The sequence below is a fragment of the Zingiber officinale genome, chromosome 2B, assembly GCF_018446385.1.
Source record: "Zingiber officinale cultivar Zhangliang chromosome 2B, Zo_v1.1, whole genome shotgun sequence".
Classification (NCBI taxonomy): Eukaryota; Viridiplantae; Streptophyta; class Magnoliopsida; order Zingiberales; family Zingiberaceae; genus Zingiber; species Zingiber officinale.
The window spans coordinates 131,215,067-131,357,636 of record NC_055989.1 but is presented as its reverse complement, the minus strand read 5'-3'; the positions used below and the strand labels follow the sequence as shown (position 1 = coordinate 131,357,636).

Genomic DNA, 142,570 nt, shown 5'->3' with positions numbered 1-142,570 from the left:
GATGGCTCTGTGCCCGACCGATTGTTGATCAACTATCGCAATGTATGCAAATCGCCGGCACTGGTTTTAGCCAACATGGAATATCTTCTAAGAATTGTCGTAGCCATTTGGCCTCTTCACCACATTTGTCAAGAGCTACAAACTCAGATTCCATCGTGGATCTGGTTATTACGGTTTGCTTAGAAGATTTCCAGGAAATAGTTGCACCAGCTAGAGTGAAGACATATCCACTCGTATACTTAGAGTCTTGTATATCAGATATCCAACTTGCATCGCTGTATCCTTCGATCACAGCAGGATATCTTGTATAGTGCAGTCCATATTCACGAGTGTACCTTAAGTATCTCAGTACTCTTGTTATCCCTTTCCAGTGCTCAATACCGGGATTACTCGTGTATCTGCTCAGTCTGCTTACTGCGTAGGCTAAGTCTGGTCGTGTATAATTCATCAAGTACATCAGACTTTCAATCACTCGAGAGTATTCTATCTGCGAGATACTTTCACCTCGATTTTTCGATAGATGTTGACTCGTATCTATCGGCGTTCGTGTCAACGCAGTATCACCCTTAGTGAATTTCTCAAGAATCTTGTCCACGTAATGAGACTGACTAAGAACAAGTCCTTCTGTCGTTCTAAGAATCTTGATTCCTAGAATCACATCAGCTAGGCCCATGTCTTTCATGTCAAATCTTGAGTTCAACATATCTTTAGTGGATTTGATTATTTTATCATTACTTCCAATGATAAGTATGTCATCTACATAGAGGTACAAGATGACATAGTCACTCTCTGTGGTTCTCATGTAGACACATTTATCACATTTATTGATCTCGAAGCCACATTCCTTCATGGCATTGTCAAATGTCTTATGCCACTGCTTTGGTATTTGTCTCAAACCATATAATAACTTCACCAATCTACAGACCTTGTTTTTCTGTCCTGATACAGAAAACCCCTCAGGTTGGTCCATATAGATTTTTTCTTATAAATCCCCGTTTAGAAAAGCTGTCTTTACATCCATTTGATGTATTTCGAGATTCCATAGAGCACCGATAACCAACAATACTCTAATGGAAGTTATTCTAGATACCGGATAGTATGTATCAAAGTAATCAAGGCCTTCTCGTTGTCGGTATCCTTTGATTACCAATCTGGCCTTGTATTTATCGATTGTGTCATCTGCTTTCATTTTCTTCTTGAAGATCTACTTACACCCTAGTGGTTTACTTCCCGGAGGAAGATCCACAAGTTCCCAAGTGTGATTTTGCAAGATAGATTCTATCTCAGATGCAATTGCCTCTTTCCAATGAGGTCCATCAAAAGAGCCTACAACTTCTGAGTAACTTTGGGGCTCACTTTCCAATATGAATGTGATAAAATCCGATCCATAGGATTTTTCTACCCGAACTCTTTTACTCAGTCTAGGCTCAACCTCCATGGTTTCCTCGTCATCATCATCTTCTTCTTCGCCTGGTGTTTCGGTTGCCCGTTTTGAGGAGCTAGCATCCTCCCGAGTCTTATATGGAAACACATGCTCGAAGAACGAGACATTTCTCGATTCGATTATCGAGTTCTTGTGTATCTCCGGTATGTGTGACTCATACACACAAAATCTATACGCAATGTTGTTTTGTGCATAGCCAATGAAGATGCAATTAACAATCTTTGGTCATATCTTAATCCTTTTCGGATCAGGCACCAACACTTTGGCAAGATACCCCCACATTCGTAAATATTTGTAGGAGGGTTGTCTTCCATTCCACAACTCATAAGGACTCTTATCTATTTTCTTCCGGGGCACCTTATTTAAAAGGTAATTAGTTGTTAACATAGATTCCCCCCACATGAACTCTGGCAGTCCAGAGTTTAATAGAAGAGCATTCATCATCTCCTTTAGAGTTCGTTTCTTTCGCTCAGCAACTCCATTTTGCTGGGAAGTATAAGGAGCTGTTGTTTCGTGTCTGATCCCATGTTTAGTAGACAACTCAGCGAATGGTGATACATATTCACCCCCTCGGTTACTTCGAACCACCTTAATCTTTCTATCACGATGGTTTTCAACCTCATTTTTATAGAGAGCAAATTTCTCTATAGCTTCATCCTTACTTTTGAGAAGATACACATAACAGTATTTTGTGTTATCATCTACAAAAGTGATGAAATATTTATTACCACCACGTATTGGCGTACCTTTTAGGTCGCACACATCAGTGTGGATTAGGTCAAGTGGTTCATTACTTCTTTCAATATATTGAAAGGATGACCTTGTCATTTTTGCTTCAACACAAATCTCACACTTGTGTTTTGGGTCAAGGTGGAATGTAGGTATGCTATGCATGTTTATTAATCTACGCAATACATCGTAGTTAACATGTCCTAGTCTACCATGCCACAAACACGAAGACTCAAGCATATAAGTGGAAGAGCTTTCATTTTTATTTATCTTGGGCCTAATGGCCATTACATTGAGCTTAAACAACCCATCAGATACATAGTCCCTTCCTATAAACACTCCGTTTTGGACAGTACAACTCTGTCTGACTCAAAGACAATGCGAAAGTCATGCTTGCTTAACAGTGATCCGAATACTAGATTTTTTCGAATCTCCGGAACATACAGCACATTGTTCAGAGTGAGATCCTTGCCAGAGGTCATCTTCAGCACCACCTTTCCTTGGCTCATTATGTCCGAGGTTGCTGAGTTCCCCATGAACAGTTTATCTCCAGTGACTTCTTCGAAGTTGTGGAGTAGCTCCTTACTGCAGCACACATGTCTGGTGGCTCCAGTATCGATCCACCATTGCCGAGGATTGGAACCTATTAGGTTCACCTCAGAGATCACGGCGCAGAGATCCATATCCTATTCTCCTGCCAGGTTGGTCTCAAGCTTTTTCTTCTTTGACCTTTTACAGTCTGAAGCCTTGTGACCCATACGATCACAATTGTAGCATTTCCCTAAGAACTTCTTTTTCATGTTTTGTCCTTTGGGTTGCGTCGTGGAAGATTTTGGATGCTTTCGTTTTGAGCTTTGTCTGTGCTCAACAACATTGGTTTTTATAGTAGCCTGAGAGAACAATTTTCTCTCCGAATTCTTGTTGTCTTCTTCTATACGAAGGCGAACAACAAGTTCCTCCAGGTTCATTTCCTTCCGCTTGTGCTTCAGATAATTCTTAAAGTTCTTCCAGCCAGTTGGTAGCTTTTCGATGATAGCTGCCACTTGGAAGGTTTCGCTCAGAGTCATACCTTCTGAGTGAATTTCTTGTAAGAGTACTTGAAGCTCCTGGACTTGACTGATTACAGACTTCGAGTCACTCATCTTATAGTCCAGGAAACGACCAACAATAAACTTTTTGGGCCCAGCATCCTCCGATTTATATTTCTTGTCCAGAGATTCCCACAGTTCCTTTGCCGTTTTCATCTCACAATACACAAGATAGAGTGAGTCGACAAGATTGTTAAGGATGTAGTTTCGACAGAGGAACTCAGAATCGTTCCATTTGTCGATCAGAAGGAGAGTGTTCACCTCATCTACACCCTTAACAACCTTGGGAGTTTCCTCGGTCAAGATACGTGTCAGACCTAGCGTGGTTAAGTAGAAGAACCTCTTCTGCTGCCACCGCTTGAAATTCACGCCTGTGAATTTTTCTGGCTTTCCCCCATGATTGATTGACACATTCCTAATCGGCGCGGAGGAGGCCGGCACATGTTGAGCCTGTTGCATCTCAACATTTTCTGCCGCTATGGTAATAGACCGAATCTGTTTTAAGTTTTGTTGGGAGTAAACCCGTTACAATCTGTGTGATTGTCTCAGACGCTCTTTTCCACGCTTCTGAGTGTGTACCAGAGTCACAAGAACTTACAATCAAGTAGGTTTGAGCAGATAATCTCAAACTGTCGACTCTAGCGAGCCGAGCCACGCGCCGAGTAGATGAGTTGCGAACACCGTGAATTGTTGAGCGGCGCCACGTTGCTGCTGAGAGTTGCTGACAGGATGTCGAGAGCTGCAACACGAACTCAGAGTGGATGCCGAGTTCAGCAGAGCGTTGTCTCCTTAAAACAGATTCGGCCCCTCCGCGGTGCTCAGAGGATTAGGTGGACGTCTGTTTCCCAGGATAAAACGGCAAGATCACGAGCACAACCGAGCACTGGTTGTCGTGACGATCTGAACTAGATCCGAAAACTATCACTATTTCTGTTGACCAAAAGAAGTGCACAACATAAGGGAAGGAAATATGGGGAGTCAAGGATGAAGAGAAGCACGTGCTCACTTGAGCTCTTCTCACACAAAGCTCACACAAATCTCACTTAAGTTTTCTCACTCAAAGATCACTTGAGTTGTTCTCTTAATCTGCTTCAATCCTCTCACTGGTCTTATATAGACCTCAGCCTTTGTTATGCTTTCAAGCACAACGAGCAAAGCAAGCCACGTTGTGCTTGCCAACTTGCTTGCAAGCTTGCCACGTGGCGAGCAGGCAAGCTTGCCACGTGGCGTGCAGGTAAGCTGGCGACCTTTCTTGTCTTGTATGCTGGCCAACAAGTTGTCTTATGCAGACATATCATGTCATGATTGATTTTACAAGCAATTGGTTCACAAAAAGACCCCTCGGGTTGATGTCATTCGGCCCCTGGATTCTCACCCCCTTTGTTCTGAATCAGCCGGAAGACTTCACTTTTTTTGTAGGATTGAAACCATACGTCATATTTCTATTCAAGTTTTTCCAACATTATTTTCATAATGAACGTTTATTTACTAGGATAGAAACATTACTATGTCTATTTTGATATATCTTATATGGAGGGATTGAAATATTAATTTCTACAGAGTGTGGAAATCCATATTTTCCGATTATTGAGAGTGTATTCTGATCTCATAATTTGTTTTCACAGAAAGCATTTTGTTAATGAATTAATAAGTTAAATTATTATTATTTAGGAGAGTGGGGAATTCCATTCTGTTTATTCGTCTATCATAATCAGTGAGCTCCTGTCAATTGCCGACATGCCTTTAAAACAATAATTCACTTTTCAAAACTTAATTAATTCTTTAAAACTATTTATTAATGTTTAGAAATTTTAATTCTTGGGATCGTACAAAGGAGCTTCCAACGAGACGTACGTAGAAAAATAAAAAAAAAACATTTGATTGAAAAGAGAAACGAAAAGCCTTTTACTCTAGTAGAACTCTCATTGCTAAACAACGAAACCTCTTCTCTCCGAACCAATGTAATAGCGAAATCGTAACTCGTTAGGGTCAGTCGACTGTTGGACTGATGCACCAGAGAATAAGTTAATAGTTGAGTGATACAGTTGGTCGACGTCCACAAATACAACACGGTAAGTTCAACAGATAGTTAGTACAATCAACTGTCCACGTATCAATCTTTGAATAGTGCTCTTTCAGAAGCTCGATCACAATTAATTGCCCATCCGTGGAAGTTTCGTCTTGTAAACTTGGCTCACAACCTCATTTAACACACTACACACTCATCAACAGACAAAATAATAAATTCTGCCCGTGCCAACCGACACGGACCAAAATAGTTCCTAAACCTAATAAATACACACACTCAAAAAATAATAATAATAAGATTTATATATATATTTTTAATAATTTAGATGTTTAATTTTTTAAATTAATTAATTCTGAAGATGACCTCAAATATAATCAAACCCGGGCTGTGGCTGATTTTTTTTTTAAAAAACTCTATTGAGATGGACTATTGAGATCTAGACCTCACATTGTCTCAGTACTGCTGCAGTTTGCCAAACTGCACCAGAGTCAACTGCAAAACCAAACCAACAATAATATTCCCCTATTTACTGTCTTGATTTTCTTTTTTTTTGAAAAAAAAATAATAATCAATTATTTATTTTTTTACTTGTTTTTCAAATTAATACCATTAATAGTCAATTATTACACCTCTCACTGAAGTGTCGTTTTCTTCCTCAAAAAATATTAAATTCCACATTAATTATTTCTCACTCCACATTCTCCTCCTCCTCCTCCTCTTATATATTTTATCCTCTTCTTCCCCCCTCTCCTTTTCTTTACCTTCTTCCTCCTCAACCAACCACATCATTTCCTCCTTCTCCTCTGACTCCGATTAATTCTCCACCACCACATCGCAAACCCTAGAGCCCCAAATTCAAGACCTAAAAGACAGAGGTCAGAACAGAGGTTTGAGATCCGTCATCGGCGACGACGACTACAAAATGGAGCTTTTCCCTGACTTATCTCTCCAAATCAGCCCTCCAAGCTCCACCTCTCGATCTTCAACTCGGAAGAACCCTAATCTCATCGATCAGAGCTTTGAGCTAGAGTTTTGGAGAAGGCCACTACCCACCGCCGCCTCCGACCGCCGAGATGCAACTATAGATTTAGATCTCTCCTCGCCAAGCTCGAATAGTACTGCTAGTAGTAATTGTAAGCACCACAATCTCCGCCTTCACCCCTATTCTCACCTATTTCCTCACCGAAGAGGAGGAGTGGACGGTGGCGGAGGCGGCTGCGGCGGCGGTGGTGAAGGAGGAGGTTATGAAGATAGTAAGCCCATAAAGGGGATCCCTATCTACCACAACCCTCCACCTTCCTTTTCTCTCCTGGCTCTCCAACGCCGACCATTGTGCAAGGCCTCCTCGTCCTCCAGCAACTTCGCGTTCCCCTTCGCCGCCTCGCAATTAGGGTTCGCCCAGAGATCATCGGCGATGAGAATGCCCCTCATGATTACCAGGCGAGGCGGCGCTAGGGCACCGAGGATGCGGTGGACGACGAACCTCCACGCACGGTTCGCGCACGCGGTCGAGTTGCTCGGAGGCCACGAGAGTACGTACGATTATCATTCATATACTCGTCTTTTGTTTTTATACTTGTATATAATACTAGTATGTCTACCAATATACTGTATTCGATTATTATGAAATAATTATATTTAAAAGTCATTTTATTTTATGAGATAAAAAAATATTAATAAATTTCTTTTTGCATGAATAATAATGATAATAATAGGAGCGACGCCCAAATCAGTGTTGGAGCTCATGGATGTGAAGGATCTCACCTTGGCTCATGTCAAATCTCACTTGCAGGTAATTAAACATTAATAGTTGTTTATCGTATTGTTTATAGAAATTAATTAATCATGCATTTCTGTAAATTTGTAGATGTATCGAACTGTGAAGAACACTGACACGACAATAGTTTCTTCAGGTACTTTAAGATTAATGTAAAAAATATATATAGAGAGAGAGAGTTTCTTTTTTTTTTTCTCTCTCCAAGTGTTAGATATCCGCATTGTCTTCTTTGTGTTTTTCTTTAATTAATTCTTTTATTTGATTTTATTTTTTATTGTATAAATTAACTGTAGGGCAATCTGATGGATTTGAGAACGGGTTCAATGGAGAAATATGCGATGACAATTTGCCGGAAATTAATCCAAGCACGCAAAGAGTAAGAGCACATCATGGAGCCACTCATAATGACTTTGGGAGCAATAATTCATCGAGGTGATATATATTTTTTTTGTTAATTTATTATTATTTTTAATTCATTTAAAACAAGAAAAATAAATGTATGATTAATATATATATAATTGAGAAGTAGATATTTTTCAAATTTTGAAAAAATATCTTTGAAGATGGAATATAATAATGATTACGTATATGCATGCGATATATGTATATATATTTATGAATGGGAGCTTTTAAAACCAAATAAATACTACACAATTAATACTTAAATTGTTGATTTAGATTTACTCAATAATCCAATAAATACTTAGGCAAATAAATCCAAATGACTTGGGTATATATATAACTCTGTTCTTATTATTGCTCCTTTAAATACTTTACCATTGCACTATACCCGTGGGACATCCTGAGTATATATTGGACGATATATAAAGTTGTAAAAAATCATAAGTAATTTATTTTCATCCTTATTAATTAATTATTTAAATATGAAAAAAATGGAGAAAAAGAAATTGTGTTGGCAATGGCTTCTCAATGAAGCCATGGAGTGCACAATGATGAGGGTGGGAATTGCCTTCCCATGCCATGCTATCTCTTTAGCCCTTTAGCTTTCCACCATGGCTCTTCATAATTTAACTAAATATCGTAGCTTTAATTGTGAATCACTCACATGATTCATTTAATTTCAATGGTTCAAAAACCCTAAAAAGAACCAAAAGTGAGAAAGGTGTATCAATCTTATGCTAGCTTTTGGGGTGCTAATGTACATGTATTAGATGGATTTAACCTCCCTTAATGAAGAGGTAATCTAGGTTTTGTTCTATTGGTTTAGAATTAATTGTACGATTGGATTTAGTGGTACAAAACTAAAATTTTATGTGATGAACTTCTTTGTAGTAGGGGAGGCTCCTCCACTGGCTTTCCTAGTGATTCCACCACAACAAGTATGAAGTCATTTAAGGTAACAAATAAGTATATTTTTTCTCTTAGAAATTGATTATAGAAAGCAAACACTTTAAGTTAATTGATTTAGTTATATGTTATAAAGTTTCCATTATCACTTTTTTATAGAAGGGCGTGCAATCGAAAAGCTTGGAAATGTGTTCGGATTTGAACTCGTCATGTGTGTCAGAGACATTGAGCTCGAGCCAACCTAATCTCGAGTTCTCTTTAAGGGGGCCTCAATGACCTATTTAAAAGTGCAAAAGGAGCATTGCTCATGGCTAAATAAAGAGCTCAAAAGAAAGAGAGACAAGGAGACAATTGAACCAAAAGGCAGAGAGGAGGGGAAAGAAAAAGAGAAAAAGAAAGGGAGATTGTTTCTCTATGTACTGTATATTTCAACCCGAAACATTTTATCGTTAACCCTCAATATTATGCTACATGTGTGTCTTGAGAGGAAAGGGGCGATAAAGTTACCTCTCATGAATGTCTTGATGTGCTTTTTCTCCTCCTTTATATTCTCCCAAGAAAGGAAAAGGGAGACATGAGATACACATCTACAAATCGAAAATTGAAAGATGTATTCTATCTATAGATCAACAAGATCATCTAACAAAGTCTCTCTTCTCAAATGCATTTCCTTTTGTCATCGAAATCATATTCTTAATCAAAGTACGTACTCTTAGTTAGTGCATGCATTTCCTTAATATAATTCTATCGATCCCTTAAGTTTAATTATGACTTGGATTGATATATGCACAAGGCATGTTACGTTGATTAGTTGCTTTTAATCAGCAAGATTGAAACAAACTTACAAATCGCATGATCCGGGACAAAAAGGAGATTATGGCACAGCAAAATTCTGCTTTCTTCATGTGCTTGTGCTCCCTCACTTGCATGTATACATGTCAGAAACTTTAACAAGCCATCTCTGCCTTTTGATTGCTTTGTCCATAATGCATTGCTTTTGTTTCATAGGACACTGCTCCTGTTTCTTCCCCCACTTCCCTACCCCATGCCAAGAGCTGTCTCTCTCTATATTTTCACCCGACTAATTATGAAGATAAACCGTTTGACTCTCTAGTTTACTTACCGAGTAAATTTGAAACACAACTTCTGTATAATGGTTCTCTAATTATTCCTCTAAGTACTTTACTACTGTTCCACATCTATGTGGATAAAGTTGTTATATGGATTTAAATTTTTTTACATGTTGGTATAAAATCCTCCATTAAATTAAGTATTGATTAAATTTTGTTGGTACTGTTGTCTGACTAGCTAGTTCCTATTCAACATTCTTCTACACTGAAAATAAATGGTAAGAAAATCAAAACCAAAACTAATTAAGCAACTTAATTATTGATTCAAACAAAAGTTAAAAAAAAAAAATAAAGCAGGTAAAGGCATAACTGAAAGCATAAAGTTTCATGGATGAGATCAATTAAATGAAAATAAAGAATCCTTTCTTGCCTTTCATGGATGAGACCAATATTTACTGCACCTTTTAACACACTCTTTAGTTTCTCACATTTGTTTCTTTTTCTGACAGCACTAAAGTACATTTAACCCTTTTTTTTTGGTCTTTAGTTATAATTAACTTGCAAGCTATAATAAAACAATGACTAGTACAACGTATATATGTGACATTTATCTCACAATTACATTTAATTATCTCCCCCTTTTTCTTCGCTGGCAGCAGCTAAAGACAGAGACTTGCAGCAGCAACGTTAAGTCTGCTTTCTACTTCTCTCTCTTCTCTTTGGATTGGCACCAGAGCTGCTCTGCTCTGCTCAGCGAGGTGACCCATCCATCTTCTTGATGTATACATGTCTTTTGATATTATTATTTTCTTGTCAATTTTGTGTTACTACTCGCACTTGACTGAGAAAATTTATTTGTCAACCTTAAGAGGTTTCTGTTTGGTCAGCATTAAGTAGGGTTGGTCGGTCTCTTTGTCAAAGTGGTGATACTTTTGGCGTCCGAGTAGGTCAAAGTTCTCAGTTATCAAGTGAATGCAAACCTTGGCACAGGACAGTGAGGTCTCAGTGACCGAAGAGACTTTCACCACAATATATCAACTCGCTCATATTCTAAATGGTGTTTTAGAAAGGCCATAAACTTCTCTTTTTCAATGTTATAGTTAAAGACATTACTGGCCAACAAATAAACAGAGAGGAGAAAGAGACGTAGCAGGGAGGAACAGCACAAAGAATGGTACACAAGGGTCCCCTTGCTGGACCAGTAGAACACCTCGAGGACCAATGGAAGAGCAGTAATGAATGGAAAGCAGCCAAAGCAGTGACGCAGGAACCGAGGTGGTCAGGGAAAATCATATTGCACTCCATTCTTTATGATTGGAAGGATAGCAGAGCAAGAGCTGCCCGGGCACGCCGTCCCACGTAAACCCATGCATGCATGCATGAATGCAGCAGTGCCACAGTGACAGTGAATAGATATGTAACAAGAAAAGAAGAGAGGTGAAAGATAACCTAACGTGGAGCGACGCTGCCTTGAATACCGGGGGACGGGCGAGTGGTCGCCATCAACGCCCGTGGAGGAGAGGAGAGGAGCCGCCCGTGCTTCCCCTTTTGCTTCATCATCTGTGTTCTTGTAAAAAAAATTTAAGTGAAGGAAAAATAACATAATGAGTGGTCATGGGTATGGTGGCTTCATCTGTCTTCTCTTTCTTCAGCAGCAGCTGAAGCAGAACCAAAAGAGTAAATTTTAGAAAAGAAAAAGGAAGTCGCAGAGTAAATTTTTACAAAAGTTCAAACAATACTCACTCCTTTGTTCGTGAACGTTAGTCACGGAAAACACTGTGCAATTGATCTTTGTACGGTTGAAGGCTCAAAATCAAATGTGGTGCTTTTCTCTTTAAAGTTGTGAATTTTTTTTCAAAGATTTACCTAATTTTTAGATTTTGTAAAAGACATATTTATTTCTCATTTTACCCCAGATAATTATGATATTGAATTCAAAGAACAATGTGGAGCCAACGTAGGCCCAGTGTGAGTAGTTGTCCACATTGGACCACATAACACAACATTACACGTTGTGAAGGGAAAGCCAAGTTCCCATTACGAATTGTCCACACTGAGCAACAAATTGCAACATTACACGTTGTGGAGAGAAAGCCAAAAAAAGATTTGAAAAATAAAATTAAAACAATAGCTCCATAGCTCATATTATAAAATGAAACAAAAAAGTTTTTAAAACTGGAAGACAAGTTAGAAATTGCCATAGATATCCTCAAGCACGGCGCTTGCTTAAACACCATGGGTTAGACTTGTGATATTGGTCGTACAACGGTTAGATACATTCCTACATCGTTGCTAGATGGGGCAGCAGTCGCTCGTGAGACTATCACGTTGTTGCCTTGTCAAATAGCATGAGTGACCACGCCTACACTAAATTAATATCCTAGTTCCTCCCTTGCTAATGTGATACTTTATTTCAAAAATCAAGATGTGTTGATTTAAAAAAGTTATTATCATTGCGGTGTTATTTTTTAAAAATAACACTACTTTAATACTAATTTAGTGGTGGTGCTATTTTTTAAAAATTAGCACCAAAGTGGTACTGTTTTAAAAATCAACACCAAAATAATGCTGTATTTTGAAAATCAACATCACAATAGTTTTATATTTTGAAATTTAATACCACACTAATTTTATTCTTTGAATGTATGTAGAACTATAGTGGTTGATGAGAGGAGTAAAATGAAAAATAAGTGTGTCATTTGATCGATCACTAAAAAAAAAAAGATATTCTGAACGATTTTTGGAATGAGTTTTTTAAAAAAAATCTTTTGACGAAAATAAATTTGTCGCCAATCCGCCGCTACCAAATTTTGCAACAAAATTATGAAAATTCATTGCAATTTTTGCGACAAATTTAATTTTCATCGCATATTTCGTTACAAATATGCGATGAAAATTAATTTGTCACAAATTTCATGATCTCAAATCCGCAATGAACATATATTTTCATCACAGATTGACGACGAATTATTTTTTTGCCGCAAAAAATGTTGCCTATTTGCGAAGAAACCACACAAAAAAAATCCCTTCTTTGTTGCAAATTTGCAACAAAAATATTTTTTCGCCCTAAATCTGTGATGAATCTGAATTTATTGTAGATTTAGGACGAATCCAGATTCGTCACAGATTTGGAACGAATATGAATGTGTCGCAAATTTACAATGAATCTAGATTTACGATAAACTTAAGTTTGAGACAAAAATATTTTGGTCACAAATTTTATTGCAAAAATCAAAATTTTTTCACACTGTTTGTGCATTTATCATGTTTACATATCATATATCAAACATACAACACATCCTACAATTAAACATATCCAACACATCCTACAATTAACATATCTAACACATTTTACTAACATTCAAATAAGTTATCCAAAATGAAACACATCATATTCATACACAATTAAACAACATCCAACACATCATATCCAAAACAACTAGCATCCACTACAAGTAAAAAAGTTGAAAGACAATGCTTTTTATATATGACTGAAAAAACGTTGTTAAAAGTCCACTAAAAATAATAATTAAAAAAACGTTGTCATTTTTTACAAAGATAACACTTTTGCAACACTTTAAAAATGTTGTCGTTTTTTACAAAAATAACACTTTTGCAAAGCTTAAAAAGTGTTGTCTTTTTTAAATTTCTAGTAAAAGATAAATCTGATCTATTTATAAAACCGTTGTCTATTATATTTACACTACTAATTAACTAATTAAACCCTTATAAATGACACTAATTAAAATACCATGAAAGTATAACTTATCAATTAAAATACCATGAAAGTATAGTACAACTGACCAAACCAGAAATGTATCATACAATTCAAATATAAAATATATACACATAATCCACAAACTTTGGATCCATTTTAAATTTATACAAAAGCAAAAATTCTTTTTGGATTGAATCTTTCTAGTAATATTACATCTTCTCGGAAAATATGAGTCAATTCTTGGAAAGAAAACTCCACTTCAATATCTTTCCACATTGATCTGCGAAGAATAAAATTATTACATTATAATTAAGATGAAACAACTCACTTAATCAATACATGAAACTCAATGAATATATTTAACAAAGACAATAAACTAACAATAGATACAACATCTATATATTAAACTCAAGACAATAAGCAAACTCACATAATTATTATATACTTTCTAATTAAAAATTAAACTCAATGAACAAATTCTACTTTCTAATTAAAAATTTCTAGTGATACATACTTTTGTAGGGTTAAACGGGAGATAGATTCATCAACTGACCCTAAATAACTGAGACCAACAGAGATTAATGATAATGATAATATGACATTCAGTTTGACACAGAATCAACTTATCTATGTTTAACACGTTCTAGTGATACAAACTTTATTTTGTAACTAATTCTCTCTACCTACTTTTCAATATTAGAAAATAGAAGACCGTCTATCTCGTCTTTTAACACGTTCTTATCAACTTATCTATGTTTCTCACTTTATCAATAACACCTCAATCTACTAGAGAACCAGGTTTTGTAAGTCTATATGTTAAAATATCACAATGAAACCAAGCAACTACAGATCAAGAAATAGGTAGCACAATTTCTTTATGAGTTTTAAATGATAGAATCACATTTCATGCAAGAGCTACAAAGTTCTCAGCTAGAACCTACCATTTGAACTTGCTAGATTAAGAAATGAATTAAAGACAAATGAAGAATTAACAAAGAAATCTATAAATCTTGGATACATATTCATATTTTTGGGTAAAAAAATAAGATACATTCAATCTTACAAACTGATCCTGTCCGAGCGCTGAGTCGATGGACACTAGGGACGTGGCACTCTCCGCTGTCTTCGACTGGTGATGTGGATCTCCGGCGAACCTGCAAAGAAGCCGAGCCGGGAGGGGTTTCCTGACGATGACCCTCCGACGCTCAAGTCAGACAGTGAAGAAGAAGAAGAGCAAGGCAACGCTACTGTGGCTACAGTGATGAGAATCGCATACCTCCGTCGAAGTCTGGGGGTCCTTATATAGGACCCCGGGGAGGCGTGGGCACGCTTCTCGATGCGTGCACGCTTCCCCAAACATACCTCGGTAGTGTTGTGTCAGAAAAGCATGCCTGACGCCATTCCGCAATCGTCCGAGCATATCCCGGATGTGACGGTGGAAACTTCCACCGTACGATACTCTGTCCGCTCCGGCCGCCGACCATGCTGTTTGTCGGCGGCAGGTGTCTCGAGGATGAAGTTACCAGCTGTCCTTTTTGTCTCCTTGCGCTCTTACATGTTCCCGGGCCAAGCGGACCAGCCGCTCGACGCTCATGACCTCCGGGGATGCGCATACCTCGGTCCAGGCGGGGAAGCCCTGCTCATGTGCTCGGATGGAATTGCGCCTTATTGTCCTGTGGCTCGGCCGAGCGGCCTGTTCGCCCGACCCGTAGACTCTTTTACCTTGAGCATCGGAAACCCGACCCCTGGTCAGGCTGTCCGGTCAGGCGGATGCTCGGTCGACCCGCCACTCCGCTCGGCACGACCTCTGTCCGCTCGGCACGACCTTGGGGTTGACCCTCTTGACCATTGACCTCCACGTGTCGTTGACCTCCCTCCCACGAGGGTTCCCCGTCCTTACCACCGGATCACATGTCTCCCCCTCAAGTCTAGTCGAAGGAGGCGCTGAGTCCGATTGACTGGACTATGAGTTAGGCCGAGCGACATCCATCCTGCCACTCCCGAAAGTGTAACTCCGCTTGGCCACTATGGGGTCGAATAGCGCCGGTCGGCTAATTGCCAAGGGTTGCCCAACTGACCTGTCGATGGCCTGTGATGATGTCCGCGGGATCTTCTCGGAATACGTGCAAATCTCCACCATTATAGTTGAGCACGCGGGTTCTGCCTCGTGATGGGGCTCATTAAATGCTCTCCTCTGACCGAGTGCCACGTGGCGCTGTTGATGTCATCGTACGACCGTTGCCTCACGCCCGATGCAACGTTCATCGGTTTGAAATGGACGGTTGGATGCGGGCCTCGGGTTATGTGACCTGCATCCGACGGCTCGGGCGGATCGAGCCCATCCCTATAAAGCTCTTGTCGCTTTCTTCCGCCGCACTTTCACCATCGCGTGCTCAGAAGCCTTTTCCTGCGCTCCTTGCTCCGGTGATCTCGTTCCTCGGCACTCCGACGACCCCTTGCCCTCTTCTTTCGATCCTCATCTTTTCTGTAAGGTTCTTTGCCTTTCTCCCTTCGGTTCTCGTGTTTTCTTTGCGTTCCTTGCCGCGTTCTCGCCTTTCGGTCACTGTTCCGTTCGTCTTCCCTGAGCCTTTGCGTTTTCTTCCGTTCCCTGCCTCCTCCACTGTTCCGGCGATGGCTAGCTCTTCCCAGCCCGCAGACCTCGCTCTCGGCCCATGGTATACTACCATGGAGTCACGGTTTGATCGGTGTGATGCCGAGAGCCTGATAAACGCTTTTGACATTCCTTCTGATTTCAAACTGATTTTACCCTCGCCTTCCGCTCAGCCGCACAAACCTCCGCGCGGCGCTTTTTATCTTTTCCGCGACCAATTCACAGCCGGTCTGCGGTTTCCTCTCCACTCCATCATCGTTGAAGTTTGCAACTTCTTTGGCATTCCGCTCGCCCAGTTGGTTCCCAATACTTTTCGCCTTCTGTGCGAAGTTGTTGTCTTATTTAAGATACACAACATTCTCCTCCGTCCGGAGGTCTTATATTATTTCTACTATCCCAAGCAGTCCGAGCCGGGCACTTATCTGTTTCAGGCTCGGCCCGATTTAGTCTTTTTTGATAAACTACCCTCTTCCAACAAACATTGGAAAGAGAACTTCTTCTTTCTTCGTATTCCCGGGCGGCTTCCTTTCCGCACTAAATGGCAGGTCGGACCGCCCACATCCCTCGAGCTGAAGAAGTATAAAACCCGACCGGACTACCTTCAAGCAGCGAATATGCTAGCCGGTCTGAAGCTCGACATCAACAAGCTCCTGCTTGAAGGAGTGATGTATATATTCGGTTTGAGTCCGAGCCGGACCCCCCTCCCGACCAGCTTCGATAAGAAATTTACCTGTGCATTTGCCTTGAGTTCTAACTGATTTTCTTCTCTTTTCCTTGCAACAAACATCGTAATGGAGTCTGTTCTGCTCGGGATCTTGAAGAGAAAAGTGGTCGCGCTCGAGGCGGCAGCGACCAAGGAAATGAAGCAGTTGGGCATTGCTCCGGTCGGCTCTCACGAGGGTGAGAGCGAGGCGAATGCAGGGGAGTCGGTCGCTCGAGCTTCACCTGAGGAAGCGACTGGTGGTGCAACTTCCAGCAAGGGCCCTTCCGTTCGGGAAGATGACTCTGAGCCAGACGATGAACTTCCACTCAACCAGAAGAGACAGCGTGTTGAGATGCCACTCCGTTCGGCCACTTCCGCAGTGCAAGCGTCTGCGCGGACGGGCACCGCATCTCCCCGCGGCAAGGCGCCATCGGTCGAGGCGCTCTCCTCCGACCGGACCCCCTCCCAACTGGATCCACTTGCGGACCCTATCGAAGCGGTGCCGGTCAGCTCGCTTCCTCCCGCACCCCGCCGAGTCCGCCGCTCGGGCATTCTGTCTTCGATGTCCCGCCCGACCTCCGATCCCTCGGCGTCCTCTCACACGACTCCGGGCCGGCACCGCACTATTAAGGCCACCCTGCACCTCCCCACTGAGGCGTTTATGGCCGAGTCCGATCAGCCGACGGCTCCTGAACACATGATCACCATCAAGGGGCCCCTTACTGAGATGTGGGCTGACACCCGGGCCCGTGTTGCCATGATACCGCTCGACAAACTGGCCGACAGTCACATGCAGCAGTCCACAGGGGTAAGCCTCAGTTCTGCTCCTTTATGTAGTCTTCCAGGTCGGCATTTTAACATTCCTGTGTATATCAGAGATGGGTGGAAAACATTGTTGTCGCCAACCGCTTGGCCATGGTGGAGGAGGAGCTGAAGAGACTGAAGAGTCCGGGCGGCCCGTCTTCTTCTCAAGGTCCTTCTTATGCCGAGCTGCAGAAGGAGCTCGCAAAAACCAAGGACCTGCTGGAGACCAAGCGGAAGAAGACGGCCGACCAGGCCTACATGCTGGCCCAATACGAGAAGCAGGTCAAGACCTTTGATCGGAAGATGAGCTTGGCCACCGATCGGAAGAACCAGGCCATCGCCGACCTGGACAAAAAGAATGTTGAAGCGAGGGCTCTGGAGCAGCGGGTGAAGGAGCTCGCGGATCTGCTGGACCGCGAGAAGAAGGGACGTTCGGTCGAGGCGGCGGCTCTTAGGGACGATTTGAAGGCCCTGCAGGAAGCTCTCGACGCTTCCCGTGCCGCTTTCAAGGAGTACCAGGAGGCGGAGCCAGGCCGTGTCTCCACCTTGAGGCAGACGTACATCCGCTTGGCGGAATTTGTTGAGAAGGTCTGCGACCGGATGGTTATTGCCTTCGAGTTGGCCATCACCGCCACGGCAGACTATCTGAAGTCTAAGGGTCAACTCCCCGAATCTGTGGTCATCCCTGCTACAGAGCATGCGGCGCTTCTCACCATCATTCCGAAGCATGTTTTTAATTATCTAGAATGAAGTATTTTCTGTAATCCTTCCGATCGACGAACTTATAAACGTAATTTTGGAATGCCAATTTTTGTTCTTCTGTGAAGTGTTTCTTGTAACTGCATCGCTCGACCTTTATTCCGCACGAAACTCCTGTTTGTTTTTCGTTAGAAGTGTTTTTCTCAATTGCGCCGCTCGGTCAAACGACCTTCATTCCGCCTGGAACTTCTGTTAGTTTTTCGTTAGTCGGCGCTGGTAAGCGCACGCCATTGTTTTCTCCCTGTCCTTAGCATCAAGGCTGGTTGATCATCGGCCCTAGATGTTGGGCCTCAGTCTATCTGAGCGACGCTGTCCCGTCCGGGGGGTTTATAGTCGCCGGTTCGACTCTAGAGTTTAACGTCGCCGCTCGACGGTCTTCCGACCGGGGGGTTTATAGTCGCCGGTTCGACTCTAGAGTTTAACGTCGCCGCTCGACGGTCTTCAAGCCGGGGGGTTTATAGTCGCCGGTTCGACTCCAGAGTTTAACGTCGCCGCTCGACGGCGACGGTCTTCAAGCCGGGGGGTTTATAGTCGCCGATCCCACTCTAGAGTTTAACGTCGCCGCTCGACGGTCTTCAAGCCGGGGGGTTTATAGTCGCCGGTCTGACTCTAGAGTTTAACGTCGCCGCTCGACTGTCTTCCGACCGGGGGGTTTATAGTCGCCGGTTCGACTCTAGAGTTTAACGTCGCCGCTCGACGGACTTTGAGCCGGGGGGGTTTGTAGTCGCCGGTTCGACTCTAGAGTTTAACGTCGCCGCTTGACGGTCTTCGAGCCGGGGGGTTTATAGTCACCGGTTCGACTCTAGAGTTTAACGTCGCCGCTCGACGGCCCTCCGGCGATGATGTTGATCTCACTCCTCGACGCATTGCCTCTATTCTCCTCCTCCCGAGCGGATGGTCGAGGTCGCTCATGCGATGCCCGAGGAATTGTTGGTTGCTACTCGGAAAACCTAGAGGTTCCACTGTACAAAAATTTTGTACAAAGGTCTGAACCTTTTCCTAGCTACCATGTGTTCTTTTAAATTAAATTTTGAATCGCCTGCGGAACTTAACACGTTTGATCTAAAACTTAATCTATTTGTTCTTTTAGGTTTTGACTTGGATCTCCTGCGGAACTTAACACGTTCGACCCAAGTCACCTTAAGTTATTAATTCCATTAAATATTAATTTCCATAATTGGTTCCCAGTACTGACGTGGCGAGGCACATAGCCTTCTTGGATATGGGAGCAACCACCACCGACTAGACAAAACCTTTTATAGAAATCTAATATTTAATTTCCTAAAATAACTTTAGGTTAACCGAAAGGAACAATCAAATCACAAGGAAAAGAAAAAACAAAAGAACACAACATCGAAAAACATATTCAAAATTCTAGAATCGTAAACCTCTTGTATTTGGTATTATTTCCATAAATAACTAGTATGATGCGGAAAGGAAAAATTACTAGTTATACCTTCTAGAAAGACCTCTTGATCTTCTACCGTATTCCTCTTCTAACCTCGGACGTTGTGTGGGCAACGATCTTCCAAGATGAGAAACCACCAATCACCTTCTTCTCCTCCTAGCTAGGTTCGGCCAAAACAAAAGAGCTTCACCAAGGAAGAAGAAAAACACCAACCAAGCTCCAAGGGATGCAAGCTTTCTCTCCTTCTTCTTCTTCTCCAAGTAGTATCCGGCCAACACAAGAACTCCAAGCCAGAGGGAAGTTTTGGCCACCACAAAGAGGAAGAGAGGGAGAGGATGTTGGCCGGCCACACCAAGGAATAGGAGAGGGAGAATAATAGAGGTTGTATCCCATGAAGGCATCCCTACCCCTTCTTTTATATTCCTTGGCTTTAGAAAATAAGGAAATTTATTTATAATAAAATTTTCTTAACTTTCTTTGACAATAATTAATTAAGAAAAATTTAATAAAATTTCTTAATCAACTAATCATGGCCGGCCACCTCAAATAGAAAAATTAGGAGAGTTTCAATCAACAATTAAAACTTCCTTATTTGTCTTTGGAAATTTAAAAAAAATAAAATTTCCTTTTAAAATCCCTTCATGGTTGATAAAAAGAAATTTCTATAATTTTAATTTTCTACATGTGAATAATTTTCAAAGAGAAAAAATAAAATATCTTTCCAATCTACAAATAAAGAAAGAGATCTAATCTCTTTCTTTTAATCTTTTGTAGATCTTTTAAAGAGAGATATTTTAATTTTAATTCTCTGTAATAAATTATATCTTCCACATAATAAAAATAAAAATAAAAATTCTTTTTTAATTTAATGTGGCCGGCCCCCTCTAGCTTGGGTTCAAGCTAGGGCCGGCCACCCTAAACCATGCTTAGGTCGGCCCTAGCTTGGTTCCCAAGTTAGCTTGGCCGGCCGCTTTAGGTGGGTATAGAAGGTGGGTATAGTACTCTATAAATAAGAGGCTACGATAGGGACCGAGAGGAGGAATTGGTTTTGGTCTCCCGATAAAATTAAGCATCCCGTGTTCGCCCCGAACACACAACTTAATTTTATCAATAATAATTCATTCCACTAGAGAACTATTATTGAACTACCGCACCAATCCCAAATTACATTTTTGAGCTCTTTCTTATTATGAGTGTGTTAGTCTCCCTGTGTTTAAGATGTCGAATGCCCACTAATTAAGTGAGTTACTGACAACTCATTTAATTAATATCTTAATCCAAGAATAGTACCACTCAACCTTATCGTCATGTCGGACTAAGTCCACCTGCAGGGTTTAACATGACAATCTTTATGAGCTCATCTTGGGGACATTATCAACCTAGATTACTAGGACACAGTTTCCTTCTATAATCAACAACACACACTATAAGTAATATCATTTCCCAACTTATCGAGCTTATTGATTCATCGAACTAAATCTCACCCATTGATAAATTAAAGAAATAAATATCAAATATATGTTCTTGTTATTATATTAGGATTAAGAGCACACACTTCCATAATAACTGAGGTATTTGTTCCTTTATAAAGACAGTATAAAAGAAACGACCTCAAATGGTCCTACTCAATACACTCTAAGTGTACTAGTGTAATTATATAGTCAAGATAAACTAACTCCTAATTACACTACGACCTTCCAATGGTTTGTTCCTTTCCATTTTGGTCATGAGCTACTGTTTATAATTTATAAGGTACTGATAACATGATCTTCTGTGTGTGACACCACACACCATGTTATCTACAATATAAATTAATTGAACAACTACATTTATCACAAATGTAGACATTTGACCAATGTGATTCTTATTTCTAGATAAATGTTTATACCAAAAACTAGGCTTTTAGTATACATCCTAACAATCTCCCACTTATACTAAAAGACTAAGCTGCTATATCTGCTGCCATACATCTGATTCCCAAACCTTCAACATGCCCATCAAAAGCTCTTGCCTTAAGGGTTTTAGTGAAAGAATCTTCTAGGTTATCACTTGATGCAATCTAGGCAGCAACAACTTCTTCTCGTTTATACGATTTCTCGTATTGGGTGGTACTTGCGCTCTATTGCGTTTACTTGCCTTATAGACTTATGGTTTCTTCTAGGTAATAATCTTTGGACAAACCAGAAATCATATCTAAATCCATCTTGAGGTTATTGAGTCATTTAGATTTTATGGCTACCTCAGAGGCTTGCCATATACTCAGCTTCTATGGTGGAGTCCAGAAAAACACCTATGCTTATCACTCTTCCATAGTTATGACTTTTCCTCCTAAAGTAAACACAAAACCCCGAGATTGACTTATTATTGTCCCTATCTGATTGGAAGTCAAAATTCGTGCAACCCACAGGGACCAAATTAACTGCCTTGTAAGCTGGCATATAATCTCTAGTGTCTCTAAGGTACTTTAATATATGCTTTACTGCAGTCCAATGTCCTTGTCTAGGGTTACTTTGATATCTGTTAACTATGCCCTTGGCAAAACAGATTTATGATCTCGTGTATAGCATACATTAGGCTGTCTAACTTTCGAAGCATAAAGAACTGCCTACATGTCCTCAATCTCCTTTGATGTCATCGGAGACATCTCTTTAGATAAAGACACTCCATGCTTAAAAGGTAGAAAACCTTTCTTGGAGTTTTGCATGCTAAAACGAGCTTGTTATATAAAGCTTGAGATAAGCACAACAATCTTTTCTTGCGAACCTTGTTCCCAAGAATATGTGCTTATTTTCCTAAGTCCTTTATAACGAATTGTTTGGACAACCATACCCTTACTTCCGATAACACCTTGATATTGTTTCCAACTATCAAAAATGTAATCTACGTATAGTACAAGAAATACCACCACGTTTCCATTACACCTTTTGTATACACAAGACTTATCCGGTTACTAAATAAATCCATAGGTCTCGATAACTTTGATAAACAGGATGTTCCAAGACCTTTGAAGCTTTGTCTCAATCCATAGACTGATTGAGCTTGCACACAAGATGCTCTTAGCCCTTTGCAATGAACCCTTCTGGTTGCTTTATATGGATGCTTTCTTCAAGACTTCCATTAAGGAATGCTGTCTTGACATCCACTTGCCAAATAGATAAAAGAATCCATATATATTTAAGCATGACTACCAATGAAAAAGTTTCCTTTTTCATCAAGCCTTGCTTTGAAAGTTTCTACCTTCCTGTCTATCCCTCTTTTCCTATTATAGACCTTTTTATACCCAAAGGCTTTTACACCATTTGGTGGTTCTACAAGCTTCCAGATTTTATTAGAATTCATTCTGTTATTCATTACTTTTTGCTAAGATGCTGCATTATTATCTTGGAGTACTTCGTCATATGTCCGGAGATCAGGTTCATGTCCTCCAGGGATCGAGTCCAAAAACTCTCCCAAAACATGAATCTTTTTAGGTTGCCTAACAACCCTCCCACTACGACGAGGCACTTTCTGCAATTGTGTATTATTTGTGATACGTGTTGCAGTTTCCTTGTGGTATCTCATCTTGTACAGTTGGTACTAGATTAGACATGTCTTTTATTATTTCCTTAAAAACAAATTTTCTTATGGGCACGAGGTTTATTACATAGTCCTTTTCTAAAAATCGATCATTGATGCTAACAATGACCTTCTGATTTTAAAGACTACAAACCTACTTTCATTTCTCTAGGATAACCCACAAACAAGTGAATTCCTATCCAACTTATCATTGTCTCTCTTCAGCATATGTGCTGGACTACCCGAATCCGAATATGCTTCAAAATAGGCTTACGTCTATTCAGCAATTCTATATGAGTAGAGAGTTCTGACTTTGGAAGGTATTATGTACACTTCTGTTTTTAGTGTATATCCTTAAAACGAATTTGGTAATTCATCATCAATCTACTTATTTCTATAAGAGTTTTATACCTTCTTTCTACTACACCATTCTGTAGGGGTGTACCAGGTGCAGTTAGTTGGGATTGAATCCCTACTTCTGATAAGTAACTCCTAAATTCTCCCAAGAGGTACTCACTACGATCTCACCATAGTGTCTTGATACTTTTACTTTGTCGTTTTTCCACATCAGCCTAGTACTCTTTGAACTAATCAAAGCACTTAGACTTGCGGCACATCAAGTAAATGTATCCATATGTCAAATAGTTGTCTATAGACAAAATATTTGAAACAACCTCTTGCCTGGATAGTCAAAAGTCTTCACAAATCAGAATGAACCTATTCCTATATATCTTTGGCTCCAAATCCCTTAGACTTAAAAGCTTCTTGGTTATTTTTCCTTCCAAGTAAAACTCACAGGTTGGAAAGATTTCCACTACCAATGAACCCAAAAGTTCATCAGCTACCAATGAATCCTACTCAAGTTAATATAACCTAGCCTTAGATGCCAAAGATATAACTGGTTCATTTCTAAAGGTTGCTTTCTCTTAAAGTTAGAAGATGTGTTACTAATTTCCATTTGTTGCATCGTGGGAGTTATTGGATTATAAATTGTCTACCAACATACCAGAATAGATAACTTCCCTATTTTTCTTGATAACAACTTTGTTATCAAAATAGACACAATATCTATTCTATAATAGTTTAGAAACTGAAATCAGGTTCTTTCTAAACTTAGTATGTAAAGAAGAGCAAGGCAGTGAAGAAAAAGAAGAGCAAGGCAACGCTACTGTGGCTACAGTGATAAGAATCGCATACCTCCGTCGAAATCTGGGGGTCCTTATATAGGACCCCGGGGAGGCGCGGGCATGCTTCTCGATGCATGCATGCTTCCCCAAACATACCTCAGTAATATTGTGTCAGAAAAGCATGCCTGACGCCATTCCGCAATCATCCGAGCATATCCCGGATGTGACGGTGGAAACTTCCACTATACGATACTCTGTCCGCTCTGGCCGCCAACCATGCTATTTGTCGGTGGCAGGTGTCTCGAGGATGAAGTTACCAGCTGTCCTTTTTGTCTCCTTGCGCTCTTACCTGTTCCCGGGCCGAGCGGACCAGTCGCTCGGCGCTCATGACCTCCAGGGATGCGCATACCTCGGCCCGGGCGGGGAAGCCCTGCTCATGTGCTTGGATGGAATTGCGCATTATTGTCCTGTGGCTCGGCCAAGCGGCCTGTCCGCCCGGCCCATAGACTCTTTTACCTTGAGCATCGGAAACCCGACCCCTGGTCGATCTGTCTTTCGTCCGGTTCGGGAGACCCCTGGTCGGCTGTCCAGTCAGGCGGATGCTCGGTCGGCCCGTCACTCCTCTCGGCATGACCTCTGTCCGCTCGGCACGACCTTGGGGTTGACTCTCTTGACCATTGACCTCCACGTGTCGTTGACCTCCCTCTCACGAAGGTCCCCCGTCCTTACCATGGAATCACAAACAATAGAGCATAGAATCACAACAGGAATACTATTATTAAATAGCAGAAAACTTCCCCTGATAAAATATGGAAAGTCACAAATTGAATTTGACAACTGATTTACATGCATAAAAATTACAGTTATTCTTCATGTTTCTCACAATCAAAGAGTGTAAATTCCAAAAATCTAGCAAACCAACATTGCAACCCCATTGCCATAAAAACCTTAAGTATAGAAGTTAACTTTGTAAAGCATAATAATTATTAGAGTAGTCTGTCCCTGATTAAATCTATTTCTCATCATGTTTTTTTTTTTTTTTGAAAAACAAATGTAGAAGAGAAAATTTATGTTTTAGAGAGAGAAAAAAATTGCATTTAAGATAGGGTTGTGGAGATAAGTTTGATGGCAATGTGAATGTGATGAGTTTCATTCTAATTTACCTTCAAGTGAGCAATTCATCTAGTTAGGACACTCCGGTGAGCTAGAGGGGATTGATAAACTCCAATTACTTCTTTGATGATGAGTTGTAGTAGAAACTCGAAGCAAACGCTAACATTCTTGATTTTACTTGGTATCCACCTCCTTAAAGTGACTAATTCAAGGGTTCACTCTCCTCACTCATAGTATACTATGAAATCTTCCTTCTGGGAGGCGGAGATGCCTCGTACAAGTAAATACACAAGCAAATACGAGATATAACAAGAAATACAATAAGAACAAGGAAACATATACAACAATGAAAGACCTTTGCTCTTGATCTCTTATTGCTATGGATCGCCTCTTGATGCCTGGAAATGCAATAGCACTTTGCTCCAAGAACCTTCAAAAACTGGCCAAAAGGAATTAAAGAAAGAAGAGTTGCATTTGAATCTTCACAAACGACTTTATACCTCATGATCTAAGGTTTCCAATCGATTGACCTTACTCCCAATTGATTGCCACATGAGATCCGAACACATCTAGCCGTCCAAACCTTGCTCTTTTTTTCACCTCCCAATTGATCACCCGATCAATTAAGCTCCTCTTGATCAATCACCCAATTGATCCTGCTCTCACGAGGAAGATGTTGTGCTTTACGATAAAAACGTGCCCAATCGATCACCTGATTGATTGGGCGCAACTCAATCGATCAGTCGATGGATCCAGAAGCTCTCTGTTTGTTGCAAGTTTTTCCCAATCAATTATCCAATCAAGGTGAATCGATCACTTGATTGATTCACCACGCTTCTGTGTGTCGTGAAGAAAATGTGCCCAATTGATCCACTGATTGATTAGCGCAACTCTCAATCGATCAGTGGATCGATTGAGAACACCTCTACATCGCGGAGAAGTGCGGTCAATCGATCCGCTGATCAATTGGCATAACTCTCAATCGATTACTTGATCGATTATCCAACCCTAACTTGCTTAACCCAAATTCCTGGCCCAACCTCCAATTAATCGTGATTTGTTGGGGCTTCTCCACCAAGTGTTCAGTCAACCTTTTGATCTACTTAAACTTTGCCAACTTCTTGTTGGACTTTCGATCATCAAGTACGGTTCTCCTTGACCCACTTGGAGTTTCCTCTTGCCCAACCGCAATTGGGGCTTTCCTTTGCCAACGTACGATTCTCCTTGATCCACTTGAACTTTGCTTATCAAATCATGGTTAGAAATTTCCTTGCCAATGTGCGGTTCTCCTTGACCCACTTGGAATTTCTTTGCCAATGTGCGGTCCTCCTTGACCCACTTAGATTTTCTTTTCCAACGCGTGGTTCTATTTGAACCACTTGGACTTTCCTTTATTTAACCACAGTTAGGACTTTTCCTGCCAATATATGGTTCTCCTTGACCCATTTGGATTTTTTTTATCTAACTGCAGTTAAGACTTTCCTTATCAACGTGCGGTCCTCCTTAACCCACTTGGACTTTCCTTGCCAATGTGCAGTTCTCCCTGACCCACTTGGACTTTTCATTTGCCTAATCCTTGAGTTAGAACTTGCCTTGCCTAACCTCCAGTAAAGACTTTAATAGTCAAGTACCAATTTTCCTTAACCTACTTGACCATTCTCATATATTGTCCAATAACATATTGTCCACAACATATTGTCCAAACATCAAAACTGAAACTCGACTCTACTCGAGCTTAGTCAAATTGGCCAACCTTGACCTGGGGAACGATTGCACCAACAATTTCTCCCTTTTTGATGTTTGACAATATGTTTATGTTAGGCTAACCCATATTAGCCAAACTCTAACTTCATCTCATGCTTGAAGCATGAATGTAGGTTTTTAACTTAAACCCCAAATTTTCTCCCCCTTTGAGACATATCAAAAACTCATCCCCGAGTCAATTTTGTCAAAGGAACGCAATGAAATTCTCATACCTTTTATTGTGTCCTATACTCATCCTTGAGTATATATCGCATGCTCAACCTTGAGCCTATGCTAACCCTTGAGCATATATTGTATGCTCACCCTAGAGCACTCATACATCTACAATGAAGTTTTTCAATCTCATTGTTTCCAATGTTCATCCTTAAGCATTCAAAATAATGAAGGTTCTCAACCTTTCATTGTTTTCTTATCCCAAAAATAAAATAAAATCATGTCGTTAAGGAAGAACTCCCTCTTAAAACATGCACCAAACTTCTATCATTGTACCGACAATGACTTAAAATTCCTAAATCTTTAGGAAATCTAAAATTTGAAGTTTTGAGGATCTAAATTTAACTTTAAAACTAAACCTCCTCCTAAACTCTGAGTTAGTATTCTTTAACCATTACTTTTTTGTTATCATCAAGAAAACTGCTCTTGAATACTTATAAATGTATTTCTTAGGGTTAGGGATGGTTAACACAACTGAACGAGGCTTAATGGACTGAAATCATACTATTTCAACCAAAATCAATATTTTCAATCGATTGGTTTCAGCTACCAATCGATTAAAGCCTTCCTGAATCAATTGAAGTTGGGATTCAATTAATTACAACCACCTTAATTGATCAGCTGATTGATTCAAGGGCTTCTTAATTGATCACTTGATTGATTCCACGAACTTCCGTGCTCGTGGAAATGACCTTTAATCGATTGAGCAATTGAATCACGCCTAGGTGAATCAATTGCTTGATTGATTGACCTTTCTGATTTTTTTAATTTAATTCCTAAATAATTCTATATTTTTCTAAAAAACATGAAATTTTATGTAGGCATTATTTATGTCATATACTATCAGGGAAAAATAATTTTCTATGAAAATAACTCTCATTTTCAAAGATTGACACAAAATTAGAAACTATTAAAAAAAAACTTTAATGTTTTACTCTATTTTATATTTAATTAATCAACAGTGATTCCTATCAAAAGATGGACTTCACCAAGGTTTTCCAAAGTGATTTTGGAATGTTTTTCAAAATAAATTTTCAACCATATTTCTTGGGATAAATTCATATGACTTGTACACTAGCTTTCCTAATGATTGGACTTCTCATAATCTATTGTTAAGATGAAACTTAAACTCAAAAAGATGCACTAAATCAACTCTTTGAATTTTGTTCATCCTCCTGACATCTCACTTGTATCCAATGTGTCTCAAAAACACATACAAGTCAAATCTATAGTTCTTGTAAGATGTACAATAGGTTTTCACTAAAATTAAGGTGTCATGTATATTTAACTAAGCATTTAAACTTTCATCATCCAACCTAGGATGTCAATTGATGTCATTGTCATTAATTATAATGAAATTTAAAATAATGCATGAAAATGATTATAACATACATCAAATGAGTATTTTTCAAAAGAAAAATTACCATGGCTAAATGATGCATGTATGACATGACATATGATATTTTTCATAAACATATGAATGCAAACACAATGATGTCATGACATATGATAGGGTACACAATAATAGAAATTTATCATAGATAAAATACCTAGATTCTCTATCTAAGTGTCACTAACTAATCACTAAATTTAAAAATAAAGTTAAAGTTGCCCTTATCTTCCAAAGAAATTATCAAAATCCCAACTTGACATTTATTTGACTTCTATCCTAATTGTGTCAATTTAATTAGGTTCAAATCTTTAAATTTTGACACATTTTATTTTTTTTAAAGAGTAAACTTTAAACCTTCATGTTCAAGGTGTAGCAATATCTTGAAAATGCCCTAAAGTGTCAACTTCACCAAGGTTGAGTTAACTATCCTTTCAATTATAGTTGACACTGTCTAAACCCATCTAGAGTGTAGAGAACACACTCAAAGGAACCCAAAATATATTGGTGCTCCTTGGGTTCTCTAGGTACTTATTATGGATAACTTCCCTTTATACCTTCCTAATAATCTTCTTAGGCTACTTAGAAGCCTTAGTCACACTAAACTCCTCACGATCAACTCTAGGGATAACTTCCCTTGTGACCTTCTTAGTAACTTTCTTATGCTTCTTAGAAGCCTTAGTCACACTAGTCTTTTCAAGATTACTTTTAGGGATACCTTCCCTTCTTATCTTGACTTGATAGTTGGTGCAATATTCCCTAGGTCAAGGTTGACCTGGTTGATTGAGCTTGAGTTGAGTCAAGCTCGAGTCTTGATGTTTGAGTTTCGATGTTTGACAATACATGGAGACAAGACAAGAAGAGTCAAGTAGGTCAAGGTTGACTGGATACTTGACTGGAAAATTCTAGTGAGTGAAGCTAGGTTAAAGTCCTGGTGAGTGAAGCCAGGCAGTTGGGAAGTCCTGGTGAGTGAAGCCAGGCACAGGAAAACCAGATGGGTTAAGGTTGACCAAACATCTGGTGGGAAGCCCAAGTAGGTTAAAGGGAGTGACCGGATACTTGGCACGGGAAATCCAGATGGATCAAGGTTGATCGGACACCTGGTGGAGATAAGTGTTGGTTGCTACTCGGAAAACCTAGAGGTTCCACTGTACAAAAATTTTGTACAAAGGTCTGAACCTTTTCCTAGCTACCATGTGTTCTTTTAAATTAAATTTTGGATCGCCTGCGGAACTTAACACGTTTGATCCAAAACTTAATCTATTTGTTCTTTTAGGTTTTGACTTGGATCTCCTGCGGAACTTAACACGTTCGACCCAAATCACCTTAAGTTATTAATTCCATTAAATATTAATTTCCATAATTGGTTCCCAGTACTGACGTGGCGAGGCACACGACCTTCTTGGATATGGGAGCAACCACCACCGACTAGACAAAACCTTTTATAGAAATCTAATATTTAATTTCCTAAAATAACTTTAGGTTAACCAAAAAGAACAATCAAATCACAAGGAAAAGAAAAAACAAAAGAACACAACATCGAAAAACATATTCGAAATTCTAGAACGTAAGTCTCTTGTATTTGGTATTATTTCTATAAATAACTAGCATGATGCTGAAAGAAAAATTACTAGTTATACCTTGTAGAAAAACCTCTTGATCTTCTACCGTATTCCTCTTCTAACCTCGGACGTTGTGTGGGCAACGATCTTCCGAGATGAGAAACCACCAACCACCTTCTTCTCCTCCTAGCTAGGTTCGGCCATAAAGAAAGAAGCTTCACCAAGGACGAAGAATAAAACACCAACCAAGCTCCAAGGGATACAAGCTTTCTCTCCTTCTTCTTCTTCTTCTCCAAGTAGTATCCGGCCACCACAAGAACTCCAAGCAAGAGATAGGTTTCGGCCACCACAAAAGAGGAAGAAAGGAAGAGGATGGTCGGCCACAATAATTTTCTTCAAGGATGAAGAATTTCGGCCACCACTAATGCTCCAAGGGATGCTAGAGACGAGACTTGCTTTCTCTCCTTCTTCTCCTTCCTTGATCCGGCCACAAACAAAAGCTCCACCAAGAAGATAGGTTTCGGCCAACAAGAGGAGAAGAGAGAAAGGGAAGGGCCGACCACCACACCAAGGAAAAGAGGGAGGAAAAATAATAGAGGTTGTTACCAAGAAGGCACCCTCACCTCTTCTTTTATATTCCTTGGTCTAGGCAAATTAGGAAATTTAATTACAAAATTTCCTTAATTCTTTTGCCATGTAAAGAAAAATTATTTTAATTAAAACAATTTTCTTCTTTTAAAAACAATGGCTGACCACTTAAAAAAAAACAAAACAAGGAGAGTTTTAATTAATTAAAACTTCCTAATTTGTCTCCAGAAATTTTATAAAAAATTTCTCCAATAATTTTTATCCCTTTTATAATTGGTTTATAAAAAGAAATTTCTATAATTTTAATTTTTCAACATGTGAATAATTTATAAAGAAGAGAAACAAAATATCCTTTCTAATCTACAAATAAGGAAAGAGATTTAATCTCTTTCTTTAATCTTTTGTAGAGACTTATAAAAGAGATATTTTATTTTTTAATCTCTTCAATACATTATATCTTTCACATAAGAAAATTTTAAAATTAAAATTCTTTTTAAATTAAATAGGGCCGGCCACCTAAGCTTGGGTTCAAGCTAGGGCCGGCCACCCATGAACCAATGGTTTGGCCGGCCCTAGCTTGATCCTCAAGCTAGCTTGGTCGACCCCTACTTCATGGGTATGAAGGTGGGTATAGGTGGGTATAGTACTCTATAAATAAGAGGCTACGATAGGGACCGAGAGGAGGAATTGGTTTTGGTCTCCCGATAAAATTAAGCATCCCGTGTTCGCCCCGAACACACAACTTAATTTTATCAATAATAATTCATTCCACTAGAGAACTATTATTGAACTACCGCACCAATCCCAAATTACATTTTTGGGCTCCTTCTTATTATGAGCGTGTTAGTCTCCCTGTGTTTAAGATATCGAATGTCCACTAATTAAGTGAGTTACTGACAACTCATTTAATTAATATCTAAGTCCAAGAGTAGTACCACTCAACCTTATTATCATGTCGGACTAAGTTCACCTGCAGGGTTTAACATGACAATCCTTATGAGCTCCTCTTGAGGACATTATCAACCTAGTATCTCTAGGACACAGTTTCCTTCTATAATCAACAACACACACTATAAGTGATATCATTTCCCAACTTATCGGGCTTATTAATTTATCGAACTAAATCTCACCCATTGATAAATTAAAGAAATAAATATCAAATATATGTGCTTGTTATTATATTAGGATTAAGAGTACACACTTCCATAATAACCGAGGTCTTTGTTTCTTTATAAAGCCAGTATAAAAGAAACGACCTCAAATGGTCCTACTCAATACACTCTAAGTGTACTAGTGTAATTATATAGTTAAGATAAACTAATACCTAATTACACTACGACCTTCCAATGGTTTGTTCCTTTCCATTATGGTCGTGAGTTACTGTTTATAATTTATAAGGTACTGATAACATGATCCTCTGTGTGTGACACCACACACCATGTTATCTACAATATAAATTAATTAAACAACTACATTTATCATAAATGTAGACATTTGACCAATGTGATTCTTATTTCTAGATAAATGTTTATACCAAAAGCTAGGCTTTTAGTATACACTATAACAATAAGTCCAAGTGGGTCAAGGATGACCGGACACTTGGCACGAGGAGAAAAAGTCCAAGTGGGTCAAAGGGATTGACCGGACACTTGGTGAGGGAGTCCTGGCAGGTCAAGGGTGACCGGATGCTAGGCATGATGGAACAACAGGTCTTGGTTGACCGGATGTTGGTTGAGGGGGACTTTGGACTTATTTTTGGGCAAAAACAAGAGCTGGATTGATCAGACGATCGATTGGCTCATGCCCAATCGATCGGTCGATCGATTGGGAGAGTCCCCGCGACAAGCCTCCTCCCAATCGATCAGCGGATCTATTAGGGAGAAGTGTCGCGCGAACAGAAAGCCTCCCAATCGATCAGTGGATCGATTGGGAGGTGTGTGTTCACGCGATAAGCCCTGGATCGATCGGCCGATCGATCCAGGCAATTCCAGAGAGAACAGAGGCGCTCTGGATCGATCGACTGATCGATCCAAAGCCTCCCCGATCGATTGGGAGAAATCCAATCGATCAGGATCCGACCGTTAGCGCTGGATAAAGTCGTTGGCGTGTGATTCCTTCGCTATCGCTCGCACTGTTCACTCCCGATCTACACAGCGATCTTCGAGGGTTCTTCTCCAGAGCTCACCACCAGTTCTTGAAGCTTCTTGGAGCAGCGTTTCCAAGGTCAAGAGGCATCCCAAGAAAGAGGAAGAAGCTAGCTAGGGTTTATTGTACACAATCTTGTAAGCTTTACTTGTATTTGCTTCTTCTTCTCTTCTTGTTTGTTGTGTGAGTTTGTAAAGGCTTCTCCGCCTTCGGTAGTTACCGTAAAGGAGTGTTTTCATAGTGGAGAGTGCTCGTGTGTGTGGATCCTTGGATTAGTCACCTCATCTTGAGGTGGATGCCAAGTAAATCCTTTGTGTTAGCGTTGAGTGTTGTTTCTTTGTATTTTCCGCTGCATATCTTTGAAGAAATAAGCAATGACGAGCACGAGATCGCACCGAGCTATTCACCCCCCTCTAGCTACATAATTGGTCCCAACAAGTGGTATCAGAGCGAGGCCGCTCTTCACCGGAATCATCGCCGGAAGGGGCAAAAAGCTAGAGGGTGAAGAAGTTGAAGCAAATTCATCAAAATCAAAAAATTCAAGAAGCTCAACTTTAAGATGGAATTCCGAGATGGACTCGGATTCGACACGAGGGTGCCTCCACCATTCACAATGATAAGCTTCGATCTTTGGAGATCAAGGATAGAGAATTTCTTGATGGTGGAGATAGAGCAATGGTTTGCTCTAATGGAAGGATTTGAAGCTCCAACAAATTCCAAGGGCAAAGTTCTCAAGAGGAGCAAGTGGAGCCAAGAACAAATCCAAAGACGTGAGGCCAATGACAAAGTGACTAAGCTTTTGGTCAATTTATTGCCAAGCAACATCTTGGAGCAAATTGGAGATTTTGAAGATGTCAAAGAGCTATGGAGCAAATTGGCAAAGATTCATGAGATCCCCTCCACTGTACCAAACCAAGAAAAATCCAAAGAGGGTGACTCATTGGATCAAGATCAAGAGGAAAAGGACTCCGAGGTTGAGAGATGCTCAACTTCCGAAGAAGAAGTCCAAGAAGCTTCATCTTCAAAGGAACTCAATGAAAAGGGTAAAGAGGGAGCATACTCTTTGTTTCACATACAAGATGAAGATAAAGAAGCCTCCACCTCTAGGATTGAGGGGGAGCAACCCTTGGTGACATCGGATAAAGAAGAAGGAGAAGCTTCTACATCCGAGTCAAGTAGAGAAGAAGATGATACATCCTCCAAAAATCAAGAGACATCAAATGGAAGAGCAAGTGTCATCCCTACATGTGAAGGTATAAATATTTCAATTAAAAATAAAAATCATATTATGTGTTTTGAGTGTAGGGAACATGGGCACTACAAGAGCAAGTGCCCCAATTTGGCCAAGAAGAAGGGCCAAGTGGCATTAAAGGGCAAGGAGAAGCTCAAGGAGACTGCCCCCACAACAAAGAGGAACAAGGAGCACATTGTGTGCTTCTTGTGCAACCAAAAGGGACATTATAGGAGCCAATGTCCCAAGGGAAAGAAAGCGGTCAAGGCTCAAGGAGGAAGCATGAGTCAAGGGGGAGCCTCCAAGGTAAAACGAAAGGTATCGTTCATTGAGCCTAGCCCTTTAAATAATGGTAAAAAGCATGCTAGTTCTAATTTATATCATTTTAATGCTATTTACCATAAAAATAGGGAGCATGATAGTATTAAAGAAAAACATGTGGCTCTACACGCTAAAACTACCACACCTAGGTTTAGAAAGGTAGATAAAAATCTAAACAAGGAAACTAAGAATTTTAGTTATAGGTCTAAAAATAAAAATGCTCATGAATTCATTGAAAAACCTAAAGCTAAGGACTTAAGGATGGAAAATCAAGTCTTGATGTCAAGACTTGATAAGTTAGAAAAGACCCTAAAAAGGATGAAAAATATCCTAAAAGGGCAAAATGAGCAAAACCTAGGTTTAGGAGCACAAAGGTCATCCAATGGCCAAAGAGGTTTGGGATACAAATCCAAGGCTAAGAAGGATGTAATTTCTTACCATAGGGTTCCATACAGGTATGGAACCGAGTCTAGGTCTAAGAGTCAAGTCAAAAATACTAGGGAGGTTATCCCTAAGAGTATTTTTGCAACAAATGTGACTAAGACTTCTAAGAAGTCTAAGAAAGTCACAAAGAAGGTCACAAGAAAGGTTATTCCTAGGGTTGACCTAGAAAAGGTGATCAAGGCTTCTAAGAAGCCTAACAAGGTCACTAGGAAGGTATCTAGGGAAGTTATCCCTAGTGAATACCTAGAGCATCCAAGGAGCACCAATAGGTTTTGGGTTCCTAGGAGCATTTTCTCTACCCCATAAATGGGTTAGAGAGTGTCAACTCCGATTAGAATGGTAGTTAACCCAACTTTGATGAAGTTGACACTCGGAGAGCATTTTCAAGGTCATTATTAACCTTTGAAAATGATAAGGGGTATATGTTTACTCTTGGGAAGAGTAAAATGTGTCACATTTTGAGAAATTGGATAATATTCTAGGTGACACAAATAGGGAAAATCAAAAGAACTCCGAACCAAATTGGATTGCTAGTCGATATAGTTTGAGGGATTATGGGTCTTAGAGTCGGAGTCGACGAAGGCTCCGAACCAAGTAACCACTTATGTTTGTGTTCCCTTTCGCATGTCATTTATCTTTTCCGCTACACACTTTGTTTTACAAGCCAAAAAAAAAAGTTTTTAAATCACATGATTCACCCCCTTCTCACGTACATCGGTCCTACACTAATTGTAGAACCAATGCACGTGACAGGGGGTGAATCACGTGATTTAACAACTTTTCTTTACAATTTTGAAATCAAGTACGCATTGGAAAAGACAAATAAGGAGGAAAAAAAACATGACATGCCGATTTTATTGGAACCCCAAGGTTGCTTTGATGTGATCAATCAAATTAGATTAGGTCCTGTGATATTTTAACCTTATGTCTAAGTGTGCAGGAGCTTAGGAACACAAGAAGTCGAGCAAAAGACGCAGCTAGCGAGAAGAACGGTACAGGAGAGAGCCGATGTGCTCAGTGCGTCTGAGAGACGAGGTGTTGCGGAAGAGTACACGGGCAGACGAGAAGAAAGCGCGCGGCGTTTTCGAGGGACGAGAAGTCGGAGCGGAAGGTTGCTCGAGAATGCCAATATTGGGTTCTGGTGAGTCTTATTTCAGTTGGTCGAAATCACCCAAGCGAGTGGAACCGGAGCAGAAGATCCGGACCGAGGCGAACTGAACCGGAGCAGAAGGCCCAATCCAAAAAAGTTAATAGGGTTGACTTTGAGGTCCGGGAGCCCGGATCCATTCCGAGCGCCTGGAACCCTTCCGGACGCCCGAAATGTGACTTTGACCGGATCGCGTTTGACCGTGATCCGTTACGAAGGGGATAAAATTTTATCCCCCTCCAGGCACCTAGAACCCTTCCAGGCACCCCGACCAAGACTATAAATACATCCTTGGTCCAGAAGCTTTTCAATAAACAAGCAATTAGCATTACAACACTTGTGAGCTCTTCTTTTAGTTTAAGCTTCTCATTTCTGCGCTTTCACTGCTGTAAGAGGCTTCTCTACCTGAAGGAGATACTTAGTGCGATCCATTCCTTGGATTAACAACCTCCCTGGTTATAACCAAGTCAAATCCGTGAGCCTCGTCTTTTTAGTTTTTTTCTTTATTTAATTTACTTAAGTGTTCTTTTAAAAGTCCGAGAAGGGTATTTGTTTTTATATTGTGCAGGGTTATTCAACCTTCTGATAGCCGGCTACTATGGTCCCCAATAGATTTATTTAGTACTGAGTCTTCGACGACTACTACTCCAACACTCAGGTCCCTTGGACCTATTGATGGTAATCCACTAAATTCTCTATCGGTAAACTCTCGGTAGAGTAATCGAATACAAAAAAGAAGAAAAGGATAACAACCTTTCACTTTTATTTAGCAAGTTTATAAAATAAATAATATTAAATGTGTTTCCAACACGAAAGATGGAGAGTCGATTGCGGTCATGTGTTGGTGTCGATCTGCCAGTAATGGTAAGATGTAGTGGACGAGTAGCGTTGCAGAAGAGCAATTTGCACGTGATCGGAGCAGCAAAAGGATCGTAATTGCTTGTTTTTGAGTGTGTCCAATCTGCTAGTTGAACAAGCCTTTTAAAAAGTGTTGAGGGCACCTCTAAACCTATCCGAGATGCCTCTTGGTAATACCCCGGGGTAGTTTTGATGTAGTCAACCAAGTTTAGTTAGGTCTTGTTATATTTTGATCCTTGTGTCTAAGTGTGTAGGAGGCTAGGAACACAAAAAGTCGAGCGGAAGACGCAGCTAGTGAGAAGGATGGCATGGGAAGAGAGTTGATGGGCTCAGTACATCCAAAGAACGAGATGCTGCAGAAGAGTACACCAATGGATGAGTAGGATGCACATGGCGGTCCAAGGGACTAGCAGCCGGGGAGGAAGGATGCTCGAGGAGAAGGTCGAAAAATGGGTACGGGTGAGCCCTATTCCGGTTGGTCGAAATCACCCAAGCGAGAAGAGCAGCAAAAGAGTCAAAGTAGAAGCATGGAGCTCGGAAGCAAATGTCGAAGGCGCCTTCAATGGTATTGAAGGCGCCCTCGTTCCTTTCTGGTAGAAGGCGCCTTCAATCTATTGAGGGTGCTCTCACGCCTTTCTGGTGGAAGGCGTCTTTAATCTATTGAAGGCGCCTTCGAGCTTTCATGGAAGGCACCTTCAATCACTTGAAGGCGCCTTAGGATGGGCAAAAATTGGCCATTGGCGAGGATAAAATTTTATCCTCACTTGTCTCGCTCGAGGTGCCTTCTAGCTTGTTGGAGGTACCTTCTAGCCTGGGATAAAATTTTCCAAGGGCTATAAAAAGACCCCTAGAGCTAGGAAATATACATCAACTCTTGTATTCATTTCCTAGCAACTTCCTGAGCATTCAATGAGTGTAAGAGGCTTCTCCGCCTTCATCGAAGGAGACTTTTAGTGCTTTTCATTTGTCTTGGATTAACAACCACCTAGGTTGTAACCAAGTAAATTTCTTTGCCTCTTCTTTCATTTTGTAGTTGTTTAATTTACTTGTTATAATTATACTATTGCCACTAATTTGAGTTGAAAGTCGGGAAAGATTCATTTTTTTTAATAGGTAATTCACCCCCCGTCTTGTCGGTCCACCTGGACCAACAAGTGGTATAAGAGCAAGGTCATTTTAGAAAGGACTAGTCACCACTGAAGCAACGAGACAATGGCCAGTGTAAGCATTCATCCACCAAAGTTCGAGAGAGACTTCGCACAATGGAAACGCCGAATGGAAGTATTTTTTTTAAATGGACTTTGAGATCCTATTAATTATGAAATATAGTTTTGTAGCCCCCAACAACCAACATGGAGCTGGAAAGGAAGTGTTTATGGAAGAAGAAAGAATAAGTTGACTTCGTGGCGAATGGTAAAGCAGAGTTCCATCTACTGAGCGTCCTTCCGCCCCAGGAGGTCAATCAAATCGGCAACTACGAATCTGCCAAAGAGATCTAGGAGAAATTCCTAGAACTCTACGAAGGTATTTTGGAAGCAAAGTTAGTAAGGTGAGACATCCTCCGAGCCCAGCTAACAAACCTGCGGATGAACCATGGAGAAAAGGTAGCGCAACTCTAAGCACTGATCAAAGAACTCATCACTCAGCTCAACAATCTTAGAGAATTGGTAATGAACCGAGATTCAATCCAGTACACGCTCAGCGCCTTCCCGAGAACTCCAGGATGGTCATCCTTAGTAGATGCATACTACATCTCTAAGGACTTCGAGGTAAGTACACTAGAGAATTTGTTTTCTACTTTTGAACTTTATGAAACTCGATGTGTAGATCCTAAAGAAATCGAAAAGTCGAATAACAATCTTGCCTTGAAAGCCAAGAAGGAAGATCCAGACTCTGAAGTATCAATCAATGAAGACGAAGTAGCCCTAATGGTAAGAAAATTCAATAAATTTATTAAATCTAATAAATTTAATAAGGTGCAAGCAAAGAAACAAACAAGGAGAAAAAGGAAGGTCCTGTTGGGGTTCAATCAAAGTCTCATATTAGAAAGATTTGGTAAAAATCATGAGTTTAAAAGGATGCAGGATATCTCCATTGGCATGAGACCTTTTATGGAGAGCCCAAGAACAAAGCCATGAGGGCCTAGACCTAAAGTGGATAATATCATGTCATTGTGGAGATATGTGGACATCCTTTAGTCACAATAAATGGTATCAGAGCCATGGTCCAAACCAGATGCCTTGTGGGGGTGACCTTGAACTAGGGCTGCAAACGAATCGAGTCGGCTCACGAGCTTTTTGAGTCGGCTCGAAAAATATTCGATGCGCATTCGAATTTATCAAATTCGAATCGAACTCGAACATGTTCGAACTTTTTTTCGAGCCGAACTTGAGCCCAAATTATATTGTTTGAGCTGCTCGCAAGCCTTAATATTTATTAATATAAGTTAAATATATATTAAATAAATAAATTTCAAGCCTTTCGAACTTATTTTCGAGCAATAATTCGAATAGTTCATGAACATGTTCGAATATTTCGAGCTGAACTCGAACCCGAGCCCTAATTCAAACCGAATTCGAACCAAACATTTTAAAATTTTCAAGCTTCGAATCGAACTCGAACTCGAATATATCTATTTTGAGATGAATTCAAGCCTTAAGTTTTTTGCATATTCGACTCGATTTAATTCATTTACACCCCTACCTTAAACGAAGTTGAGGGTAGGCCCAGAGCTAGTCATGAGTGACCGAATGCTCGTGGAGAGGCCCAGAGCATGTCAAGGTGATCGGATGTTTGTCGGGGGCTCAGAGCAGGTCAGAATGACTGGATACTTATAGGGGGCGAGTAGGTCAGGGTGACTGGATGCTCACGGGGAGTCCCGAAACAGGTCAAGGTGTCCGGATACTCACGGGGAGGTCTGGAGCAGGTCAGGGTGATTGGATACTTGCGGGGAGGTGAGTAGGTCAGGGTGACGGGATGCTCGTAGGGAGGCCCAGAGTAGGTCAAGAGTGACTGGATGCGGATGCTCACAGGGAGGCTCAAAGCAGGTCAAGGTGATTGGATGCTCGCGGGGAGGCCCAGACCATGAGAGTAATTGTGGTCCTTCGTTTGAGGGGAGGATTGTTGGGGTTCAATCAAAGTCACATATATATTGAAAAGATTTGGTAAAGATAATGGGTTTAAAAGGATGTAGGATATCTCCATTGACATTAGGGCTTTTGGGGAGAGCCTAAGAACAAAGCCATGAGGGCCTAGGCCCAAAGTGGATAATATCATGTCATTGTGGAGATATGTGGACATCCTTCAGTCACAACAGGTCCGGTGTTACAACTACCAAGGAGAAGGGCACATAAAAGATGACTGCCCATAACTAAAGAAAAAGGAGAAGGACAACGACAAAAGATCAACGAAATCTAAGCTCAATTCAGCAACGTGGAACGAAACGACATCATCAGAATATGAAGTTGAAGCCTATGTCGGACTATCCCTAATAACAAACCATCAAAAGGAAGATGAAAGCAGCTCAGAAATGAGCATTGATGAAGAGAAAGGATCATCAGAGGAAAGCTGCAATGAAAGGGGAGCATCAGAATACGAGATAAGTCAGCTACGTGCCTTATCTCCTGAAAAGTCATTTCAATTTATTAAGATTATTTCCAAGGACTTAGTAAAATTAGAAAAAAAAAAATATAAACTTGAAAAGACAATTAGCCAATGCATGCCTCTTAGATTTGTTTGATAATTTAAAATTAGAAAATGATAAATTGAAAATACAAATCGAAAGTTTGAAAAATAAACATGCATGTTTGAAACTAAATAACTTTCAAAAACCAAAATTTAGAAAGTATGGTAAGCTAAATTAGTACATTAGAAAATACTAGGGACAAATTAGAAAAATCCCTAGAAGTTACGTACCTCCCAAATCTTTAGTAAATCCAGTAGGTAGGAACCTATGCTAGGTTCCAAGATCATACTTAGATTAAAGTGTTATTATTTAATTCTTTTAAAAACCTAGAAGTCTAAGAAAGAAAAATAAATATTTATTTTCTTTAAAAGGTTTTGTCTAGAAGTGGTTATTGTTCCAATATCCAAGAAGGCCTAGTGTCTTGCCACAGTCTGTAAGCCAATTATTAAAATTAATGTTTAATTGACTAATTGTTAAGACGGTTAACTGTTATAAAAATTTTCCACAAATAAATTTTTTTGGTTAAGTGTTTGTGTCAAAATTAGCCTACTGGTAATGTTTATAATATACCCCTAGAAATTTGTTTAAATTTTAACACTTTATTATATTTTCCTAAATTTTTTTGATGTGATCAAAGAGGATTAAGGAAGAGTTAGGATTTTTATCCTTATATTTATTTTGATTTTGCAACTAACTTGTTTAAATTCATTGCTTTACTATCATTGCATAATTCTAGTTGTTATACCTTCATCATGTTATTATGTTTTATTATTTAACCCTAGCTTGAACTTGGGTTGATATACATCAAAAAGAGGGAGATTGTTAGTACCCGGGATAGTGTTGATGTAATCAACCAAGTTTAGTTAGGTCCTGTTGTATTTTGATCCTTGTGTATAAGTGTATAAGAGCTTAGGAACACAAGAAGTAGAGCGGAAGACGCAGCTAGCGAGAAGGATGGAACGGGAAGGGAGTTGACGGGCTCAGTGCATCCGAAGGATGAGATGTTTACGAAGAGTACACCGACAGACGAGAAGGATGCACGCAACGGTCCAAGGGGCGAGAAGCCGGGGAGGAAGGTTGCTCAAGGAGAAGATTAGAAAATGGGTTCAAGTGAGCTCGTTGGTCGAAATCACCCAAGCGAGCGGAGCAGCGGAAGAGCCAAAGTAGAAGCATGGAGCTAGGAAGCAGCTGCTGAAGGCGCCCTCGCGCCTTTCTGGCGGAAGGCGCCTTCAATAGATTGAAGGTGCCTTCGAGCGTTCATGGAAGGCGCCTTAGACTGGGCAAAAATTGGTTGTTGGCGAGGATAAAATTTTATCCTCCTTGCCCCGCTAGAGGCGTCTTCTAGCTTGTTGGAGGAATTTTCCAGCACCGGATAGAATTTTTCAGGTGCTAAGATAGGAAATAGACATCAACTCTTGTATTCATTTCCTAGCAGCTGTCTGAGCATTCAATAAGTGTAAGAGGCTTCTTTGCCTTTATCGAATGAGACTTTTAGTGCTTTTCATTTGTCTTGGATTAACAACCACCTAGGTTGTAATCAAGTAAATTTATTTATCTCTTCTTTCATTTTGTAGTTGTTTAATTTACTTGTTATAATCATACTGTTGCTACTAATCTGAGTTGAGAGTCGGGAAATGTTCATTTTTTTTTAACAGGCAATTCACCCTCCTCTTGCCAGCCCACCAAGACCAACACCTCCAACCTCAAATATGATGATGCACTCATCAGCCTCTATAAGCTCTAATGTCTATAGTTTCTATCCACGTGAGGGCTCCTCCAAGCGCTTCGAGGCACCTCCAAACGCTGCTCTAAGGCACCTCTGCGAACTTCCGAGGCACCTCCCCACAGTGAAACTTTATCCTTAAACTCTATCTCTCCGAGGGCGCCTCCAACCTATCTAGGGAGCCTTCCATGCAACTCCAAGGTACCTCCAGTCACCTCCGAGGCACCTCGAGCATTGTTCACCAGAGATGATTTTTGTAAACTAACTCTTGTAAGACATATTAGTCTAAATAACAACAAATAACCTGCAAAATAGAGTTAACACAACAAGATAAAATTATTAATTAGATCCTATCTTACCAAGACTAGTATCTAGTCATGATCTTAGCCTAGACTTCCAAAATGGATCTAAGTTGGATCAACTCTTATAGCCCTACTAGCTTGTTCTCATTGATCTCTCTCCTCCTGTGCTTACCTCCACTTACCTATCAAACATCTGGTCCTCCAGACCTGTTGAAGTTTTTCTGGTCCTGCTTATGTCTGATCTACTAAGACTTACCTGTAATACTAAGTTAGCACAATATATATAAAATAGTAAAATAAAATAATGTTAGCAATATTAAGAATTTGTTGGTCCGGCCGATCACGCACGGTCGATAGTAAACCAATCAATCACACATGCTTAGAGATACGTCTCTAAGACTTCTCATTACCTAGGGTTACCTCCCCTTAGGGTTTCTTAGCTTCACTCACTAGTACTTTCATTGTCTGATTTCACTCACCAGGATTTTTGTCACCTAGCTTCACTCACTAGATCCTAACTTCACTTATTAGGACTTCCATTGGCTGACGTCACTTACTAGGACTTCCACTACCTAACTTTACTCACTATGGTCTAGCTTCACTTACTAGGGCCTAGCTTCACTTACTAGGACTTTCATTGTCTCACTTCACTCATTAGGACTTTCACCACCTACCTTCACTCATTAGGGTCTAGCTTCAGTCACTAAGACTTCCATTGCCTATTTTCACTCACCAGGACTTTCACCACCTAGATTCACTCACTAGTACCTAACTTTACTCATAAGGACTTCCCCATGCCTAACTTCCAACTAGGATTAGTTACTTAGTAGACTTCTCACCTGCCTAACCTTCGATTAGAACTTACCCTTGCTAGTCTTCTAGTCCTGACTAGACTTCACTCTTCTAAATATTAAGTCCTATTTTAGATTAATCCTTAGTCAACTTAACCCAACATTGGTATATTGTCAAACATCGAAACCCTAGAGGTTGATTACAACAACAGTAACTAGATGTTAGGAAATGATGAAAAGTCTACTGAGTGACTAGTCTTAACTAGAGGTTAGGCAAGAGAAGTCTAACGGGAAGGTTAGCAAGAGGAAGATCTAAGTAAGTCAAGGAGGACTAGATACTTGGTGAGAAAGTCTAAGTGGGTCAAAGGTTGATTGAATACTTGGTGATCGAAAGTCCAATGAAAAGTTAACAATAAAAAGTCCAAGTGGGTCAAAGAAGACTGGACACTTGGTGAAGAAGCTCTAGTAGGCCAAGATTGACCGAATACTAGACAAGCGGAAGTCCCAACGAGTCACAAATGACTTAGGGTTGGGCAAAGGAACCTTAAACTCGAGTTCAGAGTTTAGAGTTGGGTAATCGATTAGCTCAAGGCTAATCAAATATGTTAATCGATTGGGAGCATTTTTCGCAAGAGCATAGTGAGAATTGGAGGCAATCAATTGCAGTGTTTTCGTGAAGAGAACAAAAAGGTGTTGACTCGATGAAGCCAATCAATTTAGTATCTCTAATAGATTGACCCAATCACCCCTTCATCTGTGTCCTAATAATGTTAGTTAGAGAAAAGTGGAAAGTTGTAATAGATGAAGAAATAAAGTCTATGAAAAAGAATCAAGCCTGAGAATTAATCGATCTTACTCTAGGACAAAATGTTATTGAGAATAAATGAATTCTCAAAATTCAAAGAAAAGTAGATGGATCGATTAATCAATATAAAGTTTGCCTAGTTGTGAATGGATATACCAACTAAAGTATGTTTTCTTTTGAAAATTACTCATTTTGATGTATGTTATAAAATCATCAGGCATTAGTTTTAAATTCCTTATAATTAAGGACAACGACATTTACTAACAAGTGGCATCTTAGGTGGATGGTCATAAATTAAAATGCCTAAATAGATATGCATGATCCCTAGTTTAGTGCAAAACCAAAATTCACATCTCACAAAGACTATAAGGTGACGTGTATGTGTTTTAGTGCACATTAGATACAAGTGAGATGTTAAGATGATGAACAAAACTCAAGATATTAATTTAGTGCATCTTATTGAGTTTTGATTTCATTAAAACACATAGTTATGTGTACTCCAATCGTTGGAAAAGCTAATGTACAAGTCATGTGCATTGAGCCCAAAGAATATGATTAGAAATTCGTTTTGAAAATCATTTTAAATATACTTTGGAAAACCTTGGTGAAAGCTATCTTTTGATAGTAACCATCATTGAAAAGTTAGACACAAAAATTGGAAGAAACATTGAAGTTTTTAAAAGGTTTCAATTTTGTGTCAATCTTTGAAAATAAGGTGTATTTTTTAAAAAACTATTTTTTTTCATGATAGTATATGACCTAAATAATGTCTACAAGAATTTTCATGATTTTTAAAATTTTATATAATTTTTAGGGCATTTCTGAATTTCGACTGAAATTCTCCTTCCGGAAATCAGAGCTTCAATGATCACCAAATGAGCATCGGATACAATGAAGGGTATGAGACCCTCATTGTTGGAATGATGGATGCTCTAAGATGAGCATTGTGAAGTGGTTAATGCTCAAGGGTGAGCATTGAAGACAATGAAGGGTATGAGACCTTCATTGTGGTGTTGTGAACAACGAGTGAAGTTGTGAACCACGTATGAGTAACTCTTCAGAGGAAGAGTTTTTGATGTGTACCAAAGGGGGAGAATGTAGGGTTTAAGTTAGGCCTTCATTACCTAAAAGGGGAGTTTGCCCTATAGAAAAGGGAGAAAATGAAGAAAACCATCATTCATACTTTGGCATGGAGAAGAAGTTGAGGCTATGAGATTAGCCTAACTTAAAGGTATCGTTAAACATCAAAAAGGGGGAGATTATTGGTGCAATATCCCCTGGATCAGGTTGATTAGGTTGACTAAGCTTGAGTTGGCTCAAGCTTGAGTCTTGATGTTTGGGTTTCGATATTTAACAATATGTGGAGATTGCAGGTGTAATCGTTCGATTGGGCAGATTGTTGGTGCAATTCCGCTCTGGTCAAGGTTTGACTAGTTTGATGTAAAGAAGAGTCAAGTAGGTCAAGGTTAACCGGATACTTGACTAGGAAAATCCTAATTGGAGGTTAGGCAAAGGCAAGTCCTGGTGAGTGAAGCCAGGCAGTTGGAAAGTCCCGGTGAGTGATGCTGGGCAGTAGGAAAATCCTGGTGAGTGAAGTCAAGTAAAAATTCTAGTAAGTGAAGTTAGGTGAAAGTCCTCGTAAGTGAAGCTAAGCCAAGTAGTTGAAAATTCTAGTAAGTGAAGCTACGTGAAAATCCTGATGAGTGAAGTCAGACAGATGGAAAGTCCTAGTGAGTGAAGTTAAGTAGATGGAAAGACCTGATGAGTGAAGCCAGGAACGTGAAAATCCAGGTGGGTCAAGGTTGACCGGACACCTAGTGTTGGGAAGTCCAAGTAGGTCAAAGGAGTGACGGGATACTTGGCACAAGGAAATCCAGATGGGTCAAGAGTGATCGGACATCTGATGGAAGGTAATTCCAAGTGGATTAAGGTTGACCGGACACTTGGCACGAGAAGAAAATGTTGAAGTGTATACTGAAAGCCTAAGCTTTGTAAACATTCATTATGAATAAAGAATCACATTTAGTCAAATTGTCTACATTTAGTTGTAGTTGTTCTATTAATTTATATTGTAGATAACATAGTATGTGGTGTCACATGCAGAAGATAATGTTATCAGTACCTTATAAATTATAAACAGTAGCTCACGACCAAAATGGAAAGGAACAAACCATTAGAAGGTCGTAGTGTAATTAGGTATGAGTTTATCTTGACTATATAATTACATTAGTACACTCAGAGTGTATTGAGTAGGACCATTTGAGGTCGTTTCTTTTATACTGACTTTATAAAGGAACAAAGACCTCAGTTATTATGGAAGTGTGTGCTCTTAATCCTAATATAATAACAAGCACATATATTTGATATTTATTTCTTTAATTTATCAATGGGTGAGATTTAGTTCGATGAATCAATAAACCCGATAAGTTGGGAAATGGTATCACTTATAGTGTGTGTTGTTGATTATAGAAGGAAACTGTGTCCTAGAGATACTAGGTTGATAATGTCCTCAAGAGGAGCTCATAAGGATTGTCATGTTAAACCCTGCAGGTGGACTTAGTCTGACATGATGATAAGGTTGAGTGGTACTACTCTTGGACTAAGATATTAATTAAATGAGTTGTCAGTAACTCACTTAATTAGTGGACATTCGATATCTTAAACACGGGGAGACTAACACACTCATAATAAGAAGGAGCCCAAAAATGTAATTTGGGATTGGTGCGGTAGTTCAATAATAGTTCTCTAGTGGAATGAATTATTATTGATAAAATTAAGTTGTGTGTTCGGGGCGAACACGGGATGCTTAATTTTATCGGGAGACCAAAACCAATTCTTCCTCTCGGTCTCTATCGTAGCATCTTATTTATAGAGTACTATACCCACCTATACCCACCTTCTATACCCACCAATAGGGGGCCGGCCAAGCTAGCTTGGGAACCAAGCTAGGGCCGGCCTAGGTATAAATTGGGGTGGTCGGCCCTAGCTTGAACCCAAGCTAGTGGGGGCCGGCCAAATTAAATTAAAAAAGAATTTTAATTTTAATTTTTATTATGTGGAAAAAATAATTTATTAAAGAGAATTAAAATTAAAATATCTCTCTTGTAAAAGATCTATAAAAGATTAAAGAAAGAGATTAGATCTCTTTCCTTATTTGTAGATTGGTGAAATATTTTATTTTCTCTTTAAAATTATCCACATGTTGATAAAATTAAAATTATAGAAATTTCTTTTTATCAACCATGAAGAGATTTTTAAAGAGAAATTTTAATTTTAAAATTTCCGGAAACAAATTAGGAAGTTTTAATTGTTGATTAAAACTTGTCTAATTTATCTCTTTTAATGTGGCCGGCCATTAGAGATTAAATGGGAAATTTTATTTTATTTTTCTCAATTAAATCATGTCAAGGGAATTAAGGAAATTTTATTGTAATTAAATTTCCTAATTTGCCTAGGTCAAGGAATATAAAAGAAGGGGTGAGGGTGCCTTCATGAGAAACAACCTCTATTATTTCTCTCCCTCTTTTATTCCTTGGAGTGGCCGACCATCCTCTTCCTCTCTCCCTCTTTGTGGTGGCCGAAACTCTCAAAGGCTTGGAGCTCTTGTGGCGGTCGGATACTACTTGGAGAAGAAGGAGAAGAAGAAGAAGAGAAAGCTAGCATCTCTTGGAGCTTGGTTGGTGTTTTGTTCTTCATCCTTGGTTAAGCTTTTTGTGGCCGAACCTAGCTAGGAGGAGAAGAAGGTGGTTGGTGGTTTCTCATCTCGGAAGATCGTTGCCTACACAACGTCCGAGGTTAGAAGAGGAATACGGTAGAAGATCAAGAGGTCTTTCTAAAAGGTATAACTAGTAATTTTTCTTTCCGCATCATACTAGTTATTTTTGGAAATAATACTAAATACAAGAGGCTTACGATTCTAGAATTTCGAATATGTTTTTCGATGTTGTGTTCTTTTGTTTTTTCTTTTCCTTGTGATTTGATTGTTCTTTTCGGTTAACCTAAAGTTATTTTAGGAAATTAAATATTAGCTTTCTATAAAAGGTTTTGTCTAGTCGGTGGTGGTTGCTCCCATATCCAAGAAGGCCATGTGCCTCGCCACGTCAGTACTGGGAACCGATTATGGAAATTAATATTTAATGGAATTAATAACTTAAGGTGATTTGGGTCGAACGTGTTAAGTTCCGCAGGAGATCCAAGTCAAAACCTAAAAGAACAAATAAATTAAGTTTTGGATCAAACGTGTTAAGTTCCGCAGGCGATCCAAATTTTAATTTAAAAGAACACATGGTAGCTAGGAAAAGGTTCAGACCTTTGTACAAAATTTTTGTACAGTGGAACCTCTAGGCTTTCCGAGTAGCAACCAACAGAAAAGTCTAAGTGGGTCAAAGGATTGACTGGACACTTGGTGAAGAAGTCCTAGCAGGTCAAGGTTGATTGGATGCTAGGCATGAGGAGTTCCAACAGGTCACGGTTGACCAGATGTTGAATTTGGGAACCTTTTAGCTTGAGTTAAGCAAGTCAGGGGTAGTCAATCGATCAACCAATCAATTGGACTGAAGCCCAATCGATCAACCGATCGATTGGGAGAGTGCAGCGATAAACAGTAGCTCAATCGATCAGCCAATCGATTGGGAGTCTGGATCGTGAGCACAGAAGCCTCCCCAATCGATCAGCTGATTGATTGGGCACCGCCAATCGATTAAGCGATCGATTGGAGCTGGATTTCTCGCGTGGACGCGAGAAATCTGAATCGATCTGTCGATCGATTCAGGCTTTTCCAGTGAGAGCATAGAGGCGCTTTGAATCGATCGATTCAAGTCTTTCCAATTGATTGATAAATCAATTGGGATATGACCGTTGTACGGGTAGCGAGTGATGGACGATTGTGATTGCATGGATGTGACGTGGCAATCGAGTGGGAGTAAGCTCAATCGATTGGGAGCCCTAGAAGCGTTAAGTATAAAGTCGTGGCGAGCTATCTTCTCCGTAGAGTTTTTCCGCTCAAGCCTTCTTCAAGCATGTGATCTTTTCCGACACTCTCCGCCAATTCTTGGAAGCTCTTGGGGACAAGTGTTGTTGCACTTCCAATGTTCAAAGGTGATCTACATTAACAAGGTCAAGCAAGAAGAGGTTTTTACTTTGCATTCTTGTATTTTCTTCTTGCGTGTGTTGTATCTTGTTGTGTGAGTGTTGTATGAGCCTTCGATAGTAATCGAGAAGGAGTATTTTTCATAATGAAGAGTATGTCGTGTGTAGATCATTGGATTAATAACCTTTTCTTGAGGTGAATGCCAAGTAAATCCTTGTGTTAGCGTTGTAAGTGTTGCTTCAAGTTCTATCTGCTGTAAATCATCATCACGAAGCAAGCAAATGAAGCGTGTCGAGCTATTCACCCCCCTCTAGCTACAAATCGACCCTAACAACTAACAAGTTTTGCAGAGTTAGACTTAGCCTTGATCAGTCGACTGAACGGTTGAATCAGTCGACTGAACGGCTGAATCATTCGACCGAATCCTAGTACAGAAGGATCAGATTTCCAGAGATCAGACCGGGTTCGATCGAGGAATCGGTCAACCAAACCTCAGGATCGGTCGACCGAACCGAGGATAGATAGAGACTCAGTCGAGCCAGGTTGATCGGATCAGATAAGGTGAAGATCATCAACTGATCGATCGATCGAACGACGGGATCGGTTGATCTAACGAAGGCTCATCCAGAGAGACTGCATCTGGACGGAAGGTTGGGTGGATTTGGCAAGTTCGGTTGACCGAACTTGGGGATCAGTTGATCGATCCAAGTTGAGTCAAACTTGATTCCAAGATCAAAGGATCTGGATTAGGTTTGAAGAGGCTATAAAAAAGGGTCTCAGCCAGCTACTTCGAACATCATCATTCACAACGATCTTCTAAGCTGCGTGCTACGATGAAACGACTCAACAACGCTCAACAGCTATCCCGACAATCAACGAACCAATTCCTAATCATTTATTGCTGGTATAATATGTTTTTAAGTTCGGTACTTGTACTTATATATTTGTAAAGATTTTCATATCTATAGTGATTGCCTAATGTAAGCGATCAAAGATCACTGGCCTTGGAGTAGGAGTCGTCACAGGCTCCGAACAAACTAAAAGAAACCTATTAGCGATTGTGTTTGTTTCTTTTCTTTACTCCGTTGCGTTATTATGAGTTTTCCTAAACGAACGAATTAGCCATGAGTGCTATTCACCCCCCCTCTAGCACGTCATCGATCCTACATTTGTTTCCAAGAATCTAATATAAGTCTGAAGGGTTACACAGATATAAATTGGGCAAATGACCTTGATGATAGAAAATTCATATTTGGCTATACTTTCTTGCTAAATGACGGTCTCATCTCATGGAACAATAAGAAACAAGCTCGTATAGCGTTATCGATAATAGAACCTGAGTATGTGGCTTGCTCAACTGTTGCGCAATAAGCTATCAGGTTAAGAAGGTTCCTGAAGCATCTGAAGATTGTTGAGGATAGTGAGAGTCATATTATATTGTACTATGACAATTCAGCTGCTATAGCATTTTCTAAGGATCTCAAATATCACAACAAGAGCAAGCATATAACTATTAAGTATTATTTTATAAGAGATATTATTGATAAGAAAAATATAATTTTTTAGTATATCTCTACATGTGTTATGCTTGTAGATCATTTTCCTAAGTCATTGATTAAAGAGTCATTTTAAGAATACATGAAGTCTTTGAGACTCTATAGAATGTAACATATTGTAAAGATAATCAGATATGTGAAATATCATGATATATTCAGTGTATATGTCATTGTTATATTTGGATAAAATCTCGGTGAGTATGTTGGCGGATTGAGATTGGTTCACTCATATAGACAATTATCTCTATTTGTTAAGTATAAATAGAGGTAAGAGCAATACTTATGAGGCATCTAATAAAGCTGTGAATGGAAATATACCTATATGTTGATGTCGTATTAATAGTTGTATCAAGATGAAATCATTTATGATTTGATAATGATTGAAGTAAATACAATTATTATTTATTGAATATGCTAGACACTAGATTTGAATTCATGAGTTAAATTGAGGATTAGATATTGGGAATGTTTAGATCAAAATCAATATGATGTTAAAATTAAGATAAATATACACTCTTTATTAGTAAAGAGAAAAATATCGTAGCATATAATTCATGCCTCATATGTTATAGTGACAATAAGGATAATAGAAGAATGAATATTTGCTTCTCTACTATGTGAGATCTTGAGATTATAAGATAATTTTGATTTTACACCGAGTGATTATTTAGCTGTCTACTTGAAGTTTTAATCAGAGTCTGCTACTTTAACATATATCTTATTAATTCTGGATGATTCAGTTTATAAAATATAACTAAGAAAGTGACTGATCAAAATGAATGCATTATAACTAAAAAGGAAAATTAAAATATATTTACATTTATGACACTTATTCACTAGTTAACCAATTATATATATATATATATATATATATATATATATATATATATATATATACACTTATTTAAGTTGTCTACGTATCCCCTATAATTTTATAAGAATATCTTGAATTACCATTAGTAAAAATAGTTTTTAAAAAATAAAAGCTCTCCTCCTCTCCCCTTAGTTTAACGATCAGAATTATTTTTACTCATTCTCTCTAAATTTTAAATCACAGTAATATAAACAAACTATTACATATTTGAAAAAAAAAATTGTATTATACCGAACCAAACAATGAAACTTTAAAATAATCAAATCATGTACATCCCAATCGATGGATAGATTTATGAATTGATTACTTTAGTATATCAATTGATTAAGAATTATTTTGTGAGCTTACATCTAAATCCTAAAAATTTGATTCATGCTAAAAAAAGTACTATTCTGAAGATATTAAGTCAAATTGATATTTGAGAGCATGAATATTATTAGAAAAACTAAACAAACATATATCATAGAATCGTTTGGGAATAGTAAGTGTCGTTCCCAAAGGATATCCACATATCTCCACAATGACATGATATTGTCCACTTTAGGCTTAGGCCCTCATGGATTTGCTCTTGGGCTCTCCCCAAAAGGTCTCATGTCAATAGAAATATCCTACATCCTTTTAACCCCATGATCTTTATCAAATTTTTTCAATGTGGGACTTTGATTGAACCCCAATAATTCTCTCCTTAAACAAATGACCACAATTACTCTCATGGTCCGGGCCTCTCCGCAAGATCTGGTCACCCTGACCTGCTCTCGGCCTCCCCGCAAGCATCCGCACCCGGTCACCTTGAGCTACTCTGGGCCTTCCCGCGAGCATTCGGTCACCTTGACTTGCTTCGGGCCTCCCCGCGAGCATCTGATCACCCTAACCTGCTCCAGACCTCCCCGCAAGTATTTAGTCATCCTGACCTACTTCGGGCCTCCCCGTAAGTATCCAATCACCTTAACCTGCTTCGGGGCCTTCCCATGAGCATTTAGTCACTTTGACCTGCTCTGAGCCTCCTCGCAAGCATCCGATCATCCTGACCTACTCCAGGCCTCCCCACGAGCATTCAGTCACCTTGACCTGCCTCGGGCCTCCCTGTGAGCATCTGATCACCCTGACCTACTCGTCTCCCCGTAAGTATTCGATCACCCTAACCTGCTCCGGGCCTCCCCATAAGCATCCAGTCATCCTGACCTGCTCCGAGTCTCTCCGTGAGTATCCGGTCACCCTGACTTACTTCGGGGCCTTTTCCATAAGCATCTAGTCATCCTGACCTGCTCCAGGTCTCCCTGCAAGCATCCGGTCAACCTGACTTACCCCGGGCCTACCCTTAATTTCGTTCAAGGCCACCCCGCATTGCATCTGGTCTGGACTATGACTCTGATACCATCTGTTGTGCCCAGAGGATGTTCACATATCTCCACAATGGCATGATATTATTCACTTTGAGTCTAGGCCCTCATGACTTTGCTCTTAGGCTCTCCTCAAAAGGTCTCATGCCAATGGAGATATCCTACATCCTTTTTATCCCATGATCTTTATCAAATCTTTCTAATGTAGGACTTTGATTGAACCCCAACAGTAAGAATGGAAAAATGGATATGAGGTACATGATTTGATAATTTTAAAATTTGGGTACTTAATTTGGGTATTTTAAAACTTTCCAAAATTGATTGAGGGACATAGAAAGTTCTGAATGACATGAAACTAGACCCTGTATGTTCATCTAGTTCTTCATATTATATTTATGTCCTCAAACATCAATTTGACCCACTATATTGAGAATAATGATTTTTTTTAATATGAATTAGATTTTTTAGACACATTCGTGTTAAAAAAATCACTGATCTCAATATATTATATGAAATTGATGTTTGAGAGCATGAATATAATCAGGAGAACTAGACGAGCACATAGAACCTAGTTCCATATTATTTTGAGTTCTCTAGGTCCATCAGCCGATATTCGTCGAAATTTGTTAAAACCGACTGATCAACGTAGAGAGCCTAGAATGACATGAAATCATTTTTATATGTTCGTTTATTTCTTTTAATTATATTCATACCCTTAAATATCAATTTAACATACTATAATAAGAGTAGTGATTTTTTAAACATGAATGTGTTCGAAAAATCTAATTTATGTTTAAAAAATCACTACTCTTAATATAGTTAGTCAAATTATTGTTAAATTATTGTTTGATGACATGAATAAAAATCAAGAAAACTAGAATAATACATAGAATCTGATTTCATGTCATTCCAAACTCTCTAGGTGTATCAATCAATTTTTAACGAAACTAGTTAAAATCGACTAATAGACTTAGCTCGGAATGACATGAAACTATATCCTATATGTTTATTTAGTTCTCTTAATTATATATTCATACATTCAATTGTCAATTTTTTTAAGTCATGGTGAGAGCAACAATTTTTTTTAAATATGAATATGTTTAAAAAATTTGACCTATGTTTAAAAAATATATTATTTTCAATATATTATGTCAAATTAATATTTGAGTACATATATATAATCAAGAGAACTAGACAAATACATAGGATTTGATTACATGTCAAATTGATGGACCTAGAGAGCTCGAAATGATATAAAAATCGAATATGTTTATTTAGTTCTCCTGAATATATTCATGCTCTCAAATATCAATTTAACAAATTATATTCATAGTAATAATTTTTTTAAAACACAAATTGAATTTTTTTAATCGGTTGTCATGGTACTCATCGATTTGAGGGATACGCGATTTGGTAAATTTAAAACTTAGGTATATAATTTAGATATTCCAGAACTTCATCTATATGGTTTGATAATTTATCGAAAAAATCTAAATCGCCGGACCCGACACTCTGCCGGGCCAATTATGATTCCAGCCGGGCAGTGTGAACAGGTACTCATGGTGAAAGGTGAATACACTCGCCCCCAGCGTCCTCGCCAATCCGTCCCAGAGCCAACACGGAGGAGGTAAATCACGGGCGACTACTAGCCTTTGGAATATTGACTAGCACATAAGGGAGGTATTTACCTCGACTTTGTCGAGATTTGAACCCCAAATCTGATGATGACAATACTTCATATACTAGTCACTAGACCGTCTCGAGGGGTACTCAGCCCAGCAACCAGGTGAACAGGTACCTGATCCAATTGATCCGATTACGGCCCGAGCCGGATCCAGTTCGGACCGGCCCGGGTCTTTGGTGGCCATTCCTTCGTCCAACGGGCGAACAAGTTCGTCAGCGGGTGAATATGTTGACTTGTTCGAGAAGTACCTCTCCTCGTTACTAAACCCTCTCTTCTTTAGCTTCCGCGTCGTCGACCGAGGCGACGAACGGGAGAGAGAAGGCGGCGGCGGATCTCCCTCGTGCGTCGTATCCGGTAGGTTTCATTTCCCGATTTCTCCCCCTTTTTCACTCGATTTCTACGGGTGGAAGAAACGAAGAGATTCAATTTTGATCATTGTATCTCATTCGCCTCTTCTTTTGGGTTCAATTACGATCTGCTGCCCTAGCTGGCTGTCGTTGCACGAGTAGTGGGAAAGTTTTACTTTTGATATAAGTTCTATCCTTTGGCTGAAGGTTATTAGGTAAGGTGAAGCAATCGCAGCCAATCGTGCATCACGAATTGGCAATGAATGACATTTTTTTTTGCAGAAGTTCGAAGAGGATGAACACAGTTTTTTTTTTTTTTTTGTGGCACCATGTTGAGAGTGGAATAAGCCGTCTTTCTTCTGCTGGATCGACGAGTTTGGCGGAAAAGATGGAAATTTTACTGTTTAATTTGTTGGCTTAGTGGGATGTTACGTAGTATTAGCTTATGGTATGGATGGATCTTCATTTTTCCATGTTAGCATTGGAATTTAAGACTTAGATTTGAGCTAAATTCATGAAACTTCTTGTAGATGATACCAACATGAAAATTTTAGGTGATAAAGGAACCAAACTCTATATAGACAGTTTGCGGTGAGTATTTGGTTGAACCAGAACGTGGTGACATTTATTTGGGATTACCAAACAAGTTTGAACATTTTCTAGGCTCAATTTATTATTGTACTAAAAGTGGAAATAGGCAAGCTTGCCTGATGAGGCTCAAACTCGTGAATAGTTGATGAATAGTTTTTACAAACAAATAAATTTATGGTTTCTAGGATCATTTAACTATATGATTTTATATATTTCTGCAAAAAGGTCATATGCTGACCTAAGCGCCCTACATGGCTAACCCCACAACTATATGTAGAGAGGTTTTATGATTTTATATAGCATATATACTTGAGTGTTTTTTGGTAACATTGCGATGTTATTCACTCACATGTTGGTTTTTAAAATATACTGTTATAAGTATGCATTATAAACCAAAATATATCCACTTAGCGCTTTTTGGGTGAATTGACTGATTCAAACATGTGCGATTAGGACTCCCTAAATTTTTTGTTTCAGTTCAATAAAATATTCAAGTCTGATATGAGCATTATTGCATTAGTGTATATTATTTAGATTCATAAGCAAACTGATAAACAGTCTCCAACTATAAGGTCTGTTCTGTACATGTTTGATAAGTTTGTTCAAGAGCTGAAGTTTCATTTGAGCTTGATTTCTATATCAACTATAAGCATGAGATCAGAACTCGTTGAGCTTGATAATAGCTTGATTTTTACAAGTTTTGGTAAATGTATTTGTGTTTTTTTATTTTTATTGCTAATGTACTTTGTGAAGCATTTGATGTGGTATTGTATTTATAGACCTTATTCTATGATGAGTTGCAAGACTAGAAACACTATGATGTTCAATGGACCGTCATTTTTCTTTTATGATAGTATGAAAAATTCTTTTGATCTCAAAAGCAATTCAGATCTTTTTTTGCTTAGATCTATCTTTTTTTTTCTTTTATAAAAAAAAATGTGGAGCCGTCACATTAACGACTCCCCTAGAGTTTTTTTTTTTCTTTTATGGTAGTATGAAAAATTGCTCTTTATGTTTCAGTGTTATTTTCTTTATTATATTTTTAGCCAAAGACTGACCGTGCATTGTGCTTCTTCCATGTTAATGTTCAGGGAGCTTGAATTCAAAATGGCCAAGTCAAGTACAAGCGATGCCCAAGCTCTCTTTCGTTCTCTGCGTTCAGCTTATGCTGCCACACCGACCAATCTTAAGGTACTTTTTTTCTTCTCTTGTGGACATGTACAATTACATGCTTATAATAAAACCAACTTGATTTTCTTTTTTTGGAGTCTACAAATTGATCTCTATCAAAATTTTTGTTCCGTAGATTATTGATCTTTATGTGGTTTATGCAATCACTACAGCAGTAATTCAGGTATGAGAAAACCTGTTTTTTCTTCTTTTGGGCAATTATTTTCGACACAAAATGCTCAGTGATAAAAACAGCATGTTTGAGTTTTGACTGCCAGCAAAGTTTTAAAAGTCGGTTTCAAACGGTCATCGCTTTGCATATCGCATATGCGGTATGTGGAAGCATATGCGATTGACATTAAAATATTAATCGATCAAAAGCAACCAACTTCTCAATCAAAATTGCGTAGTATGCTAGAATGTTAACCTAAAACATCAGCAATAACAGAGTGTTGTGAACATTGAATCTCGTCTTCACTCGCTTCCCGAACTTAATCACCAAGGATTGTTCCTACCTTTTTTTTCTTCCAGTTTTCGGTTATAAGAGCTTGTGTTGGGGAAATTCAATAAGATCGATCTCTAGTGTGTATCTTAGCGTTCAACTAATGCACCAGGTGGTGTACATGGGAATAGTTGGATCGTTCCCCTTCAACTCTTTCCTGGCCGGCGTTCTGTCCTGCTTAGGGACTGCAGTACTTGCAGGTACACAACCAATGAACTTTTTCCCGTTTTGATCATCAACCTTATCATCCTTCACTGTGCAGTTTGTCTCCGAATCCAAGTCAACAAAGAGAACAAGGAGTTCAAGGTATCCATCCCCTAATTCTTTCGAATCATTGAGTAGACTAAGCACTTGATCTCTGTGTCGCGTCTGAATCACTACAACAAGAATTTGGTTTGCAGGATCTACCACCCGAACGGGCGTTCGCTGATTTCGTTCTTTGCAACTTGGTGCTCCACCTCGTGGTAATGAACTTTCTTGGTTAGGGTGTTCTTCATGGTGTCAATCTTTGCGATCTTTTCGATAAACTTTTGTAAGGTTGGCTTCACAAAATTTACATCAAACTCAGTTTTGGACTTCGTTTTTCCCTTGCTATGGGTTATCGCTTGATGAGAATCATGTAATTGCATACTCTTTCCCTTTCCATTGCAATGACATTTTTGATAATATTATGAAAATTTAACTAAAAATTGCTATGAACTAACAGTTCTAGATTGCATGAATCGATTGTAAACCTCTAAAGTGCATTCGAAGAAAAAGGAAGATGCTAAATCATCAAAGTTGAAACACTTGGCCATAAATTCTACGACTTTGAATCCACTGATATCTATGGGGTTTTATTGTTCTTTCCATATGCGGCCCGTCACTCGTAGCTTCAGCTCTTGCCGGCTACCGCCAGAGAAGAAGAGAGCCATGTTCCGATGGATGATCAGCCCGTCGTAGCTGTCACGAACTTTCCTGTGATTATCCCTTATGCTCCTGGGAACACCTTGCCATGTGAGTTTTCGGTCATTGCTGCCAACTTCTAAGCTGTAGCCGAACTGCCTCGTTTCACTGTCTTCGCCAAGAAACCTTAGGAATGCCATGTACACAGGAGTCATTCCAAGAAGGAATGCCTCGAAATGAAGGCAGAAATAATGGCCATAGCAACTGAAAACCTGCAGTATGAGAAGCAAAAGATTAAGAAAAACAACTTGAATTCAATTTTATATTAGAGCCTGTAACATGCACAACTAAGCCTGACTATCTTTAGTTTGGTTTAGTGTTTATCGAACTTCTTTTCGATTGAGGTTAAACCTAATTGGACGTCAAACCCTCATAAAACATGATAAACGCATCGAGTTATCATCAAAAACAGAAAACTTACAGTGAGCATCCAAGTTGCATTTTCGACTTCGTTAGGATTTGATTTGACATATCGATGATTGAATGTGCACCCATCATGCATATCCACCTTATGATCATTTTTCAAGTGGGCAACGAGCATTGGAATGTCACCAGTGACCAGGCATTCGGAGCCTGCATAAGGGCAATTGTAGGGTCTGAACCTGCAAAGCTGTTCGTGTTTCAATTTGCTATAATATGGATGAATCTCGGAGCAGCCAAGGTTCTGATGTCGGCATGGTAACTCCAACGACTCAGCAACTTTCTCAAGAGCCAGGCATCTGATGTTCCCTAACTCTTGATGACAAGTGGGGCAATGGTTTTGTACTCTCGCTTTGCAGTTCAAACAGAGAGTGTGGCCATTGGGACACTGCAAGTATGAATGACATACCAGTTAAATTCCATAAGCATGAGAGTAACACCTGCGATAGCATTCGAAAACATAGTACATAGCTTCCCTCCATCTTCAACTACTTCATATTCAGATTGGCAAAAGAAAAGAAAATTGAATTTGAAATTTAAGAATTTTGTTCTCATTTGCTAATATCTTCAATCCATTATGTGTAACTGTATTATCATACAGTCTAGGCTATTTGCAAAAAAACACAAGTTGAAAGAATCTCTGAAGAAGTTGTGACACAAGGGTAAAACTGTGTCATCTTGATAATCTTCAACTTAATCTTTACTAGGGTTTAACACCAAACCTATCAGCTCATGATATCAGAGCCATCTTGTGACAACAAAAAAACGTGATGTATACTTGGTTCTTGTGTTGCATCTCTATATATTGGTTAGAATGTCAATTCCAAACAGAAACAACCAAGAAACAAGATAATTCAAGCTGCAAAATGATGAGTTGGTATTAAAAAGAAATGTGCAGTCCTATTTCATATTGTTAAAATATAAACAGATGGATATGAATTTTCAGCGTATGAACTATCCTTTATAAGACGACACCAAACACACACATACAAAATGGAATCCACAGATTAGTACCTGATGTATGGGAGGGTACATAGAATTTGTGCACACTGGGCATTCAAGAAGTTCATGCACACTACCGGTTGAAGATAAGCTCGCTTTAACACCAGAACCAGCAGAAGATTTATAAGATGGAACGCGATCATTATCAAAATCCCCGGTGGAGAACTCGCATTCCATTGAATGGGATTCAGGGATCTCCATGAACAGGTCGTTCACAAAGCCTGAATTTTTTTAATTTTTTTTTCTGGATTAATTTCATGCAAAAAGGTCATTATGGACTATAGCTCATTAAATCACACATAAAGAATCACTTTAGATCTTAAATCAGATTAAACAACTTATCCTAATGCTTGATTTGTTAGACAAGAGAATAAATCTTCAATTTTTTTTACTCTTCCTTATCCCCAACAAGCACAACAGAAAGCCAATGGCGTATATTTTCTCCTATGATCTTTTCAATAACAAGTACTCCGAGAATCCAAATCGTGCTCCAAAAACAGAAGATTGTAAACCCCCAAAAAAATCCGAAGCATGCTTGTCAATCTCCAGTTTCTCCCAACTAATGATGCAAAAAGGGTAAGAATCAAGTGTGATGGATCACAGATCTAGGCGCAAAAAAAAGAACAAAAATTCAAACTTTCCGACATCTTAAAATCGGGGGAGGAGGAAACACAATCTAATTAGCTTTTAAAAACAAAGATAGAGGATGAATTTTCTAGAATAATTGGATAACAGAACGAATAATTGGATAACATAACCGGAGAACCAACAAAGTAAGAGGGGATGCCGAGAAAGTGGAGTAGAGGGAGGCAAAGATCGAACCTCTGGGCCGGAGGAGATTCCGAGAAGCCGGAATTAACAAGATGCGACGGATCACGAAGGAAATGGTGGAGAGTTGAGGAGGGGAAGCGGCGGCGGAAGAGGGAGAAGGGAGGAAGAGCACCGACGCTGCTTCGCCAAGCAGCGGATTCATCGACGGCTTCTAATTATTAGCGAAGAGGGGAAATTTCATTCTGCCCCCTATAAAAGTTTAACATACTTTTCACTTAACCTCTCTAAATTTGAAATATTTTATTTTACTCTTTATATTTTAATTTGATGATTTAAAAATATGAGAATATATTTTTTAAAATGATAAAATAAACAAAGCCGAGTTTTCTCAAAATAAATGAGGAGCAAAATGAAATAGAATCGGAAATTTAATGATATTTTGAAAAACTATTGGGGGAGAATGACTGAATTATTTAATTAAATGTTTTCCTGCAATTCTTAATAGTTGACCTGTTGACTTGGAGATTGGATAGTTGAATTAGACCCGGTGTTCGCTTTTCATCTGTAGCTACTAAAATTGGTCGGCCGGTCCGGTCGAGACTTTTGATTCGATCTCCAATTGGTTTAATGGGAAAATTGATTTAATTATGCATAAATCAATTTGTATGATTATTTTTGTGAAAAATAATTCTTAAAATTTAACATATTTTAAAATTATAAGAAATTTGTAGGTTTGGAAACATCAAAAGTAGATTACGCGTTGTAGGATCGTTGCGTTAGAGGAGGTGAATAATACTCATGATTTTCACGTTTGTTTAAAATTAATTGAAGTATAATGCAGTAGAAAGAAAGAGTAAAAGAAAAATAATTGGCACAGTTAGCTTTACTTGATTTGGAGTCTGTGACAACTCCTACTCTAAGGACAATCCACTATCAATTTGAAATATTATAAGAATATTTGAATTACAGTATAGATGCAAATATTTAAAAGTTACTGATAACTACATAACTGAAGGTTCTTGATTTCGATTGTCGGAACAACGTTTGAACATCATCGAGTCATTTCTAGAGCAGCGCGCGGGAAAGAAACTTGTTCGGAATGTTGTTATTGAGATGCTGGTTAAATTCTCCTTTTCTAGTCCACTCCGGGCTCTTGGAACCTCCCCTGGGCACCCCCACAGGACTGACGTGGCATGCTCTCGTCAAAACTCGATTCAATAAGAGTTATCCATCTTCGGGCACTACCCTCAGGCGCCTGGACCGTGACATAGGTCCGCCAATTATCGTGCTCCAGCTCGCTGTGAAGATCGATTTTTGGCCGTCCGAGCGCCTGGAGCAACTCCGGCCACCCGGACCGCGAGGGCATCTGGGCAGGCACCCTGCTACTCGACGAAGGCATCCCGACTCCCGAGCGCCTAGAGTCTGGGCGCTCAGACCACCATTTTCTCCCAACTTCTTTTTCTACAAAACAATGTTAGTTCAGGCAAATAATATTTAAAGAATAACAAGTTTTGATAACCTTCGGACTGTTCGATCCTGGCTTTAAGCTTCGTTGAAAGTCTAAGTCAGACCGAAGTCTACTGTTTCCTCTTCGGGGAACACGTCCTCATCTATTCCTCTCAGGAGAAATTATCTTTTGTTAGAATGGTCCTCCAGACCGTTTGGACTTTTGCTCAACATTTGAGACTTCAAAACTTCATGTTGAACGCCCGATCCATGACCCTGTTGAACCAATCTAGGTGCCCTAGGTTTTGATGTTTGGGCAAAGGTTTAAGTTAGGTTTATTGTTGTATTTGATATGCATTGTGAGTGTGCAGGATACAGGTACAACAAGGAAAGTCCAAGTGTGATCTTGGCAAAGGAGGAAAGTCCAAGAATGAGTCTTGGCGGTGTAAGTCCAAGCATGTAGTCTTGGCAACGTAAGTCCAAGTGTGACTTGGCAATGGATGAAGCCCCGGAGGTGAGGAGCCTCTTGGCAAAGGAAGACCCGACAATATGGACAAGGCCGAAGGAAGCTCTAGAAGGCAAGACGTGAAGGATGGGGAGACATCCGAGGGACGCGAGGCTGATGGAGGAGGCTAGAAGGCTAGGTCTAGATTGGTCGGGCGAGAACGAGTGCTGAGTGAATGTACTCGAGGCAAAATCCTAAAATTAGGGTTTACTGTAGCGCTACTGTAGCAGTACTGTAGAGTTACTGTAGCGTTACTGTAGCAGTCGACTGATGATTGTAGCAGTCAACTGATGCACTGTAGCAGAGAGCCGTTGAGATAGCCGTTGGCACCAGTCGACTGGTGCATTGACCAGTCGACTAGTAACGGGCAAATTAGGTTCTGATTTGTTCCAAGCTCTATAAGAAGGAGCTTGGTATGGCCGGGCAAGGTGACGAAATTAGACTTGGTTAAAGCCTAATTAGTAGTCACCAAAGTGCTCAAGAGATCTTTGTGTGCCAAGAGGTCTTGGTTGGAGTTATGGTGAGGTTTCTCCACCCACAAGGAGGTTGAGCTAGCCGGAGTTTGCCGGGGACTAATCCACCGACGGATTGAGGGATCGTCCACCTTACGGACACGCCGTGGAGTAGGAGCAAGTTATCTCCGAACCACGTACACACCTTGTGTTAGGGTTTGTGTTTGGTTTGTTGTCTTCTTCCTTCTTGTTTTAGGTTAACTTTCGTATTTGTTAGTTTGCTTTTGTATTCCGCTGTGCACTAACATTATAGGAAGTAAAGTTTTGGGTGAGACGCTATTCACCCCCCCTCTAGCGGACGTCAAGGTCCCAACAAGTGGTATCAGAGCTAGGTGAGCTCTTGTTGGACTAATCGCCAAGAGAGCGGCTAGAGGAAGAAGATGGAGTCGGAGGGACCTCTAGGATGGGATATTCGAATCCCACCTCCATACGATCGAGATGATTTCGAGTATTGGAGGAAGCGGTTGGAGACTTGGTTCCAAATGGATTGGAACCAATGGATTGTGTTGGAGGAACCGTTTGAAGCTCCAACGGACAAGAAGGGAAAGCGTCTCCGACGTCGATATTGGACCGATGAGCAAAGAGAGCAATCGGAGACGGACAAGGAGGTAACTAGAATTTTAATTAATTTATTACCTCCTAATGCGATATTGAATGTAGGTGAATACGAGAATGCAAGTGACCTTTGGAAAAAGGTAATTGCGCTTCATGAGAGTCCTACACAAATCCAAGAAGAGGAGGAACCCAAGGAGAAGGACTCATTGGTCCAAGAAGAGAAGGACCAATCGAATGTTGACATGAGCTCAACATCCGAGGAGGAGAAGGAAGATGAGGAGGTATCATCCACATCTTCAAGGGAGGAAAAAGTGGAACCATCCACATCTTCAAGTGAAGAGGAAGAAGAGCAATCCAAGGAAGAGGAGATCTTGGAAGCTCAACCCTCCACCTCAACTACCAAGAAGAGCAAAAAGGACCACATCAAATGCTTTGAGTGTGGTAAGATGGGGCACTACAAGAGTAGGTGTCCTTCGCTCAAGAAGGTAAAGGAGGTAAACCCTAAACTCACTAAAGTTAATTTAGAAACTAATGTGAGTTGTAGGAAGAAGAAGGAGAAGAAGCACATTAGGTGCTTTACATGTGGTGAGTGGGGTCACTACCACACAAAGTGCCCAAGGAGAGGAGAGCTCAAGAAATTGGCGCACTTGAAGAAATGGGAAAAGAAGAGGAGCACGAGTCAAGGGTGAGCTTCAAAGGTAAAAGGGAAGGTAATTCCTATTTTGAAGCTTGATCCAAGCTCTAATTCTTATATGCTTGTTAGAAATAATATATATTATTTACCCAAGCATAATCATGGATTTAGGTATAATGATAGGAATAGGGTTAACACGGTAGATAACCCTAAGAAATCATACACTAAGGGTAGACCTATTAAGACTCAAACCACTTTGCCTAAGGGAAGGAAAGTGGGTGAAAACCTAAGCATTAATCCCAAGAAAGGGAGACATATGCCTAGGAAGGTGGGTAGGTCTAGGCATGTCCAAGGTGGACATGTTGACTTTAGGGTTAGAACCCTAGAATTAGAAAATCAAGTCTTGAAGGCAAAGCTTGAGGAAATGGAGAAAGTCCTAGAGAGGTTCATTATTGGACCTAAAGGACTTGACATGTATTTGGGTAGTCAAAAACCTAAAAATGTCAAATTAGGTCCCTCCAAGACCAAAAAGAGGTCAAGTGCTAAGGTAGCACATGACATTGGTAAGGGAGGTGTGACCAAGGATAAGGGAGAGTCATCTAAGGCCAATAAGAAGGAATATGCTAGGGTGGCATATAATTATGGCAAGGATGGGATGTCCAAGGTTAAGGACAAGAAGAAATTAACCAAAGACAATGTGTCTAAGGTTAAGAAGGTGAGTTTTGTAGGCCAAGTGTCACCCGAGGTGCACCGAAGTGGCCTATCCATAGTGGATGAATCACCAAGGGAGGTGACTAAGGTTAAGATTCCTAAGGTTAGGAAGAGCCTTTGGGACCCATGGTAGATGGGTTATCAAATGTGCCAAGTGGTTAGGAGACGGACTTAAGTCTCTAACATAGTGGGTTGACACAATTGAGTTGAGTTTCATGCATAGAAATATGAATTGAGTTCATATTGCATGAAAATTAGTTTTTGATGTAGAGATGCCATATAAACTAATGCTAGTAATGCATTATGGTTTAGTATGGGCAGATACATCAAGAGGAAGCCAAAACTAGGACTTTAGGTCAAGGTTTAATTGAACAATTTAGCTAGTTTTGAATTTTGTGTCAATTTTGGGATCTGTGATAAATATATTTTTATATATATTTTTTCCAAGTAGACATGGGTACAATAGACCTCTCCACAAAATTTGAGAATTTTTGGAGGTCTGTGGAATTTCTGGTGCATTTCTGAAGTTGGCCTGAAAAGGCTGATTTTTTCAAAAATAGGGTACCAGTCGACTGGTACAGATACCAGTCGACTGGTAACAGTGTTTTTGAGCACAGAATGTCTTTGTAAGCTCATTTTTATGAGGGCAGTCGACTGGTAACAAGACCAGTCGACTGGTAACAGTAGATTTCAACTACAGAATGTTTCTGTAAGGTTCTGTCGAAGGGGGCAGTCGACTGGCACTTAGGGCAGTCGACTGATACCAGCCTAAACGTGTTTTTCAACGTTGTTCTTGACCGTGTCAACTCGTTTAAATGTATGAGATCCATGGGAGATAAATACATGAGTTTAGGGTCAATTTGGATGACATGTTTTCAACAATTGAGATATTGTTGAAGCTCTTTTTGATGTATGGCAAAGGGGGAGAATTTTAGGTTTAAGTGGAAAACCTATACACCTTTGTAAGAAATCCTAGCTCGAAGGGGAGCATAGATGAAGGGGGAGCGATTGTTTAGGCAAAGGAGGAGAAGTTTACCTTTGCGGGAAATCCTAGCTCAAGGGAGAGCTTAGGTGAAGGGGGAGCCTAGGGATTTAGGTTCCATTATTTATGCATGAGTTGATTTGCATATTTATTTGCATATGTATTACATTTATGTTTCCCTAACTTAAACAGGTTGCCAAACATCAAAAAGGGGGAGATTGTTGAACCAATCTAGGTGCCCTAGGTTTTGATGTTTGGGCAAAGGTTTAAGTTAGGTTTATTGTTGTATTTGATATGCATTGTGAGTGTGCAGGATACAGGTACAACAAGGAAAGTCCAAGTGTGATCTTGGCAAAGGAGGAAAGTCCAAGAATGAGTCTTGGCGGTGTAAGTCCAAGCATGTAGTCTTGACAACGTAAGTCCAAGTGTGACTTGGCAATGGATGAAGCCCCGGAGGTGAGGAGCCTCTTGGCAAAGGAAGACCCGACAATATGGACAAGGCCGAAGGAAGCTCTAGAAGGCAAGACGTGAAGGATGGGAAGACATCCGAGGGACGCGAGGCTAATGGAGGAGGCTAGAAGGCTAGGTCTAGGTTGGTCGGGCGAGAACGAGTGCTGAGTGAATGTACTCGAGGCAAAATCCTAAAATTAGGGTTTACTGTAGCGCTACTGTAGCAGTACTGTAGAGTTACTGTAGCGTTACTGTAGCAGTCGACTGATGATTGTAGCAGTCAACTGATGCACTGTAGCAGAGAGCCGTTGAGACAGTCGTTGGCACCAGTCGACTGGTGCATTGACCAGTCGACTGGTGCATTGACCAGTCGACTGGTAACGGGCAAATTAGGTTCTGATTTGTTCCAAGCTCTATAAGAAGGAGCTTGGTATGGCCGGGCAAGGTGACGAAATTAGACTTGGTTAAAGCCTAATTAGTAGTCACCAAAGTGCTCAAGAGATCTTTGTGTGCCAAGAGGTCTTGGTTGGAGTTGTGGTGAGGTTTCTCCACCCACAAGGAGGTTGAGCTAGCCGGAGTTTGCCGGGGACTAATCCACCGACGGATTGAGGGATCGTCCACCTTACGGACACGCCGTGGAGTAGGAGCAAGTTATCTCCGAACCACGTACACACCTTGTGTTAGGGTTTGTGTTTGGTTTGTTGTCTTCTTCCTTCTTGTTTTAGGTTAACTTTCGTATTTGTTAGTTTGCTTTTGTATTCCGCTGTGCACTAACATTATAGGAAGTAAAGTTTTGGGTGAGACGCTATTCACCCCCCCTCTAGCGGACGTCAAGGTCCCAACAGACCCATCCGGTCTTCCACCCAGTGTCAGCGACTCCTAGGATTTTCACTTATAGACCTCGACTCTAGGATTTCGCTCAACTTCTCGACCCGCCAAGACTTTGTCCAATTCATCAGACCAAGACTTCGTTGTCTAACCGCAACCTAGGACTTTCTACCTGTCTAGCCTCAACTAGGACTTTTCCTTTGCCTAAGATCACTTAAGACTTTTTTGTAAACTTAGTTACACTTGTTAGATCATAAAATTATTTAATTTTGAACCTCTTTGCTATAATCAAAATTTAGATTCAATTGTCTAATACTCTCTATACCAACACATGTATCGTAAAATAAATGACTAAAAAATAGTAAGATTTTTTTTCCAGAGGAATAATGCTGGAACCATTTATAATAAATCTAGTTAGCGTTATAAACTAGTTCTGGATGATAGATCCGATCATAAGAATATAACCATTTATACTACTAGTTAAAATGTCTAAATCATTGTATTATTATTATCTTTCAATTATTGAAGCCTTGGTCCCATTGAAAAAGACTATTGTGATTGTTATTAATAATTATTTTTGGATTTTTTTTCCCCTATTTGTCAAAAGTGTCGATTTGGATGACTTCGAGAATGGATAAGTCCACCGAATTTCTACCTATTTCGCAGCAGACAAAAATTAGTCGGTCAATTTGTTTTTTTTTTTTTTTTTTTTTTGCAATTTGGCATCGAATTTTTAGAAAAATATGTTCGTATTAAAAAAAAAATGCCATTTATCATTGAAAATTTTGAGCATATGATAATTGTCCAAATTAATTTTAAACTAATTCGAAAATAAAATTAAGTTTATTAAGTTGTTTTTATCAATTTCACAATTTTAACCATTAATTCTATATAGATTAAATTAAAATAATTGATTGAACCAGTAGAATTTGAAATTTTGATTTGGTTAATTTAAATTTGTATTTAAAAAATCTCAGTTTTAAGATCTAAAAATTGATTAAACTAATTAAAATATGAGTCAATTGTATTGTACTCAGTCGATTTGTTTAATTTTAATAATAAAGTTTGGTCAATTTGATTTATCCAAAAAAAAAAACTGGATGAGTTCAATTTTGACTTGTTCAATTTGGTGGCATAAGTCACAGCTGCCATAATCCACTCAAATTCCCTAAATTTCAAGAGCATTATAATTAATGTTCGTCTTATATCACTCGCAAACTGCAATCTTCCCCACACGACAACCCTTTTACAATCAAGTGATTATCATACAAAATCATTACTACTCGACTAAACACACCCATATCTTCAAGCCTTAACAATCACTGGAGGAGCTTGAGGGTCGTGAAACTCCAGCAAGTTGAGCGAAACAAGCTGTCGGGTTCAGGGGAATTGCTGCCGGTTATACGTATCCTCGTGCACGAATACTGGGTTCATTTGCGGTTGGGGGTGACCCATTGCGACGCCTTGACTTTGTTGTGGATTCCATGGCTGTATGCTCTTTGGCAATGAAGCAGAAACATAATAGACGATGCCGAGTGAAACACTTGCAAGGGATAGGACGGCCCCTCCGATGAATACCCCTGCCTTGACGACATAGCAGTACTCACCGAAGTACATTCTTTCTTGTCCCCACTGGTTGTTTAAGGCTGCACCGCTCAGCAACAAGACGAAGGCAATTATGAAAGTAATCCTGCGGGGATTAAGAAAGAAACTGTCGATAAGTTCCCAGCATTAAATGAACCAAAAGGGTGCAAACTGAAAAATTTTAAGTTTGTCGAACTCTAAGAGGTGGGGAATAGTGTATCAAAACAGAGAATGGCATGCCATAACACTGTTTTTTTATAAATTTATTGTGTTATTAGTGTGTCATCGAAATCTAATATGATAAAAGTTATAGTCAGTATGCTATGTGTCAAGGCAGGAATCTCATAGATGCTTCCACATGTAAAATCTGTTCAGTCACAATTTAGGAGCCAACCAAGCTATACCAAGTGGCAAAAGGGTGTTTCCAGCAATCGTCCTCAAAGGCATATAAAAGGGGTGGTTGTAGGATGGTACACAATAAATGAACCGGGGGGAAGATCATCTACCTCTAGGGTTAGTGGGGTGAAGCTTGGACACCTGAATTACAATATATATATATATAAGGGGTGTTCTCTTGTCACTAAAATGGTAAGTTTTTAGAGTCTCAATAGTATTTCTTGAGAACTTTCTACAGCCTCATTTAGAGCCAAGCTCAAGCTCATTGCAGTGCACCACCCACACTCGCCCAAGCCAACTTCGTCGAGACCAGACTGTCTTGCCCAGGCAAGCAATATCCTTCTAGAGTCTGCATTCCACCTTAACCGAGTTGCTCCCCAGCTCATGCAAACTCAATAAGAACCAAACTATTTTGAGCTGAACTAAATCGCTTGACAACTGAGACTATCCCAGTGGAGAGCAGACTATTTATAGCCTATGTTTGACTACCGTAGACGAGGTGAACTGAACCCCAAAAAACTTTCAGTGTGACCCAAACTTACCTCAAGCAAACCGAAAGAGGCTCCATCAATTCAGCAGTACTCGTACTCGTCTAACTATGAGTCCTGAATTGAGTTTTGAGTTATATGAATATACCATAATACAATGCATTTGGCTTGAAAGTGTTTTATCAGAATTAAGGGGAAAAAAAAAGAAGCTCAACAAAGTCGAATGTTGTAAAGAGCTAACAGAGTTATCAAATGCAAGACACACCAAACATGTAGCTTGTCAGATGCCGATGTCTAACTCTAAAATAGTAAGAAGTTCCAATATCTAAAGAGATAAAGAACTAACGAAAAGTGGCACAAATTGTTTAAGCCATAAAATGCACCTAATGCTGATAAAAATTTACCAAGAAGCGATGAATGAGATCAATCCAATTGTCCAGTTGGTATCGGATGGATTTGGATAGTTCTTGCAACATATGCACCCGGCTACGGTGTTTATAATAGCTTGAGCAATCATAAGCGCAACCGCTGCTAACAAACCCAGAGCTAGAGCTGGGCTCTTTGGGTAGGAGCATTGGCCTAGAGAAGTCATCTGCACATCAGAAACCTGCAGGGTAGAGGAAAAACATTATGCTCGAACAAGGATCTCATGGCCTGGTCAAGGTTTTCGAAGTAAAAGCTTGCCTCGATGCATAAAAGGTAAATTGAAATGGACAATGCTTGATCATGCCTATAGGATGGCTGTAGGCAAACCACGATTTATCGTGTAACCAAAAGAATGTACCATGAATGGAAAGCTCGATAAAAAGAACAAATAATCCACATTATCAATGAGGTTTTCTTAACCAAATGGAATTAGCTTGCAAGCATGAAACATCTGATCATGTTGCAACAACAACCTGAGAGTTTTTACAAAATTCGAATCCACTTGCAACTATCCTTCTTTAAAGAAAAAACAAAACCTGAGAACAGATTCGAAACTAATATGATCGAGGGGTGGGGAGAAGAAGATACTAGGGTTTCATCATCAGACAGAACAAGTACTGGAGGATGCCTTCTAATCAGCAGGATCCACAACGTAGAACAAGAAATTTCACCATGACAGAAGTAAAAATGCTAAGCATATGTCTCCAAACCCTAATCACAAGATCCAGTTTTAAAGTACACATTAATGGTGCGATCGAGGTTGAACAATGAGAAGTAAGCTGAAAGAAGAACCATCTAGTCACCACACCCAATCTGAACCCTATCAACACCAACGCAATAAACGGGGGCGAAAGATCGTCACGGGATCCGGCTCCAAGCTACAGTCTGTTTCAAATGACTGGCACCGGATCGACCTCAGCAAACTAGGAAAGTCGAAGAAAATCCATCGAACCATGAAATGTCGATCGAAGAACAGCATCCCACGAACAAAACATTAAGGAGAGGGGCGATTGAGGCGGCGAACCTTGATCCGGGTGGCTTCGGCGGCGAAGCCGAGCGCGGAAGAGAGAATCCCCAGGAAGCCCACGAAGGCGCAGATCAGCACCACTTTCTTCTCCATGTCTTCCTCTCGCGGTAGCGATGCTGAAGCTAGCGCTGCTTGCTTTGTCGAGCGACACAGTGAGTGGAGTGGCGAGTAGGGATTGACCGCTTTGTCCTCCATTGTGAACGACCATAAATTATTCATTTAGAAACGAGAATGATAATGTGAGCTAAATAATCGAACATTTACGAGCATTTTATCTCTTTTAAATTCGATCCAAATACTTAACGTTCTAATAATTAAGGAGATTTAAGAATCCAAATGAATTTTCTATTTTACTCTTTCAATTTACATAAAATACATTTAAGAGTCACACGGTGCATCCCTGTTGAAGGATGCAGATAATCTTATAGTTGTAAGGAAATTTTTGAAAATGTTCAATGTGTGGGGTGAATTGTAATTTTCCCTGTCTGGGTACGAGATCACGTCGATAACTACGATACCGGCTTCATCGGGTCTATCTGTTCGTGGCCAAATGGAGCAACGTACGCCACTGGCTGCTCGTGAGATTATCCGCCATGGCCAATGGATTCTGCTCCTCCCGTGTCGCTTTCTTCTCTCTCATGCAATCAATAGTTGTTGCCGCTTCTCTGCGTCTCCGCTCTGGTTTCACCGCCTTTTCAACTACCATCTGCGGCGGCACAACTGCCCCGCCCGCCTTGGTGCGTCACGCCCATCCGGAATCTGCTTTAAAGGCGTCCGATTCAGCAATCGAGAGTTTGTCGATTCGCCATTTTCTTTGCTGGTAAATGCGTGGATCCGACGAAAGGATGTGTTTGTGTGGTTGATTCGTCCATATTGATAGCGTTGCTGTTTCTGATTCGGATTGCATCGCTTTTCCAGCAACAAGCTTCGTCCGCACGGCTGTTTCGCTTTGGTGCGGCATGCCCTTCGCATGTCCGAGGTTACCCCTTTTTTTAGATTTGATGTTGGTCAGGTCAGCTGGTTGGTAGATTTCACCATTTCTTTTCTGGTAATCCAACCTAATTACGAGTATCGAGGCTAGGGTTTAACTTTATCAAGCTCTGTCGTACCTTTTTTTTTAAAAAAAAAATTGTTTACCTCATTTTTATAATGCCGTTGTCATTTTTTCTAAACAAAGATTGAGAATATGCCATTTGATTTCTTTAGGTGGATTGCTATGATACAACAGCTTACTTACATGGTTTTGGATGCATGAAATTGTGAGCCAGCGCAACATTTACAGCATACATTTTAGGTTGGTCGATGTCTGCAATAGCTGTTACTGGACTAAGTACGGGGAAGAGGTTTCTGATATCTTCATTCTGCCCGACTGAGTTTGCTGGAAAGTTTTATCCAATTGCAGACTACAGTTCCCTGCCATTTACCGCTTCCTGCACAAGGTGCACCATAGTAGCACAGGATTCATCGCACTTTGAGCGTAATGTACCACCAAACAGAAGCCAACATGTTATCAAGGCACTTAAAAAACGTGCCAGTACTTTGGCACCTTCAACTAGTAATTCATGGTATGAAAGGCCTGATTTTGAATCATCTCTGGAGGTCGTCTTATTGCTACAGAAGTCTATGTTGGAGAAGCAGTGGGAACTGGAACTGGCTACTGTTTCTGCTTCTGAGAAACGCCAGCAGATGCCTTTGATTGTTCGTTCAGGGATATCTGCTCGTGAGAGGAGAACATTTTCCAGGAGAAAATATATTGGGTATAATGCTTCCGAGGTTCCTGCAAGAAGAGTTAAACAGCCTCATCTGAGTGTTAGTTCTGAGTTACTTAAATCTAACAGGAGTGGTTATGTGAGGGGTACAATTAGTGAGACCTTCCTGACACATGCAGAGGTGGTTAGTTTGTCAACAAAAATAGAAGCTGGTATTCAGATGGAAGAGCACAGGTTAAAGTAAGTAACTTCTCTTGTGCAACTTGGAGTCGTTCACCTGTAGGACAAGTATTAACAATCTGTCTCATATCTTTTATTGTTTCGACACTGAAAACTAGTATAGCAATTTGTAGCTAGAAGCATTGTTTTCTCCATTTAATACAGGACTAATTTTGTTTATCTAGCTCAACTGTGAATGTGCTCTTGTCAATTACACATCAGATTAATCATACTTCTCCATAACATTTTATTTTATAGGGGAACCTTATTGCTTAAGATAGTTACTTCTGTTTTTCATTCTTTTCTTAAAAAAGCATTCTGCAAGGCATGAACAAATTGCCATTGTTTGGAGGCTTCTAAGCTTGAGAATTAAAAAGACTGTTCCTCCACATTATAGAAGTGATTCTGTTTACGAGGTTCAGCAAATGAAGAGCGTACTTGTCATTGTAGGCACCAAAAGAGTTGATTCTTTGAATTTTTTTTTTCTTCCATTTATACTTGAGAATTTCCCACAAATAGGTAGGTATTTCTCATATATTCTGCTATCTTATTGTTAGAGACCTCTTTTTATAAAGTTGCAAGGACAGAAATATAAAGCAAGCATGCATCAAAGTGGTTGCCTAAATTTTGTAGAATTCAGAAATTTTATTTTGCTACTGTTGGTAGCTTTTGTATCCCTTGTTGCAATTACATTATGACTGTATTATTTGTGGTTTCAGATTGAAGGAAAAATTGAGATCTGAACCATCCGACAAACAGCTGGCTTCTTCATTGAGGATGTCATGTGCTGAATTGCACAGAAGAATGATTGAGTGTTCTTTGGCAACTGAAAAGCTTGCAATGAGCAATCTTCGACTAGTAATGTCTGTTGCACAAAAGTATGATAACCTGGGTGTTGATATGGCTGACCTTATTCAGGTAAATTTTGTTTCTTTTGTTTTTCCTCTCAGCTTCACATATTTGCACTGACTTGTTACATTATATATCATAATTTTTGGCATGGATTTTACATCATCACTAGCATATCAAAACACTTATTGTTCTGCAGGGTGGCTTGATTGGACTACTTCGTGGAATACAAAAGTTCGATTCTTCCAAGGGCTTCAGAATTTCTACTTATGTATATTGGTGGATACGGCAGGTAGATTATCGGTTTGTCTGTGTTACTTTAACATAGCTTGCACAACACATGTATGAGCAATCATAGAACCAACACTGAAAAGCTACTAGTCAAGCTATTGATTTTTTTCCCTTTCTCCATTAAAATTTAATCTAACAAAGGAATACAATTTATTCTGTAAATATATGATACTTGTGGCTGAACTGGTCCTTGAATTGTTCGTGGCTTCGTTATGATATTGGGAGGCAACTGTGCAAGACCACTACATTGTTTTATTAGTAGTCACCTCATGACAATCTTCAATGTATGAGTGTTGTGGCCTCTATATTTGCATAGTTGTATACACTTATGTTCAATTTTTTGTTTATTCTTGAACTTGATTTTGAAACATCAGCTTTAACATGAGTATTCCTCGTTTCCAGGGTGTCTCACGAGCATTGATTAAGAACTCTAGGACATTAAGACTACCTGCTCATTTGCATGAAAGACTAATTTCCATTAGGCAGGCCAAGGTTAAACTGGAGGACCAAGGAATTACACCATCAATTATGGTAAGTTGACTTTATCATTATTTGGATGGTTTTTTGGTTATCCTGGAATGCTTACTTTAGCTGCAACACTTTGTTTTGGGGCATATTTGCAGCTAATTACTAATGATAACCTTTTATATTGTTTCAGTTGTTGAATGATCATTGTTGTTGTTTCTTTTCATTGTGATCTTAAATCTGATTTCAAAACTTTGGAACCCAAGCTGGTAGGATTTATCTTTGGATCATCTTGTGGCTATGTGTTTTCTTCTTCTAGCACAGAATTTTCACCCTCCCCGACACACTCTTGGCATCTACAATAAGCAGAGACGACAATGCTAGGGCACATGATATCCTCGTTGATATCTTCAAATGTGATTACTTTTTACTTCACATAACCCCATTTTTAGAAACCAAACTCTTATTTGGTGAAAGTTGAACAGATTTTACATCACAAAAATTATATTTTGAAAACTTGAATTAGTTTTATGCCATTTTACAACACTTGATGGTGATATGAAATAATAAGATACATTTATGACCTGTTATTATGAATTGCTATTTGTAGCTATAAGCACTTCTACTCATTTAATCATATTTTCCTTGTGTTAAGACCTGCAACTTTTAAATGTTCCTCATTTAGTTCCATGATCATATCATCTACCACCATTTGTGGTGGCTGCGTCGATATGCAAAGCTATATCAGTATTCAGATTAAATATTTTAATTATCGCTGTTCAGGAATTTAAGATGCACAATTTAGCATTATCACATTCATTATGCTAAATAGAAAACAATGACTTACATTAGAATTAATATTTTAATCTCAGAAACTTGCAGAGTCCCTGAATATGTCACAGAAAAAAGTGAGAAATGCCACGCAGGTACTTCATGAGTTCAGCTTCCTTTTTGTGCATTTCACTTACTCGATCGTCAAGTAGTAGTTTGTTCTTCACAGTAAGTGTTCATTGGTGCAGGCTGAGATTAAAGTACTTTCTCTAGATAGGGAAGCCTTCCCATACTCGAATGGCCTTCCCGGTCAGACCCTCCATGACGTAAGTTTTACGTCTCATTTTCTGTTTGTTAAGATGTCTATTGGCTTTCAGCCATTCTCTTCCATCTTGTAACACTTTTATTTGCATCAGTATATTGCAGATAGTAAAGTCGAAAATAGTCCCTGGCATGTTTTTGAGGAATGGTCGCTCAAGGTATTGTTACATAAACCAATGTGCATTGACACGGACACGTTATTTACATTCATTATGAGAAACCTAGCATTGTTCTCAAGAGTGGACTGGCATTGGGTTCAATGTGAATTAGTCGTGGATCTGCCCCGTTCAAAATCTAGTACAATTTAAGCCGATTGACCCAATTTTTATTTATTTATTTATCTTAATGGAAGTGGAACACAATGAACTTGTAGCAGTGGAACAGTTACCGAACCAGTTTAACAGTCTGGCTTTAGAAACACCAAATTTGCAACTTTCGGACATTTTCTGTTGCCTGAAAACTGTGTCACTGGACCGACTTATCCTGACTAGGAATATTATGCTTTCTACCTTTACTCTCTTTCGATTGAACTGCTACATTAGCCATTGTCTCAATGCCTCAGGTTAGTCGAATGGCCAATCTGCATATTTAAACACCAGGGTTAAAAAAACACTAAATTGGCAACACAAGGATTTTCTCTTTCTAGGCTTTTACTTGGATAGGGAATTGGCTCGACAAATCTTTTGATAACTCACTGAATCCTTTTGATTCATGTTTGGTTTTTACTTTTTATTTCCATTATGATATCGACTTGCAAATCTTTTCAGGATGAAGTCACCCAGCTTTTGTACACCATACTCAGCAAGAGGGACAGAAATATCATCAAACTATATCATGGTATCGATAACAACTGCCATACATGGGAGGATATTGGCAAACAGTAAGTATACTTGGACAAATTACCTTGATCTAAACTAAAAAAAGTTATTCTGAAACATTATTTTAAGTTCAAACGAAATATTTAGCAACCAAAACCAATAAAATTAGTTTGTGTTTGAAGAACCTTCCAGTTCCATAACATTGATTTGCACATTGAAACTCCCAACTATGAAAATGGATTGGAGTTAAATTTTATTGTTACAAGGTTGATTACTGGTGAGTATATCTGTTAATCAGGTTAGGTTTGTCGAGAGAACGAGTAAGGAAGTTAGGGCTCGAAGCCATGGAGAAACTGAAGCTTGCAGCAAGGAGTAGAAGATTGGGGTCATTGTTCATCAAACAATGAGGCCACGGAATCGTTTCAACACTTCACACTAGCTTTCGTTGTGTGTGAAAGAAAGGGAGGAACTTTATTCTTCAGCAGAGATTACTCATAAAAGGTACATCCTTGAATGAGATTTAATAAAGTGGATCGAGAAATACTCAATGGCTGAAGAATTTCGTTTGTTTGAGTTGGATATTAATTATGTTTCACATTTTTTTTATTGTGAAAAATATATATTTTTTCTGGTTGAGTTGAGTTGAGAACACTTGAATCAATAGGTTTCTCACTCCCTTGAATATGTTGATGCATTTTGTATCTAAGAGGATGCACTCGGAATTGAGACAAAGAAACAAAAGAAATAGCTAGGTTTCTATCCTCGATGACTTGCATGTCTCGCCTCATTCTCCATGACTAAACATTTCTCTCCAAGTAAACCTTGTAGATGCCCTTGTGCTTGATTGTTCTTCGGAAAAGAGTACCTTTATAAGCTTTTAAATTTGTCCATATCTTGATACATAGATTGGCAGAGAGGAAGTCAAGATATTGAAGGAAACTGAACCATGTAAAACTGTGAAGTATGATCTGTTCAATTTCCTCCAATTATCACTTTCAAAGCTCCAAGATACTTGATCAGATTCTTAAACTCAATTGCCTTGCATTGCCACTTTGAATGAGGCCATAAAAGAAAACGATTAGTGAATATTGTTCTGCTCATGAATTTAAAAAGCTCATAATAACAATTAATATATGAAGAACTTTCTTATCTAGAACTTCTAAAAGTTGATGCTATTAGAAGATTTGGGCAACAAAGTTGCATGATTTTCCTCTAACCGGTTAAAACTTAGTGAACATTGCATTTGATTCACCACAAACATCATGCAGTAAAAAACCAGTGAAAATTGAAAAGTGTATGATAAAATTGGGTGTGCATATATAAAGATTTTTAAAGTTATACTATATAATTTTATCAGAACTTTTGATGTTTTGCAAATCTCAAAAATTGATATGTAAAATTATTATTTAAAATTATCATATTATTTCTTAGTCGATAAATTGGCCTAGCAGGGGTGAGAATGATTTGATTTATCAAATTAAAATTTTAATTGAATGGAAACCGATTTATATATATATATATATATATATATATATATATTTTGCCTTGTTAAAACTAATCTAGAGAAAGATTGATCCAATTATTCAATCATTAGCCTAAAAGCTTAAAACATGAAGCATAAAGCATGCCATTCAATCATTAACCTTATCAATCATTAAAAATATATCTAACCGAGGAGGACTGTCTTACACGTGAAAGAATAAAACATGAATGTCTTTTTTTAACATATTTTTTAGCTATACAAGATCAGATTGAATCCAGTGAAGTTTCATCAACATATCCTTACCTATTATAATAATTAGACACAAACATCTTTAATGAAGACAAATTGTGGTGGCTTAGTGGGCGTCATGTGCTGCACTCATCTCCATCTACATAGGCACATTTAAATAAATGGATAAATAAAAGATACAGCACATAGAAAAGCACGAATCTCTCTATGTGCAGTCTTACCCTGTATTACATGAAGTTATTTCCACAACTAGAATTCATGACGGCAAATTTTACCAAAGCTCTTCTTTGTGAGAAATCTTTTAATAGAAACAGTAAGTTATATTTTTTTTGTTTAAGTCACCAACAACAATAGAGTGATAGCATCCGAAGAAAACCTGGTTTGGGAGTTAATTATCGTGAGTTCTTAATTAAGAGAAAGGACCACAGCAGGAGATTATATTACCTTGTCCATTCTTAATGATAGAATGGAGTAGAAAATTAATGAAGCACTTATAGTCAAGGAATCGGATAAGCTTAATTAGTTTAATTCATGCAATGGAATGTATTTGAAACAACCGCTATTATATTTTCTGTGTCATAAAGAATAAGTAATAGTTTTATAATGATAAGTAATCCTATATAAAATATTTTATCCCTATCTAATTTCAAAAAAAAAAATCTTTGAAGGATAAGAATTTGTAATCTAAATTCATTTTACAATCAGACATAAAAATATTTTATTTTACTTTTACTATGAAGGAATTCCTACGAACTGAATGCACAAACAGTAGTAGAGGCATTATATATCATCTTCATAACTTAGTTTCAGCGTACTAACCTCAACTTGCTGACTGTGTGAGTTCAGGTTGAGCTCCTGATGAAAGAATAGTTTAATGATGCATGAAGAAAAGAACATACAGAGTGAACAAAATATGTAGTAGAAGAAAAAAAATTGAAATTTGCAGTAAAATTTACAGTACAAGGAAACAAGTCGTTGGACAAAATACAACATCGCCTAGTTGAATATTATCAAACTTTATACTATTCACCCTAAACAGGAACCTATCGAAAACTACAAATTAAAGCACCTGGAGAAATAAATGAAACATAACACATGGACATAAAAAGGCGAGTTTCATGCAACATTCAGCTGGAGCAGCGGTCCTCAAAGATGTGAGCCGGCTTTATCACCGTCAGTATCAACGAGAGGAGGGGTGCTATGGCCAACACCAGGGCTGTGACCGGGACTAGTGGATGGATTTTGCAACAAATATCGACCATGGCTCCCCTTGAGGAACTCCATACAGCATGGATCCTTTAAAATGGTCGAACTGTAAGCGGTGGACATGGGTGCATGAGCTTCTAAGGTTCTTGCTTGAGCCAAATGGCAGGCTTGAATGAGGAGAATGGCAATGACAATTTTTGCTACTGCAGAAGCTTGACTGGGAGAAAGAGCCATGGAACAGGGTTAGATTTGCAACAAAACTAAGAAGCAACACTTGGATCGTGGATTGCTATGAAGCTATGGCTGAGAGTTCTCTTCTTTATATAGTGAACTGGAACACTTTAGTAAGGCATGCATGGCCCGGTTGCAAGAGTTTCAGAACCCACCGTCCCAAAAGAGGCCTTCTCCTAGCCATTCATACCAGAGAAAAAGCAACACAAATTTGGACATAGGACACTGCTATCTTTAGTAGTCCTAAGTAACATAGTTAGATCATGTGAAGTGAAGTCAGTACAAGAAAGTAAACTAATTAGAGAATATTGTCATTGATTAGACAGCACTAAGATAACAAAACCAAAAGCTGTGTAGTTTTATTCACGGAAGCCAATTTGATTGGAGAACGACCAATTTTCCTAAGTTTGAGAATGGATCCCTTGAGATGAGTATTGGCGAAGCATCTGCTTTATTATCTCATAAAGAGTGCAGAGCTCAAAGAAGAAAATCCGGAAATTGAGATTTCCAGATGAAGTAGGTGCTTCAGTAGTGAAACTGATGCTCCATTTACTAAGGAACCCTTTCAGTGGGTGGAAAAAAGTTAGCAGAGTAAACAGGAAAAAGATCTTCAGTGACGGAGACCAGAAAGAAAGGAATTGCAGCTTCATCATCTTATGAATTAGAGTCCGACAAATTGAAGCCATGTTTCTCCATTTTTTAGACAAAGGTAAGTTTACTTTACCTGCAGCAAGTGGATCAACAAATCAAGACAACTATACTAAGTAGCCAGAAGGTAATTCTTCTCCGAATCTGCAAGTTCATGGGATTCAAAAGTATTTTTTTTTTCTGGCAAAAGAGTTCCTGGAACACTAGTGGAACCTACATTCAACCACATCCGTACTCTGAACAGTACCAAAAAAAAATGATAACTGATCACCTTAGACTGTCGATGTCAGGGTCGCATGCACAATCTTACATTAATGAAAGCAAAGAATCATGCAATAGGGTCCAAGGTTGAAGTGTTGGGTTTCAAAATGCTGTTACTGATAGGACTTCATGACAGCATAAATGGGCATTCAAAATGCTCAGTCCTGAACATTTAGAATCAGAAAGATATGAGAAAAAGTGGAGGTAATGTTAGGCTTCCAATCCAAAGAACAAGATATTACAATGCAAATTCAACCTTCCAACCTAATAGTCCTCATCTAACTCCCACTGTAGGTTGGTCACCTACATTAACAGTGGGCTGTCATTACAGAACTCCAGTGTGCTCCCATGGGGGAGTCTGTGATTCAATCTCAGCGTGGTTCGCACTTCAATCACCATATATGTTCTTCAAAGATGCAAATTTTAAGAATTGAGTGACTGAACAAGTAGTTATACCAAGTCATTCCTTGATGTGCAAATGAGGAAGTTGTTTTAAATCATTGGAAAACAAAAAAAAACATTAACCTACGATTGACCAGTAACTCTAAGATTCCAAACTTGATAAACAATAGGACTACAATCTAAACATGAAGGACCAACAATTGAAAAAACAATCTGGAAGTTCATTGTTAAGTACTATAAAGGCATGAACGAAGACCAACTTTGAGCAACTTGACAAAAACTATGAAGATAAGATTTCTACTTTATCACACAATTCAATTCCATTACATATAGAAGAACAAATGCAATAGTTACCTTAAAAAGTAAGCTCTTTTCCACAATTGGGTGGAATGGGGTTGGCTGAAATTCTTTGTGTCCGCTTTCCTCCTCGAGATCCAGAACCAAACAGCTTTTGGTTAGCCAACCATTACCATCGACTGTATTCTTAAATCAGAAATGTAAATGGTCCTATTCTGGTCAGTAAACAAAGATAATCATTTACATTCATTAAAATCCTAACCATCAGTTTTATGTGGGATCAGTAAAGGCTATACTAGTGATTTGTTTTACACTTATTTCAATTTGCAGGAACACACCAGGTATGCCCTCAACCTTCATTGATTTGGTGGATGAGTTTGAACACGTGAACATCGAGTTGCAAATATCAACCACAAAGCTGCCATTATTGCTCTGTACACTGATGCCATGGTTTATCTGTTTCCCTCCACCATTATCCTGCAGTCCATGACTCTAGCCAGAAAAAGGTTAGCAGGAAAGAAAGAGAGGATGGTTTTTCATGTATTCTCCAGTTGAAGAGGGAAGAAAAGCTTATATGTTAATTTGGCATATAACCATTAATCAGACCAGTATGTGAGACAACTAATAGCTTCTTTTATATCCTAAACCATGTCAACTTAACAGGTGAACGATGACACAAAGTCCCTTTGTTGTTTTAGTTGCAGGCTGTTAAAAGCTCAGAAGTTTTTGAAGACTATATGAAGATAAGAATTTTGAGATACTTACAGTAAAATGACTACAAGGAACTTTTATATAATTCACTCCAGCTTCATCAACAAATTTTCCAGTAACACTTCTTATTTTATAATTTCTTTATTATCACCTAGAATTTAGTTCTTTTACAGAGAATTCAGTACATTTTTTTTTACTTAATAAATTCAAAAAGAAGCAACTGCTTGTGAATTTTCAAGTAACTAAATGGGAGAATATTTGCTACTGATGTCCTGAGTGTTACATTAATGAACATAAAGAAATCATTTCATAGTATAACTATAAAACTCAGTAGAATTTGTTTAAATTTTCACTAGTTTAAGAAAATCATAAGCTATATCTTCAGATACAAATATGTTCCAAGACAATATTCCCTTATTTAATCTCTAAGATAATTTATGTGTGGTCTTTAAAATCCACTAACTAGAAAATTATTTCCTTTATTCTTCCTCCATCTTTGAGAAAATAAATCTCACATTCCTGTGATAGTGTATCAGAGGGTCCCACACCTGTGATATGTCACCCTGTGTGTTTCTGTTCTACCCACAATTTACCACACAAAAGATGCAGCAGTACTAAAGCATTCCAGCACGAAAATTTATAAATATACATGTTCAGGGACCGATAGAAGTGCTTAGATTCTTTAGACCCCACTTCCAGGTAGATGGAATTTTTGAAGGAACAAACTGCTGGAATGCCATATTCTTGGTAACTAAATCCAAAATAGTAACTCTGTATTGCTGAAAAAACCAGTTCATCCAGACATGCTCTTGGAAAATTAAGTTCAACATACACAAGAAGGTATCAGTGTGATGAACAAAAGAAGTATGAAGCAATATTAACCATATAAATATAAAATGAGCAGCCTCGTGCGCGAAACTCCGGCCAATACGGGTCTCAGAGAAGGGTCTATTGTACGCTGGCCTTATCTTACTTTGCAAGAAACTATTTCCAAGACTCGAGCCCATGACCTCTCTAAATCCGTCAGGTCACGGACAGTAACTTTACCGTTGCACCAAGGCTCCTCTTCTAATAACCATATAAATATGATAATTAAAATTTTCTAGTGAAGGTTCAGAAGAATAGCACTTATTAACATTTCTACTAAATGCGCTTAACGACAAATACATAGTTGAGAGTCATGTCTGTGAGTGATAAAGTACTCACGAATCACTAGAGAAAAGTTGTCCTTACACCAAAAGATAGTGGGATACATTTCAAATTGCTGTCTCAGTCATGTTTACTTCATTTGGTAGAATGAAGCTTGGACAGAAGATAAAGGCAGCCAGAAGATAGAAGAATAGATGCTGCAAAGCATAACAAATCTGTTGGAGAAGATATGGTCACCTTCTTGCTCTTTTCAAACATTCCAACCAATAGAACCATCACTATCACATGACCTAACTTGGTCTTTAATTCGTTGATAGACTGAATTTCCAACCATCTTGGACGCTCCTAAACAAGTTAAAGGGTTGAGTGGTTGAGAAACTAGTGATACTAAAATAACAATCCATCATTACTAAAGTAATGAGACAAACCATTAGTTTAAATAACCCAAGAAGGTTTGATCCATGGGATGACATCTTTGCTATGTCAAGATTACTGATGAAGATCTCGTACAAACCCATCCCGAAGACAAGCATCACAGTCCCAACAAGATAGACATCTGAAAAATCAAAATAACTGACGTTATTGATAGATTTAGACATTTAGTTATCATCAAGGACTTTTTTTAAAGGATCATGTCAGCGTGAACATCTCTATCTGCTTCAACCACCAAAAAATATACCAATTTAAGACCCAACTTTTGAATCATAATATAAGATGGTCTAAAGAACACAGGCACACAACATGATTGGTATTGTAATGTGGAATTGCATATCCTCCTAGCATTGTGAAAGAGATAAAGAGGCTATTCAATTGTAGAAAATAAGGACACACTTCTATGGATGATTTACACTGTTATAATTTACTAGTAGACAGTGTGGAAAAATAAGCTCCTATTTCAAAATCTATACAATGCAATTGTCAATACATATTGGTTTACCAATGGCTTCAACCAACATCAGAACCACTTTCGCTCCACTGTCAAAATATTCTCTGTAAGAATCTATCACACATGTGCAACCCTGCAGAAGCACTTGGTAGTGTTAAGAATGGTGACTGTTTAAGCACGGATGAAATTAATCCTTGGCATGGAAAATAACTTAGTCATACTGTAAACTTTGATGCTTATAGATACAGTTGAAGCCTGGGGAAAACAATTTCAGTTACATCAATTTTCATGCTTATAGATAGGTGGACTTTGACAAAATGCAATAGTCATATAATGCCAAAAGTTCATAGTTTTTACTTTTTGGTACCTGAGTACCAAAGAAAAGAGCTAAAAACTATGACGAATCTGACAGAAAGGGAGCTCAGTTTCAATTTAAGTTTTTACCCATACCATAAAGCAGTAGACCACTACACTTTTACTGGTACTACATACTACTCAGATCATTTTGAAAACTAAATAATATGCAAGAGTTTTTCTTTTCATAATTTCAGTACTCTTAACACCAAAATAGCAGGTAAGCTACTTCAGCTAAAATTATATTCTTAGTCACAATGAAAGCAGCTCAACTCATCAATTTTTGAATATATTAGAGCAATTCTTAGGACGTGTTTTTTTTTCTATTTGGGAAATAGAAGCAGTAGGAGTTTTGGAGGTTGCGGTGCTAAGTGCTTTAAATCTTCCAATCCTATTTCGAAAATACATATAGAAGGGAGATTGGGGAAAATCATGAAATCATATTAATGGAATTGAATGCAGTATCAAAGAATTTTCTTAGAGGGAAAAGAAAGGCACCCTCCTTTCACACGTTACAAGAAACAAGATGTATAGTGTTGACAATCTGGGGTTGGCTAAATGAATTTCATCCCACTAAGGACTATAAACTATTTTACACTAATTGTCAAGGTCTAGTGGAACTCTCAGTCTATGATCTGGGTTAGGTTCAAGCATAAAATATCTTCACATTGCAAGATTAAAGACTATGGTTTGCTATTTTGACTTTGGAATCATAGTAGTTTTATGCTCTTACAATCCACTTTTTCTCCTCATAGCTTCATCCATGGAAGATGTATTTTGCTCCAATTGAAAATTTCAGCATAGGAGGGAATATGCTGTAATCAACAAGCAGGGTTACTTTTTTAGCTTGGTCAATCAAACAATCAATAACTTAGATTCTATTTATTCATTTTAAGTGAAAGTTTATATGTGTATGATAAATAAGTGCATTCCATATCTGAGTTGCATGGCATGTCCTTGTACTGCATAAGCTATCATGCTACATGATAGAATATACAGCCATGGACCATGGGCCTCAGACCCGTTCTAAAACAGCACGTGGGCCCCCCGTAAATTGTCAAAATAGATGAGTTGTCAGAACACATGGATTTCCAAACACGTGGAGTCATTTGTGTGATATAACGTGATCCCCACACGATCTCCACAATGCAAGATATGGGTGATATGACCCTTGATACAACGATGGGACACCCTCCTTACCAAGACATGACATCTTGTCAAAAGTGCATCATCTCCTCTGACAGCCATAGATGTAACACATCACCCCTTCGTGCTATAAAAAGTCTCGCCTCCGTAAGCCAAGGTATGCTGGATACTCATTACTATACACTCAATTTCATTATTCTAATGTACTATTTATCTTCTCCATTTTTAACATCGTCGGAGATTGACTTGAGCGTCGAAGTGAAAGGTCGTGGCACCCCCAGTCATTTCTCTAACGTTCTGTTTCCCTCTTCTTATCTTCTAGCAACCTTATAGGCATGGTTGACCAAGGACTTTCGGAGATTCTCGGCTCTCTATTCCTGACTTTTTGGAGGTCTGGCAATTCAGCCTACCTAAAAGACAGCTCACCTTCTTCGCTCTCTGAGTCATGGCAACCTAGTCCACATTCCAACAACAACTCACTAGTAGTCCATCATTCATCGCTTCCAAACGGGATCAAATTTGGCGTCGTCTGTGGAACACATACACATGATCTGAAATATAAAGATGGATGACACCAAAAATTCACTGCCGTCACCATGGAAGATTTCGACAAACACAACACCGCCATAGTGTAAGAGTAAGAAATCAGAATTTTTAGGCATCATTCTCGTTCGACCGTTGTGTTAGAAGCCAACGGATCATTGTCCCAACAAGATCCTTCCTCTTCATATCCTCGGCAACTCTGATTGCACAAGCATCCCATTGGAAAGACTTAATCGGGAGCTCCATCATAATTGGGAGCTCCATCACAAGCATCGGATCGGCAAATGGTAACATCAAGTTTGTCGATCGATAGCATGGAGTCAAAATTGGCAGCATCAAATGACAAAATCCGTTCGGTTGCAAAGGGATAGTCAAACGAGCCAATCAAATTCTAATTAGCCAAATCCGAGCAGCTTCCCATTCCAATCGGCTTCCAATGGAAATGCCCAACCGGCGCGGTCTCATCTCACTCTCCCAATTGGCCAAATCCAAGAGAATTTCATTTACACAAAGGCCAAGGTAAGGGCACCGCCTTAATAGCCGGTCAGTCAGTGGCTTCAGCTGGCAACTTAATTGGGGTCAACAAAGCCGATCGGCAGATTAATCGGCACAATATCAATCAACTCGGCAATTCTAAAGTGACAAATGTTGATCGGCAAAATCCAAGGTGACATGCTGATCAAGCTCGACTTCACTCGGCAATAGGGAGATTCCAATCCAATAAGCTTCAATGGGTAATTCCAATCAAAGTGAAAGTAGCCAATCACATTTAGCTAAATCCAAGAGGGACAAATTCCAATCAAATTCAAGTTAGCCCATCAAATTCCAAGTGGAAAGTTTCCAAAAGCCAAACCGGCAATTAAAATCAAAATCAAATGAGCAAAATCTGGTCAACAAACTCCAAGCTTCAATTGAAGAATCCAAGCAGCTTCAATCTGACTGGCAATGGCAAAATTAGCATCTGATAAGCAAAATGCAACAGGAACAATCTGATCAGCAGCCCCCTTTTGGCTTCATTGGGCTTCACTCGGCAAACAGGAACAATCCTTGACCATTTCACTTAAGAAATTCTCATTGGCCAAATAAAGCCTGATCGGCTACTACAATCTAATCAACAGTTCGGCTTCCAATCGGCAGCTCCGATCAATCATCTGATCGGCCATCCAATCGGAAGCTCTAGCCGACAGCTCAACTGTGCCAAGCAGCTCATCCATCCTGCTTGTCAGTTTGAGATTATCCGCTTAAGCCATCTCGACAAATAAATCTGAATTTGAATTTTAGAAATTAAATTCAGACTATGTCCCTATCCTTACAACAGGCAAAAAGGTTCTCGCGTCTCTCGACCAAATTATAAGCGTAGTTCCCACGTGCCCCAAAGACCTTCTAGTTGGCAAAACATCCAGACTCTTGCATCTCTCCACTGAGTTATAAGCGTGGTCCTTACGCGCTCAACGACCTTTCGATCAGCAAAACATCCAGACTCTTGTGTCTCTCCACTGAGTTATAAGCGTGGTCCTTACGCGCTCAACGACCTTTCGGTCAGCAAAACATCCAGACTCTCGCGTCACTCCACCGAGTTATAAGCATGGTCCCCACACGCCCAACAACCTTCTGGTCGGTAAAACATCCAGACTCTCGCGTTCCTCGATTGAGTTATAAGCGTGGTCTCCACGTGCCCAACGACCTTCTAGTCAGCAAAACATCCAGACTCTTGCGTCTCTCAACCGAGTTATTAGCGTGGTCCCCACACGCCCAACACTCCGTTGCTCGCTCGGCACTCACTCCGCACACAAACAATCGCTCGCTCAACACCCGCTTAGGCGATAGGTTTAGTCCAGTCAATCGACTCGCACCTCCTTCGACTAGACTTGAAGGGGAGGCTTGTGATACGATGTGTATGAAAAACTACCACAGATGCAATGAAGGTCAATTAGATGCTGAGCTAGGTTAAATTCAAGAGGGGTCAATGGGACCATCTCTATCCCATTGATCTGACTCGCTAGTTTTCAGTGAAAGCCGACCCACCAGAGTCGACCTTCTCGTCTTTCTCGCCGAGCCAACCTGCCAGTCTTCCTGACCGAACCAAGCCAACCCACCATTCTGCGGTTGATCCGATACTGACCCAGGGGCTCAGGTCCCCGATCGAATATCCAGCTCATTCCCGACCGGCTCTGTCGCTCAAACACTTCGGCTCAGCTCCACTCCGACCCAACGCCTCTCCTAGCCGAAATATCCAGAAGAGCACGTGGGCTCCCTGTAGCTTGGCAGAATACATGAGTTCTCAGAACACATGGTTGTACAAACACATAGAGTAATATGTGAGACATAACATGATCCTCGTAGGATCTCCACAGTGCAAGATATGGGTGATATAACCCTTGATACAGCGATGGGACACCCTCGTTACCAAGACATGACATCTTGTCAAAAGTGCATCATCTCCTATGACATCCATGGATGTGACACATCACCCCTTCGTACTATAAAAAATCCCACCTCCACGGGTCAAGATATGCTGGATACTCATTACTACATACACTCATATTTCATTATTCTTCTGTACTGTTTATCTTCTCCATTTTTGACATCGCCAGGGAATGACTGGAGCGTTAGAGTAGATGGTCGGGCACCCTGATTGTTCATAACGCTTTGTTTCACTCTACTTGTCTTCTAGCACCTTGCATGCATGGTTGACCCGGGACTTGCGGAGATTCTCGGCTCCCTGGCTTTTTCTTAGAGGTCTAGTGATTCAACCTACCTAAAAGACAGCTCACCTTCTTCTCTCTCCGGGTCACGGTGACTTGGTCAACACCAGTAACACCTCACCGGTCTGCTTCATGGGATCAAGAAAAAATAGCGCATCTTCAAGCAAACCAAAACACCATCACTATTCAAAGAAGCAATCTAACAGTCCGATCGTACCTTGAGAAAACAAATTATGGAACCCATCAGAGAACCAGCCACTGCGAGGAACGCAAAAAATCGGCACTTGTAGATTACCTGAAAAAAGAAACAACGATGTGTCAAATGACGAGCAAATTTCAATTTTTTTTTCAATGTTAACGTAAGTGAGAAAGGTCCTTCGCCTTTTCGATCTTCTCTTCCACGTCATCTATTCCTCCCAACAAAGCCAGCGGTGGCGTCCTGCGAAGGCCAGGTCGGGCATCGGGAGCGGGAGCAATGGCGGAACATGAGACCGAAGTGACCTCGGCACCGGAGCTCGCCTTCACGGGAGCGAAGGAGACGAATCGCACGACCCCGCGCCCGAAACTTGGCCCGGTGAGGGTGAGGGTTCCGGACTGTCCCAACCGGGGAAGAACGAAGGGGAGGGACTCCATCGATGGAGGAGGGCGGTCGCAAGGCCAGAAGCGAAACTCGATCTGCGCACTCGTAGGGAGAGCGGTGGCTTAATAGCTCCGGAGTTACATTTTGGATGGGAGACGACGGAGACGACGACGACGCAGTCGCTGCCGCGGCGACGGACGCCCGCCACATGTTCGGTTTCTGCTCTCGCCAGCAAAACCTGGCGCACGGGAACCGAACACCTCGCTGCGAGTCCAAATCAACCATTTAAACCGGCCGCCCCGTTATATACGTACACGAGATGGAAAACCGTTACAATCATGGTACTAGCCGAGCTACGCCGTCCACGAACATAACGGGTCGAGCTATCTTTTTTTTCGAAATGTTCCTTAGTATTTTGTATATTTTCAGCTTGTCACAAATAATATAACAGAGATATTAAATACTAGAAATAATAGAAATTCCTTTGAAAATAACGATTTTTTTTTTCGATTTTTTGTCGACCAAAAAATTCACTTTAGTTTATAAATTTTATTAATTAATATCTCTCTCTTCATTGGACACTAAACTTAGCTATCACCACTCAATTAAGATTTAAATCAACAAAGAATATCCTCGAAAAAACAATTATTCGCACGAAGCTATTGACCAAATATGTTACTTGGGCTTGCCCGGCCCATGCTTTTTAACAGGGCCAGCGCTGCGCGTCATCGTAGGGTTTAGGAGAGGAGGAGGACGGCGAGCCTTCAGATTGCAGATCTCGCACTGACGAGAGCGTAAGAGCGAGGTGGCGACGACTATGACGCAGCGAATGGCATCCTTTTGGCTCCGGTGGGTTCTCCTCTTCACCGCCGCCGTTGTCTTCGTCCAGGTTCGCATATATGCACATACGGTCCGTTCAATTCGGCCCACATCAGTTCATTCTATTCGTGTTCCCGGATCATCGGATGGAATAAGAGACGTGGTTTGTGACGATTATAGGAGGGAGGAGGCTTTTTTGTCTTATAGCTCTTTTTTAGCCCGTTTGAGTGTAGCGAGATCGATTGTCTCCTATCTATTTGTTGTGCATTCAATTTCCTCTTATGATAGTTTTAGATGATTTGCAGTTGATCACTTTCAGTAGCAAGCAGGATTTGCTTAAAGTAATAACGCCCCTCTAGGTTTTCTCCTATTCGACAAACTATATTTTCCCTCTGAAGCACCACTAAAGTTTGCTTAGATTTGTAATTTTTATCATCTCCTTCAAGTTCAATATTTGCGTGCATATTGATTCCAGTTGCTGTTGTTCAGTTCTGCAGCCATTTTAATTATACTTATCATGCCCTCCTTCAATTTCCAAATAGATTTACATCTCAATGTCGTTTCTGGACATTTCAGTGCTGAACTATACTTGTATACCAATAGACTATTGATTGCTCACAATTCGGCTTTACATTTCAGGCTAAAGCATCTCAAGAAAGTTTAAAGGAAGTCACGCACAAGGTCTACTTTGATGTTGAGATTGGTGGAAAACCTGCTGGTACGCTGAGCAATCTCAACCCTTGTGGATCTTAGAAGTGGCCATCTTGAACCCAAAAAAAAAAACTGCGCATGTTATGCATTTTCGTGCTTCCATACACTTTATCTTTACAATTTGTTGAATAACATTGGTAATAATTATGTGGACTATGCGTGTGTTAGTTTAGTGGGTAGCAAGATGATGTTATACCTCTTAGCTTTTAAATATTTAGATGTGGTATTCTTTTTCTTAATGGCAAAGTAACCTACTCGAGGAGATAGGATTTGAGTCAGTTATTGACTTTTTAACAAATTGAACCAGAAATGGAAGACTTGGCTTATATGATTGTGAGGTCTACAGAATGGATTGGTATCACTGTATAATGACTGCTTAAAAATAGCAGGAATTTTCATATTTACCTAGAGATGAGTATTTTTCTAATTTATATATGACGTTTTGATAATTAACTGACTTGATTGCAATGAAAGATGAAGTGTGCAACTCTAGTTCTGCCTTCCAGTTTGATATAAAGTTTGTGAGGTAATTGACTTTGGTTTGCTTTTATGGTGCAATGGTAGAGCCATAGACTATATCTAGGATGGCTTGATTTGATGAATTTTTACGCAAAATACTCATATTACATCATCACTGTTTTATTTGTTCCTCATATATATTTTGAACATACCATCCTCTTTTTTCGAACATTGATTCCTTTATATTTATTTTAGAAGATCATAATCACTAATGTGCATTGTATTCCTATGACTTTAATTATTGACTTATTCTGTGTCCAATATCTGAAAATACAAGGAATACTTGTTGTTAACGATGATTTTGAATTGTTGTATTCCAGGTCGGATTGTCATGGGCTTATTTGGCAAGACTGTGCCTAAGACTGCAGGTATGTATTTGTCAAATGCTGCTTCATTTCATTTCTCACCAATTGCTGTACTGTACAAAGCTATTTTTCCTTACTTTAGTTTTCTAATATTGTGCTATGCTGCTTACACAGAAAACTTCCGGGCTTTATGCACAGGTATGCTTTGATGTTGGTGCAATGCATGATTTTATATGGGTGCCATTTGTTTTTGCTGGTCTGGGCTTGCTGAAAATTGCTAGATTTTATCCTATAAATGTTTAGCGGAAGGCACATAGTTGGGACCCTACTGGAAGAATTAAAGAATGTCAAGATGGAAATCCTTGAGAAGTTAAAAAATGTTACCCTCACTCCTAGACAATATGGACTGTGATGTAAATGCAAAATAAAAGAAGATAGAAACAGCTTAAAGAGAGGTGTATCTCTTGGTTTCGAGCACTGATGCATATATGATTTCCCCAACTGAATTAATGTGCATCAAATAATAGTTAATGATATCAAATACAAATTGCATTTAATCATAAGAAATTTTTAGAATCTAGAAGCTATATCTATTATATTTTAAATCAGTATCTCTAGATTAATTAGTATACTATGGCAATTATAGTGTTAATATATATATCGATAATTATAATCATTTTCTCGTGTATAGGAGAGAAAGGTGTTGGCAAAAGTGGAAAACCTCTTCACTTCAAAGGCAGTAGCTTCCACCGAATAATCCCCAGTTTTATGATCCAAGGTGGTGATTTCACGCATGGTAATGGAATGGGCGGAGAGTCTATCTACGGCACAAAATTTGCTGATGAGAATTTCAAGCTCAAGCACACAGGACCAGGTACTATCATTTCCCTCAAGAAAAAACTGCTATGGTCAAATAGGTGATTCTACTTTGCTTGATTTTTTTTGACAGGACACTTATCGATGGCGAATGCTGGCCGTGACACCAACGGATCTCAGTTCTTCATCACCACTGTAACAACCAGCTGGTATTTGAAATGCGCTGCACTGTTTTTGTCAAATGTAATGATGAATTATTAGTCGCTGATTTGATTCCTTTTCATAGGTTGGATGGTAAGCATGTTGTTTTCGGAAAAGTGATCTCTGGCATGGATGTGGTATACAAGATTGAGGCTGAAGGGAGGCAGAATGGGTCGCCTAAAAGCCAAGTGGTGATCGCTGACAGTGGTGAACTGCCTTTATGATTCAATCACTCGATAAGCCAGTCATTAAGGAGTCTTTAGGTACTGCTGCTGGATCTTCTGTAGAGTCTATAGAACTCATGGGTAACATTCTGGATTAAACATCTATGTCTATTTTGTTTGATATCCTTCTGAATCTTGCTTCTTAAGCATTTGGACAATGATCATTTGCTCGTGATCCTAAACATTATATTTTGAAGAATTTTGGATATGTTAAATTCATATTTGAAGCTACTGAAGCAATTATTTATAAATAGTTTTTGCGATTAACAAGCTTTTTTTAAAAATTAAATTTTAAATATCTAATATATATATTTATATATCATAGGACATGCATTTTGTTGAATAAAGAATACTAGAGATCTCAACTTATAGCCAACCTAACGGTTGGCTAGGGATAGAAGTGGTCAAATACAAACTATTATATTTTGATCTTTATATTTACCCAACACTTTTAGATAAATATATATAATTGTGACTAATTGACTAAATTTATATACTTTGAGTAATTCTAAATAATTGATCAATTAACTACAATATTTTAGGTACTGATATGCATATATAAAATAAAAAAAAAATTAAAGTTCGAATTTCAATATATTGTAACAAAAGTGGAATACATCATCTCAAAAAGATAGAGGAAGATTTTTTTTTTCAGGAGGATTTTTTTTCGATTTTATTGAGATTCAAATCTTTATTCTATTATAATAATTCTATCTTGTATTAACTAACTCAATTTCATCCCTGACCTTAGAATTTCAATATAGATGAATATTGATCGGTATAAATTATACTTCAAATTTATTCTATAAATAAATTAGAAAGAAACATTTTATTTTAGAAATTAATTGTGAAAAAAAAAAAATTGATCCGCTCATTAAGCACTCTAAAAGCTACTTGAAGGCGGGCTTGTAAATCGTGTACGGTCGAGATAAGAACGTAACAAGTTTCATTGGACGGATAAATTATGGTTACACTTATTTTGGGATTTTTAAAATAATTTAATTGAATATTATCGCACTAATTGCTGTAACTTATAAAAGTGTATAATAACATAGATCTTTTTAGGTTGCCGAGTCTCCAGCGATTCCGCACGCCTCTCTCTCTCTCTTCCCTGGACGGCGATCAACGACGGAACCCAGAGATGGCGGTTGTGAGCTCCGCAAGCGGCCTTATCGCGATGCTCCATGAGCCGCACCCCGCGCTGAAGCTCCACGCCCTCGAGAAGCTCAACTCCCTCGTCCACCTCTTCTGGCCCGAGATCTCCACCAGCATCCCCATCATGTGAGCCCTTCGCCCGAATTTCCCTATAATTTGGCCTTTTATTCTTGATTTTCTCTTTACGTGCTTCCTGTGTTTGGGATAGGGCTTCGGTTTAGGTTGTAGATTTGGTGTTTCCGTCCTTGAAGTTTGTTAATCTTTAGAAAGTTACTGGAGGATGCGATCATGGAAGGTGCTATGAGGGTTTTCAGTTCGCATGACAATGGCTTGAACTTTGGACGTTGGTTTCAATGTGTTTTTTAAGATGAGAAAATGCTTATGAATGTCATTTGAGCTTGGAAGTGTGGTATTGTTATGCGCCGTCGAGAAATAATTCTTTAATGTGGTTTGATTTCTTTCGTGCTTATTTTTACAGTAGTATCATTCAGCTTCATATTTTTCAGTGAAAGCTTATATGAAGACGAGGAGTTTGATCAAAGGGAACTTGCTGCATTGGTGGTATCCAAGGTGATGCTGCGATCCTTTTCCTTCATTTTCTTTTTCATTTTAACAAATTAAATTGTGGTGCCAAAGTATTTGTTGATACTTGACTTTTAACTTTTGTCATTTCGTTTTTACTAGCCAGGTCTTCTACTATCTTGGAGAGCTTGACGACTCATTGTCTTATTCTCTTGGTGCTGGTCCCCTATTTGATGTATCAGAAGATTCTGATTATGCTCATACTCTATTAGGTATAGGATTCTGGCCAAATGATTGAGATTTCATTTTTCTCTTCCAATTGTTGTCAGTTCTGATTCATTTTGTTGTTCCTTTAGCCAAAGCACTAGATGAATATGCTACCCTTAAGTCTAACGCAGCAACAAGTGAAGATCAGTCAAAAATGGATCCAAAGTTGGAGGCAATAGTGGAAAGACTACTTGACAAGTATGTTAAGAAATTTTGCACAAATGATGTTTATTTATTACTATCTAGGAAAGTATCAGCATATTTTGTTGATTCAGGTGCATTTCAGATGGCAAATTCCAGCAAGCCATGGGGATGTCCATCGAATGTAGGAGATTAGATAAGCTTGAAAAAGCAGTTACTCAAAGTGACAATGTTCACTGTGCACTTTCATATTGCATAACACTTTCCCATTCATTCGTTAGTCACAGAGAATACCGCTGTGAGGTAATGCTATCCTTGTTGGCTAAGTTTCAATAAGCTCATTAATATATCTACAGTCACATATGTAGGTTGAATCAAATTGCAATTTTTATGAGTCTCATTTTTCCTTTTTGTATTTTTTTTAAATGGTACTATGTGGAGCAATTATTTGTAGCACTAATAAACGATAAAATGAGAAACAATGAGTTAAGATGGTATAGACTATCAAAAAATGTAAATAGATTCTATAATTAGATGTGTTGAATTTAATAGAGTTGAAGGGGTCAAGGGTGATCAAAGAAATTTCTAAATGTAATAAAAAAGTTGTCAGTGAGACAGAGACATCTGAATATTATTGGCAATGTTAAGTAGTCTTGCATTGTGGTTAACGGAGGTAAGATCCATACAGTTGTCCTCATATAGGTGGGACTAACATGGATTGATGTTGATAAAAAATATACAGTTTTAATGTTATGAATTTTCGGAAAGATGGTATACAAAATAATGAAGGGGAGCCTTGTCGCAACGGTAAAAGTTATTGCTATGTGACCAAAAGGTCACGGGTTCGAATCCTAGAAACGACCTCTTGCAAAAAACAGGGTAAGGTTGCGTACAATGGATCCTTCCTCGGGATCCCGCATGGCGGGAGCTTCGTGCACCGGGCTGCCCTTTTTATGGTATACAAAACAATATATGCAGATATAAAATAACAAACATGTCTAGATATTATCGGTGATGTTAATAAATCTTGCATGGAGTTCGTATAGAGGTGGGACTTACACAAATTGACAATGATACTAATGATATAAGTTTTCGGAAAGATAGTATACAGATAAATATGTGCAGATATAAACTAATAATCATGGCTGTTTCATCTACAATTGGCGTGGTCCCATCTTTTAACCTTTTTGCTTAAGGATATAAGCTATATGCTATCTTTTCTTTGAAAAGCTTGTTGTTTCAAGATAACTTGTTGGCGGTATTGGTTATTCATTAATCACCAGGCCTTCATAGTGAAAAATCCAAACCATCTTGAATTAAGAGAAGCAAAAAAATGTGGGCTAGTATGGAAGATATCCTCATGATGAATTTTAGGTCTCATCGTGATCATTTAAAAAACCATACACAGGGCTACAACTTAAATTCCATGCAGTTCAAGTATTTATAATGCCAAGAAACGACTCACATGATCCTTGTGATTCTAGTAGATTTAGAAAAGTATATTTTACATTGTAAGGTATGTTTTTATTTTATCAAAAGATTTAAAATCTGTGCTATCTCTTTCTGTGCAATTACAAGCACTTGGCTCAAGACTAAAGGATGATTTTGGTGAAGGAGCTTTGCATTAACATTATGGGGTTATATAGTCCCATTACATATAAACTTTAATTGCATTCAATATGGTTGTTTTTAATGATTTTGTAGCATCTTAGGAGCACATTCTGATCCATACTGTTTCTTATTGGTTCTTTTCTTGGATTGTGAAATGAAAATCTTGCACAAAACTGTATGCATTTGTTTCGAGTGTGACAATTTAAGTGGAAGTTCGGTTTTTATGATCAATCCACTTGGACTGAGTTCATAATTTTGCTAATTTAAAAAACATGCATGACAGTTTCTGGTGTTTAATTTTGATAGATAGGTTTGGTTAGTTATAAAATATGCTAGCATCTTCCATCATTCGGTGTGATATTAACTTTCATAGTGGCATGAACTATGCTAACATCTTTACTGTAACAAATATCTGGCCTGTGCTTCAACATGGATTCATTCACCTGTTTTGCATTCATTTGAACAAGAAAAATACTTGGATGTGCACAAACAAAATCCTGTTTTGTTCTATGTTAGGATTTGGCCTGAATATTATGATTTATTGCACAATAAAAGTTGAGATCCATTCTCCAATTTTGGGTGAGAATGACTGCTCAAAATGGCATGTGACGAGTTGTCTAATTGTTTTTGGTTTAATGCTGCAGGTTCTTCGTCTGCTGGTCAATATATATCAGAGGTTGGATTCTCCTGATTATTTAAGCATTTGTCAATGTCTCATGTTTTTGAATGAACCAGAAACTGTTGCAACCATTTTGGAGAAGTTGCTATCAGGGAACAAGGTACTTAGTTATATTTTGCCTTTTGTGCTTCATTGCAATTCTGACATTTTGATTTATTTTCCTAGGAGGATGCACTTCTTGCATTTCAGATAGCTTTTGATCTTGTGGAAAATGAGCACCAAGCCTTCCTATTAAATGTTGTGAATCGTTTATCAGATTCTAGATCTCAAGTTATCGACAATGTGAATGCCGATCAAGTATCATCTACTCCAAATTCACAGAATGGGAATGTTAGCGCAAACGCAGAGGATCTTCAAATGATTGAAGAATCTCATGTTGCTAATGGGACTGCTGAAAATAACACTGAAATGGACACTACACGTAATGAGAGGCTTGTGAAGATAAAAGGAATTTTATCTGGAGAAACATCAATTCAGTTGACTCTACAATTCTTATATAGTCAGAATAGGTAACACATAAGCATCTTTCTTTATTGGTGAGCCATGGTCTTTATCCTTGTGTAGCTTATTTCGATGAAAATTGATACCATTGTGTCTTAATGGTAGGTCTGACCTTTTGATTCTTAAGACGATAAAGCAGTCAGTGGAAATGAGAAATAGTGTGTGCCACAGTGCAACAATTTGTGCCAATGCGATGATGCATGCTGGAACAACTGTTGACACTTTTCTTAGAGAAAATCTGGTATGAGCATACATTAGTATATGCCATTTAAATTCTTTGATTTCTTCTCCTTGGTCTATCTTTTTCAATTAAGTAATGTTGTTTGATTAAAGAAAACTCCATTATGATCATATAACACAAATTGTCTATATTTTTCTGCATTTGCTTTAAGTTTCAAGTTTCTCTATTCTGTTGGCAGGAATGGCTTAGCCGAGCAACAAACTGGGCCAAGTTCAGTGCTACCGCCGGGCTAGGGGTCATCCACAAAGGTCATCTGCAGCAAGGAAAGTCCCTGATGGCACCATATTTGCCTCAAAGTGGTGCTGTTGGTGGCGGTAGTCCTTATTCCGAAGGTGGTGCACTTTATGCTTTGGGATTGATTCATGCTAACCATGGAGAAGGCATCAAGCAATTTCTTCGTGAAAGCCTACAGAATACTAGTGCTGAGGTTGTAATACTCCCCAAACATTGTTTTCGAAATTTGCCTGTGCAAGCATCAAATCTCTTGACCTAGTCTCATTTGATATGTTAATATATATTTTACAGGTTATCCAGCATGGAGCTTGCTTAGGTCTTGGATTGGCAGCTTTAGGAACAGCAGATGAGGAAATATATGAAGATGTCAAAAATGTGCTCTATACAGATAGTGCTGTGGCTGGTGAAGCTGCTGGCATCAGCATGGGGTTGCTCATGGTTGGGACTGCAAGTGAGAAGGCAAGGGAAATGCTTGCATATGCACATGATACACAACATGAAAAAATCATTCGGTAAGTATGGTTTGTGTATTTTTCTGAATGGCATGTTTGACAAAGTTCTTGTTTTTTTTTTTTGGGTAGGTTCTGCACTGTTCATTTCTTTTTTAAAAAAAAATAAAATCTCAATTTCTGCTAAGATATGCCACTTTATGCACTTGAGTCTTAAATCAGGCCGAAAATGAGATTTTTTTTTTGTTACATCCACTAATTAATAAGCCATATATTAATCTGTATTCTTTTTTTTTTTTTTTTTTTGCAGGGGCTTGTCTCTTGGAATTGCTTTGACAGTTTATGGAATAGAAGAAAACGCGGATATTTTGATTGAGCAAATGACAAGGGATCAAGATCCTATACTTCGTTATGGCGGCATGTACGCCTTGGCTTTAGCTTATAGGGGAACAGCAAACAACAAGGCCATCCGTCAGTTGCTTCATTTCGCTGTCTCGGATGTAAGCGATGATGTACGAAGGACAGCTGTTCTAGCCCTTGGATTTGTGTTGTACTCGGAACCTGAACAGGTAAGTTATTTGAATTTATTTAAATGAATGTCTTGTGTTTTAATAAATATTCATGAAGATAGCACTCCCTGCTTTTCAAATTTAATTACATGTGCAATGTTGTGCTTGCAAGATTATCTCCTGTTGTGGTCTTCTCCTTCACCCTCGTTTATTACCAACTTATGATGATGTTTATAGCAACCCCTATGCTTTTAGTATTGTCAATAAGTTCGAGTCAATATTTCTTAAGTATTTGTTTTTTTACCTTAATTGTATTAGTTTTTGTAGTCATAACTTTTCTGATATTGCAGACCCCAAGAATTGTTTCCTTGCTGTCCGAGTCTTTCAATCCTCATGTTCGTTATGGTGCAGCTCTAGCAGTGGGCATTTCCTGTGCTGGTACTGGTTTGAGTGAGGCCATTTCATTGCTTGAACCTCTAACATCTGATGTCGTGGATTTTGTCCGCCAAGGAGCCCTCATAGCTATGGCTATGGTTATGATCCAAACCAATGAATCCTGTGACTCTCGTGTTGGAACGTTCAGGTGCTTGCTGACTTTATTTAGGCTTGCGATAAAGCAGCTGACAACTGTCTTGCTATATGTAGTAAATCTTCTTAATATTTGCAGGCGGCAATTAGAGAAAATAATTCTTGATAAGCATGAAGATACGATGAGCAAGATGGGTGCAATATTAGCTTCTGGAATTCTTGATGCTGGTGGAAGGAATGTAACCATTAGACTACTGTCTAAAACAAAGCATGACAAAATCACAGCCGCTGTTGGGCTTGCAGTTTTTAGCCAGTTTTGGTATTGGCATCCCCTTCTCTACTTCATAAGCCTCACTTTCTCTCCAACTGCCTTCATTGGTCTTAATTATGATCTAAAAGTTCCAAAATTTGAGTTCCTATCAAATGCAAAGCCTTCCCTGTTTGAGTACCCTCGCCCAACCACGCCTCCGACCTCAATTTCAGCAGTCAAGATGCCTACTGCTGTTTTGTCAACAACAGCCAAAGCAAAATCAAGAGTGAAAAAAGACGCCGAACATAAAGGCGCTTTGGAGAAGTTGTTAAGTGACGATGTGTCAACTGCCTCAGTTTCTGCAAAGTCTAGTAAATCTATTGAGAAGGATGCTGATGCAATGCAGGTAACTTCTCCTGTGATCGCTTTTTCGGTTATTCTAACCATGCTATTAGAATGTTAGTACGTCTTTATGTTGTCAATACAACAAAATAAATATTCTTTCTGTTGGTACCCTAATCTTTTAACTTTTATACAAGGCTCTTTGGATTCTTGTTCAATAAATTCCTGTAGGTTTGTGCTTGTGTTACGCAGAACAAATCACAAAAAGTAGCCTACATAGATCAAAGTTCAGTTTCTGAAACAGTTAATTTCTTTTGATTTTTTTTGAAACCGTAACTTCTTTCTCAGAACAATTGTCTAACACAAGTTCAAATTTATGGGCTATTTAGAGTTTCCTGCCTTTTATATGCAAATAAGCTAGTTACCGTTGCTTCCAAGAGGAAGAATAAGTTAACAAAATTTGTTCTTCCTTTTCAGGTGGATACTGTTTCGGAAAAGAAAGTGGAGTCTGAACTGTCCTACGGTACTTTGACAAATCCAGCGAGGGTCGTCCCTGCACAAGAGAGGTATATCAGATTCGTCGAGGGAAGCCGATATGTTCCCGTCAAGTTAGCACCTTCTGGATTCGTGCTTTTGAAGGATCTGCAGCCATCTGAAGTGGAGGTATTCACCCTTTCTGACACACTGGCGATGCCACCACCCAATACATCAGCAACTGGAGCAGCTTCAATTGGACAGCAGGGATCAGGTTCTTCAGCGATGGCAGTAGACGATGATTCATCATCCGCCTCAATTATTTGAGTACAGTGCAAATCCTCAATATCCTTTATCTGCATATTAAGGCGGTGTGTTCTCTTGTTAAGATTGCTGGGTATGAATCCAGTAGATGGATGTTACTTCATTGAAGGGAAAGAAGATGAGGGAACAATTATTGAAATATCTTCTTGATCAGCCTCAACCTCTGTCTGTCTTCCCTAATTTTATCGTCAAGCAGCAGCGCCAGTGGTTATTCAGAGCCGAAATGATATGAAAGAAACACTAGCTCCCCTCTTCTGTGCAAAAAGAGGTATCTTTATTCATTGCATACACTATCTATACATCACACTTTTCCTTTCCATTGCACACTTGGTGAGCTAAATAATTAAGATAGACACCACTTAAAGATCATAATGACAAGATGGAAGTATCCTACGTTAAGTTGCAAAAATTCTCCATCTTGAAGAAATGTTTGCACTTATTCTTTCATAGGCTGTGACTAGTAGTTCTTCATATGCTTCCAGGCTAAACGGTCAATAATAAATTGCTGCTTAAAAAAAACCTGCCATCATTCAACCAAAGAAAGAAATATGAATAAGTTTTTGAAATATTGAGAAGATCCAATATATTTAACCTGATGTTAAAATCTGATTCAATATCTTTTCTTCTTGTTGAATAATAAATTTTAAGATATATTAAATCCTATCCTAATACATTAAAAACTGTACTAAAAAAACTTGTTTTTTAATACAAACCTGGCCATAAAACTGGCAGCTGATGCTTTTGCTCCAAAGCATCATCTCCACTTCCTGTTCTTGATGCTGATTCATCCTCAACATCCATTAATTCCTCCATTATTTGATCATAATTTATCACTTCATTCTCTGATTCATGTTCTGTTTGCATCTCATCATCAGATACCATCAGTTTCTAATCCTCTTGATTGAAATCTTCACCTGGTTTGATAATTTATCATCATTTTTTTTCTCTCTCTAAAACATGGAACAAAAAACTTTAACTTTTACAAGCAGAGTTCAAATTTGAGCACAAGCCTGGTGGGTTTTGCAGAAGCTGTTCTTGTTCTTCTTCCTGCACCTGCATCTCGAAATAATTAGTCAATGTTCAGATTGATCGGAATGATGATATTTCTGATCATATTCACCAGAACTGTCTTGATCTTTTTACTCTGAGAACTTAATGAGAGATCAGGTTTGTCAATCTCTGAACCTTCTTTCCTCTTCATGCTTGAAACAAGAAACATGGCCATCTCAATGGATCTCGCAACACCTTAAAAAGATGAATCTTGATTACCAAAAAACAAAGTTTTTTTCTTTCGAAATAAATAAATAAAGGAGAAGGCTGCGGATCTACTTGCCTGATTGTGACTGAGAGAAGCAGACATTGTCATTTCAAGCAAACTCCATGCAAATATATCGCAAGATGTTACTGGGTTGACCTTGTATTCCAGTTCAAAGAGTTGACTTCTTCAATTTCCATGAAGAACAAGAGAAATTCATTTGTAGGGAGGCAAAGAGTTGACTTACGATCTTGTTGATCTTATCTTGTGGAGGATTTTTCCTTGCCGTGGCGTCATGAAAATAATTATTTTTTAAAATAATTCTGATATTCAGATTTTGTCCAATTAATTTTAGAGTTCTCCCTAGTTTCTTTACGGATTAAATTCAAGCACAGGCCAATATTGTTTCAATTAAGATTTGAATCTTGATCTTTTATTATTTTTGGATCAGTAATTTAGTTGACTTATATACAGTGAATTACAAAATTAATAATAAGGTGAGAATATACGTGGCAAAAGATGATAATGTTAACTTCAGGTTCAATATGATCAATTTCTCGGTTAGACGGTTCAGGCGGTTCAATATGATCAATCTCTCGGTTAGACGGTTCAATATGATCAATCTCTCAATTAGATATAGATAAGTAAATTAAGAAGGAGATAACTTATGAATTTTAGGAATTAATCTAAGATTTATATGTGATAATATCATTGCATAAATTATCTGTGTCATTTTCCGAGGATAATAATAAGATGAGAATATACTCATATTGGTAGGGGTGAGTAAAAATTCGATTAAATCAAATAAATAAATTGATTAAATCAATCGAATTTAAAAATTCGGTTCGATTTATTCAAAAATTTGATTTTTTTTTCTTCAAAAAATCTGTTATTTGATTAATTCGGTTGGGATTCGATTTTGTTTTTTTTTTTATTCGGTTAAATCGAATAGATCGAATTTTTGAACCAAATCGATTTTTTATAGCATAAATTTTAAACCGGACTAAATTTTTATTAAGTCAAACTAAATTTTTAGAAAAAATCGATTTATTCGGTTTGTTTTGTTTGGTTTGTTCGATTTTGTTGAAAATTTGGTTCAGTTCAATTCGATTTTTATCAAAAAATGATTTGGTTCGATTTGTTTGAAAAAAATCGATTTAGTTCAGTTCGATTAATTCGGTTCAATTCAATTTTAACCGAATATTCATCCCTACATATCAGAGAAATGAAAATAATATTATTATAAAAAAAATAAATTAGTTAGTTTCATTAATTAGTTTGGGGTGATCTCATAAAATTTTTCATATGAATTTTTTATTTAAGTAAGGCGCTAAACCAAAAATTACGTGCAATCAAGAGATAAAAAGATACTGGGTGTCGTGGGATATATACCAAAAACATAAAACAGAATGAAAATAACATAATTTTTTCCTTTTTACTTTGAATTTCTAGACAAATAATCCTTTTTTCCCTCAAAATCAATTATGCGAATAATGTACCATCAAATCCAGATAATAAATAATATACAATCTATTTTGATGATTACTCGAACCTTATAGATATTAAATTATATCATCTAAAAAATTACTTTTGATAAATAAATTAATTTGAGTAGGATCGGATCTTGTGCGATATCTCGGTCACTATCGCAATTCACAGCTAGGCCTCAAGGCCTTTCGTTATCCTCCCTTCTCTCTACTCATGTAATTTACCTTCCCCGCTTTATTAGTAGGCTCCACCTGATCCTACCAGTTGCTAGACGGGTAACATCGTTTCGTTTCCTTAATATTTAGGAAGGATGTCGGGTCCCAATGAACGGCCATTGTTGATTTGTTGTGGCACGTCGGTTTTGTTGTCTTTCTCTCTGTGTTCTCGATTTGTTCCAGTTCGAGTCGCCTCCGTTAGATCTCATTCCTCTCTCTCCTCCCTGATCCACTCTTCTGGGGATCGATCACTAGATCGTTAAGTTTCGGCCTCCTCTTCTTCGAATTACTATCCTCGATCCGCCGAGATGGCCTACGGCGATCGCTTGACCACTTTCGAGGACTCCGAGAAGGAGAGCGAGTATGGATACGTCCGAAAGGTAATCAATTTGCGCCATCCTCGATCTTCCTGGCAGTGATGATTCCTGATATATTAGATTCTGCAACTTTACGGTTGTTTTGTTTTTTGTTTCCCTTTTTTCTCGCATCTTATGTTTTGGAGTCAATTGATTGGAATTTCTTTGATGATTGATCTATCTGGAGGTCATAGAATATGGTATGGTCGGAGTAGGGGTTAGATAGTATTTAAGAATCTATATGCACATATTGATATTTTGCCTATTAGCTGGAGCTTTTGAGATAGAATATGGTGAATCGAGTAGGGGTCAGATAGTTGTTCTTGTTAATAATCTAATACCGATTCGATCTTTTTCTAATAGTTATGACCTTCCTGATATGTTCAACCAATCAGTTTAATACAGTAAGAGACCAGAAGGCCCTGTGTTCAAATCTTGTGTCGGTAATATATACGTGTCCATTTACGTGATTTCCCTTGTCCTAGTAATGTTTTATTTAATGATATCCATATAATATTTTTGTACATCTTTTATAATCTCTTATTCTCTGTTTGATTAATCATCGATCCTACCAATCTAATCTGACTTAGATAGATTTTTTGTCCAATTGATCCCAATACCAATAGATTTTGTCTACCATAGAAAATACTCAAAACTTTTGCTCTATATGTAGGTGGCGCTGATAGACCTCAATCTGATACTTATCCACTGCTAATTGAATCATCAACCTTACTTATAATCTTTTGTTTAAAATTTGTTAATAAATTTTGGCTGACTGTATAGACTATTACTTCATTGCATAATCCTCAAGTCCAACTTTGTTTTCCAAATATTCATTTGGGTCATATACCAAAGCTAAGTTCAAGTTTCATCGGAACTAGGCATCCTGACCTCTGTCAAATCAACCTACTGTTATTGTATCTATTTTGTAAATTTTAACTAAAGTTGATAACTTCAGCAGGATGTCTCATCTTTGCCTATTATCTTGTTTGCTGTTGGATATATGACCTGCCATACTTCAAAAGAGGATCCATATGGATGTATGTTTTTGGTTTCTCCTGAAACAAGTGAAACCATGGAGAACTATGGATAGATTATTTTTGTCTCACTTATATAGAATTACAGGTTTCTGGACCAGTGGTTGTGGCTGATGGTATGGCTGGTGCTGCCATGTATGAACTTGTTCGTGTTGGTCATGATAATCTTATTGGTGAGATTATTCGTTTAGAGGGTGATTCAGCTACTATCCAGGGTAATGAATTCAAAAAAAATTTCCCCACATTTTTCTGTGTTTTTAATCAACTTTCTGTTGCTTTTATTGCCTCTTTTAAAGTGATATTTTGTTTCATTGGTAAGTAGATTTTATATATCTCTCACTGATATTAAATTTCAGTTTATGAAGAAACTGCTGGTTTGATGGTTAATGACCCAGTTTTGCGTACTAGAAAGGTGATCATATTTCTTAAATTTTTTAAAAACTATTATGAATGCATACAAATTATCTTTGAGAGTTTACCCGTGGGTTATTAATATCTTGCAGCCTCTCTCAGTTGAGTTAGGACCTGGAATCTTGGGAAACATTTTTGATGGAATTCAGGTTCTCTTAATTGATAAAACTTTCAGTTCTGTTGTGTGCATTGATTGTTTTAAGAACTTATGTATTTTATCCCTTATCTGGCTTTAACTCTATATAATATTTGTTATCTGATTGTCATTTGTGTTTCTCAGTTTTATAGCATCACTTTAGTAGTACCCTCTGTTTTCTTTGAGTTTAAATATATGTTGATTTTATGGTTTCATTTTTATTTTTACCAATCAATCTGAATGTACATATGAAAAGATTCATGCTATCAGCGATCCTATTGAATTTGTCCTATTTCTGTACCCTTTTCCCCTAATGTTGTACTTTATCTTCCTTCTTAATTACAGAGACCACTAAAAACTATTGCTATAAAATCCGGTGATGTCTATATCCCTCGAGGAGTTTCTGTCCCTGCTCTGGACAAAGATTTATTGTGGGAATTCGAACCTGGGAAATTAGGTAGTTAGATTGAAACCAATAACCTGTGTCAAAAATTACCAGTTTATCATCCTATTTTGAGTAGCTTGATTGTTTCAAGCTTGATCCATTATTACTTTTCTTTCAGGTGTTGGAGATCATCTGACTGGAGGAGATTTATATGCCGTAAGTACTAGCAATTTGAACAAATTGAAAATATATGTGTATATATTAGATTCTCACTCTTTGCTTGCTTCTTTAAAATGCCTATGTTTACTATATATTATGCAGATTGTCTTTGAGAATACGTTAATGAAGCATCATGTTGCTCTTCCTCCTGGTTCAATGGGAAAAATAAGTTATATTGCCCCGGCTGGTCAATACAATCTGAACGTTAGTGAACATGAGTTAGTTTATATATTCTTGTTCAATTTAAACCCTAAACAATGAAACAAATATATGTTGCTTCTTCTCATGAGTTCTCTCTTTCTTCTAATTACCGTTATCTTTGCAGGATATAGTTCTGGAGCTGGAGTTTCAGGGGGTTAAAAAGGAATTCTCTATGCTTCAGGTTAATATCTTAATTTTTTGTTCCAATTTCAGTTTTTCTGATAGCAAACTCACTAGATTGTTTTCTCACCTTTTCCTTTTGCAGACTTGGCCTGTACGTACTCCAAGGCCAGTTGCAGCAAAGCTTGCTGCTGATACACCTCTATTAACTGGACAGGTAGAAATATGAAACCATGAAGAACTTTTTGCTTCCACTATGAATTATGTAATGCTTTCAGATATTATTTTTGGAGATTTTACTACAGGATTCTTCTGTTTTCCTGGTACCTAGCATGCTAACATGTGTATGTTATTGGTTCCAGCGTGTACTAGATGCTCTTTTTCCTTCTGTTCTTGGAGGCACATGTGCTATACCTGGTGCCTTTGGTTGTGGAAAAACAGTCATCAGCCAAGCACTCTCGAAGGTAATTATGTTTGGAAGTGTATTTTATTCCTCCTATGTAATTTTTATCTTACATTTATCAACTTCTGCAGTACTCTAATTCTGACACAGTAGTTTATGTTGGCTGTGGAGAGAGAGGGAATGAAATGGCTGAGGTTTGTCACCACTGTCCTTGTATTGTACTTGATAATTCTTATATTTATCTGACTCCACGCACAACAAATCTCCAGGTGCTTATGGATTTCCCACAACTAACAATGACATTACCAGATGGTCGTGAAGAGTCTGTGATGAAGAGGACTACACTTGTAGCAAACACTTCCAATATGCCTGTTGCTGCTCGTGAAGCCTCCATATATACAGGTAATAATAAGATCTTTGAAATTGAATTTGATTAAGAGTCAATTTTCTTCTTGAGCGTACAACTGTTTGTTATGCCCTTCCTTGGCTAAGTAATCTATTCTCTTTAGCTCGTTGTTTATATTTGTTTCACTCACATAATGAGAAATTAGTATTGCTAAATATCTTTGAATGATCTAAAATTTCCATTAGATGGATCGGAAGGAAAGCTGTAATAGGATAAGGTATATGGGTATTACAACTATTCAGAATTTAATCCTAGTAGTTGGTTGGGTTAAAGTAATAAAAAAAAATGACATTGGAGATGTCAAATGCAACAACTGTTTGGAAGTCGATTGTGGAAGATTACTAGTCTACATGAGGCTATCAAGCCTTTCTGAGAGTTATGGTATTCCTTGTTCCATTCCATCTTCTGATTGCCCTGTATACGTTCTAGCAGGGAAGCAGTCTTTCTGGAGAATTTGAAATAAAGATAATTCTGCTTAGCACAGTTTTCAAGTGAACTTACTAGAAGAGCTGAAATCTGTTTGAAGTGGCATCAATATTGACTCTAGTTGGTCATTGTGTCGTCCATATTCTTACTGCCTTGATTATAAAGGTTTATCTTAAATAGGAGTGCATATCCAATTTAGGCAGTATAAACCAATAGTTTTTCCTACAAGTAAACCTACATGTGGATTGGTTCTTTTGATTCACAAGTGTTTTTTCCCCCTAGAATTCTTATTGATTTTTTTAACTTATCAGGTTTCCCTACATATAGAGTACAATCTTCTTTTGCTTCTCGCAAAATGAAATTGTCACAATTCACTTAATGAGAGAATTGACCTGTTATTTTGTTAGACTCAAGCGTTGTCCAAGTCGAAGTTAATAGTAGCTAATCCACTTAAGCTTATAATTCCCTGTATTAGCCCACACTCTTAATACACTATTAATCTAGGGTATCATAATGTATTCACTTAAGGTTTAATGCTTTCGCAAGTAGCCTCTCCAACACCTCACCTAATTAAAATTAGGAACTCAACAATGAAAATAAAAATGCTCTTTTGTATCTCTTATGTTTAAGAAAAATCTAAATGGAATCTATATTTTGCCCCATGCATTTTCTCAACTGTGTGTAAGCTTTCTCATCTATTAAACTAACGGTGATTATGTGCTAACCTGGAATTCCTCAGGCATCACAATAGCAGAATATTTCCGAGATATGGGCTACAATGTTAGTATGATGGCTGATTCCACTTCTCGTTGGGCAGAAGCTTTACGTGAAATTTCGGGACGACTGGTAACTTTTCCTTATTTCGTTGTACCTGAATTGTTTAAACACTTTGTAAAGGAAATTTTAATGTAAGGTTTCCCCAATCTTAGCCTTATCAAAAAAAATTATTAAATTGAAAATTATCCAGGAATCTGAAAACTTATTTATTGTTACGTTGTGACTAGTGAAAATTTATTATGTTATGATTAACAAACACAGAAAAGTGGTTACGACAAATGATGCATAGCAACAGTTGTTTATTGTTAAGAGACAGGAGATCGAGTCCAAATGCAGATGTGCTCTCTTAAGAAAACTACTGTTCCGACATTGATCTCTACTTATGGTCTGTTTCCTATTTAATTGATAATATCATTTTTCTCAGGCTGAGATGCCAGCAGACAGTGGTTATCCTGCCTATCTTGCTGCACGTTTAGCTTCCTTCTATGAACGTGCTGGTAAAGTGAAATGTCTGGGTGGACCTGACAGGACTGGAAGTGTCACAATCGTTGGTGCTGTTTCCCCTCCAGGCGGTGACTTCTCTGATCCTGTTACATCTGCTACACTTGGTATTGTTCAGGTAAATGAGATAAGTCGTTTTCATTCTCTCTGTTTTATCGACAACCATTATCCAAGTATCATCTGTCTCTTGCTCTTTACTCTGTCCAGGTATTTTGGGGTCTAGATAAGAAACTTGCCCAGAGGAAGCATTTTCCATCAGTGAATTGGCTGATTTCATATTCCAAGTACTCAAAGGTTTGCCTCTTACTATTACGGTTTTGAAAATTAATTCACTTGAATTTTCTCTGTTTCATACAAATGTGACTTAGAAATTCTGATGAGCCAATATCAAGAAACCCCCTTTGGGAATTTTTGATCCTGAAAGGTCCTTTATTGTAATTTCACTTTTGTTGCAGGCCTTGGAGTCTTTCTATGAGAAATTTGATCAAGATTTTATTGACATTAGGACGAAGGCTCGTGAGGTCCTACAGAGAGAAGATGATCTGAATGAAATTGTGCAGGTAATTCTTTTTAGCATATTTTAATGTCCAAAAATGATGTATTTTTGAAACCTCTAACATAGTTTTGGAAAATTTTGATTTTTGAAGTTTCTTTATCTGGTTATGAAAGACCAAACTACATAAAAATTTGTTTTGATTTTTGTCTCTGGTACTGCAACAGCTTGTTGGTAAAGATGCATTAGCAGAAACGGATAAGATTACCTTGGAGACTGCTAAGCTTCTACGTGAAGATTATCTTGCCCAGAATGCATTTACTCCGTAAGTTGTATTTGACACAAACAATCATTGGCATAACTTTACCATAATTGTTTTCGTCTCGTCAAGTTACCAATCAACAACTTCTGCAATAGATATGACAAGTTCTGCCCATTCTACAAATCAGTTTGGATGATGCGTAACATTATTCACTTCAACACTTTGGCGAATCAGGTACTCATCTGCTCTATTCTACTAATTTGTAGTAATTTATGATCTATTGTTTTGATTATTAGCTTATCCTTGTTGCTCTGATTTGATGCTCAATTGTGACCCAACATCAGTCAGTTAACCTCCGAGTATAATAGTGCCCTTTCATTATCAGACTGACATGTAACTTCATGTGCTAACAACATCGAAGTATTGTCAAGTTTAATCAACATCTTATTACATCATTAACGGTTTTATCCTGTGATGGAATATGACATATAGGTCAGAAGCTTCCCAAGAGATCACTCATCCTAAAATTGCACCACCTGGAATGTGACTCCAAGGTGATGAGCTTCCTATGAGATCACCCATTCCGAAATGGCACCATCCCAAGCACACTTATAACTAGAAAGTTCTTATAGAGAAATGAACCAATTCCACCAAAAGATGTCATTTTAGAGAATACATACATAATCCATTTAACTCGAGTCACACCAATGGACCAGTCCCACCTTTCTAGTTTTTGTGTGTTCTAGATTAGTTTTGTTCCTAATAGAAATATGTTAGAAGCCACCTTGCCCAAGCTCTTTGTTTTGACGATCACTTCTCACCCTCCTCTGGCCGTATCATTAATAGACGCACATGCATTTGTGGGATAGATAATTTAGCTTATGATATATTTTACCACTTACATGAAAGAACTGACCGGCTATCATATCCTACTAGTCCAAAATACTTGAGCGAAGCTAAAATTAATAGTAGCTCGTTCGTCTAGATTTATGAAGCTTTTTTTATCAACCCACAACTCACAAGATAATTTGAATTGTTGCAAGATTTTCTATTACAATCATATATTCTCTTGTTTCGCTTTTCAACTGGCAGTCCAAGACTTCCCGACTACTTCCTGTTTTAAATCTCGTGGATCAAGATTTACAGCTGTTGTATATTTTGTTAATTTTTTACCAGGCCGTCGAGAGAGGAGCAGGTTCTGATGGTCAAAAGATCACTTACAGCATCATCAAGCATCGATTGGGTGACCTCTTCTATCGATTAGTGTAAGTAATAGACCTTTAAGACCCTGTTTGTGCAAGTTGGTCGTAAAGTTTTTGCTAATTGGAGGCTCGATTCTGTTGTTTGCCTTCCTCAGGTCCCAAAAGTTTGAAGACCCTGCCGAAGGTGAGGAAGCTCTTGTTATAAAGTTTAAGAAATTGTACGATGACCTCAGCATCGGATTCCGCAACCTCGAAGACGAAATGCGATGATCAATTTCACATGCCATTGATGCTACTAGTATTTCAGAAGATAGGTAGCCGTATCAAGACACCCTGTTGCTCTTGTTCGTCCTTTTGAAAATTTTGCATGTCCTTGAACATGCCGTTTTCTTCTGTTAATACGTGCAAATTTGTGCTATTCATAAGGGAAGAAACCCTAATTTCTTGAAGTGTTGTAATAAATCAAACACCGTGGTTTTACCCATTTTTGTGTCATAAATAGTTTGTTTGAGTGCATGGGAGTGTTAATTTTCTTGAATAAAGGATGTATAGTAACTTGAGTAGTGTATTGCTTCAGTCAATGAATTCATTTATTTACTGTCACAATTATCGTCATGGTGTTTATCCTGCATTTACTTAAAGAGTTTAATTATTTTAGTTAAACGTTATTTTGAAAGTAAATTGGGAATGAATAAACCGAGGTTTGGAGATTTTTTTTTCTCCTTTCCTCTTTGGGACTCAGGGACTGGACTTAAGTAGACTCTTCCTTGGGACCTTTTATGTCATTGTTGGTTTCCTGAGACCTCTTGGAGCATCATAAGAATAGACTCGATCGAAACGCACCACAAATTGTCTCCTTTTACCATACTATATTACATGACAGGAATCCATTTTAATATAAGAAACAAGAACCTCAAGTTACAATAAGCTGATCAAGAATCTAACCACATTTTAAACCATTTTGTTTGGAGTGGGATGATAATGGAGGAAACTTAATCATTGTTGGGATGGTAACCTGGAAGGAGAGAAGCCAAGAACCCGACGACAAACATCTGGATCTCTTTCACCACTCGCCAAAAATTGTTTCCAGCTCGTTCTGGCTGTGGATGATTCTGGTTCCCATCAACTTCTTCCAGGTTTTGGGGAGGTTGGTCCTGATTCGGCTGGTCGATGTTGTTGTGTTCGCCTGCACCTAATAGGAAGCCATTTTATTAGCGGAAGCACATCAGTTAAGTTCGACTCTGTTTCTTCATGAAATTAGTGATTCATAATTCCATATATCGAAGTTAATCATAACCTCTTTCAGGAGAAAACATACAAAGAGGCCAGCCAACTCAATCTCTCATCCATCAACTATGATACAGAAGACAATTCAGGGCAAGTGTTTGGATCTATTACGACAATAAGATTTGATACCCAGGGATCGGTCAACAGCTTAGGCAAGAAAACAGGAAGAATACATCCTACTAGTAAGATATGTAATGCTCAAAATTGAACTGAACTCGGATTAGTGAACTTGTAATCTCAGATTCCTTGAGATTATGTTATAGCTTCTGAAATGAAGAAAAAATACAGCAAAAGAACATCATCCAACATATCTTTAAAGGGCGAGGATACCTGGTGGTTGAGAATTATGCTGACCATCATGATCAAGAGGAGGAACATTCTGCTGCGGTGGAGGAGCATGTGGTCGAGGGGGAGCCGCTGCTTGCTGAAGCCATCGTATGAAAGGAGCAAGTGCTCCAGTTTGATACCTAGAAAATCAGCATGGCATAAACAAATAAGGAATTGGCAAAACCAATTGAAGGTAACCATAAAAGTTCTGCATGTGTATGAATTTCAGAATCTAGATAGCTAGTGGAATACTAGGACTATAAAATTAGGAAACAAGAAATCACAGGTATTGAAGTGAAAGAATTGTGCTCACAGGTACACAAATGTCGCAAAGAAAATAAGAAGCAAAAGCTTCTGTGGTGACCCATCTTGGCTAAAAAGAAAAACCATCGCTGCCAACTTGATGATTAGACCCAAGTCAAGTTGAAATGCAAATTGCAATCGCCTTACTACAGGTTGTCTTTGAGGTCCACGTTGTTGCCTCACTTCCTGCCCATGCTCATTACTAATTCCTCCAAAACTTGGCCTCCTGAAAGTGCAAATAAGATTCAAGAAATAAATGCAAAAGCCAAAAGGTAGAAAATCCAATTGGAGATCTCAAATGTTCTGCTGGACACATTGACTTACAAACATAGATAATGTACAACTTAGCCCTAACATAACATAGCCCATCTGTCGGGGAAAGGCACAATTCTGGTCAATTTCTCAATCTTATAGCTATGTTATAGAAATTAATTAGGTTGGGTTCCACAATAATATAGAACGCATGACTAACTCATGCAACTTACCTATCTAACGTTAACAGCAAGTTGAGGGGAAAAAAAAGTTGCCTGGCTTGGATAATAGTACCATTTAACATTGACAGAAAAAGGAGGGTAGAAAAAATAACAGAAAATGTTTTACATGTGAAGTTCATTTTATTTCAAGTAGCTATTAGTTAGACTTGTCAGCTGGAACTTGGTTCACATATCCCTTCAACATATAACTCAAAACTTGTGACCTTAGAGTGGTCAATGGTCGTCATCATCATTAAATCATGTTTGTACCTAACTATTTGGGATAATCATAAAATCTTATACCTCCACTGAGTTTTATCCAACACAATATTGTTGGGAAACAATTTCTCCCTTAAGGTTGGTTAGACGACGGTGTTTTTATGTGTTGGCAATAGGATTTAAATTAGGTAGATATTTTATATTGTTACATTGAGTATGCAGGGTAATCGTGCAAGGATGCTTTGAGAGGATGCTTAAGAACTCAAGGGCGAGGAAGGATGATTTGAGTTGAGTCTGAGGATAGAGATCATGGGTAAGTTGTAAACCCAATCCAGTGCTTGATTTGAGAGTTCAACCTGAGTTGAAGTTGAACTAGTCTCAATGATTTATGCTAGGGTCTAATACGGAAGAGTTCATTGGGTTGGTAGCAAGGAAATCAAAACTGATAGAGAACCTTGTTATTTCTGCAGTTTGATTTGTTCTTTCATTGTTGTGCTCAGTTACATATTTGGTATTATAAATTATGAAAACCTTACATTATATTATATTCATGGAATTATGAAAATATCAGGTTGAGTTACATGTTGCTTATACAGGTTGTTCATCTATGGTAGCTATGATTATTATCACAAATAGTGATAATAATGCAAATGATGCATGTATGTTATGAAGTACAATATTAGATGATTCAAACTAACATTAAAAGATATTACATGTCAAGTTAGTTATTAGACTATCATACCATGTCATATTGGCAATGTTGCTAGAGTGGCTACACCATGGTCTCTATTTTATGCGCTTATGATATATTGAACTAGTGTTTTACACTAACAAGTAATGAGCACCTAAGCTGGAGCCGCATCCATTCAGTGATTGTGTGTGAATTGTTAAAAAAAACATTTGGACTACTGATGTGTCAATATATATACTCATGCTGCAGCAAGCACAAGATACCAGTCCATGGTTGAAAAGTGCCTGGGAATCCAGTCCCTTAGGCACCATGACCTACCGATTTATCATGTGTTGCATAAGTCAATTGAGTTGTTGTTTCACTTTTTAATCAGTGTTAGCTATAGTATTATAATGCATTATGCTAAGGAGTTGAATAGATAGTGTTAGTGCTGTTGCAGCACTTTATTGTTGAGAAGGATATATAGTGTTATTGTTGTGGTAGAATTATGTTGATGAATAGATGCATGGAATTAGTATTGTGGCACTATATTGATACATGAGATGTGTATCATTAGTGTTGTAGTAGCCCTGTGTTGCTGATGAGATGCATAATGTTGAGTCGTGGTAGCACTTTTTGTCATAGTTGATATATAGGCATCATTTGCATTCACATCATATTAGTTGGCATTTATAATAATCCTTTTTTCTTAGCCTCCAGACTAACAGAGACAAGTATAGAGGTGTTCAACTGTGAGACATGAGTGGATGCAGATTTTGTGTCACTCTGAAACTACCCTGCGCTAAATTTTTCCATAATCTTCAGATGTATTCATTTTATTAATGTTAAAAGGTACGTTGGATCTTATATAAACTTTATATATGGTTGATTTCTGTTATATTTTTCACTCGGAGACATTCCTGATAATTATGATTTATAATTAATATTGGCACTGCTGCTTTTACTAGAGTTCATGCATATGTGATTCTTGTGCTTTATTAACTGTTGTAACCGGGTATAGACTATGCCTTAGCTGGCTTTTACACTACATAGTTTGATGGTCGGCCTGGTTTTATACTAAAGGAACATTAAGTTAAAAAATATATGCATAAAAGAAAACAATAGTCAGTGTAAAATATAGAAAAATGCACGCGTATTGGATTTCATCTCTAATATTAGGGTCGTATTTATTTTAAGACGGACAAACACAATCACTACCAGAAACAATTTAAAAGGAAAAAAAAAATAAGAACTCCCATGTTAGCTACTATTCATTCAAATACAGTTATTTACTGCAAACGAAGTTAGATAACAAAGATCCAGCTTACTCTAACAATATCCAATAATACTCCATATACACTTTAAATTCAAATTGATAGGAATCAGAGGAATCATGTTAGGCCTATTTCTTGGTTTTTATTTCCAACAAAATGAGTAGCGAGAAGGTTAAGGAACTAGCATAAGTTGCATTAAGCGACTTACAAATTGCTTAGCAAAACATGGAAAGGAGGCTTACGTAGGTATGTTATACTTCAATGGGATTAGAGTTGCAGGAGAAAAGCCAGGCATTGGACTCATAGATGGAAGACACTGAATAGCATAAATTCCTACACCAAGTTCATTGTACTCTGGATTCAATATAGGAACCATTCCAGGCGACACGAGGGTAGAAGGCATCTTGAAGCCAGAAATATCTGGTGTCTATGCAGCCAAAGTATATGATATTAGTGATTAACAAAAGATAAACAACTAAATTCTACAGTAGAAAAAAAGGGCTTCTTTTTCAGTTTTGCGTTGCAATGAAAGCTTCTTTATGCTCAAATATTCACAAGAAAAACACAAAATTAGAACATCATTGACAACACTCGGGAAGTGCTTTCCGCACTGAAACTTCCGGTATTTCCAATGTCCATTTACAGACGGGTTTACTTTTCGCCAATCCACCATATGTAATTTGATACAAAGGCTTCCAGATTCCGCTACCAATCGACCAAAACCGCCCATCCAACTTTGAAGAGATGAAACACACGCATCCAATCACGAAATACAACAGCACGATAACAAAAACTCGAGCTTGATTCTCAAATCGATAGGATGGAAACCCTATCTCCAGTACACCGTTCCGATCCAGCAAATCGACTACGCAAAATGGCAAGGAAACTAGAGATTGCACGCACCTGGGGCCTCACAGAGTCAATACTATCCGCGGTTCGCATTCCCAGATGGGGATCGGATTCGGAGGCAGCGGTTCTTCCGTCTTCCGCCATTGCCGAAGTACAGAGAGAGAGAGTTCTAAAACGAATCGGACACGTCACAGGTTGATCCTACCCGTACACGTTGTCGGATCAATGGTGAATATGGCATATCTATCGCCGACGTGGATATAGGGATATTGAAAGAAATAAACCGGCTGTTGAACCGGTTTTCCAATTGAATCAACTGAGAATCGGATCGAAATGGTATTTTTTTATTATTATTATTGGCCAAGGCAGGCAGGAAAAAAATATTAAGGTCGTAATATTTTTTTTAAAACAATAAATATTAAAAATATGGTTAGAAACATTCAATTTTATTAATAAAATTTACAAGACAGTTTTATATATTATCAGTTATTTATACAATTATAAGCAATGACTAATTAGATCACGTGGTAAAAACTTTATTTTAAGTTAAATCTATTGGTGTAATCGATATTTAAAGTTTTGATGTTTAACAATATGATCCAGGGTTGACTCAAACATGACTTGATGTTTGGGAGAGAGAAGTCTAGTCAGGACTAGATAACTAGAAAAGATAAATCCTAACCAAATATTAGGTAAAGTGGAAGTCTCGGTGAGTGAAGTCGGGTCCTAGTGAGTGAAGCTAGGTGGTGGAAGTCCCGGTGAGTGAAGTCGGACCCTAGTGAGTGAAACTAGGTGGTGAAAGTCCCGGTGAGTGAAGTCGGTTCCTAGTGAGTGAAACTAGGTGGAGGAAGTCCTGGTGAGTGAAACTAGGTGGAGGAAGTCCTGGTGAGTGAAGCCAGACAATGGAAGTCCTAGTGAGTGAAGCTAGGCAACCCTAGGGAGGTAACCCTAGGTTATACTTGAATTTCTGTTAACATTGGTTTTTGTGCTAACTTAGTGTTGCAGGGAAGTTCAGCTAGGTCGACGGGCTGACCAGGTAGCTGACATAAAGTTCAGACGGGTCGACGGATCAACGGGTCGACAGGCTGACCGGACGTCTGGCAAGTAAGTGAAAGTAAGTCACTGAAGGAGAGTGACTGTGAAGACGCGTTCCTGGGAAGGGAACTTAGGCGTCAATCCAACTTATAACCATTTCGGAACTCTAAGTTGAGATCTTGACTAGATTCCGGCCTCGGTGAGACGGAATCTAATTACTACAGTATTCATTTTATGACTATGTTGTGCTAATACTTTATTTTGCAGGGTAGTTTGCATTTTACCTCAGACTAATACATTTATGCAGGTAGCTAGTAAAGTGGAGGTTCGGGCGCTCGGAATGCAAAAATTATCCCTAACGAGCTTCGTCACGTGGAGCACCTTGGTTGACTCGGCTACGTCACATTCAGGGTGCCCCGAAGGGATCCAGGCGCCTTGAACCTCCTATATAAAGAGGGTGAAGGCTAAAGCAGAAAAACAAGAACTTACGATCTGCTCTCCTGTACTCATGCGACGCTGCGAAGGCTCCCTGACAAGTGCTAATTTGTCTGCCCTTTTTCTTATTGTCGGGTTTCTCTTTTCTAAGTAATTCATGTACTTCTTTTATAATCAATATTCCGAATTGTTAGTGGATTGTCCAACGAAAGCACTCAACGAGTGCGGGCCTTAGAGTAGGAGTCGCTGAAAGCTCCGAACCAAGTAAAAGATTACTTGTGGTAGCGTTGCTATCTCTTTTTGCTTTTTTTTTTTCCGCTGCGTGCTTACTCGATAAAATTTTTAATCGATATTCACCCCCCCCCCCCTACGAATTCTCGATCCAACAAAACCTTTTTTTTTATTAGTAAAATTTAGAAAATAAAAAATTATTTATATTAAATAATTTGACAACTAGTAATAAATTATTACAATACTCTTAATATACATTTTTATTTCTATTTTAAAAAAATTATAATTAATTTTAACTTAGATGAACAAAAGTCTTTGTGCAAAGATAAAATTATTATTGTGTGAGCTATAGATAATAAGTTCGAATAGTAGATATAGTCACTACGTATAATAAACCTTCTCTAAAATCCTACATTGACAGAAATTTCATGAACCAAATTATCTTTTTTATCAATTTAAACTAATCTTCTCTAAGATCCTAGATTGACAGAAGCTTCATGAATCAAGTTATCTTTTTTATCAATTTAAACTTTAATAAATTATCAATCAAAATTATGAGAGGTGCTTTTCGCACCTCCTGTGACATGCCCCCCTCCCGACCCCATCTTCAATCTTCCATTTATACCCTTGCAATATGACTTTTGTTCATTTTTTTTTAGTTTTTTCTTTAAGTTTTCTTTATTTTTTTCTATTGGTTTTGTTTTATCAATTTTTTTAAGGATTGGAAAGAAGTAATTTAAAGGGATGAGATGTATATATATATTTTGAAACTAATAAAAATACTAATACTTAATAGTAAATATATTTATAGCTTATAAATAAATATTTTTTTTTAAGGAGAGATATGATAATCTCAATTAATCTCATTAATTATTCTTAGTAATCGGCCTAGTTCCACGGAAGTTTTTCACCGGCTACCACGGTAAATCAAAAAGCACACGTGGCAACCAGCCTAGAAGCCCAGTTGCGCCCCTCATTCGGAGGAAATTTTTTTACAAATACGCCATATATGTAGTTGGGAATTGAACTGTAGGTGCCTGGGTAATAATCTCGATGTCCTACCGTAGCATCGTAACCCCGGGGACGGAACCAGATCTCCTTGTCCACAAAAAAGTGGATCAAGGGATGGACCACTCTTAATTGTGGCTGGATCGTGACCACGATCCGACCGTAATTAATTGCAATACCTTCCTAGGTTCACCGTCCCCTCCATGTTATAGTTTGGGTCGGAGCAGACAGCTGAAGGCCGCCTAAAAGCTATCAGAGGTGGGCAAGTGTCTAGGCTACTGGGCGCCGAGCGGGGGCGACTTTCGGGCAGCCTCCGACCGCCTACTCCGACCCAAACTATAACCTCGATAGGACGGTGAATCTAAAAAGGTATCGCAATTAATTACAATCAAATCACGGTCAATATCTGACTGTAATTAAGGGTGATCTATCTCCTAATCTACTTTTTTTGTGGACTAGAAGATCTACTCCTTCTAGGGACATGTAATAATACATTAAAAAAACACGAAATATATAAAAATAAAAATTTTAATCAATATTACCTTTAATTTTTACCTCGACGTATTTGAAGGTGTATCTATTAATTCGTATCACAAATAAATATGTGTCATATAACGAGTGACCTATGTTAAAAATTATATAAAATAAAAAAAATAAAAAAAATTGATTAAAAAAGAAAAGTAAATTAAAATTAAATAAAATTTGAAAACAAAAAATACAAGTAAAGGAGTTCAAATAACTTGTTATTAAAGAAGGAAGATGGGTAGAAAGGTCATTTCAAAAAATTTTAACAGTAGTAAATTAAAAAATTAATGAATCAAATATGAAAAAAATACAACTAAAGCAAATAACTTGTTATTAAAGAAGGAAGATGGGTGGAAAGATCATTTCAAAAACTTTTAACAGTAGTAAATTAAAAAATTAATGAATCAAATATGAAAAAATAAAATACAATTATTAATTACCTAACTTCAATAGTGAAAAAATTAAAATTATCAATCAAATCTAGCATGAGTAAAAAATAAAAACAATCAAATTTAATTTAATCTATAAAAATAAAATTTATTGATTAAATCTAAAAAATTTAAAATTATTAACCAAATATAATTTAACTAGTAAAAAATTAAAATTACTAATAAAAATAAATCTGAACTAAAATTTATTTTAATCATAATTTTAAATGTTTAATATTCAAACTTATGTATTTTTAAATTTTATATATATATATATATATATATATATATAAAAGTTTAATGGTCTATGGCTTGAACCGGCTCTAGGTACTGACTTAATGGCCTATGCCTTGAGCCGACCTTATTAGTGACTTTTAATTTTTGAACTATAGACTAATTGAGACTTTTTAAAATAATGATAATATTATACAGAAATTAAGTTTATGTATTAGTGAAATACGTTTTCTTTTGATTTTATCTTTTAATTTTTTTCCCAAAATTAATATGATAAATCATTTGTGTGTGTGTTTGGTGAGCCTTCTTTAGTTTGATTTGATATTCACAATCACAAATATATTATTACTAGCCACTAGATTCGAATCATAATCTATTTTCCTGAAAAGAAATAAAGTAGAAATTTATAAATGGTTTAGTAATAGTATGAAATGAATGAATGCATTTGATTGATATTTAAATTTTAAAATAAATTTTACATTAATTCTTTACATTAAATGTGAAATTAGTCATCCAACGGCCCCACAAACCTCATGATCATATATAAGAAGATAAATAAAAAAAATTATAATTCGACTTTATTAAAACTTGATTCTTTACCTATTATAATAATATCTACCTCACATAATAACCAACTCAATCATATTCAAGAGCACTTCCAAATTAGTTCTTATGCTTTAAAACTAAGATGTTCTTTTTTATTATTATTATTATTATTATTATTATTATTATTAAAAGAAAAAGGTCATAGTTTGTAATTGTCAATTTGGCACATCTTATCACATGTAGTAATATTAAAGCAATCTGAAACTTGCCCACGTGAATAAGTGATCATGGTATGAAAAGGGAAAAAATATTAACAATTTATTAGACGAAAAAATTTGCATACAATTCTCATTGACAAATATAATTTTGTATGTAGTTTTTATTGGAATAAATTTTTATTTTCACTCCCTAGTCAAATATACTTATATAATTGTTCATGATATTTTAAGTATAAAAATTATAAAAATGAGTATAATTCTTTTTAAATTTAGTACATTAAACTAGAATTTAGTATATTTTCTATTAAATTGAGCACGATTTTTTTCCACCTCAATTGGATGGAAAATATACTAGATTTTCTTTAAATATTAATCAATTAGATGAAAAATATACTAGATTTTCTTTAAATGATGTTGAATTTAGAAGGAATTATATTAAATAGGAAAAAAGTCGTACTCAATTTAATAGAAAATATACTCGATTCTAGTTTAAAGTACTGAATTTAATAGGAATTATACTCATTTTTAGACTATTTATACCTAAAAAAATATGAAGAACAATTTTAATAGAAACTAATTTTTTTTTAAATGATACTCAATTTGATAGAAAATATACTAGATTTTCTTTAAATGATAATTAATTGGATAGAAAATATACTAGATTTTATTTAAATAGTATTGAATTTAGGAAAAATTATATTAAAACAAGAAAAAAAATCATACTCAATTTAATATTAAATATACTCGATTATAGTGTAAAGTGTTTACTTTAAAAATAATTATACTCATTTTTGGACCTTTTGTATCTAAAAAAATTTGAGAGGCAATTAGGTAACAATATTTACATGAAGAAGTTGAAGTAAATAAAACTTTACATTCAGGAAGTGAAAATAAAAATTTTTATGAGTGGAGATTACATATAAAATTTAAATTATGATTGAAAATTTTTCTCTATTTTACTCTTTTTAGAACTAGTAGCTTAGTTTTATATATTTGAGTCCAATCTAAAAACAGTTAAATTTGATTAACAATATTCATTAACAATTTTTTATAATATAATTTAAGCTTTTTAAATATTTTTTTATATAATTCAGATTTTAATTATATGAGCCAATTGATCCGACCATGAAAGTTTTTCAATGGTCGTCAGAATAAATTTGAAAGTTCAATCGTCTCATCAGCCAATAGTTAACATTTTAAATTTATCACCCCATTAAAAAATATCTTACTCATAATTAAGAATCAAAATGTAGATGTTCAAGAACGCCGTCATCGTTTTACCTTCTACGTAAAAGGATGTGAAAGGTTCATTTTGTTTGGAAAGGATGTCATGTGTCATCAGCATCAAAGTTAGTGTCGATATCAAAATTGACATCGATATTGGTAGAGTATGAGTATCGGATGATACAAATGAGTTGGTATGAATATTTTTCGTCGTAATGTAAAGAATATCTTAAATAATGATTTTTAAAATTATTAGAAAATAAAATTTTTTATTTTCCCTTACCTTTGCTTACAACTCAAATCGGGGTATAAAAAATTATTTTATTTTATGCGTAAAGAAGATTAAAACTTACTCTTTTTTATTAGGAATAACAACAGGTCCGGTTTGATACGGATTTAGCTAAACCCGAGATCCGCTCCACCTTCCTTTGAACTTGCCCTGTGAACTCAGTAAGATGGATCCGGATTAGATCCGCCATATTTTATTTTATTTTAAAATATAAAATAAAAAATTTTAAAAATTAATTAAACATTAAATTATTTTCAATAAATATTTTGTAAAAAATATTATCATAAATTAAAATCTATCAATTATATTCAATTAATTTTAATTCAATTAAAAATTAATTATCAATTTTTATTTAATTAATAATTAATTTAAAAAATATTATACGAGGTGGATAGGAGGTAGGTCCGATTAAATTCAGGACCCACCTCAGATCCGCTTTAAAATTTCTTTAGACGGGTCTAAATCCGACCTGTCGGAATATATTTATTATAGAGTCAAGTTTTAAGGAGTTCCATTATCATCCCTATTTTTTTATCATTTCTTTCCAAACTTACTTCCTCCCAAATGCTATTTCAAATTTCCCCTCGACTTATTAACCAACTTCAAAACTAAATGTTTATATATTATTCAATTAAACTAAGAATTATTAGTAATTCATGAAACCATAATTTATATTTTTCTTCCTAGTGCTCCGACTATTTTTGTTTTCTATTAACGGCTCCTGCTATATTCCAAATCCAATCACTCATATTTTTAAGAAATACACAATCCAAGGCCATCCAAAAATCAAAATCTTTTTTTTTTTCATTCGAATCGTCAAAAATATTCTTATTTTTTTATTTATTTTAAAAGGACATTCCAATCAGTGAGTAGATTTTACTTTCCAACACAATTATTATTTTTAATTTTGTTATAGTAATTCATAATTGTTATAGCATGAACATTTTAATTTTGATACATACAAAAAAAACTATGTTTTTAGCAATTATAATTTAATGCTATAATATAACTACTTATCTCTGAAGAATATTATAATGTAGTTTCCTTTAATTTTGATAATACTAATAATACTGTATTATAATAAATACAATTCATAATTATTATAATATTAATGTTTCGCTATGATGAGATAGGGATCAATTGGCACATATTATTGGTATAATTTGTATTAATGATTTAACTTAGATTTTGATAAATAATGAGTGTATTAAAGTTAGAATGTTTTGTGATCTAATTACTTTACTATGTGTGCAAGAGTTGACGAGTCTAAAGGACTTGATACCAAGTTGAAATCCAGCTAGGTTCGCTGGACCAGATAGCTAGTGGAAAGTCTAGATAGGTCCATGGGACTCGATATCTGGTGGGAAGTCCGGTTGAGTCCGCGGGATCTGACAACTGGGCGAAGTCCAGTTGGGTCTGCGGACTTGACAATTGGCAGGAAGACCTAATGGATCAAAGGCAAGTCCAGCGACTACAAGTGGTAATGTTAGAGTGTATACTAAAAGCCTAGCTTTTGGTATAAACAAGAATCACATTGGTCAAATGTCTACATTTATGATAAATGTAGTTGTTCAATTAATTTATATTGTAGATAACATGGTGTGTGGTGTCACACACAGAGGATCATGTTATCAGTATCTTATAAATTATAAACAGTAGCTCACGACCATAATGGAAAGGAACAAACCATTGGAAAGTCGTAGTGTAATTAGGTATTAGTTTATCTTAATTATATAATTACACTAGTACACTTAGAGTGTATTGAGTAGGACCATTAGAGGTCGTTTCTTTTATACTGACTTTATAAAGAAACAAAGACCTCAGTTATTATGGAAGTGTGTGCTCTTAATCCTAATATAATAACAAGCACATATATTTGATATTTATTTCTTTAATTTATCAATGGGTGAGATTTAGTTCGATGAATCAATAAGCCCGATAAGTTGGGAAATGATATCACTTATAGTGTGTGTTGTTGATTATAGAAGGAAACTGTGTCCTAGTGATCTAGGTTGAGAATGTTCCCAAGAGGAGCTCATAAGGATTGTCATGTTAAACCCTGCAGGTGGACTTAGTCCGACATGACGATGAAGTTGAGTGGTACTACTCTTGGAGTTAGATATTAATTAAGTGAGTTGTCAGTAACTTACTTAATTAGTGGACATTTGTTATCTTAAACACAGGGAGACTAACACACTCATAATAAGAAGGAGCCCAAAATGTAATTTGGGATTGGTGCGGTAGTTCAATAATAGTTCTTTAGTGGAATGAATTATTATTGATGAAATTAAGTTGCGTGTTCGGGGCGAACACGGGATGCTTAATTTCATCGGGAGACCAAAATCAATTCCTCCTCTCGGTCTCTATCGTAGCCTCTAGTATATTGAGATTTATACCCACCGCATACCCACCTTCTTACCCATTCAATGGGGCCGGCCAAGCTAGCTTGGAACCCAAGCTAGGGTCGGCCAAGTCCAAGTGGATGAGCCATGTAGGTGGCCGGCCAAAGCATAGGTCCCAAGCTTAGGTGGCCGGCCACTAGAATATTAAAAAGGATTTTTATTAAAATTATTTCTTATGTGGATATCATGATTTTAAAAGAGAGTTTAAAAATTAAAAATTTCCTTTTATAGCTTTCTACAAAAGATTAAGAGAAGAGATTAATCTCTTTCCTTATTTGTAGTTTAAAAGGATGATTTTAATTTTTTGGTAAAAACTTTTCTTATTTGTAAATCATCTACATGTTTAAAAGAGAGTTTAAAATTTGAAATCTTTCCTTATTTGTTGATTAAAGGAGGATTTTAGATTTTAAGAAAACTTTCCTTTTTAACCATGTTCATGATTTAAAAGAAAGTTTAAAATTAAATATTCTCTTTTATAAGTTTCTACAAAAGATTAAGAAAAGATTTGATATCTTTCCTTATTTGTAGATTAAAAGAGATTTTAATTTTTAGAGATAACTTTCTTTTTATCCACATGTTTAAAAGAAAGATTTTAATTTATTAAATTTCCTTTTTATAAACCAATCATGAAGGGATAAAATTGTTGGAGAAATTTTTATAAATTTCCGGAAGCAAATAAGGAAGTTTTAATTGGTGTTTAAAATTTTATTTGCTTGGAGAATTTATTTGTTGTGGCCGGCCATTAAAATTTGAAAAGAGAAAATTGTTTTAATTAAATAAATTTTCCTTTTCAATGGCAAAAGAATTAAGGAAGTTTTTATTAAATTTTCCTTATTTGCCAAGACCAAGGATTATAAAAGAGGGGGTAGAGGAGGCTTCAAGGCTAACGACTCTATTCTATTTTTCTTTCTCTTTTCCTTGGTGTTGTGGCCGGCCAACCTCTCTTCCTCTCTTCCTCTTGGTGGTGGCCGAACCTTCTCTATTGGCTTGGAGCTCTTGTGGTGGCCGGATACTACTTGGAGAAGAAGAAGAAGAAGGAGAGAAAGCTTGTATCCCTTGGAGCTTGGTTGGTGTTTTGTTCTTCGTCCTTGGTGAAGCTTCTTTGTGTTGGCCGAACCTAGCTAGGAGGAGAAGAAGGTGCTTGGTGGTTTCTCATCTCGGAAGATCGTTGCCCACACAACGTCCGAGGTTAGAAGAGGAATACGGTAGAAGATCAAGAGGTCTTTCTAGAAGGTATAACTAGTAATTTTTCTTTCCGTATCATGCTAGTTATTTATGGAAATAATACCAAATACAAGAGGCTTACGATTCTAGTATTTCGAATATGTTTTTCGAAGTTGTGTTCTTTTGTTTTATTTTTCCTTGTGATTTGATTGTTCTTTTCGGTTAACCTAAAGTTATTTTAGAAAATTAAATATTAGATTTCTATAAAAGGTTTTGTCTAGTCGGTGGTGGTTGCTCCCATATCCAAGAAGGTCATGTGCCTCGCCACGTCAGTACTGGGAACCAATTATGGAAATTAATATTTAATGGAATTAATAACTTAAGGTGATTTGGGTCGAACGTGTTAAGTTTCGCAGGAGATCCAAGTCAATACCTAAAAGAACAAATAGATTAAGTTTTGGATCAAACGTGTTAAGTTCCGCAGGCGATCCAAAATTTAATTTAAAAGAACACATGGTAGCTAGGAAAAGGTTCAGACCTTTGTACAAAATTTTTATACAGTGGAACCTCTAGGCTTTCCGAGTAGCAACCAACAATTGGTATCAGAGCTAGGGTTTTGCCTCTGTGTATTTGGTATTAGTTTAATTATGCACATGTCATACATAATTTAGGCAGGTTAATAGTAGGATGTGCTAACTTTGTGGATGCAGGATCCAACTATTATGGCTTTTAGTTATTATGTGTGTGATTGGACCCTTGGACATGTCAAGGGCATTTATATGTGTGTCCATGATTGTATTATAAAATACAGAATGTATTTAGTTTTATTAGGATTTTATTTTGATCTAGATACATGTACATTCCTTTTATGGAATATAGGATCAAAATGTAAAATTCTATTTATGTCATGGATCGAATCTTGCAAAGCGTGGAACCTTCTAAGGACTAGAGGCGCAGTGGAACTAGGAGCAAGATGGATGTGACTGACCCGGTGGCGGTGGCCAAATATGGCAGCAGCTTGGGATGACAACACACGGAGGACAACTAGAGATAAAAGCCATAATAGTTGAAAATTAGATTTTCAATTTATTGCTTTTATATGTGCATGTTGGTTTACATATTTAGTAGGCTAGCATAGTTAAAATTCCTCATTTATAAATAACTAAGTGGGAGAGGGATTTTTAAGTAAATCTCATGGTCTCCATTACTGGTTTGTAAGTGATGCAAACAAGCTTGCGCGTTGGCTCTGAGTGCCTTCCTCCATAACGGATGAGCTTGTTTGTGGATCACTAGAACAGACTTCCATTTTTGGATGACTATAGGAAGTTAATTAAGAGCGTGTGATCTTCCCCAACGGAAGGGGCATAATCTTATTAATGGACTTAGTGTCAAGTAATGGTATACACTTAGACACATTTAATAGTATCCTCCCCAACGGAGTCACTACTATCACTTGTGTGACCAAAGGGAAACCAACTATTGATTTGTCATAAAACTAGATTGGCAATATAATAAAATTAATAAATCCCTCTTACAAATGTTTGAATTTGTATACGTCCACACTAACGTGGCATACAAGATTCATGGTGTTTAAGGTAATTTTATTTGTCAAAGGTTATATTGACAAGATAGTCAATGGGTAAAACCCTCCTCTTACAAATGATGAATTTGTATACGTCCACACTAACGTGGCATGCAAAATTCACGGTGTTTGAGGTGTTGGTAAATTTAAATAATATTATTTGAGGAATCAATGTTATTTTAAATTCAAAAGAGTTTTGACCAAATATTTGATCAAAGACAGATCAACTATTAATTTTATTCATCATAAAGTAAAGTTGACGAGATAATAAAATTAATGAATAAAATCTTCTCTTCGATTTTGTATACACAAAATTCATGGAGATTTTAAGGAGTTGATCTTGACCAAATATTTTTGTGATTCTTAGGATATTTGTCAATCCCTAGTAGTCATACTATAGAAAAAGACTTAGTAGTCCCAATTGTAATGATTGGAAATAGGACTTGGACATTAAGATAGACTGTCTTCTTAGAACTAAGAACAATTTAGGTGTATTTAATTCATTAGTTGAAACATGTCTAGTGGTGTTATCTACCAGAACCTGGAGTGTAGATACAAGATGCCATTAATCATGTATGCAATTCATTGCAGGGTTCCAGGAAACCCGACAACTAAATGAAAGGTAAATCACCGTCCACATGGGCACTACTGTAAAAGTGGTAGCTGTTGCAGTGGGAGATGTTTATCCTTTGATAAGAATAAAATATGGATTTTAAGTAATTGTCTTTACGTACCAAGTTTAGAAAGAACTGATTTCGGTTCAAACTATTATAGATATTGTGTCATTTTGATAACAAAGTTGTTATCAAGAAAAATAGGAAAGTTATCTATTCTGGTATGATGGTTGACAATTTATAATTCAATAACTCCCACGATGCAACAAATGGAAATTAGTAACACATCTTCTAATTTTAAGAGAAAGCAACCTTCGGAAATGAACCAATTATATCTTTGACATCTAAAGCTAGGTTATACTTGAGTAGGATTCATTGGTAGCTGATGAACTTTTGGGTTCATTGGTAGTGGAAATCTTTCCAACCTGCGAGTCTTACTTGGAAGAAAAATAACCAAGAAGCTTTTAAGTCCAAGGGGTATGGAGTCAAAGATATGTTGAAATCGGTTCATTCTGATTTGTGTGATCCTATGACTATCCAGACAAGAGGTAGTATTGAATATTTTGTCTAATTTATAGACAACTATTCAAGATACAAATAAATTTACTTAATGTACCGCAAGACTAAGTACTTTGATTAGTTCAAAGAGTACAAGGTTGATGCGGAGGAATAAAGTAAAAAGTCACTATGGAAGATCGTAGTGGCAAGTACCTCTTAAGAGATTTTAGGAGTCACTTATCAGAAGTTGGATTTCAATCCCAACTAACTGCATCTGGTACACCCCAACAGAATGGTGTAGTAGAAAGAAGGTAAAGAACTCTTATGGAATAATTAGATAGATGATGAGTTATTCAGAAAATTACCAAATTTGTTTTAAGGATAAACTCTGAAAATGAAAGTGAACATAGTGCCTTCCAAGTCATAACTCTCTACTCATATAGAATTGCTGAATAGGCGTAAGCCTATTTTGAAGCATATTTGGATTCGGGTAATCTAGCACATATGTTAAAGAGAGATAATGATAAGTTGGATAGAAGTTCACTTGTTTGTAAGTTATCCTAGATAAACAAAAGTAGGTTTATAGTCTTAAAAATCAGAAGGTCATTGTTAGCATCAATGACTGATTTTTAGAAAAGGACTATATAATGAACCACGTGCTCATAAGTAAATTTGTTCTTAAGGAAATAATAAAGGACATGTCTAACCTAGTACCAACTGTACAAGATGAGATACCACAAGAAAACTGCAACACGTATCACAAATGATACACAATTGCAGAAAGTGCCTTGTCGTAGTGGGAGGGTTGTTAGGCAACCTAAATAGGTTCATGTTTTGGGAGAGTTTTTGGATTCGATCCCTGGAGGACATGAACCTGATCTCCGGTCATATGATGAAGTACTCCAAGATAAAGATGCAGCATCTTGGCAAAGAGTAATGAATAACAGAATTAGAATATATGTATTCTAATAAAATCTGGAAGCTTGTAGAATCACCAAATGGTGTAAAAGCCATTGGATGTAAAAAGGTCTATAATAGGAAAAGAGGGATAGACAGGAAGGTAGTAACTTTCAAAGCAAGGCTTGATGAAAAAGGAAACTTTTTCACTGGTAGCCATGCTTAAGTCTATCCGGATTCTTTTATCTATTTGGCAAGTAGATGTCAAGACAGCATTCCTTAATGGAAGTCTTGAAGAAAGCATCCATATAAAGCAACCAGAAGGGTTCATTGCAAAGGGCTAAGAGCATCTTGTGTGCAAGCTCAATCAGTCTATGGACTGAGGTAAAGCTTCAAGGTCTTGGAACATCCGGTTTATCAAAGTAATCCAGATCTATGGATTTAGTAACCGGATAAGTCTTGTGTATACAAAAGGTGTGATGAAAGCGTGGTGGTATTTTTTGTACTATACGTAGATAACATTTTTGGTAGTTGGAAACAATATCAAAATGTTGTCAGAAGTAAGGGTATGGTTGTTCAAACAATTCGATATAAAGGACTTGAGAGAATGTATATATTCTTAAGATCAAAGTAATAAGTGATCGCAAGAAAAGAATATTTTACTCATCCCAAGCTTCATATATCAGAAAAATCCTTGCTCGTTTTAAGCATGCAAAACTCCAAGAAAGGTTTCTTACCTTTTCAGGATGGAGTAACTTTATCTAAAGATATGTCTCTGTAGACATCAAAGGAGATAAAGGAAATAAAGGCAGTTCATTATGCTTCGGCTGTCGGAAGCCTAATGTATGCTATGTACGAGATAAGAAATCTGTTTTGCCAAGGGCATAGTTAGCAGATATCAAAGTAACCCTGGACAAGGACAGTGGATTGCAGTAAAGCATATATTGAAGTACCTTAGAGGTACTAGAGATTATATGCTAGCTTACAAGGCAGTTAATTTGGTCCTTGTGGGTTGCATGGATTTTGACTTCCAATCGGATAGGGACAATAATAAGTCAACCTCGAGGTTTTGTGTTTTAGGAGGTAAAGTCATAACTATGGAAGAGTGATAAGCATATGTGTTTTTCTGGACTCCACCATAGAAGCTTAGTATATGGCAAGCCTTTGAGGTAGTCATAAAAGCTGAATGACTCAATAACCTCAAGATAGACTTAGATATGATTTCTGGTTTGTCCAAAGATTATTACAAATTTATTGTAATAATGTTGGTCCAGTAGCAAACTCGAAGAAACCATAAGTCTATAAGGAAAGTAAACACAATAGAGCGCAAGTACCACCCGATACGAGAAATCGTATAAACGAGGAGAAGTTGTTGCCGCCTAGAATGCATCAGATGATGACCTATAGATCTTTTCACTAAGGTCCTTAAGGCGAGAGCTTTTGATGGACATGTTGAAGGGTTGGGAATCAGATGTATGGCAGCAGATATGACAGCTTAGTCTTTTAGTATAAGTGGGAGATTGTTAGAGTGTATACTAAAAGCCTAGCTTTTGGTATAAACAAGAATCACATTGGTCAAATGTCTACATTTATGATAAATGTAGTTGTTCAATTAATTTATATTGTAGATAACATGGTGTGTGGTGTCACACACAGAGGATCATGTTATCAGTACCTTATAAACAGTAGCTCACGACCATAATGGAAAGGAACAAACCATTGGAAAGTCGTAGTGTAATTAGGTATTAGTTTATCTTAATTATATAATTACACTAGTACACTTAGAGTGTATTGAGTAGGACCATTAGAGGTCGTTTCTTTTATACTGACTTTATAAAGAAACAAAGACCTCAGTTATTATGGAAGTGTGTGCTCTTAATCCTAATATAATAACAAGCACATATATTTGATATTTATTTCTTTAATTTATCAATGGGTGAGATTTAGTTCGATGAATCAATAAGCCCGATAAGTTGGGAAATGATATCACTTATAGTGTGTGTTGTTGATTATAGAAGGAAACTGTGTCCTAGAGATACTAGGTTGATAATGTCCCCAAGAGGAGCTCATAAGGATTGTCATGTTAAACCCTGCAGGTGGACTTAGTCCGACATGACGATGAAGTTGAGTGGTACTACTCTTGGAGCTAGATATTAATTAAGTGAGTTGTCAGTAACTTACTTAATTAGTGGACATTTGTTATCTTAAACACAGGGAGACTAACACACTCATAATAAGAAGGAGCCCAAAATGTAATTTGGGATTGGTGCGGTAGTTCAATAATAGTTCTTTAGTGGAATGAATTATTATTGATGAAATTAAGTTGTGTGTTCGGGGCGAACACGGGATGCTTAATTTCATCGGGAGACCAAAACCAATTCCTCCTCTCGGTCTCTATCGTAGCCTCTAGTATATTGAGATTTATACCCACCGCATACCCACCTTCTTACCCATTCAATGGGGCCGGCCAAGCTAGCTTGGAACCCAAGCTAGGGTCGACCAAGTCCAAGTGGATGAGATATGTAGGTGGCCGGCCAAAGCATAGGTCCCAAGCTTAGGTGGCCGGCCACTAGAATATTAAAAAGGATTTTTATTAAAATTATTTCTTATGTGGATATCATGATTTTAAAAGAGAGTTTAAAAATTAAAAATTTCCTTTTATAGCTTTCTACAAAAGATTAAGAGAAGAGATTAATCTCTTTCCTTATTTGTAGTTTAAAAGGATGATTTTAATTTTTTGGTAAAAACTTTTCTTATTTGTAAATCATCTACATGTTTAAAAGAGAGTTTAAAATTTGAAATCTTTCCTTATTTGTTGATTAAAGGAGGATTTTAGATTTTAAGAAAACTTTCCTTTTTAACTATGTTCATGATTTAAAAGAGAGTTTAAAATTAAATATTCTCTTTTATAAGTTTCTACAAAAGATTAAGAAAAGATTTGATATCTTTCCTTATTTGTAGATTAAAAGAGATTTTAATTTTTAAAGATAACTTTCTTTTTATCCACATGTTTAAAAGAAAGATTTTAATTTATTAAATTTCCTTTTTATAAACCAATCATGAAGGGATAAAATTGTTGGAGAAATTTTTATAAATTTCCGGAAGCAAATAAGGAAGTTTTAATTGGTGTTTAAAATTTTATTTGCTTGGAGAATTTATTTGTTGTGGCCGGCCATTAAAATTTGAAAAGAGAAAATTGTTTTAATTAAATAAATTTTCCTTTTCAATGGCAAAAGAATTAAGGAAGTTTTTATTAAATTTTCCTTATTTGCCAAGACCAAGGATTATAAAAGAGGGGGTAGAGGAGGCTTCAAGGCTAACGACTCTATTCTATTTTTCTTTCTCTTTTCCTTGGTGTTGTGGCCGGACAACCTCTCTTCCTCTCTTCCTCTTGGTGGTGGCCGAACCTTCTCTATTGGCTTGGAGCTCTTGTGGTGGCCGGATACTACTTGGAGAAGAAGAAGAAGGAGAGAAAGCTTGTATCCCTTGGAGCTTGGTTGGTGTTTTTTTCTTCGTCCTTGGTGAAGCTTCTTTGTGTTGGCCGAACCTAGCTAGGAGGAGAAGAAGGTGCTTGGTGGTTTCTCATCTCGGAAGATCGTTGCCCACACAACGTCCGATGTTAGAAGAGGAATACGGTAGAAGATCAAGAGGTCTTTCTAGAAGGTATAACTAGTAATTTTTCTTTCCGTATCATGCTAGTTATTTATGGAAATAATACCAAATACAAGAGGCTTACGATTCTAGTATTTCGAATATGTTTTTCGAAATTGTGTTCTTTTGTTTTATTTTTCCTTGTGATTTGATTGTTCTTTTCGGTTAACCTAAAGTTATTTTAGGAAATTAAATATTAGATTTCTATAAAAGGTTTTGTCTAGTCGGTGGTGGTTGCTCCCATATCCAAGAAGGCCATGTGCCTCGCCACGTCAGTACTGGGAACCAATTATGGAAATTAATATTTAATGGAATTAATAACTTAAGGTGATTTGGGTCGAACGTGTTAAGTTTCGCAGGAGATCCAAGTCAATACCTAAAAGAACAAATAGATTAAGTTTTGGATCAAACGTGTTAAGTTCCGCAGGCGATCCAAAATTTAATTTAAAAGAACACATGGTAGCTAGGAAAAGGTTCAGACCTTTGTACAAAATTTTTATACAGTGGAACCTCTAGGCTTTCCGAGTAGCAACCAACAGGTAAATGAAGGCAAACAACTAGAGGAGAGATCCAGTGAGGATGCATTCTCGATTGAGAGAACTGTAGGCGTCGGTCTAATTTAGGTCCATTTAGGAAACATATGTTGAGACCTTGACTAGATTCTGATCTCGAGAAGATAAGATATAATTGTTGGTGCGGTTAGCACTAATGATTTAACCCAGGTTTTGATGAATGACAAATAGGTTAAGTTAGGTTTATTGTTGATCTAACACTCTGATCGAGTGTGCAGGATAAGTCCAGACAGGTCAACGGGCTGACCGGATGTCTGGCACGAAGCTCAGCTAGGTCGACGGGCTGACCGGATACCTGGCACGAAGTCCAAGCGGGTCGATGGGCTGACCGGACGCTTAGGCACGAAGCCTAGCTAGGTCAACGGGCTGACCGGATAGCTGGCACGAAGTCCAGACGGGTCGACGGGCTGACCGGACGTCTGGCAGGTAAGTAAGGTAAGTCACTGGAGGGGAGTGACTGCGAGGACGCGTTCCCATGAAGGGAACATTAGGCGTCGATCCGGCTTAGATCCATTTCGGATATCTAAGTCGAGATCGTGACTAGATTCCGGTCTCGGAAAGACGGAATCTAAGTCATACTTTTTCTGTTAATTCATACTTTATAAATTGTGCTAACAATCTGTGTTGCAGGATATATTTTGCCTCGGACTAACCTTGTTTTGCAGGAGAAGGAATCTCTGGAAAAAGGTGGTCCGGGCGCCCGGAAGGGATCCGGGCGCCCGGAGGTAACTTTTATCCTCTGCGTTGCCTCACCACGTGGAGCATCCTGACTTGACTTGCCACGTCGCACCAGGGCGCCCGGAAGGGATCCAGGCGCCCGGAGCAGCATATAAAAGAAGCCCCAGGGGTGGAGCTTCAATATGATCTCAGAATTCCCAGATTGCTTTGCTGCTCTGTGCTCCAGCGACGCTAACAAAGCTCCGACAACGCGCCCTTGCTCTTTAAGCTTTCTTTTCTGTCGGTATAGCCTTGTGTTTTGTTTCATTAGCATTTCTTGCACTCTTTTTGTAATCACATTCGAATTGCTAGTGATTGCCCAACGAAAGTGGTCAAGGACCACGGGCCTTCGAGTAGGAGTCGTCACAGGCTCCGAACGAAGTAAAATCAATTGTGTTCATTTACTTTTCCGCTGCGTACTTTTACACTCAAGTTTTCGAATCGATATTCACCCTCCCTCTATCGAACGATCACGGTCCTACAAGTGGTATCAGAGCAGGTGCCGCTCTGATTTGGTGCAACCACCAATCAGACAGGGGGTGAAAAATTAATCTTTTTTTTTCGGTTTTCAGTTTTACGTTTAATTTCAAACTAGTATTTTTACCTGTTTTGAATTTTTTTTCTCGTTGCAATTAAATCTAAATTGGTGCAACACCAATTTAGATACTTCTATTATTTTTCTTCTTCCGCACTACTAATCCAAGACCAAGTCTTGGGATTTTTGTTTTTCTTTTCTTTCTTCTGTGCGCAGGACTAAAATGTCTCAGACAGAAGGATTCAGCACAGTACGACCTCCACTCTTCAACGGGGACGACTTTCCGTACTGGAAGAAGCGCATGGAGGTTTACCTCAAAACAGACTTCGACCAGTGGATGAGCGTTACGAGACCCTATAAAATTCCAGCGGACAACTCCGGGAATATACTGGATCCTGAAGACTGGACAGCAGATTTGAAGAAAAAGGCGTCAACAGAAAATAAAGCGATCAACACTCTACAGTGCGGATTAACAAGAGAAGAACTGAACAGAGTCGGTCCACACAAAAACGCTAAAGAGCTGTGGGACAAATTGATCGAGCTGCACGAGGGAACGAGCGACGCCAAGGTAACAAAACGAGACCTGCTTTTAAATAAAATTCTTAATATAAAAATGCAGGAAGGTGAAACGGCGAATCAGCTCCACGCGAGGATCAAGGACATCCTCAACGGGCTTCATGCGATAGGCCACCAGATGGAAAATAGAGACTTAATAAGGTACGCATTAAATGTTTTTCCACGTAATAGTTTGTGGGCATCAATCGTAGATGCCTACAAAATTTCTAAAAATCTTTCTAAGTTAAAATTAGACGAGCTTTTCTGTGAATTAGAATTACATGAACAAACTAATGCTGGAGCCGAGAAAGGTATAGCTTTATTTGCAGGTTCCTCCAAAGAAAAGAAGAGCAAGCCTGAATATGAAGAAGATTCCGACCAAGACTCCGAAGACGAAGAACACCTGGTGAACTTGGTAAGAAAAATATTCACCAGGAGAAAAAGGAGCTTCAGCAAAAAGGACCTTCAAAAGATCAGTTCTCCCTCAGAACAAAAGAACGTGACTTGCTTCGGCTGCAATAAAAAGGGACACTACAAGAACGAATGCCCAAAACTGAAGTTCGACAAACCGAAGCCAACCAAAAAGAAGGTCCTCAAAGCAACGTGGGACGACTCCTCGGACGAATCGGAGGAAGAAGAGCAGAAACATCAGAGCCACCTCGCACTGATGGCCCGCGAAGCTAAAACAGAAGACGAGTCGGAAGATGAAGACGGGTCTGAACCCGAAACAAGCCACGAGTCCATACTCGTTTCTAAAGGCCCAAATGAGGTATATTTTAATTTAAACAAAATTTTTTTTAGAATTATTTCCTGTTTAAATAGTAAATTAATTAAAATAGAAAATGAAAACAAATCACTTCTTGAGGAAAATCAAAACCTCAAGGAACAAATAAAAAATTCAAATCCAACTCAAGATCTAACACTTGAGGAGGAGAATTTATCATTAAAAAATGATATTAACAATTTAAAAGAAATGCTAGAAAAATTTACAACAAGATCAAAAAATCTTGACTTAATCCTGAACAATCAAAAAGCATGTTATAATAAAACCGGACTCGGATACAAGTCGAACTCAAATAAAACTTTTAAGTCATTAATAACTCAATACAAATCAACTAATCAAGCTTGGGTTCCAAAAGCGTGTCTGACCACGCAAGTAGGACTTAATCAATATTATATACCTAAAGAAAAAATATATTATATAAACTCGATTAAACCAAATAAAAAACCAAAATACAAACCTAAATCGAAAAATTCAAAATTTAAAACTCAACAAAATATAAACTATCACCAAGTTAATTACAATTATAAAAGAAACAGACACAAACCTAAAACGAAAATTTAAATTAAAGGTCAATAATTCAGGGGGAGGCTCCAGAATAGCTGGCACCTCCAAAATTAACTAACCCGACAGGGTAATTAGGATTAGTTAAAAAGAGACCAAGTTTAACTTGAATCATGGTACTGGTGAAGTTTTGGATGATAGTACGTTAGGGAAGCTTGGGCATCGCATGTCTAGAAAGATATGGTTTCGATCTGGTGCATTTGGCCAAGTGGAACTGACCGAAGCTACCCTTAAATGAATCCTAACCAGTTAGACCAAGATTTAGTACTAAGCTCCGTGGATAGGACTATTCGGAAAACCTCGAAAGGTTGGTTACTACTAATGACGTCCATGCGACTCACCAAGCTTAGAAGTTTATCCGAATATTGCCTATTTGTGGAGACCAAAGTTAAATCTGAATCTAACACAAGTTAAACCAAATCTCCATAATTAAAAATCCAATTTCATCTCACAAAATCATAGGATTCCCTGATTGATAATATAGATCGGGTGAGATGAATAAGGCTTAAATTTGTTTAATTAAAAATTAATTTCAAAATTTTAATTTTAAACTTAAAAATTAATTTCAAAATTTTAATTTTAAATTTAAAAAATTAATTTCAAAATTTCAATTTCAAACTTAAAAATTAATTTCAAAATTTTAATTTCAAACTTAAAAATTAATTTCAAAATTTCAATTTCAAACTTAAAAATTCATTTCAAATTTTAATTTTAAACTTAAAAATTAATTTCAAAATTTTAATTTTAAACTTAAAAATTAATTTCAAAATTTCAATTTTAAACTTAAAAATTAATTTCAAAATTTCAATTTCAAAATTTTAATTTTAAACTTAAAAATTAATTTCAAAATTTCAATTTCAAACTTAAAAATTAATTTCAAATTTTAATTTTAAACTTAAAAATTAATTTCAAAATTTTAATTTCAAAATTTTAATTTCAAACTTAAAAATTAATTTCAAAATTTTAATTTTAAACTTAAAAATTAATTTTAATTTTAAACTTAAAAATTAATTTCAAAATTTTAATTTTAAACTTAAAAATTAATTTCAAAATTTCAATTTCAAACTTAAAAATTAATGTCAAAACTTTAATTTTAAACTTAAAATTAACTTAAATAATGCCTGCTCAAAAATAAAAAGACTAACTTTAAATCCTACTTACTGTAGGAAACCAAGTGGATTTTGGACAGTGGTTGCTCCAAACATATGACTGGAGATCACACCAAGTTCACTCAACTCACTTACAAAAGCTTAGGAACAGTTGCCTTTGGAAACAACGGCAAACTCAAGGTAATTGGTATAGGTAATATTGAATTAAAAATAGACTTTATAATTACAAATGTTTTACTTGTTGAAAATTTTAAATATAATCTTCTGAGTATAAGTCAATTATGTGATACTAGGTATAAGGTTAAATTTCTATCCACGGAGTGTTCAATCAAACATCTAGATAATCCTACCATAAGCCTAAAAGGTTTTAGAAAAGACAACATCTATGCCATCAACTTAACCACTTCTTCCATTAAGTGTTATTTAACACAAAAAGAAGAAACATGGTTATGACATAGAAGAATGTCTCATACCAACTTTAGAAATATAAGCAAAGTAAATGGACTAGTGAGAGGCTTACCAAAATTACCTAACATAGATTCAACCATATGTAATGCTTGTTAACAAGGTAAACAAACTAAATCCACTCACAAACCAATAAATCAGCCACAAACCAACTCAATATTAGAACTTCTACACTTAGATCTTTTTGACTCCCATGGAGTCAAATCCATAAATGGAAACTTATACTGTTTAGTCATAATAGATGATTATTCTAGGTTTACTTGGGTAAAATTCTTAAAACATAAAGACGAAACTTTTGAAATCTTTACAAACTTTTGCAAACAGATTGAAAATGAAAAAGATCTTAAAATTAAAAGAATTAGGAGTGACAATGGGGGAGAATTTAAAAATCATAATTTTAACAAATTCTATCTTGAAAATGGCTACCATCACGAATTTTCATGTCCTAAAACCCCCCAACAAAATGGAATTGTAGAAAGAAAAATAGAACCTTACTAGAAGCCTCTAGAACTATGTTAAATGAATATATCCTACCTAAATATTTCTGGGCAGAAGCTGTTAGCACAGTCTGCTATGTGCAAAATAGAACAACATTAAATAAAAGACATAATAAAACCTTATTTGAAATATTTTATAACAAACAACCTAACATAAAATATTTTAAAGTATTTGGGTGTCCAGCCTTCATCCTAAATACTAGAGAACATTTAGGAAAATTCACCTTTAAAGTAGAAAATGGAATTTTTGTAGGATATTCTCTAAACAGTAGGGGTTACAGAATATATAACAAAATTACGCTAAAAATCGAGGAAACCACAAATGTAAAATTTGATGAAACCCAAGGACAAACTCAACTTCAACCTATTGAAATTAATGATTCTGAAGAAACCAATAAATCCCTAGACTATGAAGAAGATGAACACACTCAAGAAAATGAACCCCCTAGAACTATAAAAGTAAATCCTAACCATCCAACTGATCAAATAATTGGTGACCCAAACCTAAGGGTTCAAACCAGATCATCTTTTAGGAACCTGAGTCAAATCTCCCTGATTTCAAAAATTGAACCCAAAACTGTAGATGAATCCCTACTAGACCCAGACTGGATTATAGCTATGTAAGAAGAACTAGCCCAATTTGAGCGTAATGAAGTTTGGGGCCTAGTACCACCACCTAAGCATAAGAAAATAATAGAAACAAAATGGGTATTCAGAAACAAATTAAGTGAAACTGGGGAAATTACTAGAAATAAGGCTAGACTAGTTGCCAAAGGGTTTAGTCAGGTTGAAGGACTTGACTATGATGAGACCTATGCCCCAGTAGCCAGATTAGAATCCATTAGAATGTTACTAAGTTATGCAGCCCACAAGGGATTCAAACTATACCAAATGGATGTTAAGTCTGCCTTTCTTAATGGACTAATTAAAGAAGAAGTTTATGTAGGTCAGCCTCCTGGGTTTGAAAGTCTAGAACACCCTGATTATGTTTTTAAGTTAAAGAAAACATTATATGGACTTAAACAAGCACCCAGGGCATGGTATGATAGGCTAACATCTTACTTAACATCTAAAGGATTCAACCAAGGTCAAATTGACCCAACCTTGTTTGTTAAATCATTAAATACAGACATATTTATTGCACAAATATATGTAGATGATATAATATTTGGTTCAACAAATTCAGAATTTTTAGAAGAATTTATTAATCTAATGGAAAAAGAATTTGAAATGAGCTTAGTAGGAAAATTAACTTATTTCTTAGGATTACAAATCAAACAAACAAATGAAGGAAATTATATTTATCAACACAAATACACTAAAGAATTACTTAAAAAATTCGGAATAGAAAATACAAAAGAAATAAAAACACCTATGGCAGTAAACACAATCTTAGATAATGACCCAAATGGAAAATCAGTTGATTTAAAATATTATAGGAGTGCAATAGGTAGCCTACTGTACTTAACTGCAAGCCGACCTGATATTTTATTTGCAGTTAGTATGTGTGCTAGATACCAAACTTGTGCTAAGGAATCCCATTTGACACAAGTTAAAAGAATTTTTAGATATCTTAAGGGAACAACAAATGTAGGAATTTGGTATCCTAGGACCAATAATTTTGAACTAATAGGGTATTCTGACTCAGATTATGCTGGATGTAAATTAGACCGCAAAAGCACAAGTGGTGGATGCCAATTATTAGGTTCATCACTTGTCAGCTGGTTTAGTAGAAAGCAACATTGTGTTGCTCTATCTACCACTGAGTCAGAATACATAGCTATAGGCGAATGTGTTGCACAATTATTATGGATGATGCATACTCTAAAAGATTTCAACTTAAATATCACAAATGTAAAAGTATTAATTGACAACATAAGTTCAATTAACTTAACCAAGAACCCTGTGCATCATTCAAGAACCAAACATATTGAAATTAGGCACCACTTTATCAGGGATCATGTTACTAAAGGTGATATTGAACTCAAATACATTGAGTCCAAATCAAATTTAGCTGACATTTTCACAAAACCACTCCCTGAAAGTGAATTTAGCAACTTACGTCGAAAATTAGGGATGTGCTTAATAGACTAGGGTTTTTCAAAATCGTTTTCAAAAATTGTTTTCAGATTATAAGTTAAACCTGTTTGTTTTCAAAACTTTCCATTTTTAGATTTTCAAAAACAGTTTTGGCCTTAGACTAGTTTTTGAATCCTTAGAAAGCATGTACCCATAGGACTAGTTTTGAGCATCTCACCAAAACCCTAGGCTTACCTTGCTTGTGTTTGCCAAACAATAGAAAGGGGTGAGATGCATAGGCCATTTGCCTAAGACTTAAGATGCTTATTTCAGTGCATCGACATAAGTCTGGGCGTTAAAAATAAAATATATATTAATCAAGTTAAGATTGACCTTAACTTGACTAACCAAGTGAAAGCTGCTATCTTTTGATAAGTCACTCGGTAACTAAATGGTTAGACATTTGATTTGATGTCAGGTCCAGGGGGAGGAATCAATTAAAATTTTTCGGTTTTTCAAAACATTTTTTTAAAAAAATTTCTTAAACCTATTTTTGAAAACTAAGTTATTGAATTTCAAAATTAGACGTAGTTTTGAAAATTGAATTTAAAAATCTAGTTCTGAGAATTTGACTTTACTTAATTCTACTTAATTCTACAAAAATTAATTTTTGTAAACTAAACGTAAGTTTGTAAACTAAGTCTCTTTTAAATTTTTTTTTTAATTTTTTACAAACTTGAAAATTAGACTTCAATCAATCTTGAAATATATTTTAAAACTTAGCTTTGAAATCTTGCCTATGTTTGAAAAGAGTTGAAACCTGTTTTAAAATTTTTTTTTCTTGAAATTTAGAACTTATTTAGAAGCTATACTTGAAAAATTAGCTATTTTTCACAAAACTTAGCCTTTAAATCTAA

General features: G+C 37.6%; 9 protein-coding genes, 1 long non-coding RNA gene and 1 pseudogene across 23 annotated transcripts; 6 read left to right on the top strand and 5 right to left on the bottom strand.

Moving 5' to 3' along the window:
- Positions 1 to 6,024: 6,024 nt before the first annotated feature.
- On the top strand, positions 6,025 to 11,008 carry LOC122047247 (probable transcription factor KAN2). 5 transcript variants are annotated; one of them, XR_006130501.1, is made up of 7 exons: positions 6,028 to 6,822; positions 7,006 to 7,082; positions 7,158 to 7,203; positions 7,361 to 7,499; positions 8,361 to 8,424; positions 8,535 to 10,203; positions 10,546 to 11,008. XR_006130501.1 is itself a non-coding variant. In XM_042608406.1 (6 exons), exons 1-6 carry the CDS (start codon positions 6,213 to 6,215, stop codon positions 8,649 to 8,651), a joined length of 1,047 nt encoding a protein of 348 aa, XP_042464340.1. In that variant the 5' UTR covers positions 6,025 to 6,212; the 3' UTR covers positions 8,652 to 11,008. The 5 variants fall into 5 exon arrangements, 4 of the variants coding, with proteins under 4 accessions (XP_042464340.1, XP_042464338.1, XP_042464339.1 ...); XM_042608406.1 differs by having other exon boundaries at positions 6,025 to 6,822; positions 8,364 to 8,424; positions 8,538 to 11,008; XM_042608404.1 differs by having other exon boundaries at positions 6,026 to 6,822; positions 8,364 to 8,424; positions 8,535 to 11,008.
- Positions 11,009 to 54,981: 43,973 nt separating this feature from the next.
- LOC122047246 (dolichyl-diphosphooligosaccharide--protein glycosyltransferase subunit DAD1) lies at positions 54,982 to 58,054 on the top strand. The gene is made up of 6 exons (XM_042608402.1): positions 54,982 to 55,109; positions 56,785 to 56,884; positions 57,000 to 57,047; positions 57,478 to 57,565; positions 57,628 to 57,671; positions 57,767 to 58,054. Exons 2-6 carry the CDS (start codon positions 56,801 to 56,803, stop codon positions 57,848 to 57,850), a joined length of 348 nt encoding a protein of 115 aa, XP_042464336.1. The 5' UTR covers positions 54,982 to 55,109; positions 56,785 to 56,800; the 3' UTR covers positions 57,851 to 58,054.
- Positions 58,055 to 58,091: 37 nt separating this feature from the next.
- Positions 58,092 to 60,703, bottom strand: LOC122047245 (E3 ubiquitin-protein ligase SINAT2-like). Of its 2 annotated transcripts, none has more exons than XM_042608400.1 (4): positions 60,555 to 60,703; positions 59,745 to 59,976; positions 58,732 to 59,118; positions 58,092 to 58,522 (listed from the first exon to the last, which is right to left on the bottom strand). In XM_042608400.1, the coding sequence occupies exons 2-4, from the start codon at positions 59,931 to 59,933 to the stop codon at positions 58,202 to 58,204; spliced, it is 897 nt and encodes a 298-aa protein (XP_042464334.1). In that variant the 5' UTR covers positions 59,934 to 59,976; positions 60,555 to 60,703; the 3' UTR covers positions 58,092 to 58,201. The 2 variants fall into 2 exon arrangements, with proteins under 2 accessions (XP_042464334.1, XP_042464335.1); XM_042608401.1 differs by having other exon boundaries at positions 59,745 to 59,953.
- A 7,587-nt stretch (positions 60,704 to 68,290) lies between these two features.
- Positions 68,291 to 71,273, bottom strand: LOC122047244 (protein MODIFYING WALL LIGNIN-2-like). The gene is made up of 3 exons (XM_042608399.1): positions 71,045 to 71,273; positions 69,999 to 70,201; positions 68,291 to 68,816 (listed from the first exon to the last, which is right to left on the bottom strand). The coding sequence occupies exons 1-3, from the start codon at positions 71,264 to 71,266 to the stop codon at positions 68,507 to 68,509; spliced, it is 735 nt and encodes a 244-aa protein (XP_042464333.1). The 5' UTR covers positions 71,267 to 71,273; the 3' UTR covers positions 68,291 to 68,506.
- Positions 71,274 to 71,581: 308 nt separating this feature from the next.
- On the top strand, positions 71,582 to 77,256 carry LOC122047243 (RNA polymerase sigma factor sigA-like). 4 transcript variants are annotated; one of them, XM_042608395.1, is made up of 11 exons: positions 71,583 to 71,867; positions 71,966 to 72,026; positions 72,254 to 72,996; positions 73,695 to 73,893; positions 74,024 to 74,116; positions 74,518 to 74,646; positions 75,453 to 75,506; positions 75,600 to 75,677; positions 75,768 to 75,830; positions 76,440 to 76,552; positions 76,789 to 77,256. In XM_042608395.1, the coding sequence occupies exons 3-11, from the start codon at positions 72,350 to 72,352 to the stop codon at positions 76,895 to 76,897; spliced, it is 1,485 nt and encodes a 494-aa protein (XP_042464329.1). In that variant the 5' UTR covers positions 71,583 to 71,867; positions 71,966 to 72,026; positions 72,254 to 72,349; the 3' UTR covers positions 76,898 to 77,256. The 4 variants fall into 4 exon arrangements, with proteins under 4 accessions (XP_042464331.1, XP_042464329.1, XP_042464332.1 ...); XM_042608398.1 differs by having other exon boundaries at positions 71,966 to 72,095; XM_042608397.1 differs by having other exon boundaries at positions 71,582 to 71,867; positions 71,966 to 72,996.
- An 872-nt stretch (positions 77,257 to 78,128) lies between these two features.
- LOC122047242 (UPF0114 protein in repA1-repA2 intergenic region-like) lies at positions 78,129 to 89,613 on the bottom strand. 5 transcript variants are annotated; one of them, XM_042608392.1, is made up of 8 exons: positions 89,143 to 89,613; positions 88,979 to 89,056; positions 84,053 to 84,146; positions 83,556 to 83,683; positions 81,606 to 83,472; positions 81,325 to 81,482; positions 79,042 to 79,077; positions 78,129 to 78,361 (listed from the first exon to the last, which is right to left on the bottom strand). In XM_042608392.1, the coding sequence occupies exons 1-5, from the start codon at positions 89,392 to 89,394 to the stop codon at positions 83,263 to 83,265; spliced, it is 762 nt and encodes a 253-aa protein (XP_042464326.1). In that variant the 5' UTR covers positions 89,395 to 89,613; the 3' UTR covers positions 78,129 to 78,361; positions 79,042 to 79,077; positions 81,325 to 81,482; positions 81,606 to 83,262. The 5 variants fall into 5 exon arrangements, with proteins under 5 accessions (XP_042464326.1, XP_042464327.1, XP_042464325.1 ...); XM_042608393.1 differs by having other exon boundaries at positions 81,325 to 81,453; XM_042608391.1 differs by having other exon boundaries at positions 81,325 to 81,446.
- A 441-nt stretch (positions 89,614 to 90,054) lies between these two features.
- LOC122047241 (peptidyl-prolyl cis-trans isomerase CYP19-4-like) lies at positions 90,055 to 93,167 on the top strand. The gene is made up of 7 exons (XM_042608389.1): positions 90,055 to 90,230; positions 90,800 to 90,878; positions 91,711 to 91,758; positions 91,870 to 91,893; positions 92,387 to 92,569; positions 92,645 to 92,720; positions 92,798 to 93,167. Exons 1-7 carry the CDS (start codon positions 90,159 to 90,161, stop codon positions 92,934 to 92,936), a joined length of 621 nt encoding a protein of 206 aa, XP_042464323.1. The 5' UTR covers positions 90,055 to 90,158; the 3' UTR covers positions 92,937 to 93,167.
- An 820-nt stretch (positions 93,168 to 93,987) lies between these two features.
- LOC122047238 lies at positions 93,988 to 101,323 on the top strand (annotated as a pseudogene).
- Positions 101,324 to 101,464: 141 nt separating this feature from the next.
- On the bottom strand, positions 101,465 to 102,603 carry LOC122047239. The gene is made up of 4 exons (XR_006130497.1): positions 102,284 to 102,603; positions 102,147 to 102,216; positions 101,877 to 102,077; positions 101,465 to 101,683 (listed from the first exon to the last, which is right to left on the bottom strand). It is a non-coding gene; the product is annotated as an uncharacterized LOC122047239 (long non-coding RNA).
- Positions 102,604 to 104,247: 1,644 nt separating this feature from the next.
- Positions 104,248 to 112,032, top strand: LOC122047237 (V-type proton ATPase catalytic subunit A). The gene is made up of 20 exons (XM_042608388.1): positions 104,248 to 104,501; positions 105,603 to 105,729; positions 105,871 to 105,926; positions 106,018 to 106,074; positions 106,407 to 106,518; positions 106,625 to 106,662; positions 106,768 to 106,869; positions 106,991 to 107,047; positions 107,132 to 107,203; positions 107,349 to 107,450; positions 107,521 to 107,583; positions 107,659 to 107,791; positions 108,961 to 109,067; positions 109,423 to 109,617; positions 109,707 to 109,793; positions 109,955 to 110,059; positions 110,220 to 110,317; positions 110,410 to 110,488; positions 111,431 to 111,519; positions 111,612 to 112,032. Exons 1-20 carry the CDS (start codon positions 104,430 to 104,432, stop codon positions 111,724 to 111,726), a joined length of 1,866 nt encoding a protein of 621 aa, XP_042464322.1. The 5' UTR covers positions 104,248 to 104,429; the 3' UTR covers positions 111,727 to 112,032.
- Positions 112,033 to 112,284: 252 nt separating this feature from the next.
- LOC122047236 lies at positions 112,285 to 117,062 on the bottom strand. 2 transcript variants are annotated; one of them, XM_042608386.1, is made up of 5 exons: positions 116,913 to 117,062; positions 116,252 to 116,436; positions 113,384 to 113,599; positions 113,074 to 113,210; positions 112,285 to 112,648 (listed from the first exon to the last, which is right to left on the bottom strand). In XM_042608386.1, the coding sequence occupies exons 1-5, from the start codon at positions 117,000 to 117,002 to the stop codon at positions 112,449 to 112,451; spliced, it is 828 nt and encodes a 275-aa protein (XP_042464320.1). In that variant the 5' UTR covers positions 117,003 to 117,062; the 3' UTR covers positions 112,285 to 112,448. The 2 variants fall into 2 exon arrangements, with proteins under 2 accessions (XP_042464320.1, XP_042464321.1); XM_042608387.1 differs by having other exon boundaries at positions 112,285 to 112,642.
- Between the last annotated feature and the right edge of the window lie 25,508 nt (positions 117,063 to 142,570).

Excerpts from the sequence above, each read along its gene's own strand:
- LOC122047247 (XM_042608403.1), top strand. The coding sequence starts at position 6,213 with ATGGAGCTTTTCCCTGACTTATCTCTCCAAATCAGCCCTCCAAGCTCC. Across the intron at positions 7,083-7,157 it reads ATGTCAAATCTCACTTGCAG|ATGTATCGAACTGTGAAGAA; the intron begins GTAATTAAACAT and ends GTAAATTTGTAG. Across the intron at positions 7,204-7,360 it reads CACGACAATAGTTTCTTCAG|GGCAATCTGATGGATTTGAG; the intron begins GTACTTTAAGAT and ends AATTAACTGTAG.
- LOC122047246 (XM_042608402.1), top strand. The coding sequence starts at position 56,801 with ATGGCCAAGTCAAGTACAAGCGATGCCCAAGCTCTCTTTCGTTCTCTG. Across the intron at positions 57,048-57,477 it reads TCACTACAGCAGTAATTCAG|GTGGTGTACATGGGAATAGT; the intron begins GTATGAGAAAAC and ends CTAATGCACCAG. Across the intron at positions 57,566-57,627 it reads AGGGACTGCAGTACTTGCAG|TTTGTCTCCGAATCCAAGTC; the intron begins GTACACAACCAA and ends TTCACTGTGCAG.
- LOC122047245 (XM_042608400.1), bottom strand. The coding sequence starts at position 59,933 with ATGGAGATCCCTGAATCCCATTCAATGGAATGCGAGTTCTCCACCGGG. Across the intron at positions 59,119-59,744 it reads TGTACCCTCCCATACATCAG|TGTCCCAATGGCCACACTCT; the intron begins GTACTAATCTGT and ends TCATACTTGCAG. Across the intron at positions 58,523-58,731 it reads ATGCAACTTGGATGCTCACT|GTTTTCAGTTGCTATGGCCA; the intron begins GTAAGTTTTCTG and ends CTCATACTGCAG.
- LOC122047244 (XM_042608399.1), bottom strand. The coding sequence starts at position 71,266 with ATGAATAATTTATGGTCGTTCACAATGGAGGACAAAGCGGTCAATCCC. Across the intron at positions 70,202-71,044 it reads CCGAAGCCACCCGGATCAAG|GTTTCTGATGTGCAGATGAC; the intron begins GTTCGCCGCCTC and ends TCTACCCTGCAG. Across the intron at positions 68,817-69,998 it reads ATCTCATTCATCGCTTCTTG|GATTACTTTCATAATTGCCT; the intron begins GTAAATTTTTAT and ends TAATCCCCGCAG.
- LOC122047243 (XM_042608397.1), top strand. The coding sequence starts at position 72,350 with ATGTCTGCAATAGCTGTTACTGGACTAAGTACGGGGAAGAGGTTTCTG. Across the intron at positions 75,507-75,599 it reads AAGTGAGAAATGCCACGCAG|GCTGAGATTAAAGTACTTTC; the intron begins GTACTTCATGAG and ends TCATTGGTGCAG. Across the intron at positions 75,831-76,439 it reads TTGAGGAATGGTCGCTCAAG|GATGAAGTCACCCAGCTTTT; the intron begins GTATTGTTACAT and ends AAATCTTTTCAG.
- LOC122047242 (XM_042608390.1), bottom strand. The coding sequence starts at position 89,394 with ATGGAGTCCCTCCCCTTCGTTCTTCCCCGGTTGGGACAGTCCGGAACC. Across the intron at positions 89,057-89,142 it reads TGGAAGAGAAGATCGAAAAG|GTAATCTACAAGTGCCGATT; the intron begins GCGAAGGACCTT and ends TTCTTTTTTCAG. Across the intron at positions 83,473-83,555 it reads TTGGGTTATTTAAACTAATG|GAGCGTCCAAGATGGTTGGA; the intron begins GTTTGTCTCATT and ends TAACTTGTTTAG.
- LOC122047241 (XM_042608389.1), top strand. The coding sequence starts at position 90,159 with ATGACGCAGCGAATGGCATCCTTTTGGCTCCGGTGGGTTCTCCTCTTC. Across the intron at positions 90,231-90,799 it reads CCGCCGTTGTCTTCGTCCAG|GCTAAAGCATCTCAAGAAAG; the intron begins GTTCGCATATAT and ends TTTACATTTCAG. Across the intron at positions 92,721-92,797 it reads ACCACTGTAACAACCAGCTG|GTTGGATGGTAAGCATGTTG; the intron begins GTATTTGAAATG and ends TCCTTTTCATAG.
- LOC122047237 (XM_042608388.1), top strand. The coding sequence starts at position 104,430 with ATGGCCTACGGCGATCGCTTGACCACTTTCGAGGACTCCGAGAAGGAG. Across the intron at positions 110,060-110,219 it reads ATCTGAATGAAATTGTGCAG|CTTGTTGGTAAAGATGCATT; the intron begins GTAATTCTTTTT and ends GTACTGCAACAG. Across the intron at positions 111,520-111,611 it reads GACCTCTTCTATCGATTAGT|GTCCCAAAAGTTTGAAGACC; the intron begins GTAAGTAATAGA and ends TGCCTTCCTCAG.
- LOC122047236 (XM_042608386.1), bottom strand. The coding sequence starts at position 117,002 with ATGGCGGAAGACGGAAGAACCGCTGCCTCCGAATCCGATCCCCATCTG. Across the intron at positions 113,211-113,383 it reads TTTGCGACATTTGTGTACCT|GTATCAAACTGGAGCACTTG; the intron begins GTGAGCACAATT and ends CTGATTTTCTAG. Across the intron at positions 112,649-113,073 it reads GCATAATTCTCAACCACCAG|GTGCAGGCGAACACAACAAC; the intron begins GTATCCTCGCCC and ends GCTTCCTATTAG.